Source organism: Leptodactylus fuscus, chromosome 2, assembly GCF_031893055.1.
Source record: "Leptodactylus fuscus isolate aLepFus1 chromosome 2, aLepFus1.hap2, whole genome shotgun sequence".
NCBI classification, from domain to species: Eukaryota; Metazoa; Chordata; class Amphibia; order Anura; family Leptodactylidae; genus Leptodactylus; species Leptodactylus fuscus.
In genome coordinates this window covers 221,648,427-221,792,605 of record NC_134266.1, presented here as the reverse complement: position 1 = coordinate 221,792,605, position 144,179 = coordinate 221,648,427, and the positions used below count along the sequence as shown (strand labels likewise).

The following is a 144,179-nucleotide window of genomic DNA, read 5'->3' as shown; positions in this document are numbered from 1 at the left end:
GCAGCACTAAAGTTTTCTTACAACTATTTTCTGAAGTCACACATACCACAACCTTATGCCACAAAAAAATCCATTGCAAATATGATTTGCAAATTTCACTTTTCGCAATCCAGTTATTTTTTTCTCTCTGCTGTTGTAGTTTCTGATAATGAATGATGGGGAAGAAAAAAAATAAAAAAATCATCGGCACCCGTTCCAGAACATGTCACATTCTCTTCTGGAAGCATTAACTACGTTCATAGTTATGAAAAGTATCTTGATAGAAGGTTTTTGGTAAAAGCCGTAAAGTTCTGAACTTTTTGTTATATTTTTAGAACTTGTACAAAGATCTTTTAGGTTATTATTTATCTAACACCTTATGGCGCACTTACTACAGTATGTTTAATGTTACATTTCCTACTTTACTGTTGCAAATCTCTGCTGGGGTGAAGAATACTCATTAATTCGGGCTCTACTGGAACACTCAGAATTGATCTTGCCTATTCCCAAAATATGTGAAAGTGAATACCTGGATGGGACGGTGAGCAGTACAAACAATACAAAAACGTATTTTATAGTACAGAACAGGTCATAAACCTCATATAACCCAATATGACCTGTGGGCGTAGCCAGCGGATTTACAGACTCAACTCCGCCACCTGGTGTAGGCAACACAAAACAACAGACTTTCCATTCAATATACTATGGATATTGCCCATTACCTTAATCCGTGCCTATATTCACCAGTTTTAACAATAAATAAAATAAAATTTATAAAAGCTCAAATAAAAAGAATTTTAAAGTAAGACTTCATGCACGTGATAAAGTCCGATTTCATAGCAGAATGCACTAATAAGATATCAGGGTGTCAGGGTACCTTCTGTCCTCAATTGATTTCAATAAAGGGGGGGGGAGAGATAGAAGACGCAGAGTGTAAGAAATAAACAATAGATTATACATATGTCCCAAAACAAGGTCATAAAAACACACAACACATGTCACAATAAACAGCCTTTAAAGAGACCGCAAACACCTAGGTCTACTAAAAAATTAACACTTTTATACGCAAAGATTTAAAAAAAAAATGCTTAGACATTAAGGAATAAAATAGCTTGGTCGTTAATGTGTTAATACAAGACAAACTGACTACTAGGGACGCAACTGTAAAACCCCAACAGGCTAAGGCTCCATGATGTTAACTACAAGATGCGGTAAGACATCATTTACAACCTCAATGTTGCCCTCCATTCCTATAGAGAACTATCCCAACTATGGGAAGGTTAGGGAAAACATATCTGCTTTAGGTTAAGTTCACAACAGGGTTTTTTTTGGAGCAGATTTTGACGCAGAATCTGCCTCAGAATCTGGCTCCATAAAACGCCTTCCATTGACTTCAATGGGAGCCGTTCAATTCTTTTTTCACTTCGGTTTTATGCCGCTTGCGGAAAAAAGAAGCAACCTGCCCTTTCTTGACATGGATTCCGCAGCGCGAACTCTCCCTTCCGACTAGGCCCATTCATTTGGGCCTAATCTGGGGCGGAATGCCGGTGTCGGTCAAGTCGTGGCTAGCCATTTTTTTGGACCGGATTCTGAGGCGGTCTCCACGTCAAAATCCAGCCCAAAAAAACTCACGTGAACTTACTCTCAGTGTTAAGTTCATGGGACTGCCCTTTTAGGGCTGGAGTTTTGAGGATTTAGGGATCATCTTAGGGAGGAAAATTCGCCAACATCTCAGGCTTGATAGAAGGTTTCGCTGGACAAGTTCAGATATCCTATCCCCAGATCCCATTCACCTTCTCGTCCCTATGAGACACTCATCTATGAAGTGGTAAGACCGTACCTTTTGTGTGATATGAGAATTGTTCTTAAATCTTTACAGTGGATACTTTGACTTGTTTTTTTCAGGTTCTTATGAAGGAACAACATTAAAATTTAATGTTTTAAGCTGTTTAGCACCACTGAATGACACTCCTGTTGTGTGGCCACCCCTGTATTTTTATTAATTCATTCCATATGTATGAAAAATATACTTACTTTGTTGTCAAATACCAGTTTTGCTTTAGCAGTTTACATACTGTATATTACAATACACAGCAAGCTGCTCAATGTTGATCAGCATCAGTTCAACAACTAAGCAGCCACTGAGTTCAATTTCTAACCCATTGCCTGCTCTTGAACAAGCAGAATTCAAGTCCAATTTTGTTTTTGTTTTTTTAAATCAGAATTGATTTTAGATTTACATTTAGAAGACAGGAGGAGACTGTTCAGATTGAAAATGAACAGCATCAAGCAACTTGCCATTTTCAAACACATACAAGCTTCAGAAAATAAGTAAATGTTTTAAATAAAATCCAGTTTGAGTTTTTATAAATACATAGAGCAATGAAAAAAAAAGAAAAAAGTGTCCATAACCTAATTCTCACTATGCAGATTTTTTCCATCAACTAGTATGACTCATGGCAGACTGCTGACTGGCACTGCAATGACAGCAAGGAAACGCATATACCGCCTGGCAGCAATCTAGCAGTGTTATTCATCGGATTTTCAAAGAACAAATGCATATACAGAATTTCTTTAGAATTAACTTCAGCCATTTTTTTTTCCTCTTTTCAAACAAATTCTTCCATCACACAACCAGACCTAGTAAAGGTTAATGTTTCACAACCAGTTTATTAAGATACCAGGTCACATATTAAAAAAAAAACAAAAAAAAAAAAACACAACCTTCTTGGGATTGTCTACATTGCAGCGATAGTAATACCCGATCTTCAAAGTTATTTCTTCAGGCTGTAAATGTAGGGATACACAACCAACATGTCATTCTCCATCATTATCGAGCGTAGGCATGGCTGTAATAACCAGCTATCTATAAGGAATGCTGTACATGGATAATAAAATATCCATTTCATATCAAAATTACAACTTTCAGAAAAACAAGTACATTGTGTAACAAGTTTCAATTGTCTTAAGTATCAGCACATAACTGAATAGCAAAGAATCTGTGAGTTAAAAAAATAAAAAAATATTTGTCAAGGTCTTGTCTGGTGAGAGTACTATGAAGGGACTCACAAAAAAAGGCGTATCGCAAAAAATGCTGAATAAAATGATATATTCCTTTACAGATAACCTAAAATCACACATCTGTAGATCACTGCTAAATCCTCAGCTGATAAGAATAGCATGTTAGTTATCAGACCCAAGTTGCAGGTCGGAGGTGGGCAGCAGTCTGCGGAGAAGCTCTAGGTACCAGACTCGTAAAGATAAATGGAGATAGGGCATATGCAGTACTTTCAGCTTCTCCCAAAAATATTAATAGTTCTGACAGCAATATCCAGGTTTTAGATTGATTTATCCTTCCTAAGCAGACAGATCATTCCCACACCACAGCTAGGAGTCTTTACTCCTGAAAGTGCCGTTCTCCACACGCCGAAATACAGCCAGGAAGTTTTGGCCTTTGTTTCTCTGAACTTTCTTTCCTTCTTCTGTAGATGTACCCAGTTTATCAATGATGAGGTCATCTGCCTGCAAAAGATATACATGTCTGTAAGAATATTTAGTGAACATTGTTTTAACATTGACACATATTAAAAAAAAGTCACTAGAACCTCGTATATCAACATAGATAGGTTAGGGTCACCTGAACAGTGCTCAATCTCCATTAGAAAGATATCGCTGTTTTTCTTGAAATTCAAAGTAGCCCTTTGGAGCAATGAGGGAGGAGTCACTGGTCCAGTGAGAGAAGTCACAACACCCTTATTGCTCCAAAGAGGTAATTTGCATGTTGACAAAAATAAAGATCTCAGCAACTGAGGCACCAACTCACAAGGGGAAACCACAGAGATTGGTTCAGGTGACCCTAAGCCATCCGCTGGGCTGTGATGATATGGTGGGGCTCTGCCGACAGACTCCCTTTAAGATGGTTTTGGTATATATATATATATATATATATATATATATATATATATATATATACACACACACATATATATATATATATATATATATATATATATATATATATATATATATATACACACACACATATATATATATATATATATATATATATATATATATATATATATATATATTAGTATTACAGTTGCCTATGTTTTTATTAAAGCAGTCAATTCCAATAAAACTGTGTTTCACAAATAGAAATACAGATCGCTGAGAGAAATGACCTACCATTTAAGACAATAGGAGGCTGAAATGAGGTTTCACATTTTGGCATATGCGGAAAATACAGATGTATGATAAGAAATCTCAGCTGTGTGAATTTTCACAGATTCTCTCACATACAAAATACAATATACAGTGGGGCAAAAAAGTATTTAGTCAGTCACCAATAGTGCAAGTTCCACCGCTTAAAAAGATGAGAGGTGTCTGTAATTTACATCATAGGTAGACCTCAACTATGAGAGACAAAATGAGAAAACAAATCCAGAAAATCACATTGTCTGATTTTGTAAGAATTTATTTGCAAATTATGGTGGAAAATAAGTATTTGGTCACCTACAAACAATCAAGATTTCTGGCTCTCACAGACCTGTAACTTATTCTTTAAGAGTCTCCTCTTTCCTCCACTCATTACCTGTAGTAATGGCACCTGTTTAAACTTATCACTATAAAAAGACACCTGTGCACACCCTCAAACAGTCAGACTCCAAACTCCACTATGGTGAAGACCAAAGAGCTGTCAAAGGACACCAGAAACAAAATTGTAGCCCTGCACCAGGCTGGGAAGACTGAATCTGCAATAGGCAACCAGCTTGGATTGAAGAAATCAACTGTGGTAGCAATAATTAGAAAATGGAAGACATACAAGACCACTGATAATCTCCCTCGATCTGGGGCTCCACGTAAAATCTCACCCCGTGGGGTCAAAATGATCACAAGAACGGTGAGCAAAAATTCCAGAACCACGCGGGGGGACCTAGTGAATGAACTGCAGAGAGCTGGGACCAATGTAACAAAGCCTACCATCAGTAACACACTACGCCGCCAGGGACTCAGATCCTGCAGTGCCAGACATGTCCCACTGCTTAAGCCAGTACATGTTCGGGCCCGTCTGAAGTTTGCTAGAGAGCATTTGGATGATCCAGAAGAGTATTGGGAGAATGTCCTATGGTCTGATGAAACCAAACTGGAACTGTTTGATAGAAACACAACTTTTCGTGTTTGGAGGAAAAAGAATACATCAAAGAATACATCAAACACCATACCTACTGTAAAGCATTGGGGTGGAAACATCATGCTTTGGGGCTGTTTCTCTGCAAAGGGGCAAGGACGACTGATCCGGGTACATGAAAGAATGAATGGGGCCATGTATCGTGAGATTTTGAGTGCAAACCTCCTTCCATCAGCAAGGGCATTGAAGATGAAACGTGGCTGGGTCTTTCAACATGACAATGATCCAAAGCACACCGCCAGGGCAACGAAGGAGTGGCTTTGTAAGAAGCATTTCAAGGTCCTGGAGTGGCCTAGCCAGTCTCCAGATCCCAACCCTATAGAAAACCTTTGGAGGGAGTTGAAAGTCCGTGTTGCCAAGCGACAGCCCCAAAACATCACTGCTCTAGAGGAGATCTGCATGGAGGAATGGGCCAACATACCAACAACAGTGTGTGCCAACCTTGTGAAGACTTACAGAAAACGTCCGACCTCTGTCATTGCCAACAAAGGATATATAACAAAGTATTGAGATGAAATTTTGTTACTGACCAAATACTTATTTTCCACCATAATTCGCAAATAAATTCTTACAAAATCAGACAATGTGATTTTCTGGATTTGTTTTCTCATTTTGTCTCTCATAGTTGAGGTCTACCTATGATGTAAATTACAGACGCCTCTCATCTTTTTAAGTGGTGGAACTTGCACTATTGGTGACTGACTAAATACTTTTTTGCCCCACTGTAAGGCTGCTGATTTGAGGAGTTCTCTCGAGACGACAGACCTGCAGCTTCCAGTTGTCTGCAATTGTTTTGGATTGCCCTACTATTTCCCAGGGAGACTTTAACCTTAAAGGGTTACTCCAGTAAGTACAAGTCATTCCCTATCCACCAACCGCTAAGCTTCTCAGCAGTCACTAGATCGGTTCCAACATTAGAGGGAGGTCAAGCTTGGATGCTGCCACTATATTCAGCTCTAAAGGACTGCTGTAGACGGCCAAGTACTTCTTTTAGGAAGTTCCATGGGCACCAAATGCTTCATTAAAGCGTACACAGAATTCTGGTGAACCTTTCTTAGAATAAAGCCCCACATTGTGGAAATGCAGCTTTTTTTGTTGCAGATTTTGCTGAGGTTTTTTTGAGCCAAAGCCAGGAGTGGATTGAGCAAAAGCTAGAAGTATAAGAGCTTTCTATATATTCCCCATTTCTTTTATAATCACTCTTGGCTTTGGCTCAAAAAAACACATCAAAATCTGAAACAAAAAAAAGCTGCGTTTCCGCAATGTGTGGCCTCAGCCTTAGTGTTTTATTGTTTAACTTTAAAGTCTACAGTAAGTTACTGAAATGTCTACATACACTATGGAAGAAATGTATCAGGTATGAAAAAGGTGGCAATATTCCTATTTTATTTTTGGACAGTCAGCGTTTTGTGCAAAAAAAAAAAAAAAGTTACATTGTTTTTACATTGCTCCTGACACTCTCCTGAAATGATGGATGGGCAAGGCCACCAGCCAGGTCCAGGTACCCGAGAATGGGCCCGATTTATGGCGAGTTATGCGCAAACTCTGCAGTGTTTTTGTTTGCGGCAGTTCTTGACCTTTTTATTTTATTTATTTTCTCCCAGAGACGTGAAAAATTCAGTTTTAAATTGACGTTTAATTTTTAGTTCTTTTTAAGAAAGGTCCCAAAGGGCTTCCAAAACCTACTAAACACTTGATGCTTTACACTTATAAAAAGGTAGCAGAAATAAGAATGACGAGCATGACATAGCTAAAATGTATTACAAGACATCTTACCAATTCTTCTTTTGAAACTCTCTGAAAAAGAGGATGTTCTGTGAAGTGCGTCACCATCCACTCGTGAACTTCTTCCACATCTGTAATTGTATATACCAGCCCCTGCAACACACACCAAACCAGGATAACATGATGACTCACAACATGGTGTCATGGAACGCATTTCCTTTATTCCACCTGAACAAGTTAAACAATGTCTAGTTAGTGGATGTAGTAATGTCTGGAGTCAGCACAAACAAAGCCACATGTTACCACATCACAGTCATACCCAGAAAATGATCATCAGGAGCAAAAAATCCCCAAACATTGCAAGCTTTCCAAAGATACTGAAACCATTCTTAAAATAAACCAACTGAAGTGGCTGACCACTATGGCGCCAGTGTTATAGCAGTATTCTTATCTCTGGTATATACCATAAATGCAGGTCACGCAGCTATCTTGGGAATCGGGATCCCCCAACCCATATCTCATAGCTGCAGTAAAGGGAGATATGGCCACACATGCATGGGTCTCTTTTGTTCTCTAAGTAGCCTTTGCTATTTTTGTGAATTAAGTAAATTCCGATATTTACACACACACACACGGTTCTCTTCCATCACGGAATCCAAAAAAAAACAGGGGTTGGGAAATCTTTGTTCTCTAAATAGAAGTCATAAATACCAGAGATGGGAGTAACCCTTTAAAGGGAGTCTGACAGTTTGTTTGTGAACCCTAAACTAGTCCCATCACGTGCAGGATGAAGTACTTACCTTTCCACTGGTGTCCTCTGTAGTCTCCATATTGCAGTCAGGTTATAAATGTTTGCTATCACAAGTCTTTATGTAACATACCCTTAGGGTAAGTTCACTCAGATGTCCCTGTGCCATATAAGACACCATTACTATATGTAGATGGGCACCTATTACAGATTTCCATTGGGGCCCTGGAGCTTCACTTTAAGTCTATGGTAAATATAAGAATAAAGAGACCAGCACTGTTTTCTAACCTTCTGCCATCATGTACATAGATTAACACAAAGACTTCTTTTGCTCAGCTGAATTCTATGAGGAGACAATAAAAGACAAAGTTACGTGTCACACACCACAGAGTCTCTTGGACACATGGATGGACTGGTCTTCTTACCGCAGTAAGTAGGAAATGCAAAATTCCATGTCCTAATTCCCATAAAACTTCAATGTCTTATTTAAAAAAAAAATAAATCTATCCAGCATGTACAGACAATGTGGTCACCGCTTACACATTTTCTGGATCGGCTGTTCTTCATATTAAAGATGAATACAAAGACTGTGATTCCAAAGCCAGTCCATACACCAACATTTAACTTGAACAACCATGTGGATAAATCATCTGCACAGTGAGGAATCTGCCACGGATTTGGGTGCAGATTCCACCCCCGAACCCGCAGCAGATTCCACCTCCCATTGTTTTCAATAAAAGGCAGAGATCTGTGCAAAACACTGAAAAAGAATAAGTGCCCTGCTCAATCTTACCCCCTGCTAAATAAACCCATTCATCTGGGCCTAATCCGCATCAGCATCTTGATGCAGGTATCCTGCAGGCGGAAAATAAAGAGGAATTCCTCTTCATTTTCCACCATGTGAACTTACCCTAAGTAGCCATGGAGGGAAGCGGCCATTTTAGCCTAGTCACTATGTCCCCTTGATAATCCCACCTTATGGACATCACTGACATCTGTCAATGTCAGAGGACTGTGAAGGGGATGTCATGAATGCCCATGAGGTGGGTTTAGCAGACGGACAGTATGACTAGGCTCAATCTGCTCCTCACCCATTATGACTACATAGGATAAGTTACATAGGACTTTGTTGCAACAGAAAGATTACAGAGGACATCCATGGAAAGGCAAGTACTTCATCCTGCACATGATAGGGCCAGTTTATGGTGGAAAAACTACCTGATGGATTCCTTTTAAATAATGTTTTTAGTTAAGATGAATACATAGCACTGAAATCCTTCTAAGTTTGTGCTATACTCAGTTTCTCTAATTCAAGCACTCAGAGCCTGGTCATGGATCTCTGTAATACTGCACAATGTGCTTGAATGGAGGAAACTGAAGAACTTGTTAGATCACATGCCCCTCCATCAGTGAGTTTACGGATGGGAGGAGAACAGGGAGTGGGGGGAAGGCTTCACCAACATGGCAAAGGGCACACAACTTAGAGAATTGTGTATACACCTTAAATGCACATTCATTAACATTACCTGTAAATTAGACAACCACATATAATGTTTTCATATCAAATACATTAAAATGAGAGCTTTTCTACAAATAGACATCTTGTGTAAATAGAAAGCATCCATGGAAAATAGAGATAGGTACATGTACCATACAGAAAATATGCACGTTCAGTCAGTATACCGTTCTCAAAAAAAAAAAAAAAAAAGTTATTTATATATATATATATATATATATATATATATATATATATATATATATATACACACACACCTCCTTATCGTATGTGTATGACTTACCCCTACACGTAGCACATAAGCATATTCCGCCAGCAGTGTAGAACTGATGATCCTCCATTTATGTTTAGTCTTCTTAAAGTGGGGGTCCGGAAACAGGAAGAACATTTTACTAAGCTAAAAGACAAAAAAAAAAAAAAAAGTATAAATACATGAATCCAAAAAATGTGATCTAAAGGATCTTCACAGTCCCGCTAGTTGCGATTAGAGACCGTTGACAATCTTGTCATTAGACACAGCTTAGTCCATCTCCTGTACTGAAGTGGAAAATGATCTTCTCTGTCGGTTAACAGAAGACTGTATGGTGCAGAGAGGAAACTTAAATAAGCAAAAGTCTCCATACATTATCAGAACTACTGAATGAAAACCACCAGGAGTAGAATTATATATTTTATTATTGCAGCAGGAGGCCAGGGAGGGTGAAAAAACAAAAAAACAAAAACCACTCGCTTTTCCCCAGTGTCCCTGGTCGCTGACCAGTCGTCACAGCGCCCCAGGAATATTCCAGCAGAAGTCATATGTGATCAGTGAAGCCAATCAGCAGAAGCCTAAAGAAAGGAGACGGGACGTCACCTGCGATGTTCCAGAGTGAAGTCCCGTGTCCTTCCTTAGGCCACCGATTGGTCTCAGTGATCACATGCGGCAGGGACTTCCGTTGGAAAAGCCAAGGGACACCGCAGTAACCAGACAGCCTGGAACACCGGAGACAGATAAGTATGTTTTGGAGTTTGTTTGTTTATTGAATTTTTCATCTTCCCTGGCCTCTTGTTACAATAATACAATATCCTGCACAGTCCGTTTAAGCGGGTGATTTATGATTGTGGTTCTATGCTATAATTCACAACATAATAATTTACAAAGTTACTTGTAAACTTACTTTATGAAAAACAAATCAACCCAAGGAGATTTCACAGAGGTTGTGATGTAGAATCTACCTGTGCTTTCTTGAAGAAGTTGGGCAGGTATTTCATAGCATTACTCCTGATACAGGCAATATTCTGGTACTGGCCAGGGTGGCCTTCTCTTAAGGACTTGATCCTGTCTTGCACATAGTCTGATACTTTGACACGTATCTCCAGTCCGAGCATAAGTGTATTTGGAAACAATGGGGACAACTCAACTGCAAATAAAGCATAGAGATTACAGATGAGCGAGTACTATTCGAAACGGCAGTTCTTGTTATTTTCTGGGCTGGATAAGGTTAGGTTCACACTACCATTATTTAACCACAGGATGAGAGCAAAGGACATTAAATGATACACGCAGACGGAGCCCCCTTCTTCTGGGACCATCTGAGCTCAACCCAATATCAAAAACATGATGGAAGTTTTCTTCCATTATGTTTTCTACTTTTCTGATAGAAGAAAAAGTTGTGCATTCTTTTTCTTTATTACAAAAGTAAACATGACAGGAGAAAGAACATAGAATACAGTGTCCGCCATGATGTTTACATTAGAGTCAATGGACACAGACAGTGAGGGCTCTGTCTATGTCTCTTCTACATTTAATGTCAGTTACTGTCATCCTATAACTGATGACAGCAAAGGGCATTAATAAATGTGGTGTGAACATAGCCTAATCCCTTTAAGATTACCCTGCACTGGCAACAACTCTGCAAAACACTGTCCCATCTCCTAGATGCATCCACTGCACAGTAATAGCACTTACCATTGAGCACGGCAGAATGTTATACTGACTTATGACAAAGGTGGCATCACATCACAGTGCCACCTTTGAAGAGATGGCATGGCTAAATGATTGATTTTCTGCACCAGTCCAACACTCCATACTAGAGGTTTACCCACTTATCTGTCACTGCTTGAAAAGACATGAGCTTTATCTGACAAACAGAGCAAGAGGGATAAAACAATGTAATGGGTGACCGATCCCCCCCCCAGGTATCTTAAGATACAAGTCTAAATTTGTCTCTTACGTCTCTTTCCTACCGCTGTGCTATAAGTAAAGACATATAGTTGCTCGCGAAAGGTCCAATTTTTAGTGTACAGAAACACTGAATGGGATATATACTTGCACCTTTTTTCATGAATAACAGAGTGCTGACTGACTTTTTGAATCTTGAAATACATATATATTTATATACAGCACACTTTTTTTTTGTTTAAGAGTAATTGTATTTAACTAAGTTAGAGCAGTACCTAGCAAACCGCCATATCCACAGCCAATGTCTGCAAATTCAACTTGATGCTCTTGCTTCTTCAACTCCATAGTGTCCTTTACGTCATCATGAGAACTATCCGATGACAAAGGCTTGAAATATTCCGGATAATACTGTGACCAATCCATTTCTTCAGGTTTCACAGGGCTGTAAAATAACGTAAAAAACAGAATGTTGAAACATTAGATATAAAAGGGGCACCATGAAGAGTTCCCTGTCTACGAGCCAGAGAATGGTAACTTCGTATTCACACACAGGAGATTTGTTTTTAATAACATACATTTCTGGGTCTAAATCTCATTCCAGTCTTCTAAGTTGGGTTGTTTTGGAGGCAAGTACATGGATTGTAGATTGATGGATAGATTGTAAGCTCTCGCGGGCAGGGCCCTGTACCCCACTGTGCCAGTCGGTCACTGTAATTATTATATCTACCTGTATATTTTGTGTACTGTATGTAACCCCCAAATGTAAAGCACCATGGAATTAATGGTGCTATACAAATAAACTATAATAATAATTTCTGCACATGAGCACATTCTGCCAAGGAATCAGTCTGCATTTTCCAGACTGATCACAGCTGTGTGAACACATCCTTAGGCTTAAGATACATAGAGACTGGCCACGGCATACATAAGCCAACAGAGCCATGCTGACTTTATGAAACTGATGCCATATTTTCTGTGACAATCCCCTCACTGTGACCACCAGGCTGCAGTGACCACATGCACACAGTGCAGTCACTAGCTGCATTGAAGGCAGTACTGTGCTTGTTGGCCATGTGAATTGAGTAGTGGGCAAGCTCCTGTGCAGACGTAGTTACCAGGGCATGCATTCATCAGGATGGCTACCATGTAATGCTACATTTGGAAATTACCGGCCACCAATCTGTTTGCCAGTTGTGACCGGCATTGCTGGCTTATTGACTGTCTGCACTGTACCAAGCACTAACCACTCACTGTTCCTGACTCCCATCATTTATCCTCCATACTAGTCAATGTGCAGTCAGAGTATATAGCTTTAATATACATGATACGGAGCTCTAGGCTTATACACGGCCACCTGTCACTCCAGAGAACTTACTACATGAAGGTGTGATCAGCCATCGGGTTGGAGTGGGCTCTCTGGCGGTAGTAGCGCTTCTGGGGCAGGGACACGCTCTTCCCCGGCGCTGCCGCTGCAGTACATGGCTGCACTTGGGTCTCGGACATTGCACTGCATGAACTTCTCTCTCAGCCACCAATACACCGACAACGTGCTGCCCGCACTCACTTCCCTGCCCGGCGCAGGATGACGTCATCCCAACCACGTGACCTGTAGGGTCGCCTTTATTCGCTACGTCTCTTTGTAATGCTGCCATCTTTGAAATTGGCAGAAGACAGTACTAAAGATGGAGGCACAACAGCAGGGTGAGATGGAGACAGTACTATAATAAAATAAGACGACTTATTTGTAAAATATTAAAGCAGCACATTAAAATATCCTCTGAAAAAGATGAAGGACCAAAAGATTTATGAGGGGAGAAAATATTTGTTTTTAACATCTTCGCTGTTTTCGTCTATTTATTTTAGTTGTACTTTTATTGTAGCCATAACTTTTCCATTTACATCGCCACGCAAGGGCTTGTATTTTACAGAGCAGACATGTTTTGTAATGGCTCCGTGTAATAAAGGGGTTTTCTGGCCCAAAATGGATTTTTCATACTGATGAGCAATCAACAGGATCGGTTATCGGATGTGATCTGTGGGGACTGACAGGTAGACACAGCACACATCAGTTATTATGGCCGCCTTTAGGCGTGAAAGCTGCTGTAGTGAATGGGATAGGATGCAGGCTATCCCTATTCAAGTAATAGTGGCGACACAGCAGCGCCATCCACTGTATAGTGGTGGTCTGGGGAATTACTTAAATAGGAGTAGACTACATGTGCCCCCCGTCCCCCCATCCACTACAGCAGTTACACCACCTGAAGGCTTCGGGAACAGCTGATCTGCGCGGGTCTGAAAGACGGAACTCAAAGATCAAACATTGATCCTATCCTCTGGATACATCATCAGTACGAAAAATCCATTTGGGGCTAAAAAGCCCATTTAACCCCTTCCCATCATAGCCATTTTTTGATTGTGATTTTTTTACTCTTCGCCTTCCAAAAGACATAACTTTTTTATTTTTCCATTCACAGAACCGTATGAGGGTATCATGGTATAATAGTATTAATATTCTATATATTGTAAAAGAAAGCTGGAACAAAAATTCAGAATGAGGTATAATTAGAGAAAAATTGCATTTGTGCAAATTTCTTGTGGGCTTAATTTTTACAGCATTCACTGTGCAGCCAAAATAAGATGTTACCTGTATTCTGCAGGACGTTATAAATATGGCGTCACCAAACTCGTATAGTTTTTGTTACGCTTTACCACCTTAAAAAAAATTCTAAAGTATGGGCGATACGTAATATGTTTATGTTAGTTTATTGTTATATATTTTATAGTGAAAGGGGGTGATTTTGAATTTTTCTTTATAATTTTAAAAACGAATGTAATATTTTTTAATTAATGTTTTGCAGTCTACGGTAAAATGACTACACTATTGAGTTCTGCCACAGGCAAGCCTTAATAGTAATATTTCTATGGGAGACATGTGAACCTTCAGAGGGCTCTTTGCTGCCATAACAACTGAACGACTCCAAAGTACATAAGAGTGAAAGTGATTGGAACCCTCTCGGTTGCGATGGTGAGATCTGACTATGGCTTTGCAGGGGCTACTGTAACTGCTTGTGATCAGAGATGTCTCTTACAACATAGAGTGCTGCAGGGTCTCTGCCATGTAAACCAGCAGAGACTCTGCAGCTATGCTGTCTGTTCTACTCCTGAGCAGGCGCCATTTTTTAAAATCTGCTCTGGGTTGCACATCTATGGCACAGCGTGCAAAGGCATCAAAGCCGTGCAGCCATGGGGGCAACTGTGGTGAAAAGAGTTTGGGAGAGATTTATAATTCAGCAGTTCATCATTTTTTTCTCAATGTAATTAGATGGAGTGTTAGTTAATAGGTTAGTAGTGCGACTGTGATGATATTACTTATTAACAATCATTGTTTATTGCAGCTCTAAGAAAACACACAAACTTGATACAATAGACCACTCTTCTTATGTATGTTATTCTTTTTAGGGTAAGATCTAACTTCTTGTATACAGTTATTTGGGAGATTACTATAGGTACAGAGGTGGTAGTTATACCTGTTACATTAGGGAAAGGATTACCAAACTTTCTGAGGACTGAGGGTACATTCACATGGAGGAAAATGGTGAGGAATTTGGTGTGGAATTTTCCACGCTGAAAAAAAAGCCTCCCATTGATTTCAATGGGTTCTGCTTGTGGAAAATTCTACTAGTAGAAATAAAAAGCTAGCGGTACCCATTGAAATAAATGGGAGGCTTTTTTTTCAGCGTGGAAAATTCCACACCAAATTCCTCACCATTTTCCTCCATGTGAATGGACCCTAAGGGTGCATGCAGACTACGTAACGCCGGGCGTGTATGAGAGCCGTACACGCCGGCATTACGGCAGACTGCCGAACACTTCCCATTCACTTCAATGGGAGCGCTCGTAACAGCGGCGTTTACAAGCGCTCCCATTGAAGTGAATGGGAAGTGTTCGGCAGCCCTGCTGTAACGCCGGCGTGTACGGCTCTCATACACGCCCGGCGTTACGTAGTGTGCATGCACCCTATAAGATAGTATTGGGAGAGATTTTTTTGTGACCCCCCTCCTCCACACACTATTGTACTGAGTCCCAGTTCACATCTGCATTCGAGTTTCCATTCGGGGGGTCCGTCCCTGTTATGTTGAAAACAACAATAATTGTGGACACTAATGGATAGCATCCAAGGAACAACAAAATATAAATACATAGTGCAACAATGCACATAGCGTGTATTAGACATAACCCTTCATGCCTCTGTCAATTTTTGTTTTTGCATTTCCGTTTTTCCCTTTCCCTATTCCAACAGCCATAATTTTTTAATTTTTCGGTTCACAGAGTCACATGATGGCTTATTGTTTGCAGGACAAATTGTACTTTTTAATGCCACCATTCAATATCTGGTACAATGTACTGGAAAGCTGGAAAAAAATTCTTTAATGAGGTGGAATTGGAAAAAAAAATGCATTTGCCTGAAGTTCTTATGGGTTTAATTTTTACAGCATTCACTATGTGGTAACAATGACATGTTACCTGTGTTCTGCAGGTCAGTATCAACACGGCAATACCAAATTTATATAGTATTTGAAATGTTTTGATACCTTTTAAAAAATTTTAAACTTTAAAATAGAGAAAGATTGTTATGTTGCCATGTTCTGACACCCCAAACTTTTTTTTTAGATTTATGTTTATGGAGCTGGGTTTGGCATCTTTTTATGCGGAACAAGATGACATTTTTATTGCTACCATATTGGGGAAGTTCTGATGGTTTGAACTCCTTTTATTCCATTTTATAGGAGGCAAAGTGTTGAAAAAAATCACCTTTTGGCCATTTTGAGATTTTTTTCCCCAATACACCATTCACCATATGGTAGAAATAGTTTTAGATTGTAATAGTTTGGGCATTTTGGAGCATGGGGACACATAATGTGTTTATGTTTATTATTCTTTCTTTATTTTTATATCTCTAGGGAAAGCGGGGTGATTTGAACGTTTATATTTTTGTGGGGTTTTTTTACATACGATTAAAAAAAAATTTAGTTTTACTTTTATTTTTAGATCTCCTAGGGACCTTGAACGAACCCTAGAGGGTCTGATCGTTCACACTGTTCACTGCAATACAAATATATTGCAGTGAATAGTAAAATACATTGCCTTCTATTACACACTACTTCTTGCAGCGTGTAATAGAAGGGATAGAAGGGAGACTTCGATAGGTTCCCAGTTGTCATGGCAACTGATCGCTGCCATCCGATGATGATCTGGATGGCGGCGTTTGTTCAAAGATGGTAGCGTCCATGGCGACCGTGCACTGTAGATGCTGCGGTCACGTTTGACCATGGCATTTAAAGTTCTAAAGTGTTAACATCCACGATCGGTGTTGGCACCAATTGCAGCTGTTAGCTGTATTGTACAGCCGGGATCTGACGGGCATGGAGAGAACTCAGCTCCGGTGTGGAGATGCGTCACGCTTTCTTCTGCAGTGCTTTGCACAGGTAGTCTGCAGAATTTCTGCTACAAATAGAACTATACGGATTAGCAAGAATCCCATCCACTTTGCAGGTACTGCTGCGGTTTTTGCTACATAGGGCCCGGCCTTAATTTGTTTTTTTTCAGAATTTTGGACAAAATCTGCAAGACAGACTCCAACACAGATGTGAACAGAGCCATAACAGGATGCAAAAAACATAGTGTGAACCTAGTCTGAATGTATGAGGGTATCTGTACTTTAAGATGAGTATTACCAATCACCCTTCATCACTGCTGACAGTCCCCAGCTCCTGTAAGCCCTGAAAATACTGTGTTGCCGGTGAATATTCATCCCTAAGTAAGTAAAGTGTTCACAGCATCTACTTAGGATGTGAGCCAAGTGTGATTAAAGAGTAATTTCTTTGGTGACCTTGTCCTTATTTCAGAATTCCCTGGATTGCTTCGCACAAACAAGTTATATGCCAGCTGAAATCTTCTCAAAAACACTAAGTGGTATGAGGTTGTTCACTAAAAATATAAATATAATGGAAGGGGGGATTTACTAAGGGACGTACGCCAGAAAGCATAGAAGTGCTGGTTTTCAACGCAGTGCACAGTCCAATTTGTGCCAAAGATGTACCACTTTGCTGCTTTTCTGGCCTGGTCACAAAATCCTGGGTAGGCGATCCACTGCCATGACAGCCAGGAGCCTATTGAAGCCTTCCATGCTTGTCTGGCATTATGTTCTATTACAGGCTGCTCTATATAAAAGAATTAAAAATTCAGATCACCCCCATTTCCCTAGAATAATTTTTAAAAAGCAAAAAAAAAAATTAAAACAAATACATTCCCGTGTCCAAAACCACCCGACTACAAACATAAAAATAATTTTCCCACATGGTGAACGTCATAGCGAGAAACACAATAAAAAAAAGCCGCCATTTTTTTCAGTTTCACCTCTCTTAAAATTTGAATAAAAAGCGATCAAAACAATACACATTCCCCAAAATAGATGAAATGTACATCTGGTCCCACAAAAAAAAGACGTCTTACGCATCCCCATACACCGAAATATAAAAAAATGTCAGAATAAATATCAGAATTTTATTTTATATTTTTTTTGCAAACTTTTGGATTTTTTTTTTTAAGGGAGTTAAAATGTAAGTAAAACTACTACCCCCAGAACTGTAGCAACCTATAGAATACAGGTGCCATTTTAGATGCACAGAGAGTGCAGTAAAAACAAAGCACGTAAAAAGTCTTACGAACACAGTTTTCTCCAATTCCAACCAATTCTGAATTTTTATCCATCTTCCTAGTACATTGTACGGAATTTTAACCCCTTCCTGCTGACGGCATTTTTTGATTTTCGTTTTTGACTCCCCCCTTCCAAACTCCATAACTTTTTTATTTCTCCGTTTTCAGAGCCATAAGAGGTCTTAATGTTTGTGGGACAAATTTTTCTTCATGATGCCGCCATTAACACCTTCCCGACATCCGCCGTAATAGTACGGCGCTGCAGGTAAGGAGTTCCCGCAAACTGCCGTAGTACTACGGTGGCTGCATGGTGCGCACACAGAAACTGCGGGTGACAATGCCCTGTAACACCCGCGGTTGGAACCGGGTCCGATCGCGGGTGTTAACCCCTGAGATGCCGGCAGCCAAACATGACTGCCGGCATCTCAGTGGTGTCGGTACATAATGGTGCCAATCGGCACCCCCCGCGACGGTTTTGGGGGGTGCCGGTGTTGGTAGTGGGCAGCTCGGGGTCTGATCAGTGACCCTGGATCTGCCCCATGCCGTCCCTTCCACGTACCTGGTTGATCCTGCCAAAATGGAAGCTGTCAGCCCCATGCGTGTGCACAGGGCTGAGAGCTTCCTGTACTCTGCAATACACGTGTAACACGTGTATTGCAGCGTACATCTAGTGAAACAGAGATCAGCAGATCACTGCTTCAATCCCCCATGTGGACAGAAAAAGAAGTTATAAAAAAGTAAAAATAAAAAAGTTTAAAATAAATTAGAAATAAATAAAACCCCCAAAATCCCATATAAAATGTTTTATTATGTAAAATAAAGGGGTGATTTATGGGGGCTTTAATACAAGGGTCTTTCAAAACCCCTTCATAACTGGATTAGTCCATTTAAAAAAATGGGTTTTAGAAATTTCTTGAAAATTTTCAATATTGTTTGATCTTATAATGTCCCTAAAAAATAAAAGGGTTACATAGTTACATAGTAGATGAGGTTAGATAAAGACATGAGTCCATCAAGTCCAACCTATAACCCTACAATCCCCTACAGTGTTGATCCAGGGGAAGGCAAAAAACCCCATGAGGCTCATGCCAATTGCCCTATTTCAGGGGAAAAAATTCCTTCCCGACTCCAAATCTGGCAGTCAGTATAAAACCCTGGATCAACGTGTCCTTAAAATCTAGAGACCATAACCCATTATATTTTTCTCTTCAAGAAAGGCATCCAGGCCCACTTTGAACTTGTTCAGTGAATCCGCCATCACCACTTCCTGGGGCAGAGAGTTCCAGAGCCTCGCTGTTCTTACTGTGAAGAATCCCCTTCTATGTTTCTGGTGAAATCTTCTCTCCTCCATATGTAGAGGATGTCCTCTTGTCACTGTCACTGGCTTAGGAGTAAAAATATCCTTAGAAAGTTCTTTGTATTTTCCCTTCTTGTATTTGTAGATTGTTATTAGATCTCCCCGTAGACGTCTTTTCTCTAAACTGAATAACCCCAAGTTTGTTAATCTATCGTTGTACTCCAGTCCACCCATTCCCCTAATCATTTTGGTTGCCCGTCTTTGCACTTTTTCAAGTTCACTTATGTCTTTCTTGTATATCGGGGCCCAAAATTGCGCACAATATTCTAAGTGTGGCCGTACCAGTGATTTGTATAGAGGCATAACTATGTCCTTGTCATGAGAATCTAGACTTCTTTTGATGCATCCCATAACTTTATTTGCCTTGGCAGCAGCTGCCTGGCACTGGTCACTAAAGGTAAGCTTGCTGTCCACCAAAATCCCTAAGTCTTTTTCATTGACAGTCTTACCCAGTAATTTACTATTTAGTACATAGTCATACATTTTATTACGTCGCCCAAAGTGCATTACTTTACATTTGTCAACATTAAACTTCATTTGCCAAGTCTCCGCCCATGCTTCCAGTTTCCTTAGATCCCCTTGTAATATTCTACTATCCTCCTCATTATTGATTACCCTACAAAGTTTAGTATCATCTGCAAATATAGACACCCTGCTTTGTAAACCCTCTACCAGGTCATTAATAAAGATATTAAACAAGAGAGGACCTAATACTGACTTGTGGCACCCCACTGGTGACTGTGGCCCAGTCTGAATATTTACCATTAACCATTGACTAAAGTTTGATGCCGACATAAAGCAGAGATCTGGGACATGAGATTTATGATATAATTTTGGCAGTCTGACTATCTGTATGCAATGCACATCATTTCAAACTTTATAAAATGCATATTTTTCAAAATTTCCACCAAATTTCCTATTTTTTCATAATTAAACACTAAACATCAACCAAAATTTACCACTAACATGAAGTACAATGTGTTATGAAAAAACAATCTCAAAATCACTTTGGTAAGTTAAAGCATTCCAAAGTTATTGCCACATAAAGTGACACATGTCAATTTTGAAAAATCGAGTTTGGTCAGGAAGTCAAAAAGTGCCATTGGCGGGAAGGGGTTAATTACTCTGTACAATGTACTGAGAAGCTGGAAAAAAAAATTCTGAATGGGGTAGATTTAAAGAAAAAGAGCATTTGTGCAATTTTCTTACGGGCTTCTGGGGATACCTAATTTATTTGGTTTTATTTACATTTTAACCCCTTAACAAAAATCCAAAACTGTGCCCACAAAATGTTTTTTTTTAAAGAGTCGCCATATTCTGACAACCATACCTTTTTTATACTTCTGTGTACGAGGATGTATAGGGCATCTTTTATTGCGGGGTCGGGTGTTCTTTTCAGTTATACCATTTTGGGGACTGCTTCTTGCTTTGATCACTTTTTATTCAAATTTTTATCAGAGGAAAAACAGCGATTTGGAACTTTTGACTTTTTTCCCGCTACGGCATTTACCGTACGGGAAAAATATCTTTATAGATTTGTAGATCGGGCATTTTCGGACACAGAGATACCTAATGTGTATGTGTTTCACAGTATTTAAGTACTTTTATATGTGTTCTACGGAAAGGGGGTTGATTTGGATTTTTAATACTTTTAAATTTTTTTATATTTTTTAAACTATTTAATTTTTTTTTTTTTTGCATTTATTAGACCCACTAGGGGTCTTGAACCCCGGGGGGTCTGATCACTAATGCAATGCATTACAATGATAATGCATTGCAAAAAAATCATTATTTCTTTTCTTTCAAAAGAAAGTCACTGCAGACAGGTCGGGGAGCCTTCATAAGGCTACTGGCTGTCATGCCAAGTTGACGTCGGCCCTGCAGCTTGCTTCAGGCGTCGGGCATCACCGGCAAAATGGTGGCGCCCAGGCGCCGCCTCGGTCAGTTTTGACCGAGGCGCCAGAGGGGTTTATGTCGACCGCTGGCATTAGTGCAAGGTGTCTGCTGTATAAAGCAGCAGACACCAGGCGGGTATGGCGGCCGCCCAGCTCCCAAGTGGCCGCCATATTTAAACACCCAGCATCCGCCGTAATAGTGTGGTGGATGTCGGGAAGGGGTTAAACGGTAGCATCCTGAAGTACAATTTTTTTTTTCCTATCAGTATGTCTTTTGTAGAATGGGAGGAAGTCCACACAAGCACGGGGAGAACATACAAACTCCTTGCAGATGTTGTTCCTGGTGGGATTTGAACCCAGGACTCCAGCACTGCAGTGCTAACCACTGAGCCACCGTCTTGCCCCAATTCTGAAGTACAATTGGTTCGACAAACATTAAGCTCTGTGAATGGAAAATTAAAATAAAGATTATCGGGTTTGGAAGGCGGGGAGTTAAAAACAAAAATTGAAAAATGTAGAGGGGGGGGACGAAGTGGCTGAATGAGTTTGGTTGACACCTAACTCATGAAAATGGCCAGTGTTGACTTTTTAACTCTCAACTAGGGTTGAGCGATTGGGATCGGAAAAGATCGGTTTCCGATTGGCGATCGAGTAAATTTCATGATCGTGATCGGAATTCCGACCCGATCTTTTCCAGCGGGATCGAGATCGGAGATTATTTCAAGATCGGCTCAACCCTAAAAGTTACTTTTCCCATAGAGAAGGATTGACTAGGGTTGAGGATCGGGATCAGAAAAGATCGGATTCCAATCAGCGATCGAGCAAATTTCACGATCGAGATCAGGATCAGCTGGAAAATGATCGGAAATCGGATTTTAAAATCGATCTTGAAATCTCAACCCTACTCTCAACCAGTTGTACAGTCATTCAGATTGACGGATATGCTTCCAAACTGTATTCTGCAGCTGACTGTGTATAGTAAAACTTAGCAGCTGCAGTAGCCAAACAAAGCTAAATAATACAAATACCGGTATATGGCAAATTACATTTCCGCTGAGGGTATTTTTCTGCAATGTATAAATGGGATTCGCCACTTTGAAGGGACTTTAGAATGCAGCGTTTGTGTTAGGAGTATTTTGTGTCGTGGGTATTGGTGCACACCTTCTGACTTGCTCGCACGCACTGTTGGTAGACAGCTTGATTTCCTGGTTAATTAGTCTGTCCTCCCATTTGCACCTGGGAGGAGTGGTCTCTACTCTGTATTTAAACCCATGCCTCCCATGGTTCTGTGCTGAGTGTCGCTTTTACAGAGCTAGGCCTTAGCAGGAGGAGTAGGTGGTTATCTTGGATAGAGGAAGTTCCGTGGTTGATTTTTGGGAGGTTTGGGTGAACGAGTTGGTTTGTGTGTTTTCCCTTCTGTGTTCACCAATCCTCCCTCTGTGTATTATTGACTGTGTGAGTGAATTGCCTTATCCTTTGATTTCTACTCAGTTTCCCTGTGTTTGTTTCCTAGTGTATGGTTCCTTCCCATATTGGTTTGGGGGAATCCTTTCCCACATTTTTCCTGTGTGCTGCTTGTGTTGTTAGTCAGCGCACACCCTTGTCAGTCCCTGTCAGTAGCAGCTTCACTTGTTCGTTAGGGGTGACCCCCTTTAGTCTCCAGTCCCTAGAGATCTTATAGGGCATTCCTTCTCCCACTTCCCTCTAGGCCTACGGTGTCAGTGAGAGAGGAGCTGTCGGGGTCAGGCTTAGCCTGAGTACAGCCGACCCACACCCGTGAGGCAGGGACCGGGATAGCTAGTGGGAATAGTGCAGGGCGAGATTCCCTACTGCTATCCCTTAGCCCCGTTGCAGCTACCTGGACTGACATAACAGTACACTCAGCCGGTAAAAAAAAAAAAAAAAAAAAGGAAAGGTTCGTTTGCATTATGACGGACCTGAAACAGTTGTACCAGGCGGTGCAGCAGATTTCCACTGAAATGGAGGGTATCAAGCTACGAATGGATGCCATCCAAGCTTCTGGCGTATCTCAAGTACAGCAGTTGGCTCAACACACAGCCTCTCAGGTAGAGGGCATACAGAGGCAGGTGAGTAGCGCCCCTGTGGGTCGGCCTCTGGAGCCAAAAGTCAGCTTACCTGAACCCTTCCGAGGTAAGAGGTCAGATTTTTTCCGATTTCAAAAGGACTGTCTTTTGTATTTCCGGCTACGGCCGTTTTCCTCCGGTTCTGAGGTACAGAGAGTTGGGATTATTATTACTTTATTGAGAGATGATCCCCTCATCTGGGCACATTCGTTACCAGCCGACTCAGCTTGCTTACTAACTGTAGAGGCGTTTTTCTCCACAATGGGGTTACTGTATGACGACCCAGACAGGGTACGCACGGCTGAGTATAACCTACGACGTGTGGTGCAAGGGGATCACGCTATAGAGAAATATTGCACAGAGTTTTGTAGGTGGGCAGCAGAAGTACACTGGAATGACCCCGCTCTACTTAGTCAGTTTGAGACAGGGCTCTCGGACCAGGTTAAAGACCATCTAGTTTCTCACCCTGTTCCGGGAGATCTAGATGAGGCCATGCAGCTGGCAATTAGAGTTGGACGGCGCCTCCGGGAGCGTGGAGACAAGAGTCCTGGGGGGGTTAGCCCTCCTCAATTCTCTGTTTTTGGAGAGGACCCGGGGGACCAACCCATGCAGATTGGGGCCACTGTGCGAAGTGCTAGACCCAAGAGTGAAGGGTCCCGCACAGTACGCTGTTTTGTGTGTGGAGGGATGGGACATGTAGCAAGGGTATGCCCCTCCAGAGAATGGTTCGCCAAGGAGGGTAATAACCCCAGGTCTATTGAGGGTAAAGGGAGAAAACCCACTAAGGAGGGAGGTGTGCATATTTCCTGTACTCAGACTGCCGGGTTGACCCTTGATGGATGGGTAAATGGGCAGAAGTGCCGGATTTTGGTTGATTGTGGTTCGGCAGTCAACCTTATTGACTCAGAGTTTTGTGAGCAATTAAGGGTGAGTCCTTTGGTCTTGAAGTCTCAGATACCAGTGTGGGCTATTGATAAGACCCCTCTACAGCAATCTGTCATCTCCAAACAGGTGGAGGGTCTGGAGTTTATTGTGGGTGGCCACAGGGAAGAGATTGACTTGTTCTTGTTATCTAAGTTACCAGCACAAGTAGTGTTGGGGTGGCCTTGGCTGAAGCAACATAACCCTATTATCAACTGGGAGACCGAGACAGTAGTTTCTTGGGGGCATGGGTGTAATGGTCGATGTCTGCCCATATCCGTTATGTCTTTGTCTATAGACAATTTGCCTCAAGAAATATGTGAGTTCAGGGAGGTCTTTGAGGAAAGGGCAGCCAAGACATTACCACCACATCGCACCTATGATTGCTCGATTAAATTTATACCTAATGCAGTGTTACCCAAGACAAGGTTGTACAATCTCACTATTCCGGAGAGGGAGGCGCTCAAAGAGTATATTGAGGGGAGTCTAGAGGTGGGGCATATTCGCCCATCTAAGTCCCCAGTAGCAGTGGGGTTTTTCTTTGTAAAGAAGAAAGATGGAGGGTTGCGCCCTTGTTTGGATTTTAGGGAGATTAATAAAATCACGGTGCGGAATCCCTATCCCATCCCGTTGATCTCGGATCTTTTCAGCCAGATTACGGGAGCTCGCTGGTTTAGTAAAATAGATTTACGTGGGGCGTATAACTTGCTGAGAATCAAGAAGGGGGATGAGTGGAAAACAGCGTTTAACACACCCCTAGGACACTTTGAGAATCTGGTGATGCCTTTCGGTCTAACCAATGCGCCCGCGTTTTTTCAGAATTTTATTAATGATGTACTAAGTGCCGTCATAGGGAGGGGGGTTGTGGTCTATCTGGACGATATACTCATTTACACCCCGGATTTGGAGACTCATTGGGAGAGAGTGAGAGAGGTTTTAAATCTCCTGAGGGTTAACCAATTAAGTGCTAAGCTGGAGAAATGTGTGTTCGCGGTCAATAAATTATGTTTCCTTGGCTATATCCTATCGGACAAGGGGTTCGAGATGGATCCTGAGAAGGTCAGGGCAGTCTTGGAGTGGCCGCGACCTGAGAACCTAAAGGCGGTCCAACGGTTCTTGGGATTCTCCAACTATTATCGCCAGTTTATTAAGGGATTTTCTGAGGTTGTGAAACCCATCTCGGACTTGACTAAGAAGGGGGCTGACTGTGCTAAGTGGTCGCCAGAGGCGCTAGCCGCGTTTGAAGAATTGAAGAAGCGATTCTCCTCCGCTCCCATTTTGAGACAGCCGGATGAGAGGTTGGCCTTCCGAGTGGAGGTGGATGCCTCCTCGGTGGGGGTGGGTGCAGTACTTTCTCAGGAGTTCGAGGAGGGTACGCATCCCTGTGCCTTCTTTTCTAAGAAATTCTCTGCCTCTGAACGGAATTATGACATCGGAGATAGAGAACTACTGGCAATAAAACTAGCGTTCGAACATTGGCGTCATTTCCTGGAGGGGGCCAGAAGGCCAGTCCAGGTATTTACCGATCACAAGAATTTGGTTTATCTTGGGTCGGCGAAGAGATTAAATGCACGGCAGGCCAGATGGGCTCTATTTTTTGCGCGGTTCCATTTTACCGTGACTTATGTGCCGGGTTCAAAGAATGTTAAGGCTGATGCTTTATCCCGGTATATGTCGACCGATGAGGAACGAGAGGCGCCTGCCACTATTCTTGGGGATGGAGTGGTGGTAGCAGTATTGGGCACGAAATTGGAGAAAGCCTTGATCGAAGCGCAACACGCTGCACCTTCCAAGATACCTAGAAACAAGCTGTTTGTCCCAACTACTCTCCGACAAAGTCTCCTGAGGGAGTGTCACGAGTCGGTTCTTGCTGGTCACCCGGGGGTTTCAGAGACCATGAGATTGGTGTCTAGGAATTTTTGGTGGCCAGGGTGGAGTAAGGATGTCTTGCAGTTTGTTCAAAGTTGTTCGGTCTGTGCAAGAGCCAAGGCGTCGCATACCCGTCCCCACGGTCTTCTACATCCGTTGGAACCTCCTAAGGCACCTTGGACTCATCTGTCTATGGATTTCATCACGGGCCTTCCAGTGTCTAAGGGTTTCACGGTCATTTGGGTAGTCGTTGACCGCTTCACGAAAATGTGCCATTTGATCCCGTTTTCCAGGCTGCCATGTGCCAAGACACTATCAGGGGCATTTATTAAAGAAATTGTAAGGTTGCATGGTCTTCCCGAGGAGATCGTTTCGGACAGGGGTCCGCAATTTGTGGCTAAATTCTGGCGGGCTTTTTGCAGCAGGTTGGGAGTTACACTGTCGTTTTCCTCCGGGTTTCACCCAGAGTCTAACGGGCAAACAGAGAGGAAGAATCAGGATGTGGAACAGTTTTTGAGGTGTTTTGTTCGAGAGAATCAGAATAATTGGGCTGACTTTCTTCCCTTGGCAGAATTTTCCTTAAACAACCATGATTCCAACGCCACAGGTACCACACCTTTTTTTTGCTCCGGTGGTAGACATCCTGTTTTCGGAGTATTTTCTTCCATTTCGTCCCCAGTTCCGGAGGAGGAGCTATTTTCTAAAAAGCTGCAAGGGGTATGGTCCCGTATCCGAGAGAATCTGGTGCGGGCGTCGCACCAGGCTAAGGTCCAGGCGGATAGGAAGAGAGGAGAGTTGCAGTTCTTCCCTGGTGAGATGGTTTGGTTGTCCACCAAGAATATCAGGTTGAAGGTTCCTAGCAAGAAGCTGAGTCCCAGGTTTGTGGGTCCTTTTAAGATCATCAAGATGGTAAATGAAGTGGCGGCGCAGCTGCAACTACCTAAAAGGTGGAAGATAAACCGGGTGTTCCATGTCTCCTTGTTAAAGAAGGCCAAGAAGGGAACGTCTCCAGTTAAAGTTCCACCAGTTTCTGAGTCCGGGGAGTATGAGATATCCCGAGTTCTGGATAGCAAATATGTTCGGGGGAAGCTACGGTATCTGGTGGCATGGAAGGGATACGGTCCTGAAGATAATTCTTGGGTTCTGGAGTCGGATATGTCAGCCCCCAGACTCGTGGAGAAATTCCACAAGGAGTTCCCGAAGAAGGATGCTCCTAGAGAATCCGGAGTCTTCTCCTTGAGGGGAGGATCCTGTTAGGAGTATTTTGTGTCGTGGGTATTGGTGCACACCTTCTGACTTGCTCGCACGCACTGTTGGTAGACAGCTTGATTTCCTGGTTAATTAGTCTGTCCTCCCATTTGCACCTGGGAGGAGTGGTCTCTACTCTGTATTTAAACCCATGCCTCCCATGGTTCTGTGCTGAGTGTCGCTTTTACAGAGCTAGGCCTTAGCAGGAGGAGTAGGTGGTTATCTTGGATAGAGGAAGTTCCGTGGTTGGTTTTTGGGAGGTTTTGGGTGAACAAGTTGGTGTGTGTGTTTTCCCTTCTGTGTTCACCAATCCTCCCTCTGTGTATTATTGACTGTGTGAGTGAATTGCCTTATCCTTTGATTTCTACTCAGTTTCCCTGTGTTTGTTTCCTAGTGTATGGTTCCTTCCCATATTGGTTTGGGGGAATCCTTTCCCACATTTTTCCTGTGTGCTGCTTGTGTTGTTAGTCAGCGCACACCCTTGTCAGTCCCTGTCAGTAGCAGCTTCACTTGTTCGTTAGGGGTGACCCCCTTTAGTCTCCAGTCCCTAGAGATCTTATAGGGCATTCCTTCTCCCACTTCCCTCTAGGCCTACGGTGTCAGTGAGAGAGGAGCTGTCGGGGTCAGGCTTAGCCTGAGTACAGCCGACCCACACCCGTGAGGCAGGGACCGGGATAGCTAGTGGGAATAGTGCAGGGCGAGATTCCCTACTGCTATCCCTTAGCCCCGTTGCAGCTACCTGGACTGACATAACAGTTTGTGCCACATAGAGCTCTGGCCCTTACAATGCGGAAATGCAGCTTTTTTTGTTGCAGATTAGCATACAAAAGGTAGGTGTGGAATAGCCTTTCTAAAGGCTATGCAAGGATGTGATTAGTTAAAAATGATTTTTCCCAATGATAGAATCCCTTTAAGCCTTCATATGACTTTGTGAATGGAAAAATAAAATTGTTATGGGGTTTGGAAGGTGAGGAGTCAAAAACGAAAAATCAAAAAGTGCAGGAACGATTTAATGAATTAGAGGAACCCTACTGCTTCTGTCATTTATTAAGGAGTTGGACTGTTGAAAATTAGAGGAGCTGGAGTTAGAGGTCTGGTCTACCAACTCCACAGCCCTATTAAAGGGATCCAATCATTGAAAGTCATTTTTTTCTGAGTACCACGTAGGAATAGCCTTAAGAAAGGCTATTCGTCTCTTACCTTTCGTCATCTTCTCCGTGCCCCCATTCGCCTACAATCCCGATTCTTGTGGGTATGCAAATTAGTTCTCTCGCAGCAGTGGGGGTGGTCCTCCGTGCTCAGACAACATTGGGGGCGGCCCCAATGCTGCGAGAGAACTCCATCTTCGTCAGGAACGTCGTCTTCACCGTCTTCTTCCGGCTGGGTGAGAGTGAAACGCATGCGCAAGTACAGACCTATAGGAGCGTACTGCGCCAAAAAATGGCCGCCCGCATGTGAAGTCGACTCTGCTCGCGGCCCGTGGGCAGAGACGACTTGCGCATGCGTTTTAGTCTCACCCAGCCGGAAGAAGACGGTGAAGACGACGTTCCTGCCGAAGATCGAGGCGGCGCTAGATCGAGTTCTCTCGCAGCATTGGGGCCGCTCCCAATGTTGTCTGAGCGCAGAGGACCGCCCCCAATGCTGCGAGAGAACTAATTTGCATACCCACAAGAACCGGGATTGTAGGCGAACGGGGGCGCAGAGAAGACGACGAAAGGTAGGAGAAGAATAGCCCTTCTTAAGGCTATTCCTACGTGGTACTCAGAAAAAATGACTTTCAATGATAGGATCCCTTTAACTGTCTATGTGACGTATGTACTGTATACAGTAGATACACTAAAGCTGGAGCTGGTTCATGTTACCCAATAAGGCACATGGAAAAGCCTTGTTTTTAGTGGGATATTCCAATTTTTCAAAGTTATTATTTTCTGCTCAATAGGACAGTCCACCTGCTGGGACCAACCCCAAGTATTGTCTACATACTACATCACTATAAAAATGTTCTATGCCAGGATGTCTCTCATCAACTGCACCTATAAGGAAGAATTGCCATCCTTATGAAATTGTTGTTGTAAGTGACTTAGAACAGAAACTGCAAATAATATAAATTCCTACAAAATCTCAAATAATTCCTTTATAATCTTCAATATACAAATTGGTTCTTTCTTTTTATCAAAACCCCTTAGGTGGCAGACGTTTTGCTATCCACCAGTAATTTATAGGTTAATAATGGTCTGAATGTATAGTAGAATAGTGAGCTGCTTCTCATGATCAATGTGAATATTTAACATGGTGTTGTATGATCTGAGTGGGTGTGCATGAAGCTTATGCAATCCTGCCATTTGGAATGTTTTCAAAGTCATTAGCCCTCAAAAGACAAAGTCCCAAGTCTTTACATGGGCTGATTATTATCTGAAAGGAGCCATGGTACATGCTTGAAGCAAGGCGGCTGGCCGTTCCGCTCCACAGCCTCAATTTGACTGCATCGGTTCAGTGAACATGTAACAGTAGGTTGACATTGCCTCTTCACCTTTGAAAGTCCTATCATTTAGCATACGTGTAACTGTCTGTATTTATTAAAGGAGGTTTCCAAGACTAAGATATTGATGACCTATCCAGTACCTGGAACCCCCACTGATCAGCTGTTTGAGGAGACTGCAGAGTGCGAACTAATGTGGCAGCCTCTTCACTATTTAGCAAGCACAGTACAGCCCCATTCACTTAAAGGGTTATGCAGGGAAGAAGAAAGATTACCAGTGCATCTACTTGCTGTGACTTTGCTGTACTCCTGCTGCATGTCAGTCATGTAACTGAGAGTGTCAGCAAGAAAGTACTGAAACATCTGTGCTCTACCTTTCTTCATTAGTGACAGTTTTCATGCATCCAAATTTTGGCAAATTCAACACTGAACCAGTTTCACAAAATTTGGCAAGCAGTTTGCTAACTGTTGCATGGGAGAGGGGTGGTCTCGGTGGGTGTCTTGCATTGAAATCTGCTACAATAACCCGGGTACTGCATTCACCAGACATCAACACAATTTCTATCAGCTCCTCATGTGTTAACAACTGCGACATATCAATGGTTGTAAACAAAGAGAAAATTGTTAATAACTCATGAAAGAATACAGTCAGATTGACGGATATGCTTCCAAACTGCATTCTGCAGCTGAGGGTGCATTTACACTTCGGATACGCTGACTGATTCTGAACGTTAAAACACGTTCAGAATCAGCGCGTATAAAGCAGATCCCATTCATTTCAATGGGTGCCAGCATACGAGCGCTCCCCATTGAAATGAATGGGCTGCTTTTTTCTCTACGAGTGTTTCCATTGAAGTGAATGGGAAGCGCTCGCGTGTATGGCTTGGAATGAGCCGAGTGCTTACGCCATGTGAATCGGCCCATAGAGAAAAAAGCAGCCCATTCATTTCAATGGGGAGTACTTGTATGTCGGCTCCCATTGAAATGAATGGGATCTGCTTTGTACACGCTGATTCTGAACATGTTTTAACGTTCAGAATCAGGCAGCGTATCCGAAGTGTGAATGCACCCTGACTGTGTATAGTAAAACTTAACAGCTGCAGTAGCCAAACAAAGCTAAATAATACAAATACTGGTATATGGCAAATTACATTTCCGCTGAGGGTATTTTTCTGCAATGTATAAATGGGATTCGCCACTTTGAAGGGACTTTAAAATGCTGCGTTTGCGCCACGTAGGGCTCTGGCCTTAGGCTGAGGCCCTTACAATGCGGAAATGCAGCTTTTTTTGTTACAGATTTTGCTACATTTCTTTGAGCCAAACCCAGGAGTGGTACAGTAGGAATAGCAAATACAAAAGAAGCTCCTTAAACTTCTACCTTCTGCTCAATCTACTCAGGCTTTGCCTCAAAAAAAACACAGCAAAATCTGTAACAAAAAAAGCCTTAAGACCGGGGCTCCACAGGACGGAAACGCCGATATTTTTGAAAATTAGCGATTTTCTTTGGGACACCTGATTCTGCTGCCTAGAACGTTTTTATTGTTCTACTGATGGAGATATATAAGGGCTTTTTACTTGCGGGGCAAGTTTTACTTTTTATCAGTGTCAATGTTTGGTATATACGACTTTTTGATCACTTTTTATTACTATTTTTTGGGAACGTAATCAAAATACATACATTTTTTTAACAGCATTTACTGCCCTCCTGACCACCATGGCAACCCCTCGAATCCAAAGGGTGGCTATCTTCAATCTGAGGGGTTTTCTCCTGACTCCGGCAGGTAGTCCTGGACATCAAGTGCCGGAAGTAATGCCACAGACACAGAGCAGGAAGGATGTGGCCTTTTGTAGACTCAAGCAACTTTTTTCATTAGTCCTTCTCCACATTTCAAGTGCCATATTTATTTTTCTGTTGTCATAGCTATATGAGAGCTTGTGTTTTGCAAGACCAGTTTTGTATTTTTATATGGCACTATATTTTAGGGTACATTCAATGTTTCATTTAGCTTTTATTAATTTTGTTTAGGGGAGTACGTAAAAAAAGAATTGTCTTCATTTTTTGTGTTTTGTTTCTATAACATTCACTTTCAGAGAAAAAATACGCAGAATTATTTTAGCTGATCATAACTATATTTATATGTTTTGCCCTTTTTTACCACTTATACTATAGAAAACCCCTTCAACAAAAATAACATTTGATTAGGAGAATCATATTCTGACACCAATAACTTTTAATTTTTTTGTTGACACAGCTATGGAACGGTTTCTTTTTTTGTAAGTCAGCTTACAAAACTCCTCGTATGAGGGTTTAATGTTTGCAGGACAAATTGTACTTTGTAATGGTATTATATAATATTCTATATGAAATCCACAGGACCTACATATATTACTCTAGAAACTATACAATATGGAAAAAATATATATATCAGAAAGTTGGAAGAGAGGGGCATGGGAGACTTAGCCAGGAATTATTACCTTATCCTGGACAACCCCTTTAATGTAGTCAGTTACACATTAAATTATGAATTTCAGATGAGTGCCACATTTACTATACAAGTGGTTTTGTTTGATATATGTCCTGTCTATCAATAAATTTACTTGATGTACTTTCTTCCCATATATATATATATATATATATATATATATATTTATGCACATACACACAAACATTATGATTCAATCTTTCACATAACAGTCTTATTATAGACAAGACCATTCTGTTTTTATAGAACAAGCTGAATGAAATAATGCAGACATAGAACAATAAAAGCTCTTCTATTCATTCTGCGCAGCAATATAGAACGATAAGTGATCAGATGGCATATTTCATGTAAGTGGAGTGTATTGCTGTTTCCTTGGTGCCTCTCAGTGTTATACAGTATGTTCACCACAAAAACACAGTTCTCATTAAGAAACAAGTACTGCTTACAAATGGATTTAAGAGCATCCGTATACATAGTGGTTGTGTGCAGTTTTAGTGCAGATTGACAAGTTTTGTACTGTGGTTTTGGCCATGTGGAAAATACAGGCGAAGCACATATAAAAACTCATATGTACTTGCTGTGTAGCGAAAAAAAACAACAACACATTGGCAACTAGAGGTAACACGTGTGTTTTTTGCACGGCACCCCACTGACATAGAAATGTATCAGGGGAAAGAAAAATGTAGGTGGAACAATACATGTCACTGCTGTTTTTGCCTACAATGCAGATGCCCTGTATCCACTACTTGTGTCTCTGCCCTGGAAACCCCAATCATACTCCCACAGTGCAGATTTTCATAAAAGTGGGGCTATGGATATCACACTTTAAGAGTAAGTTCACAAGGGGCTTTTTGGTCAGGATTTTGAGGCCATATCCTCCTCAAAATCCTGACCAAAAAGATGGCTCCCATTGAAATCAATGGGAGCCGCTCAGGTCTTTTTTGCAGGAGCCATTTCTTCCGGCTCCCGGAAAAAAAAGATGCGAGATGCTCAATCTTCAGGCTGAGTCGCATCGCGATTCGGCCTGAAGACACTCCCTCCTCCGGACTAGGCCCATTCATTGGGCCTAATCCGTAGCAGAGTGCGCAGCTGGATGCCGCTGCAGTGCACCAGCTTTCAGTCATGGCTACTCGGTTTTTGAATTGGAACCTGAGGCAGACTCCACCTCAGGTTCTGATCCAAAAAACCCTGTGTGAACTTGAAATCAATGGGAGCCGGACAGTTCTTTTTTCCAGGAGCCGGAATAAGCGACATGCTCACTCTTAAGGCGGATTCACCTTGCGACATCTGCTTGAAGACACTCCCTCCTGACTAGGCCCATTCATTTGGGCCTAATCCGGAGCAGAGTGCGGGACTGGATGCCAGTGCAGACGCAGCCACCCGTATTTTGGTCCGGAATAGGGCAGTGTGAACTTACCTTAATAAATCTGAGCCACCAATAGCATTAAAACATGGATATTTACATGAGGCAAAGGATAACAAACTTAAGCTTAAAAGGATGTCCAGTTTTAGGTAAAAATGGTCAAAAAAAATTCAAAATCCCTAGAGGCTCCAAAATTCATCTCAGCTGCTCCTAGATATTGTTTGTTGACTGCAAAAGTGACGTGGCCTTATGCTATGTTCACAATAGCATTTGGATTTCCTTTCATTGGGTCTGCTTGGGGACCTGGAAAACGGAAACCCAATCCACTTAAAAAGCGGTTGCCGTGGACCCCATTGACTATAATGAGGTCACAGGGCTTCCAGCCAAAAGCAAGTTTTTTCTCTCTGCATTTTTCAAGTGGAATAGAAAATGGAATCCCCAAATGGAGACCGAGTACTGGTGTGAACCTAGCCTTAGTCATGTAGCTGAAGCCAGTGATGGGCTGCAGTGAGTATGGGCCATCAATGTGATGAGTACGGTGACCTCTTCGCTAGAAGTGGCTGTGCTTGGCATTATAGCTCAGGTTTAGGAAATCGCAGCATTTTTGCTGCATGTTTTCCTGCTTTGCAGTGACTGTAAAATGCTGCGGCCAAACCGCAGCATTTACGCAAGATGAGGACACGGTTTAAGGCCCTGGGCCCCACGGAATATAAATATTTTACAGTCAGAGCAAAGTAGATGAATCCCATGCCCACTTCGCTGTAAAAACTACGGTGCAGACACGCCGTGATTTCCAAAACCAATGCAGTTTTGGAAATCACAGCATATCAATTATACCTAAGGAAATGTGTGCGGTTTCCCCATAGGTATAATTGTAACAGAAAGTCCATTGAGGAAACTTCTGTGAAGTTTCTATCTTGAGTGCTGCGAAAAAGAACCAAAATGTGTTGCTGTCGCAGATGTCCCATGCGGCCTTAGCCTAAAAGGATTTTCTAAGAATTAACCAAAAAAACTAATAAAAATGTAAGTGTACCTGCACCCCCTTATGCAGTAGCTTGCTATACCCTCTACGTCCCCCTGGTTGTAATGTTCAGCTCCACATTATGTCAGGATGCTGAACATTATTCTGTGTGGCACTGTCTGGTGCCATGTTACATGTAATACGTGATGCCAGGCCTGAGGAAGATGAGTAGTTCGTATAATGTCACCCTGTTGGGGACATTATAGTGTAGGGCAGGGCGCTCAATGGGGGCATTATACTGTGCGGGGAGTATTATGAGGCCATTATACTATATGCAGCACTAGGAGAGTACCATGCTATACATTATACACTTTGAGGGGCACTATGATGGCATTATACTCTGGGGGGGGGGGAATATTTTGTGGGGACCACTAAAGGGACACTTTGCTGCATAAGGGCACTATGGGGCCATTATACCGTGTAGCACAGGCTTGCGTACAGTATGGAGGGATAGGGAGCCTGTACTTAGGGGACATGACTTATAAATACTAATCACCATATTCACACCACTTGTACCTTCTTTCAGGAAAACGGAATATTCCAGGTGACCCCGCCCACTACAAACCACGCCCACCCGGCAGGGAAACTATTTGGCAACTATGTAGTTAAATTAACCCAAATTAAAACAAACACAAGAACATGCCGCCTTGTAGTTCTCCTGGGGTAGAGCTGTGTCTGCGGCCCCTGCACCCCTCACCTGTCACTACTACTAGGCTTGGCCTGAGGAACAGCCCAAATATTTGGTGTAGACGTGGGCACGCGGCCTGTGTATACGTGTACTTCTTACTCTCCTGTGGCCATGCAGTGTGAGGAGATGAGCGGCCTGGGCGACGAGCTGCCGCGGGAGGTGGGCGCACTATTCTCGGACACGTACACGGAGGAGAGCCGCTACAAGTTCTGCGGCCGGGAGCTCAGCATCATCCAGCATTTTGGTGCTAATCTCGGGGTAGCAGCGCCAGTGTGGGACGCGGTAAGTGCGAGGAGGGGGCGGCATGGAGCAGCAGATGTGGAAGATGGAGCCGCCTCTGACTGGACGCAGCGACGTCACCTTCTCTGTCACTTCCTAAAGTAAAGTAGTCTGCGGCATGCTGCGACTTGTAGTTACACACAGCTGATGCCACCTTGTTTTCCTGGCTGCCCCTGTGTGTCTCCCCCAGTCCTGCCTCCACCATACTGTATACCTGACCTGGTACCGGGATCAGTCACTGTACTGAGCAGACCCAACACATAGTGATCCCATCACATGGCCTACCATAAGGCTCCATTCACACCTGCATTCTTAGGCTTAGTTCACACGTAAATAACATGTGGCTTCTTTTGGCAGCGGAAAAAAACGCTTCCTAATTAGGAAGCGTTTTTTTTTTTACCTTGGCACACTTTCTGTGGAGCGTTTTTTTTGTAAAAACCGCTTCCAGACGGTTTTCTCATCCTTTAAGAGAATGGGTCACAAAAACGCGTTGCGGTTTTTACTGCACGTTTTTTTGTAAAAAAAAACCGTGTGGTAAAAAAAAAACGCTTCCCATTCACTTCTATTGCTTTCTTCAGGCGAAAAGCACCTGAAGAAAGGTCATGTCGCTTTTTCTCTGCTAGCAGAAATAACATTGTATGGAGGATGATTATGACGTGGATTCCGCTGTCAAAATGCTCCTCCATGTCCGCGTGTGAACTAGCCCTTAGTGCATAGTGTTCAGTCTCAGGCTTGGTTTACACCTGCGCACGGGTTTCCATTCGAGGACCACTGTCCGGAAACCTAATCGCATAAAAAAAGCAGTTACCTTTGGGAACCTGCCACCCCATAGACTATAATGGGGTCCGTTCGGTTTCCTCTCAAAGGGTGCATGCACACTGAGTAATGCCGGGCGTGTATGAGAGCCGTACACGCCGGCATTACAGCAGACTGCCGAACACTTCCCATTCACTTCAATGGGAGCGCTCGTAACAGCGGCGTTTACGAGCGCTCCCATTGAAGTGAATGGGAAGTGTTCGGCAGCCCTGCTGTAACGCTGGCGTGTACGGCTCTCATACACGCCCGGCGTTACGTAGTGTGCATGCACCCAAAAAAGGCGAAAAATGCGGAGAGAAAAACACTGCTTGTAGCACTTTTCTCTGCGCATTTTTAATACAGAGAGGGGAATGGAATTCCCGTACGGAATGGAAAGCGCAGATGCATGCACATAGGGAAATGTGAGTCCGCAGACCTCAGTCTATAGATCTGTGGTAACGTGGCTGCCAAATATTAATCGGCCAAGTTAAAACATATTGGGCCTGTGGCCTGTCAAAGATAAGAATGGTGTGATTGTTCACTTTTAGCTGATCATCAGCCATTCTGTATGTCATTCTTAGGGTAAATTCACACGTGGGAATCTGCCACGGATTTGGGAGCAGATACAACCCTACATCCATGGCAGATTCCATGCCTGAAAACAATGGGAGGCAGATATTGCTGCAAGTCATAGAAAAGATCAGTGTCCTGCTCAATCTTGCCATGGATTCTGAAGCTTGGAGATCATTGCCGATCAGGGCCATTCCGCAGATAAAAGTCGCAACGTAATGCAATGCCCTGCCGCAATACTGTGACCAAATACAGCAGCGGGAAATGAAGAAGAACTTCTCTTCATTTTCCGCTGTGATTCTTAGGCTGAGGCCCACATGGCATACACCTGTGGAAAAAAAACCCATAGCGTTTTACAGTCACTGCAAGGTAGATAGGATTGTAGTGAATCCTGTCCACACCAGAAAAATATGCGCAGGAGACACACTGCGGTTCCCAAAACTGCAAGGCGTTTAATCTCGATATGACGCAGAAGATAAAACTTTTTGCTATATTGGGTGAAGTCCTGTTGCACAAAGAACAACCAGTGCTTCGTCTTTTCTCTTTCAGGCTCTAAGTCTCTGCAACTACTTTGAAGAACACAAGCTGGATTTCAAGGGGAAAAAAGTTATAGAGCTGGGTGCCGGGACTGGTATAGTGGGCATACTGGTGTCATTGCTTGGTAGGTTACCTGGGAAAAAATATACACCTGTCTTGGTTAATCTGAAATATTCTAGAACTTCTAGTATGCTGCACAAACATCATAAAAGAAAGGTCACACTGCGCAGTTTGATGCATATTTTCATGTATGCAACAATGAAACCGTATAACAAACTGTCCTGTGTAAACCAGGTCGAATGCTATGTTCACATCTGAGTTTAGGTCCCACAGGAGGAGAAACAATAAGTGTTGCTGCAATTTGTAGTATAGAGGATAGTACCAGGAGCCTCATTTACATGAAACACGGAGGAAAACGGTGAGGAATTTAGTGTGGAATTTCAGCGCTGAAAAAAAAGTCTCCCATTGACTTCAATGGGTTCCTTTTTCTGCTAACAGAAAAGAGGCTTTTTTTTCAGCGCTGAATCTGACGCGGATTCCTCACCAAATTCAGCACCATTTTCCTCCACGTTAATGCTCCCTTAAGACCGTTCAGGTCTTTTCTTTTTTTTATTTGACAACTAATGCTAGGCTCACACTAGTGTTCAGATTTCTATTCCTCGGGTCCGCTTTGGGCCTTAGGGGGTGTTTACATTACTGTTAGTAGTGTCCATTGCTAGGATCCTTTACAAAATGTTAACAATGGACACTAAGGGCTAGTTCACACGGGGCAATAGGGGGCGGATTTTGATGCCAAATCCACCTCAACATCCTCCCCCTCACAATGGAGGTCTATGTAGACTGCTAGTGTTCTTTTTTCCTTGAGTGGTTTGTTCCCGCTCATGGAAAAAAGAAGCGAGCTGCCCTTTCTTCAGGTGGATTCCGCCTCGCGACAGCACCCTCCGGACTAGGCCCATTCATTGGGCCTAATCCAGAGCGGAAAGCCGTGACGGGATGCCGTGCACTGCACTGGCATCCCGTCGCGGCAGCTGCGACGGAATGTGCACACGCAGAATCCCCGTGTGAACTAGCCGTAACAAAACCATCTTAAATCCATTAAAAATCCCACTGATTTCGATGGGATTTTATCTGGTGTTCGTTTACACCAAATCCACCACAGGTCCGTTTTTTTTTTGTTTTTTTTTGTGCAGACTCAAAAACACAGGATGCATGAATTTAGTGTCTGTTTAAAATAACAGGTTTATGATGGATAGCAAGTGGCCATTATTTTTTAACATTAATTTCTATGGATAACAGATATGGCCGTCTGTTATACTGTTCGCTATTACTGTTAATTTTTTTTTTTTTATGAACATGCTCAGAAAAGAAACATAAAAGCAAAAAAAGGATAGTATAAAAACAGACACTAATGCAGACTAACTGATGCTAATGTGACAGGTTTTTTTTAACTGATCCATTAAATGGATTAGTTAATAAACAACCACATTAACATCAGTTAATGTCTGTTATGACAGACACTATCAGAATGGACATCTAACAGTAGTGTGAATGCCTCCTTAGAAAGGGGGACCTCTTCAATAGCTACATCACACGCCGTTTGTTCCATAGCGGCCATTCAATGTACAGCCTCACTCTGTTCACTTCTATGGTTCAAAGCTGCATTACATCTCATGACTGCTATGGATGAGACGGCATTGATGTAAACGTGAAGGGGTCATGGCGAACTCATGACCATCGTGACCCCTTCCAACTGCTGATCAGTGGGGGGGTCTTGGGTGTTGTATCTCCACTGATGTTTTATTAAAGACCTATTCTGAGTATAGCTCACCAATTTTTTTTTAAAAAAAAACAGGCCGACCCCTTTACAGCTTTATTTGTTAAAACTTAATTTGTGATTTATTTTATTTAAAAGCTGATGCATTGCCCTACACATTACTGCTTGCAGCTGCATATGGACACATCTGGTAGTACTCCCTTTAAAGAGGTCTTTTCATGTCCTCAGAGATCGGTATATACTGATAGAAAGCTGACGGTGCGCTGAATTCAGGGCACTGTCAGCCTTGATGGTATGTGCCCGCGTGCCAGAGATACTAGTGCTGTTAGTTTCAGCAACAATATCCTTCCACTGTCAGAAGATCGGGCCTTACAGCCTAGCACCGTCAATGGGCTATGAGGAATACCCCCTTGACAGTCCAAGGGTATTAGGCTATTGAACAGTACTGTAAGAGTGAGCCTTCCTCAAAGCCCAGCAATGACGCTGATCATTCAGGCTCATCCTCCTGCCAGTACAGGGATATTGGTGCTGAAACTAATGGCACCAATATCTCTGGCATGTGGGTGTATGCTGATGACGTTGACAGCTTTCTATTAGTATATAATACCGCTGATCTCTCAAGGACATGAAAGGTCCTCTTTAACCATTTCTTGCTATCAGTTGGCCATGTTTTGTTTGGGTGGATGACAACAATGAACATTAACAATGATAATGTGACATCCCCTAAATCTGCAGAGTTCTGCTGAATATGTTGGCCCTGTTCAAGTGACTGGGAAAAAGTAAATGGATATCCTACCGTAATGTTAATGATGTGGCTACATACATGCAGTTTTATATCTGTTTTTTAAGTCAGCTTTCACAATCTGTGCTCCAGGTGAAGAGCTATTGGTACCGGTACCGTAGCTCTTCACCGTCAGAAGGGCGTTCCTGGCAGTCAGTCAGGAGCACCCTTCCTCACAGCAGTGCCGCCTCAGGTTCCGGACCAAAATACGGGTAGCTGCGATTGGATGCCGATGCAGTGCAGCACCCAGTCACGCACTCCACTCGGGATTAGGCCCAAATGAATGGGCCTAGTCGGGAGGGAGTGTCTTCAAACTGATGTCTTCAGATGTCGCAAATCCGCCTGAAAAAATGAGCATGTTGCTTCTTTTTTCAGGGAGCCGGAACAAACGGCTCCTGGAAAAAAAAAGAACTGACCGGTTCCTATTGATTTCAATGGGAGACGTCTTTTTGGTCAGGATTTTGAGGCGGATAAGGCCTCCACTGATCAAATACTGATGACCTTTCCTGTGCATAGGTTATCCCCCTTTTTAATAATGGCTGCACAAGGACAGCAGAAGCTGTTAATAACTTCCTCAGAACTATGTAAGCATCTATGCCTGAATTTTAAGGTGCCGAAACCCTGTTCATGGTTTGTGATCCTCCTGGGTAAAGTATATACCGTGATACAGCTAGAAGAGCCCATGATCATTTCAATAACTAATTTGTAGACCAGGAAAAATTCATGTCATATTTTGGACAATCAGATATGTATGGACACAAATAAAATAAAAAGTGCTCATTGAACACTAAACTGAACATTTTTCTAATGTTTACAAATGGAGCCCGGGCTGTGCTAAGACATTTAATGAAATAATAAAAGCCCTAGACTGTAGTGCAATACTCTGCAGCATGATAGTACCGCCATGGTACAACTATTTCAGGTATAATGAGCCTTAGAGATGCCTTTCCTCTTTAGAACCTGTTGAGAATGTTAAGTGGCACTTAGCTGAAGGTACAGCTGTCTTAGCGATTCTTACTCCCTCTTTAAAAGCTCAAGCAGACCTCTTCTTCTTTAGTAATGGTAATGGACCCATTAATGTTATCCATCTGGCTTGTCGGATTCTTCTATGTGCTGTGCTACTCATACTGAACATTACGGATTTGAAGTGATACAAAGAGATGTTAGGCAGAGCGTATATACACATTTTACCTTTATATTACAGTATTGATGTTACCCATCAGGCTTTGGTAGCGAGAACACTTTACTGATCCCTACTGGGCGATCTTGGGAGTAGTTGCCTTTTGTTTTTTTTCTCTCTGTCCTTCCATGTGGTTTAGTTGTGTACCATGTCCCAGTAAGGGATGATTTGTAAAGGTTGTGTTAGGTCAGGGATCTGGCAGACATTACTTCTACTTGTACTATGGTGTCTCTAGTAATGGGTTTTAAGATTAGACTGTAGTAGTAAACAAGTTGCTCGTGTGACATAATAACTAGAAGACATCACTTCAATGATGTTCAGTTCAGAGTAATGTCTCACAAGCATTGTATCTGAGCTAACATGCGGCCCTCACACTGATCAGCTGTTCATGGTCACTTCTATTGCCCATACTATATACTGCATAGGGTCGGACGTAGATGGCTTTGTGTCATATATAGTGGCTGGGTGCTGTAGGTGCACATGTCTATCATTGAAGTCAATGATAGCTGAGCTTCAGTACTGCTTCTGGCTCCATGCATTATATAGTATGACGTCAAAAGTTGCCACAAAAAGACGATCTGTGTGGGGGCCACTTTTGTCCTTACACTGATCAGATATTTGAGACCTAGTCTAAAGGTAAGCCATTAATAAAAAAATTCCTGGCCAAGCTCTTTATTGCGCGTTAAAACATACACTGAAATGCATTTACCCATTGATTTCAATAGGAAAGCATGTTTGTTGTATTCCTGCACTTCTAAATACTACAATATAAGTACATGCTATTCCTTGTAGTGCTTTTGTAGCAATGCTTTCCCATTGAAATCTGTGAAAAGGTGTTTCTGGGTACTTGTCAGGCACATTTCAGTGTGCTTTAACACCTCAATGGTGCTTACTTTATGTATAATGGCCAGGCGAATGGTTTGGACACTAAAGAACTCATGATTTTCAATGTGTCTATTTACCATATAGACTCGAGTATAAGCTGACCCGAATATAAGCCGAGACCCCTAATTTTACCACAAAAAACTGGGAAAACTTATTGACTTGAGTATAAGCCGAGGGGGGGAATCCACCATTGCAGATAGTCTGGTCATGTGCATTGCAGCTTAGTAACTCCATGTGCCTCCTAGTAATAGCAGTTAACCCTGTCATGTCCCTCACATTAACCCCGTGTGCCTCACATAAGAGTTACTGATATGTGGGACATATGGAGGTAATAATTAGGTATCTTCATAATTAAGGTCCATAATTAGTACCCTCATGTGTCTCACATATTAGTAACCCTTATATGGGGCACACAGGGGTTAATATGAGGGACATGATGGGGTTAACTGTTATTAATGTGAGGCACATAGAGTTACTGAAACTAAATTAATAACCCCAAATGCCTGACATTAATAGGCAGAGTAAGGGACCTGTGTGTGCCACGTTACTGTCGCTTCCTCTCCTCCATACAACAGACATCTTCCATAAGACACAATGAATCCTGGCCACTCATCTGCAGGGTAGATGCTAAATCCTAGTGTGCTAAAGGATCTCTGATGACGTCATGACCATGCCATTGTGAAATCCTATAGCATAGAGCATTGTTCTTGCGGATCATACTGCAGGGTTTGTCCATTTGCACCATTTGAACGTACAACTCCAACTATATATTTGGAAAGTGTTTTGTTGTGAAAACCTTGACGTCAGTATAAGTAAAGCTTGATAATGGTGGCAGAAGGTTACTTTCTGTTGTTGGTAAAGTTTTGGTGTCAGGATATAATATAACTTTCCTCTTTCTGTTTGCGTTCCTAAAGGTGGCCTTGTAACCATTACCGATCTTCCACATGCGCTTCCACAGATCAGGAAAAATATATCGGTCAATGTTGCTTTGGATCACATTCCTAATGTCTGTGCCTTGTCGTGGGGAATTGACCAAGTACACTTTCCTCAAGACTATGACTTTGTCTTAGGAGCTGACATTGTATACTTGAAGGAAACGTACGACCATCTTGTACAGACGTTGCTGCATCTCTGTGGTCCTCGGACAACCATATTGTTGTCTTCAAAAATGAGAAAAGAGCATGGCGCCATGGACTTTTTCCAGAATATTCTGCCTCAGTATTTCAATGTAGAGATTGTTAAAAGAAATGCTGAAGGTGACATTAATATTTACAGAGTGACTCGCTTCCAGAATTGATCTAAAGCAGCCTTTTATCAATACTTCCATGAATAATTCCAGTCACATTCATGGGTGACAAAGTGTCAATGATGGAAATTCCTCGGTCAGTTTCAGTCTTTTTTTCATTATATTCCATTCTTTCTTTCTTATTCATAGCATAGAGCAATGGGGGGGGATGACCCCAACATGTCTGTATAGGTTCATGATAATATAACTGATTAATATCTTCATATATACAATGTAAAGCTTGGTTCACACATGCAGCTGTTCAGGGATTCTGTCCCGCATTCTGCTTGAAAAATGCGGAGAGAAAAGTACTGCAAGCAAGACTTCTCTCTGCATTTTTCGTATGGAAATGCGTCCAGCTAGTACGTAGTCTAATTTCCATGGGTAACCACTTTTTAAGCAGATTGGGTTTCCATTTTTCAGGTCCCTAAGTGGACTCGAATAATGGAAATCCCAATGCAGGTGTGAACCTAGCATAAGCAAACCTAAAGCTGATAGTCCCTAAAATAGAATATAAGAAAACCACCTCGGGCAATGCCTTAACTGCTCAAGAACGATCCAAAGGAAAACCTCCTACACAATAGATGGTTGGCCAGTCCAGTCAGCTAACAACTCATTTTTGCATAATACACGTGTAAAGAAAACGTGTAAAATCAAGACTCCCATTGACAATTACACCTGTGAAAATATGTGTAAAAAAAAACGTGTTTTTTACACATGTAAAAAATGGCATTGAAGTCAATGGGAGTCTTGTTTTTACACGTGTATTCTTTAGACATGTATTATGCAAAAATGAGCGCGCGTTTACTCTGTGTGAATGGACCCTTAGGCTGCATTCACACTGAGTTTGTTGGTCAGGAAACTGACTCAAATTCCTACTCCTAAAAACGCCTCAACATAGGACTGTATTGTGCTCAAGGTGTTTTTTGGAGGAGGAATTTGAGTCAGTTTCCTGACCAAAAATCTCTATGTGAACTCAGCCTGAAGTCACCATCTCCACCACCTCAAAAATCTCTCATTTGGCACCAATAACATTGTGGATGAATGAATAGGACCGGCTACATATGAAGTGCTCACTGCAACTAACCTGACAACAAAAGTGTCAGAAACTATATAAAGTCTACCATAGATGTTATACTGGTCATTATTGTATATTATTCCTTATTTGGGGGGGGGTTGCTAATATCAGCCCTAACTTAAGGCCCCACACAACCTGTAGTCTCTCAGCGATCTTAGACAAATGATTGCAGCTTTTCATAGGGAACTGTCAGACACTGTATGGAGGATCAATAATATCAAGAGTAATAAAGCAAAGTATATCATCTTATAATGAAGTAACATGGACATTCAGTCACATGTGCATTCTCAAAAAGCTTAATCTCTATTCACTGCAGCTTTTCTGCTCTATTTTATAAAATCTTTCTCATTTCCATTTTAAAAATTTTCATTTTTAAAGGGATTTTCAGGACATCTATAGTGATAATCAATCTATCCTTGGGAGAGGTTATCAATATTAGATCAATATTGATTCTTCTTGCAGCGCATCTATCAACTGATTGATAACAAGCTCAGTTCTGTACATGGTGCGGTGGCCATAAATGGTCTTGCAGATGCAGAAGGCTGCAGTACCATTCACAGCCACTAGATAGTGTTCAGAGCTGTCAGATGATCAATGGAGTTGCTAGGAGTTCCATCCTTACTAATCTGATAATGATTACTATCTTAAGGATAGGTTGTCAGTACTAAAGTTGCAAAGAACCCCTTTAGGCTGAGGCCCCACGATGCGGAAATGCAGCTTTTTTTGTTGCAGATTTTGTTGCGGTTTTTTGAGCCAAAGCCAAGAGTGGCTACAAAATGAATTGGAAATTTACAGGAAGCTCTTATACTTCAACCTTTTGCTCAATCATCTCCAGGCTTTGGCTGGAAAAACCGCAACAAAATCTGCAACAAAAAAAGTTGCATTTCCGCAATGTGGGGCCTCAGCCTTAAGCGGTCTTATAATTTCAGGAAATACTGGTTACTTTAAAAAAAATAAATAAAAAAAAATTGCATCTATAAAAGTAACAGAATGTTCCTATCTGCTTTTTTAAATCAATTCATCACACCTAAAGATCTCTACTTGCAGTTATTATACAAAACCCTTCTTTGGTTACTGCCTGGCTCATGTGGTGGACACGCTCCGCTCTGTACAGTTCTCAGAGTTATGTATTAGTATATCCATCCCATGACCAGGTTGTGCCACAGCCATAACTTTGTACAAATTTTGTAAAACAAATGTCAATGTTTGTATATTCAGAATTTTATCTAATAAATATATTTTTATCATTGTGTAACTGAGGTACATATGTGCTCATGTCCACAACACTATAGCGCAGATGTATCAGTGTCACAGGACCGTATAGTCGCTATTCCAAAGCACCTACACGGACTCTTTTATAAATGGCCACAAAAAAGCCAGTGGTTGAATTCCTGTGAAAGGAAATAAGTAACGAACTATACACTAATTAATTATACAATTTAAGCATTTAAAGGGATTCTATCATTAAAATTGTATTTTTTCTGCCTATCGTGTCAGAATAGCCTTAAGAAAGGCTATTCTTCTCCTACGTTTAGATGTCTTCTCCGCGGCACATGTTTGGAAGAAATGCTGGTTTTCGTCAGTATGCAAATGAATTCTCTAGCAGCACTGGGGGCGGGTCCCAGTGATCAAACAGCACTGGGGGCGTCCCCAATGCTGCGATAGAAATCTGCAGCGCCATCTTCACCTGGAACAGCCTCTCTTCGCGTCTTCTTTTGACAGGCGGGCATGCGCAGTTTGAATCCAGCGCCGGAAGAAGACACGAAGAGAGGCTGTTCCAGACGCAGGTGGAGGCAGCGCTGGAGAGTTCTCTCACAGCATTGGGGACACCCCCAGTGCTGCGAGAGAACTCATTTGCATACTGATGAAAACCGGGATTTCTACCGAACGGCGGCCCAGAAGAAGACATCTAAAGGTAGGAGAAGAATAGCCTTTCTTAAGGCTATTCCGACACGGTAGGTAGAAAAAATATTTTAATGATAGAATCCCTTTAATTTTGAAGTTGGAGTCTTTAACTCTTTTCCACCCACTTTTTCAGCCCTGGTGTCAGCTGTAGCACTGTAGTTAGATTTCCCCCATAGTCCGACCTATCAGAATTTTTAAAGTCTCCTTTGCTGGAGTCTGTGCCAAATTTCTGGAATGTTGTATGATAAATAGGGTGTGTCTTTTGTCCTTAGATTTTACTTTATTCACTTGGCCACCCACCAGTCGAGCTGATAATGCAACATTATTGTGACATAGAGAGATAAAAGGTCACAGTTGTTAAATCTGATGTTAGCTTGACAGGTTTTTGCACCTAAGTGGCGGTTGTTTTCACAGATCCTGTATAGATTACACTGTATGGAGAGATCCATAAAAACGGATACAGAGTATGACCTATATTTTGACAGTCTGATATGTTAAAGGGAGTCTATCATTCAAAAGTCACATTTTCCACTAACCCCACTTTGGAATAGCCTTTATAAGGGCAATTATAGTTGTATCTTTGTTTTTCTTATGCAGGCAGCAGTTTTTGCATAAAATTGCTTTTTCTGTTCTGCTAATGAATGTCACGGAGCACAGGGGGCGTTCCGGCCCGTGGGGCGTTCCCCCTGTGCTCTGAGCACAGCAGCATCATAACCTATAGGCTGTGTTCACACGGAGTTTTTTGTTGGTCACGAAAAATCTGCTTCAGGAAAATTCAGGCAATTTTTGAGGAGTTTTTTTTTAAGCGTTTTTCAGGCGATTCCGCCTGAAAAAAAAACAATGGAAGTCAATGGAAGGTGGAAAATCCGCCTGGTGTTTTTCAGGCGTTTTTTTTTTTTTTTTTTACCATAAATGTGCCAAAAAAACGCTAGCTAACGGTTTTTCCGCCTCCAATTGACTTGTATTGATTTCCTGAGGCGGAATCCGCCTAAAGAATGGACATGTTCATTCTTTTTTCCGCTAGCAAATTTTTTCTGCTTGTGGAGAATCTGCTAACAGAAGAAAAGATTACATAGGACTATATGGTGAGGCGTTTTTTGGTCAGGATTTTGTGGCAGATTCCTGATCAAAAAAACTCAGTGTGAACGCAGCCTTAGGGCCCGTTCACACTGGCACAGAGGGGGGCGGATTATGGCTCGGAATCCACGTCATAATCCGCCCCCTCAAAATGGTGGTGTATGGAGACCGCCGCTAGCGGAAAAAAGAAGCGAGCTGCCCTTTCTATAGGAGGATTCCGCGGCTTGGCAGCAACCTCCGGAGTTGGCCCATTCATTTAAGCCTACTCCGGAGGAAAAAGCCGCGACTGTCGGAAGCCTCGACAGTCGTTGCAGGCAGATTTTGACCCAAGAGTGACGCGGCTCCCCACATCACTCTCGGTGCCAAAATCCGCCCTTCTGCCCCCATTGTGAACGGGGCCTAAGAGTGTTCATTCCCATCATTGAAGGGGGTTTGAAGAAACCATCCAGGAGGAGGGAATGCAGCAGTGTTTTTTCCCCCACAACATGTGAATGAGATCACGTAAAGTGTTGTTCACTTTGCTGATACTGTAAATGCAGCGTCTAGCCTTTAAGGCTAAGATCCCACAACAGCAATACATCACAGTTTTTCCTGCAGAATTTTTCATATAGAGTTCTCCGAGGTTTCCTCTGCGAACTTTGTTTCAGTTATACCTATAGTGAAACCACCAGACTTTTTATAGGTATATATGACAAACTGCGGTTTTCATAATCACAGGGTGTCCACTGTGACATTTTTTTTCGCAAAGTGCCACATTTTTTTTCTACGCAATGCCATATGTGGCCCTGGCCTAAGGCCGGAAACACCGCAGGAAAAATCGCGGCGTTATACAGTAACAGTAAAGTGGATGGGATTCATGCGAATCCCATGCCCACTTTGCGTTAAAATCTGCAGCACAGACACGCTGCGATTTCCAAAAACGTTGTGGTTTTTTAAATCACAGCATGATAATTATATCTACGGAAACGCCAGTGGCTTTCCCATAGATGTAATGGCAACAGAAAGTCCGCGGAGAAAAACTCTGTGAACTTTCTGTTCAATGCGCTTCGGGAAGAACTGCGATACGTTCCCGCAGCACTTTGGCACAGCGTTTCCGGCCCGTCAGGCCTTAGCCTACAGGCTTCTCACTGCGGAAAAGCTGCTTTTTTTTCTTTTTTCCCTGTTGCAGATTTTGCTGTGGGTTTTTTTGAGTTTTTTTTTTTGAGACAAACTGAGGACTGACTATAAAATGTGAAATACAAAGGGAACACTTATACTTATGCTCAATCCACACCTGACTTTAGCTAAAATAAAAAAAAACGCAGCAAAATCTGCAAAAAAAAAAATAAAAAGCAGCTTTTCCACAGTGAAGTCATAACCTTGGGCTAATTTCACATTGCGGAAACGCAGCGAACAAAAATGCTGTACCAACAAGGTGAACTCCATCCACATATTGCAGAAATAAACCTTGTGGAAAAGTTGTGTTTTGAGAAACATAAGACTGGCGTAATCTTTATTATCATGCCAATTTTACCTGCGGAAATGTATTTTCCCAATAGATCTAGTTAAGTTAGAAAAACATAATGCGTTTCCGCCATACCTGGGGCCTTAGTGTAAGGTTAGGGAGGGGTCCTCTTATAGGATGGAACTAGCTCTCCCACAGGGACTCATCTCTAGTCCTTTACCAGACCTGACCACAAGGGGCAGTTGCCTCCTAACCTGAATAGCAAGTAGCTCACTTCATGAGGCTGCTGACTAGTCTCTGCCATTCTTCTACTGAAATGAGTTAGGGACTCAATGTAACTTGGCAGTCCCTGTCACATATCGCATCTATCGCAGCGCTTGTATCTTCATTAAAATGGCCGCTGAGATAATCCGCACAGCACGGAGGCTTCCTCTAGTGTTTGAACGCTAGATGGCGTGACGTCATCTCTCTGCGCCCTGTCATTCAATGTGGAGAAGTATGGCTTCGCTGTCAGGATTCCTGCGCTCCAAGGTTAGATGTGTGTGTGAGTGGTCGGTGTGGAGGCTCCGGCAGTAACCCTCTCCTGACCACAGCCGCCATGTTATATTGTTATTTGTATGGGGAGGCTGAGTCAGTGTATTCTGTGTGATAGTGTTCATTTTATTTTCCCTGTCAGTGTCTCAGAATGTGCAGGAATAAAAGTCTGATGACATCATCAGGAGGTCCTATATGTGGGACTAGAACTAATGGCTGCTGAGTTTCTGCTGACTCCTGCAAGAGGGAAGTTATCACTGAAGTTTCACATGCAGCAGATCCTGGCACAGGAAATTCTGTGGCCGTCCCATTCATATGAGTGAGAGCTGCAGGAATAACTCTATTCACATGAATGGAACTTACCCTTCGATCAGTGCTGGCAATGTATCATTATTGGGCGTCACTTTTGGAACTTGCTTCATCTTGATTGATGAAGATCAATGGGTTGATGAGTAAGGGGGTGTTCACACTACCGCCGCTGTCCGCCCAGGGGTTTCCGTCCTAAAACTCGGAGAAACTGGCCAGGGGACAGCTTGCCGGCAGTCAGTTTTAAGACCCATTCATTTGAATGGGTTTTTAAAGCAAACCACCGGTGTCTGTATGCAGCCTCTCCACCGCTGGACATGCAGGACTTTCTGTCTGTGCAAAAAAAAAAAAATGGTTTCCAGGCGGGGAGGCCGCATACGGACACCGGCGGTTAGCTTTAAAAACCCATTCAAATGAATTGGTTTTAAAGGGATTCTACCATTAACTTTTTTTTTTTTTGTAGATAAGACGTCGGAATAGCCTTTAGAAAGGCTATTCGTCTCTTACCTTTAGACGTGGTCTCCACTGCGCTGTTCCTTAGAAATACCGTTCTTGACCGATATGCAAATGAGTTCTCTCGCAGCGATGTGGGCGGGCCCCAGCGGTCAAACAGCGATGAGGACGTCTCCAAGCGCCGCCTCCTTCTTTGTCTGCGGCATCATGTTCAATGTCTTCTTCCGGCACTGGCTTGTAACCTAACCTAGCAGAGCAGACTCCACAGGCCACGGGAAAATGGCCGCTAACAATACTGTGCAAGCGGCCATTTTCCTGTGCGTCTGCGTAGTCTGCTCTGCTCTGCTAGAAGTTACGAGCCTGCGCCAGAAGACATTGAAGATGACGTGGCAAACGAAGGAGGCGGCACTTGAAGACACTTCTCTGGCAGCGGTGGGGACGCCCTCATTGCTGTTTGAGCGCTGGGGCCAGCCCCCCATCGCTGCAGAAGAACTCATTTGCATACTGGTAAAAAAAAAACTGTATTTCTAAGGAACGGTGCGGCGGAGACCACGTCTAAAGGTAAGAGACGAATAGCCTTTCTAAAGGCTTTTCCAACGTCTTATCCACACAAAAAAATGTTTTAATGGTAGAATCTCTTTAAAGTTGACTGCTGGCAAGCCGTCCCCTGGCCAGTTTCTTCGGGGTTTAGGATGGAAACCCATGGGCCGACAGCGGGGGTAGTGTGAACGCCCCCAAGGCCGGGGCCCCACGGACCGGAAATGCCGCAATTTGCCTGCAGCGGAGACGCTGCGGGAAAAATCGTGGCGTTGTACAGTGCACTCAAAGTGGATGGGATTCATGCCATCCCCACTTTGCGGAAAAGATCGTAGCGCGGACACGCTGCGATTTGCAAAGCCATTGCGGCTTTGCAAAGCGCAGCATGTCGATTATATGTACGGAAATGCCGGCGGCTTTCCCGTAGATATAATTTTAAGAGAAAGTCCGCAGAGAAAAACAATGCGTTTTCGCAGCGGTTCTTCCCGCAGCGCTTTATCACTGCATTTACGGCCCATGGGCCTTAGCCTAACATTGTTTCTTCATGCTTGATCACGTCCTCTGGCCCTCCACTCATTATACTCTGGAATCTGACATTTTCGGTCTAAACAAAACTGCAGGCAATAGTCATGAATACTGCAATAACTAACATGCCCAAAATCCTGAAGCTTAATAGAACTCTATTGGGAGGCTTTTTTTGGAGGCCGATTTTGAGGAGGATTCCGCCTCAAAATCCTGACCAAAAAACTCAGTGTGAACTCAGCCTAAGGGTTCTCTGTTCTGGGACCCCCCACCAATGAGACAGTTATATGCTATCCAGTGGAATCAAGCCAATTCCATCCTAACTGAGCCATCTCCATCCAATGTGCTTGTCACACTAATGGTTGAATAGTCTTACTGTAGATACTGCAGCAACATGTGCATTATGTAAGTAGTCTATTCTGACCAGCTGCTTGCGTTTAATTTTGCTTTGCTGATTTTATTTTTTTTTTTACTTCTAATATAGATAAGAGACACTTCATGTCTGCTCAACATACCTTAAGCTTAGAAACAATAGATGGCATTACAGAATTTCTATCTATTGATTGAGCCTATTGATTTGATTTATTGATTATTGTGTATTTGGCAGCTGTTCTCCTGGCAACAGACCGGACTATTTCACTCTGGTTTCCGGTTACTAGCGGCAGACAAGGAACTTTTAGTTAAACTCAGAAAGAAAACGGGCTACTCATTTATCAACTGTAAGAAGGCACTGGAAAAATTCAGCAATGATGCAAAACAGGTAAGAAATAAAGGCTCTCAACCTACTGTTAGCCTGGTCAGCTGTAAATGGTATCACTCTGTAGGCTTTGGTTCCCATTATCTTCCCACTTGTAAAAATAAACCTTGCCACTAGTCACAGTAGTGCCATCGCAGCATCTGGTGCTAAAAAAGATTCCCCCACTTTTCTGTTCACTTCCAGTACAGCAAGATCTTCTCCCATCATGTCAGTATTGCAAGACTCCAGGAAGACTTCACAACTAGAATTCCTACAGGCATTATATAGTGAATATTACGTATATATATTTTTTTTGTGATTTACATATTGATGATCTTTCCTTATGATTGGTCATTGGCATCAAATCAGTGGGGGTACAGTACCCAGCACCCCCTTGATCATCTGACGGGACTGTGCTAGTTGAGTGAACACTGTGGCCACAGATACCAAGTACTAATCCCTATGGTGGGACTATTAAAGGATTATCTTATCTTACCACACCATACATTGAATAGGGACTACATTTGAATGGAACTAAGGTGCCAACAGGCTACATGACATCACTGGCCTGTGAATCTGAAGCGTCACTCACCTAAGCACGACTATAACGTAAGCTAATCTGTGGAGCCCCTGGCTAGCTGACCTCCACGAATCAGACCTTGGTGACCTAAAGATATGTTAGCAGTAAGTACCATATGGGAAAACCCCTTTTAGTGAAAAATGTCTACATTTTCTCTGGTGATTATGTTGGGTAGGTAGTACAGATAAATCAAAATATAGGTGACGTGTACAGTTTTTTTGTCTATACTGTGAGTCTTATTTTTCCTGGACTATGGGTTGTTTGCCACCATCTCCTGTTAATTCTTCTTTAAAAGGCAGAGACGTGGCTCCATGAACAAGCACAAAAGGAAGGATGGAACAAAGCTACCAAGTTACAAGGAAGGAAGACGACAGAGGGCCTTGTCGGTCTACTGCAGGAAGGCAACACAGCAGTAATGGTGGAAGTGAGTAAATGAAGTATCTGTGCGTGAGACTTACTATATTATTTTGTGCACCATAATATATATATATAAATTTATAATATTCTGGCAGCTCTAGGTCACCATACATATCTTATAACATAGCCCATATACAACCTATAGTTGTATATTATTATTATTGTTTATTTATATAGCACCATTAAAGGGGTTGTCCCATCACAAGGATCCTATCTATACTGCTTGTTAATGTGGATGTAAGACTTTTCCTAAATACACTGCTTCAGCAAAACTGCTTTGTTTGTCCACTATCTTACTTTATTTAATTTTTTGTGGCCACAGCCCTGACCTAGCTGCTCCTGAGTCAAGTGATGTATCTGCTGCTCTCAGGGGGGAGGGAGGAGGGGCTAAGTGCAGGGAGCCAGCCTGTGTATCTAGCTATTCCTGTGTCTACACCACGTGACCTAGCTTCCTGCTATCAGATAGAGGAGAGGAGCTGCTTTCATTTCTTCTGTTCTCCCAGTTATCAGGCTAGCTAATACAATTGTGTTCATTATGGCAGAGACAGGCAGTCTCTGTGTGTAACACAGAATGGAGTTGCTGCTGCCTGTACTTCATAGTTCAATGTGGGTGGGCGGAGCTACACACGAATTTGGGGGCGGAGCTAAACGGCAGGTTGCCTGTGAAACCCCGCCCATCAAATGATGCAAGAAACCAGGAAGAAAGAAGATTTTACAGCAGTAAAGACTGATGAGTATGTGAGGTGGGAATACCCCTTTAATTCCATGGTGCTTTACATTTGGGGGTTACATACAGTACACAGGTAGATATAATACTAACAGTGACCGACTGGCACAGTGGGGTAGAGGGCCCTGCCCGCGAGGGCTTACAATCTATGGGGGAAGGGGGTAGAGACAGAAGGAGAGGGGGAGACTGTACAGATGGTGGTGCGGTGATAGTGTTATTGGAGGTTGTAGGCCTTCCTGAATAGGTGAGTCTTCAGGGCCTTCTTGAATCCTGTGACTGTGGGGGTCAGTCTTATGTGTCGTGGTAAGGAGTTCCAGAGTATGGGGGATGCACGGGAGAAATCTTGGAGGCGGTTGTGTGAGGAGCGGATGAGAGCAGAGCGGAGTAGGAGGTCATTGGAGGATCTGAGGTTACGTGTGGGCAGGTAGCAGGAGATGAGGTCAGAGATATATGGAGGGGACAGGTTGTGGATGGCTTTGTATGTTAGCGTTAGTAGCTTGAACTCAATTCACTGGGCTATGGGTAACCAGTGGAGGGACTGGCAGAGGGGAGCAGCCGATGAAGATCGGGGGGGTGAGGTGGATTAAACGAACAGCACAGTTTAAGCTGGACTGGAGGGGGGGGCGAGGGTGTTAGCTGGGAGTCCATGGAGAAGGGTGTTGCAGTAGTCTAGGCGGGAGATTATGAGGGCCTGGACGAGCATCTTAGTGGTTTCATGGGTGAGGAAGGAGCGGATTCGATGGATGTTCTTGAGATGGAGGCGGCAGGAAGTGTTGAGGGTTTAAACGTGTGACTTGAAGGATAGGTCGGAGTCCAGGGTAACACCAAGGCATCGGGCCTGTGGGACAGGGGTAATTGTGGTTCCGTTAACTTTGATAGATTGGTCAGGTGGAGGGGCCATACAGGGTGGGGTGAAGATGATGAACTCTGTTTTCTCCATGTTGAGTTTGAGAAAGCGGGAGGAGAGGAAGGAGGCTACAGCTGCTAAACAATATGGAACTCTGTCAGCAGGGAGGTAATGTCTGGTCCAGAGATGTAGATTTGGGTGTCATTGGCATAGCAATTGTATTGAAAACCATGAGATTCTATGAGTTGGCCCAGGCCAGGGGTGTAGATGGAGAACAGGAGGTGTCCTAGGACGGAGCCCTGGGGGACACCTACAGAGAGAGGGCGAGGTGAGGAGGTGGTGTGTGAGTGGGAGACGCTGAATGTGCGGTCAGTGAGGTATGAGGAGATCCAGGAATGGGCCAGGTCTGAGATACCAAGGGATGAGAGAATTTCTAACAGGAGGGAGTGGTCGACTGTATCAAAGGCAGAGGAGCTGTTCAAGAAGGAGGAGGAGGACAGAGTAATGGCGCTTGGCTTTGGCAGTTAGAAGGTCATAAGTGACTTTTGTTAGGGCAGTTTCAGTGGAGTGACAGGGTCTGAAGCCTGACTGTAGTCTGACAAAGAGCAGGTTGGATGAGAGATAGGAGGAGAGTTCGGAGTGGACGTGCTGCTCAAGTAGTTTTGATGGGACGATAGTTGGCTGGAGAGGATGGGTTGAGGGACGGCTTCTTAAGTGTAGGTGTGACTGTGGCGTGTTTGAAGGCAGAGGGGTATACAGCTTCAGTATTACCATGAAGGAAACTTATGCTTCCCCCACCATGTTGGTTAAAGCTCTCTTTAAATTCTTCAAGTAAATGCATGTAACTGTACACTTATTTTGCTGAAGCAGTGCTGAAAATACAGAGTCTTCTAGTGAATGGCATAGATGCAGGTTTCATGCCAGTAATAAATATGTATAGCCGCCACCAGCATGGGAGGTAACGCTAGGTTCCCAGAGGCAGACTGCTAAAACAATGGTTACACATTGACTATAATGGGGTCTGTGGTTTTAAACTGAAACCGATGGAGCGATGATATAAACATAGCCTAACTTTGATCTTGGGCCGTTTAACCGCTTAGATGCTGAGTTAAAAAGCGAGGTATTTAGATGTTTAGAGTCGGGGGCTCCCTTTGACACCCCATAATGAGCTGATTAGTTGCTGTGACTGCTGCCTTTGGTATTTCCACTACTGACAGGTAAAAATACATTGGTATACTAAGTACATCGGCCCCATGTTGGAAAAGATACTTATTTGTTGCAGATTGTGGTGAAGTCTTTTTGAGCCACAGCCAATCGTGGCGTGAGCAGAAAGGAGAAGTATAAGAGCATTTCCACCATTTATGTCATTTGGCTTTTTTTTGTCTCAAATTTTGCATTGATTTTTTAAGCCAAAGCCAAGAGTGGATTGAGCAGAAGGAAGAAGTATAAGAGTTTCAGTTATATTTTCCATTACTTTTGTAGCCACTACTGACTTTGATTTAAAAAAAAAAATAAAAACCACAACAAAATCTGCAACCAAAAAAAACTACTTTTCTGCACGTGGCATAAATGCCGTGGTTTGGCCACAGTCCCTGCAAAATGGATGGGATTCTAGAGATTCCCATCCAGACATTGTGAAAAAATATGCACAACAGATATCCTGCGATTTCCAAAACCGAAGCAGAAAGTCCTCTCAGGAAACCTATGCAGACGTTCTGTGAAAAGTGCTGTGGGAAAAACCGGGATGCATTGCCGCCTCTTGTTTTCTCCTCAACGCTTCTTAAGGCTAGGGCCTGACATAGTGGGCCGCAGCAAAATTGTGTTGTTTTTTTGTTTGTCCCACCCTAAACTGGTCCTGTAGTGAGCCGCATCAAGTAATAACCTTTCTTATGGTGCCCCTCACTAAACTTTCTCTTCCTGAAAAGTCAAGTTAGGAAAGGTCCCTTACGTGATGGTGCACATGCTGGGACTACGGTAGTTTAAGGTGAAATAAAACTTTACAGGTTTCTTTTAAACATTCAAGCTTATGAAAGTGTTAAAGTCTGACACGTCCATTGTACGACTAACTGAGACATCAAAATCTGTTTTCTAGGTGAATTGTGAGACAGACTTTGTGGCCAGAAATGTGAAGTTTCAGCAGTTAGTTCAGCAGGCAGCACTTTGTACTCTGAAGCAATGCCGGAGTGGGGGGCAGCAGCAGGCGTCTTATTCAAAGGTAATCGTTACACAACATGAATGTACACATGGCAACACAATTTCTTAAAGGATTGTTAGAACTTTATCTTTACGATCAACTTACATGTTATTGCTTGTCAAAAGCATTTAGCCAGATCTTTGTTAGAAGCTTATCTGCTGAAAACATCTGAACTGGACACCGAGGTAGTGACTGAGGGAACTGACGGTCCTATATAACCAGTTTCTTACCAGCTGTAGTGACATGTGTTCAGAATTCTTCATTTCCTGGCACACTTGTATGTTTTGTAAAACCCTTTCATGGAATTTTTCTGTTTTAGTTTTATTAGAGGTACTGTGTAGTAAAACTAAATATTTTCTTAGTTTTATGGTGTACAAGGGATGACAAAAAGTTGCATATGCCAGGGTTTTGTGCAGGAATTGCAACATTTTGCCTTGTGCTTTGCTCACCACTTTTGTAAGCAGTTGTTTGTGGAGAACAAAATGGGTAAGGGTGGAGACTCTGTGGCCTGACAGATTTATTATTACCTGCACCAGAAATCTGACCTGATGTAAATTTTAATTCTGCACAGGATCTATGGGTCTATCTATCTGGTGTATCTACACACACACATATATGTATATAATATTAGGACTGGACGATTGTGACATAAATCAAAATCATGATTAACTGAACATTTTATTACAATTAATGAACAATTATTTTAGGGCACTCCCTTTTTACATACCACTCCCTGTATTTTTATGCCATGCCGTACCCCTGAATTTTGGTTTCGGTCATTCACATATCAGCGATTCTTTAGCAGATGGCATGAATGAAAAATAATTTAATCTATGTGAGCTGGTTCGCAATAATTCATTGAGATTACTTTTTTTTTTTTTACATTGTAGTTTTCCATTGTAATTGTGGTATCGGTAGGAGTCACAGTTGCACAGGAAAATAGCTGCTTATGGTGACAAGCCAATGGTAGAGCTGTTATGGGTCTGCTAAACAGATCTGTCATGCCAAGTGGTATCAGACAATTATATGGTTGCCAAGTCCAATAGAGACAGCGACATGTCTTAGATTGCAGGAGCTTTAAAGGGGCTCTATCATTGGGAAACATCATTTTTAGCTAAGCACATATTTGCATAGGCTTTAGAAAGGCTATTCCACACGTACATTTTGTATGTAAATTGCCTCAGTAGTTTTTGAATAAGTCAGTTTTTATTCATATGCTAATTAGCTTTCTGCGTCCACCAGAAGTGTCTGTGATCACAGTCTGCTATTCTGTATGTGTATGAGAGCAGGGAGATGAGTCATCAGCACAGCAGCCTCTGCTGTACATACACATAGAGCAGACAGTGCAGAGACACTTCCAGGTGCACGGAGAAGGCTAATTAGCATATGAATAAAAATGGACTTATTCAAAAACTACTGAGGCAATTTACATACAAAAGGTAGGTGTAAAGGTAGGTGTATTTACTTGGGGTGTCTTGGAGAGTCTTGTGTCCACACACTCTGCATAAGACTGATTTAACTAGAGCTTTTGGGCAGCTAATATTAATAGTAGCACAAGAGTTTCACCTCTGCTTACATGGATTCACACTATGTTTCAACATGCACTGGGTTGGTGGTACCAAAATTCAACTATTATCACAAAGGGTACCCCTTACTTGATGGCTAAAACCTAACTTTTATTAAATAATTTGCTAAAATTCATTCTTAATATTCCCACTACCCAAACACATACACACCCAGGACCCTATATTCCACCTGGTCCCTATAAGTGAAAATAACTTAGGAGGGGGTTGGTTCCTGTCAGTTCAAGGGTTTAGAATCCAGTTGGTGGTTTCACTGGATTATTTGTGTATGTTTCAACATTTAAGGGTTTCCTGCCTGGTGAGGAGATCTTGCAAATGAAGACGGATGAATTGACTCTGAAAGATGTTCTTGCAATGACAATTGGTATGTATAATAGACATTTAGATCATATGCACATGGGCAGTGTGTTACACCTATGAAAAGCACCAATGCACACCTTGTGACAACTCTATTAATATCTGTTTTTTATTAAAAAATCTTTTGATAATGGATGTCCACTTGAATAATCCTGAAACATTGCAGTTTATTACACTCGACCTCTGGAGTACACAGAATAAGCTGACCTTTCCTGTTTTCTGCAGCTCACTTGTCGGCCACTGCTGTGTAGACAGACACTGATCTATTATACTGCTTAAGGGTTTATATGCCATCACTTCTGGAGAATATAATCGTCTATTACTTAAAACATCATTTTTTTTCAACCAACTTGCATTCAGTAAATATAACTAAAATTAAATACACAAATCCCTTTAAAAATTTGGATACCCTTTTTTTCTGACTAACATGTAGGAATAGCCTTAACAAAGGCTATTCTTATCTAGTTTTAGATGTCTTCTCCGTGCCACCGTTCGGTAGAAATCCGGGTTTCCTTCAGTATGCAAATGAGTTCTCTCACAGCACTGGGGGCGTCCCCAATGCAGCAACACCCCTATATTCTTCTGGAACGGCCTCTCCCTGTGTCGTCTTCCGTCCTGGGTTTCAATCTTCTAGGCATGCGCAGTCGGCTCTGTCATCGGGCCGTGGACAGAGCCAACTGCGCATGCCCACGGCCACAAGAAAATGGCCGCTTACACCAGCTTACTGTGTAAGCGACCATTTTCTTGTGGACATGGGCATGTGCAGTTGGCTCTGCCCAGTGGCAAAGCCGACTGTGCATGCCTAAAAGATTGAAAGCCAGGACTAAAAAAGACATGGGGAGAGGCAGTTCCAGAAGAAGATGGAGGCGTCGCTGGAGATTTCTCTTGCAGCATTGGCGACGCCCCCAGTACTGCAAGAGAACTCATTTGCATACCGAAGAAAACCCGGACTTCTACCAAACGGCGGGTGGAGAAGACATCTAAAGCTAGGAGAAGAATAGCCTTTCTTAAGGCTATTCCTAAGTGTTAGTCAGAAAAAAGGGTAACCAATGATAGGATCCCTTTAAAGAGCTCATATTTTAAAGGGCTTAGGTCAGTATGTAAGTGAGATATAATATAGGTGATCAGTATTTATTCTCTCTTTCATAATCTCAGACACAGCACAGGGGTCTGGTTTAGTAGTAACTAGTGAATACTGAGAACACTTACAGAAGAGCTTATAAAATACACTGCTAGTGCAAAATACTTTTATGGCTCATTAAAGGAGTTCTGCCATTGCTTCATGATTGGGCAGCGTCTGACCTTTGGGACCCCTTAAATCCTGAATCAGCACCATGGCCCCTTCAATCTTTTACTGCACAGCAGGCCCAAGAAAGCCACTGTAGAGTGAAGCGGCAGCACATTTATCCTCCTGAACTGACACTCATTGCTAGGCCAGAATTCGCATCATTTCAATACGTTTCTTGTCTCCTCTGCGTAAGCTGGCCATTGATAGAAGAGTTATTAATATAAATGATATTGTAGTTAGTGGCATTACTTATTGTTATTGTACAGTTCATCATGTCAGTTTATTTTTCCTCTGTCTTTAGGAGAGCTGCAGTTGTGTAACTCCAGAAATATTGCAGTAATCTATTAACCCCTTTCCACCGATGGCATATTTCGATTTTCGTTTTTGACTCCCCTCCTTCTAAACCCCATAACTTTTTTATTTCTCCGCTCCCAGAGCCATATGAGGTCTTAATCTTTGCGGGACAAATTGTTCTTCATGATGCCATCATTAATTATTCTGTATAATGTACTGGAAAGGTGGAAAAAAATTCAGAATGGGGGGGATTTGAAGAAAAAATGCAATTCTGCGACTCTTACAAGCTTTGGTATAAAACAGTAGACACCCGGCGGCTAGCAGGGCGGCTGCCATAGTTAAACACCCGGCACGTGCTGTACTACTACGGCAGATGTCAGGAAGGGGTTAAACAGGACCTTTCATGGTTTGGGGCACAGGCAGTTCTATATACTGCTGGAAAGCCGATGAGCAAGCAGGAGCACAAGCTCACACAGTACAGCGTTATAGGCGCTGCTGTGGAGAAAGACGTTCTTGACAGACTGTCAGGAACGCCCTAATGACTGTGAAGAGCTCATTACCCGGGGCACAGAACGGGAAAGCCGATAGTGCACTGAATTCACACTGTCAGCTTTCCAGAAGTGTATGGAACTGTCTGTGCCCAAACCATGACGGTCCTCTTTAAAGAATACTTGTTATGTTTTGAATAAATCTTTAGTGAGGTTGTATCAAGCATATAATGTATCTCCAAACTGGTGATGTTAGTGGGATCTGGCTGTTGGAATCCCCGTTGGGGGTCTTGTGTCACCCTCTACCCAAGTATACCCCCACAATACTGCTCCATTCGTATCGGAACTGCTGGAGAGAAGCCAAGTGTAATTTTTGGCTATCTTTGGCCAGACCAGAGAACAGGTCACCACTCCATTCACACAGGACCCAACATTCTTCTGATTTACTTGGATCTCCACTGATCAGGAGCTTATTGCTTATACTATAGATAGGTCATAGGTTTAAAACTTGATACATCCCCTTTAAATCTAAGGCTAGCTTTGCTTACAGTTTGGGAAGAGATTCACCATTTATTCATTTGTTAGTTTTTTTTTTATCCCTGTAAAGTCTTGCTGGATATGGCGATTGTTACTGTAGTATGCAGCTCAATACTATTATGATAGAATTTCTGGTATTGTCCACTGCTAGGTGCATGTGTTTTGGTATCGCTTATAATGTCTGCTTTATTGTTTTTCACCTTTTATTGCTTATATTTATGTATTTTGTTTTCAAGGAAAACTTGGAGAAAACATGTTAATGAAAAGGGCTGCTTGGGTCATGACCTCTTCTGACATGTTTATCGGGTCATACATGCATGGCGCTTTACAGGCAGATCTGCCATCCTCGGCAAACATTTCATTTGGCAAGTATGGGTCATTGGTCGTGTGTAGAAGGACTGATGAGAATTCTACTAGCAACATTACTGAACTTGGTCGTAGACTGGGCCAACATGTAGTAGGTATGAATCCCTTGTCTGTGGGAACTATAGAAGATGAATCTGAAGGAGATGCAGAAACCAGAATGTTGGCCCAACCTTTCCTGCTGGAACCCAGCCTGACTGTAGGACAATACCTCCAGCCACATGGAGTACAAGTGTTGGATTTTGTGCGTTTTGAATGTGGAGAGGAAACACAGTCTTCAGAAGGCGGCCGGCTTTAATGAGGCGTACAAAACCATTCCAGCCTTAGTGTTTTCACCTATGTAATATACATGTACAAGTGAAATAAACATTACATTTACAATAGAAGTATCACAGCCTTGTTTCTTGTATGACAATGTTTGGTATATTCTAAGTATGCATTATGGAGTTTGTGGAATATAAGCGTATGTATAATATACGTGGTGCATTGTGGAGTATGTGGAATATAAGTGTATGTACCGTATATTATAAGAGGTGCATTGTGGAGTTTTTGTTGCTGTGATGTTTAAAAACACAAAAATCTTTGGAAGCCTTAGTTTATAGGATGTGACCTCAGAGCTTTTAAAAGAACAGATACCAGGGCCATCATTCTCACCATCAACTTGTATTACATAATATTAGAAATGAACAGACAGATAAACAAAACACCCCCTCCCCTTTCCCAGTACCCAGCAACTACTGCACCCAGAAACTCCGACCATTTTAATTTTTGAAATTTTCCACTAGCTGCTGCATTTCCCCCCTAGGCTTATACTCGAGTCAATAAGTTTTCCCAGTTTTTTGTGGTAAAATTAGGGGCCTCGGCTTATATTCGTGTGGGCTTATACTTGAGTATATACCGTAAATAATAGTACGCACTTTCTTGGGGAGGATGGTACTCACTACTTCTGACCCAAGTGGCACTTCCATAATATAATTATTTGGTATGACTGGGTAGACATTGAACATCTGATACCAACCATATTGACCCATAGGCCAACTACCATATAAGAACAAAAAATCGGTATAAAAAGTATAAATTTATTGAAAAACATAAATAACAATAAATATGGATTCAGAGGCAATTTGTGCAACCAACAATGGATGCAATGAAATACATACTAGCAGGTTTCCATAAAGAATGCACTTTATAATTAGTCAATGCAATACTGAATGACAAAAACAAGAGTACTCCATAGAGTGGGTATCATTCACTGTGTTCAAATAGGTATATGAAAGGATCATAGATCACTAGCAATTGCTGAAAGCTAACACATTAACCCACAATATTGCAGACATGAGAGAAAGCATTTGAGATACATTTACATTACCTGTATGTATAACATGCATTAGTACGCGCCCCGACGCGCGTTTCACCACATAAGTGGCTTCGTCAGGGGGAAAAGCCACTTATGTGGTGAAACGCGCGTCGGGGCGCGTACTAATGCATGTTATACATACAGGTAATGTAAATGTATCTCAAATGCTTTCTCTCATGTCTGCAATATTGTGGGTTAATGTGTTAGCTTTCAGCAATTGCTAGTGATCTATGATCCTTTCATATACCTATTTGAACACAGTGAATGATACCCACTCTATGGAGTACTCTTGTTTTTGTCATTCAGTATTGCATTGACTAATTATAAAGTGCATTCTTTATGGAAACCTGCTAGTATGTATTTCATTGCATCCATTGTTGGTTGCACAAATTGCCTCTGAATCCATATTTATTGTTATTTATGTTTTTCAATAAATTTATACTTTTTATACCGATTTTTTGTTCTTATATGGTAGTTGGCCTATGGGTCAATATGGTTGGTTTCTGTTAAACACTACCTAGATTTGCCCTATATATTTTTTGTTTGATACTAATTGAACATCTGATTATTTCTTCCATGATGCATTTATACATGAGCCAATAGATTTCCAGAGTGAAAGCCGTACTTTGCAGCACACAGGCCTTCTCTGATCCCCATTAAAGGGATTCTATCATTAGAATCCTGTTTTAAGCTAAACCCATGTCGGAATAGCCTTAAGATAGGCTATTCTTCCCCTACGCTTAGAAATCACTCCTAAGGGCCCATGCACACAATGCAATGCAGCGTTGATTCTGACACGGAAACTTGTCAGAATCAAGCGCTGCAAAACAGAATCCCATTGACTTCAATGGGTTCCGTCTTACGCACCCTACACATTGAAATCAATGGGAGGCTTTTTAACCCATTGTTTTCAATGTGTTACACGTGGTAAACGGAACCTATTGAAGTCAATGGGATTCTGTTTTGAAGCGCTGATTCTGACGCGACTTTATGGGCCCTAACACTGCTAAAGGTATATGGGTGTACTTATTAACCCATTACTAGCGCTAACAGACCTTTCTTAAAAAAAAATTAAAAAAAAAAGATTTTCTGCCTGGAAAACCCCTTTAGGCTGAGGCCCCACGGAAACGCAGCTTTTTTGTTGTTGCAGATTTTGCTGCGTTTTTTTTTTAGCCAAAGTCAAGTATGGATACAAAAGGAATGGGAAATATATAGGAAACTCTGATACTTCTCCCTTTTGCTCAATCCACTCCTGACTTTGGCTCAAAGAGAACCGCAGCAAAATCTGCAACAAAAAAAGCTGCGTTTCCGCCACGTGGAGCCTTAACTTTTAAGCTCAGCAGTCTGTAATTATGTGTTGAAGACCTAGAGCCCTTTGTATTATAGGCACCACATTAGCCTTGTGCTGGTCCCTTGGACTGCACCAGTCACTGGAGATCCCAAAAACTTAAGAGTAGGGGTACAGCAATGACTGGACTGTGCTCTTTAAGTACTCATGGGTGTAATCCATCTGAACCGCCAGCCTTGCTGATGTTTATTTTGTTTAGCTTTACAATATACATGAAATATATACTATACTTGTATACAAGCTCGAGAGATAAAGAAGTGTGATGTTTCTTGAATAGTTTTCAGATTATACTTTCATTGAAAATACATTTCACTAGAATTTCTTGCATACATTCAGAATTTTATTCCAAATATTGCCAGAAAATTAACAAAAAAAAAGCACTTATTTTTTTGCACCAACTGAATAGGTAAATAGGCTTTTCTGTTCATGGCACCTTAATAAAAAAAAAAACCACATGAAATCACCACCGCGAGTACCTTTATCCATGTATATTATGTATAATAAGGCAGAAGGGAATGCCTTTACTGGACGTTTGACACAAGTAATACTCCCAGAGCAAAGCATGCTGGGAATAGGAGAGGAGCTTGTCCAGTAGCATCTCAGGAATCATACAATATACTTTAATGTAACTTACACGTCATTTCTAACACAACTAGGACTTAAGAGAGGTAAATAGAGGGTGCAGCTTCATAATATGATCTTGCGCATTATATTAGTCTGACACCACATTCTCCATCTAGTGCCTAATGTGTTGTGCTTTAAGCGTACAGATGATCTTTGGTAATTTCCATGACGTCAGGCTTGTGTAGTATGGTTGGAGGTTTAGAACAGTCCAAGCTGCTTTTTTATATTCAATTGTTTCCATGAAGGTAAGGCAGAAAATTCTCCTCTGGTCATTCCAAAAGTGGCAATAAAATCCCGGTCAGAGAGGTAGGACTGTGATGGAAGCAGAAATGAACATGTCAGTCCTAATATTATAGTAATAAAAGCATCTCCAGTAGGACAGAGGGGGATCAGCTTGATGGGGTCTTAACTGGTGGAGGATACTCAAGTTACAGACAAAAAGGATAGTCTGGAGCAGTGGCGTAACTAGGAACAGCGGGGCCCCGTGGCAAACTTTTGACATGCCCCCCTTCCCCGACCGGCTGACGGCCACTGAAGATCATGACTGAATCCCCCCTCCCTACATTTCTGCGCTCTCTATTATGACCCATAGTGGCTCCTGCACACAGTATTATGCCCCATAGTGGCCCCTACACTCAGTATTATGCCCCATAGTGGCCCCTGTACCCTGGGGGGGGGGGAGAGATATAGTAATATTGTACACAAGCTGAGTGTAATAGTGATAGATAAGCTACATTCTGTTAAACAACAGAATTTCTTATGGTTGAAGGATTCCAAATGGTAGAATGCAGTTACCAGCGTGACCAAAAAAATAGAATATATTTTTAGCTATCGGGGCCAAAGGCGCCCGTGTGATTTTTATATCCTGGAGTCCTGCTGCACGGTTACAGATGGAAAACCTGACATTTTGCAGCCACTACCATACTATGTTACTTATTGTCCACAAAACAATTATGTGGCTCCTAAAGTTTTATACTTAAATGCCAAAGAGAACCAAATCATTTTTTATTTTTTGTTGCTGGGAGTCCTGGGCTAGTAGTTATACTGTGTACACTAAGCCTACAGGGGTACAGTAAAACACCACTTGGATGACATCCGTGTGCTGTCCATGACCCTACAAACCCATTTTTCTTGAATCCAGGCTGCAAAATGGACAGCTATAGGACCTGTCGTTAGTTTTGCCTCAGGCTTACAGCCCCATACATGAACCCATGATACAGTGTTTCCCCCAAAATAAGACAGTGTCTTATATTAAATTGTCCTAAATATAGAACCTGTCTTATTTTGGGGGCGTCTTATGACAACCGGCAGTCATGCCGGCACTTCCTTAGTGGAGCGTCAGCATGACTGCCGGCTGTAGGGAGGGGAGGGGGGAAGATATCATACTTGCCTTTCCCGTCTTCATAGTAGCACTGGTGCTGCTGTTCGTCCCGAAACTGGTGGGAGGGGCTTAGCGATCCTCACTTCACTGACACAGCAGCCAGCTGGATGCTGTACTCTGTGCGCACAGGAAAGCCGGCTGCTGCCTCTTCTGTATGTCGGCTGCTGCCTCTGCCTCTGGGATGAGCTGGGAGAGCTCATCCTACAGCAGCAGGGACAGTGGACACAACAGCAGAGGCAGCAGCCGGATTTCCTGTGCACATCGCACAGTGTTCAGTCGGCTGCAAAGATTTTTGGGCATGCCTTATTTCTGGGGGGTGCCTCATATTAGGTAATTCAACAGAACCCCCCCCCCCTCGCATGCCTTACTTTCGGGGGGTGTCCTTCTTGCGGGGAAACACAGTAATAAATGGGCATGTATATGGGACTACTAGAGTATAACGGATTGGTGTGCTTGCCAGGAAATACACAGCTAACATACTAATAAAAGCAAACGTTCATTAAACCTTTCTCACAATTTAATTTCTTGTATGAGGTTTCTCACCTCCTTCTTGGTGGGATCTACCCCCTCCGGTAGCTCATGTTTCTGCTTTCCTTTTAAGGCTTCAAGTGGGAAGCATTGGAAGGTAGAGCTTGGACTTGGTGTACCAGGAGTTACAGCCATGCCATTGATATCCTGCAAGACACAGATTTTGGAATTACAGCGACAGACTGACAGATGGGAGATTTACTGGATTACTTAGATGCTATAAAAGATAAAGCAAGGTAATATTGTGTATACTGAACCTAGGACAACAGCAATTATGAAGCAAAAACTTCTAATGCCAGTTTGTCCCTCGGTGGAGACTAGTTACTATATCTGGTATGGATGGCACATGGATACAACTGGAGATTCTGCAACATAGATTTTTCTCACTTTGAAGCAGCAACACCACCATCATAAAGGATATTAGAGAACAGACCTCTGCTGATGTAAATACAGCACTTTGGAGTAAGAGAAAACTTACTATTAGCTGCAGCAGCATATCACACTCCTTTTCTCTCACTTCCCTCTCTTTAGATTTCTATGGGTTGCATGTAATCTCACCCCTTTGTGAATTGATAGTCCAACATAGTTCCCATATATAGCACACAATTCAGAGTGAGTGACTAGTGTAGCAGTAAGTAAGAAAATTAATCTGATAAGTGGAGAAAGTAGCATTTTCTATGGTAGATACATTACAAAGTTACTTATATTTACCTGAGCTGAATTTGTTCAGACTACAGTGACTTTTTAAAGTACAGCATTCCCTTAAAAAAAGATATTATGCAAGAAAAAAAGATACCTGTGTAATTCTCTGTATGGCTGCAGAGTCCCCCAACTCCTTCTTCAACTCTTCATAAGATTTTCCATTCTAGACAGAAATGATGAGATGTTATTCATACAGTTGTGCAAGGTGACATGAACACTACTGTAAGACAAGCTAACAGCAAACATAGGCCACATTTATTGTTTAGTTACTGAATTTGGCAAGAAATGGAGGGGATAAAAAGTCACATCTAAAACTGCACACAATTGGGATTGGCCAATCTGCTCATGTACTATTAGCCTCATTTATGAAAAGGAAGACTTACGTTACAGATCAGATGCAATTCTAGCCAACTTTAGTACCTTCAATTTCATTGGTATAAAGTAAGTCATTGCATTCTACTAACAATAAAGTCTCAGCAGTTACAGTAAGAACACTCATACAGGATAAATCCAGTGACCATTCTGTTTTCCATTATTATTGACTTGTAATAACATCATTGGCCTGAACCCAAATGTATTGGTTTTTCTGCTTATGACAAAAGCATTAAAGTGTAACTAAACTTTCAGACAACTTTTTGGCTCCTTTTTGTGAAATCCTGCACTTCTTTATTCTTTCCTTTATTCCATTATTGAGAGCTGAAATCTATATAATACTTTCAGCAGGTGTAAAGAAGTGAAGACCCCCGGGAAGGACTCAATACAGTAATATAGTACATGAGTTGTTGATTCAAGTCATCTACATATGGTACAGACTCAACATTTTGGCCCACCGGGCCTTCATTAGATTTTGTAAATGGAAGGAAGGGGAAGAGGCGTGAGTGAATGTGGCGTATCCACTTAGCTGAAGCGCTGATACTACTCTGCATTAACTTGGGCCTGTTCCCCTTCCTTCCACTTATATAATCTCATGAAGGCCCAGTGGGCCGAAACGTTATGTCTGTATCATATGTGGATGGCTTGAATGAAAAAATTCCTCTTTATTATGTTTCCACGGAGTCATTCTGTTTTTTCATTATTAGTAAATCCGCCCCATTACGCCCAACAATGCAGTCATGTCAATCCACAATGGCCCTTATTAATAAAGAATGCAGCTTGTGCTGAGCAGTGTGAGATTTTAGCAGCAACAATGGAGGAGATACACTGAAAAGGCTTGTCAGTTCAGCTAGGTGGGTGGAGATTGAGTTTAGCTCCTGAATAAATGGGACTCTCGAGCTCTCTCGCTATCTAGCTGGACTTGTGAAATAGCCACTTTCAGGTCAGGTGGTAAAACTTTTATAATGGATTATACAGTCATTCTGGGATGGATTCGTAAAGTAAGTAGACCAGCCTCATCAGGTCTAAGATCTATTCCATTACATGTGCTGTTTGTAGGGGAAAAACTGATGACAGATCCTTCATAAACTGTGTTCTCTTGTAACAAACAGTAACCTATCACTATAATAAATCTTACACTCCATTTCTGTGGGTCCCAAGCCAGGAACCATCCTGTAAAGTTTGGTGGTTCAAATCCTTGTTTGATGATGAGTATTGGGGTTTCTGGATCTCGGCCACTGGGATGAGTCTTTAGGTAGTCCACTGCAGTGGCCACTGATTCTTTCTTTTCAACATCATTGGCCTCTGCTCCGATCCAAAGGAATATCTTAAGGAGGAAATGAAATTCATGAAGAAAGTTTGTTTAAAAAAAAAAACACTACACAAAATACATACTGTATAATTATTACTAACATTACATTTCTATTCATAAAGTTATAGGGTTGTCACCAACCTACCACCAACAACGCTCTTTCCTCTCCTGCCTTATTGTACGATCTAGAAATTATGTTTGCAACTTGCTACCAATACATTGTAAAGCGTGATAATATTGTAATGTCAGCAGTTAATAGAGTATATGTATTGTAATGCTAGAAATCTGATATCAATAGGTTCACACTAGTGTTCGGGTCTCTGTCATTTAGGTCCACATGGGGACCTGAAAGACTGAGACCCCATCTGCTTAAAAAGACTATAACGGAGTCGGCTGGGTGTCTGCCCGATTTTACACTCAAACCGGCAGAGAGAAAAGTTCTCTTTGCAGAATATTTCTTTCCCCCAGTTTTAGACGAAATCTGTAGTGGAATCTCCTATTGAGTCTCCCGTGCCTTTGATATATCTGTGTTCACCTAACCTGATCCCAGGTGTCCAAAAGCATGACATCAGTTGGATCAAGATCATCCTGGTTGTAGTCCGTGACTTCAGTTACAACAAAGCGTCCGGTCTTGTTAGAGCATTCAAACAGCCGAGGATTCACTTCTGCTTCTTCCTGCTGAAGCCTGAAGATACAAAATGGATTCGTACAAGGTTTACAGGATATTTGCAGGCCAATACCAATCCATGGATTCTTAGTTTTTACATAAACACTCAAACACAAGGAGGATCTAAGTAAAATGAATACTATTTGTTTTATTATTAGGATTTACTTATCTGTTTCTAAAACTATTGCGCAGCAGGACATGGCAACAAAGGAATCCTTCTTTGTTCTATGAATGTTGGCCAAACTCTTCAATTTCAGTGGGACTGCTAAAACATATGGTGGTGTACTAAAATGTTCCCAGAGGTCAGAAAAATGTTAGAATTAACACAGAAAAGACTGAAGAGGAGTGGGAACATATGAATGCAGGTGCAGGTCCAGGAAGGAGGGGGGGGGGGTTCACCTAGGTAATAGTTAATATTACAAAATACATTTGCAGGTATCCCTTATTAAGACATTTAGTGTAGGAGATACAAAAACACTAAACTTTAAGACGGGCAATTTTCCTCAGCTAAAGGATGAACTTAGGGCCATAAACTGGGACAGTGTCTTTTAAAACAAAAGTACGCAGGTTAAATGGTGAAAGACATATACCGTATGGAAATAAGGATCTTCTGAACAAAAAAATGGTGTGGTGAAGCAAAACTACAAGAGGTGCAATAAAAATGAAAAAAGAAAGCGTTTAAACTATTAAAACAAGAAGGAAGTGATGATGCATTAAGAATTATATGGAGAAAAATAAGATGTGTAAGAAACACAGAAAAAGATCATGAAAATAGGGACAGAGGTTTATTTCCAAAGAAAGTAAAATGAACCCCCCAAAATTCTTCAATTATATAAATAACAAGAAATAGTCTGTGGGCTCTCTCAAAAACCATCTGGGAGTAATGGTGGAGGAGGATGAGGAAAAGGCTAATCTATGAGATGCCTTGTTCTTTTCTGTATTTACACAGGAGAATGCAATGAGGGCTGACATGACTAGAGATAATGTAAATTCTCCATTACATGTCACCTGCTTAACAAGTTCTCAGTATTGCATCCTCTTCTTTTTAATTTAATAATAATAATATAATAAATTTTATTTATATAGCGCCAACATATTCCGCAATGCTGTACAATTTGTAGGGTTCAAATACAGACAGAAAGATACATTACAAAGAAGTAGTCACTTCACACAATGGGACTGAGGGCCCTGCTCGCAAGAGCTTACAATCTATGAGGTAGAGGGGGTGACACAAGAGGTAACAGGGGCGTCATTGCTTATACAGAGGTCAGACACTTTTGTAGTAGAGGTGACTGTCGTTGCATAAACATAAGACTTTATGAGCCGTCGACAGTCATGTCCTTTAACATGTTGATGGAGCTTGGACCTATGGAGTTAGCATGAGATGACATCATATCATGTGGGGAAATGTGGGAGCAGGGACAGAGGAGGGTTAAGGGTTTACGTTAGACATTGTGATAGGCCTGTCTGAAAAGATGCATAATTTGTTTATTAATGACCTGTTAGAGGGTTTACAGAGCTGCTTTCCATATTCACAGATGATACTGAAATGGAAAAAGCCTCAAATTGCTGGAGTTATGGACTACCATTTTGATATGTTGTTTATGTGTTGTTTACATTTCTTTATATTTGAGTTGGATCATTATGGCTGAATCGTCATGACTCATGAAATTGTCATGTGACATGTCCAAGAAGACAACTTACATTTACATGAAAACACCCTGCTTATTCCTAGAAGTAGCTGACCACAAAGAAAGATAAAGATAATGCCAAGTGAACATGTCTTATGTGTCAAACCTTCTTCAGTCTGATAAGATTTTGCTTAAGCAAAGCAGCCTGTAACTTCAGCAGGCTGAGCTTTTGTGTTTTGACATTATACGTGAGTGTATCGTGTCATTTGCAACAAAACTCCCATTGCGATGACACATCACTAGAGCATGTGATCCTATTGCTAGAATGATACTAGTCTCATCTTTGACAATACTAAACTCTGTAAAATAATCAAAACTGAGGAGGTTAGTGGAATATTACATAGGGATTGAGGGATACATGAAAAATGAAGTTTATATAGACAAATGTTAAGTTATGCATTTTAGCCATGGAAATAAAAAATATGATTAAGTACTAATAGCAATTTACTGGTTAAGACTGTCACCAAAAAAGACTTGGGGACTTTGGTGGACAGCAAGCTTACCTTTAATGCCAGGCAGCTGCCGCCAATGGCAAATACAATTATGGGAGTATAGAGTAGAGAGCATTTCACCAGCATCATAGGACCCGGATTCTTTGCTGTAAAAGCAGTGAGACTGTGAAACTTACTGCCGCAGGATATTGTGATGGTGCACGTTCAAGAAGGACCTGAATGCCTTTCTTGAAAGGAAAAATATTACAGGCTACAGGTATAGATTTTAGGTGCCAGGGTTTTATACTGATTGTTATATTAAGGAGTGAATTTTTTCCCTTGACATGGGGAAATAGCCAACAGCCTCATGGGTTTTTTGTGCCTTCATCTCGATCAGTATTGTAGGGTTGTATATTACTTTGTTAAATGTGACATAAACATTCATTTTAGGTTGCGTTCTGTCCAATCAAAGTGACTCAATTATTTTTACCATGTAGTTGTACCATGCACAGAACTGGGATACCTTTTATCATTAGCATAGGGTGCCTTTCCTCCTAGAATCTCCCAAAACTGCACAGTCTCCTGGCCTTCTGCCAACGTCTCACCATCACCATCAGCTAAAATAGCTGCCAACTGCTTGGCCATTTCTCGTTCATCTCCACTTGAGCCCTATTACATAAAGCACAATAACTTTGGTTATGTAATTGTGATACAGATATGTAAATTTGGATTACCTTCCAAATAATATACATACACTATTCAGAAGCTAGAGAGAACATACACGTGAGAAACAGAGCTTAAAACCCAAGATATCTATACACAAAAGAGAAATTCAGCAGGACTATTTTATATATATGAGGGTGTACCGGCTCTATCATGACATCATCTGAATTTCACCATACCCAGTTTTTGTTCTCATGAGATAAGCTGCCACTGGAGATGTCTGTAAGTGACTTACTCAGTTTTTTCTCCATTCAAAACAACAGATACTTGCCCTAACTCATTGACTTGTATGTGTATGCGGAAATCAGAAGGAATAGCTGCCAGCTCAATGAGGGTTTGGCTGAAAGCTTTTGAAGATACATTGATAGCTTTAAATCTCCTAAGGAATGATTATAGATAAATTCAGGATTCATTCGCTTATACGTTGATCAAATAAGCTTTGTAAATAAGACCATGGGAAGGACCTCCTACATGAGCAAATCGGCCGACATTCCCAAATCCATATGAACAGCCATGCCAGGCTCTGGGGCCGAAGTCCCTTTTTTGACACAGTCGTCCGCCACAGAATTCCTCCTTAACTACATGCTGCTGACTGATTGCTATTCTTGCCATTAAAGGTGTTGTGCAGGACTATCAAAAGCATGGTCGCTTTCTTGAGGTCACTTTCTGAGAAGAAGAAAACAGCCAGGCTTTGGAGTCTTGCACAAGGTGTTCATTTTCTCCTTTCTGACAGTAGAAGGCTGTGTATCAAATCTTCTCATAGTAGTACACCAAAGGGTCATACATTTACGATGTACAGACAGACAATCATAAAAGTAAATCAGAAAGGAGATCAAAGAAGTTTATCAAGACCCAGTGTATTGAAGGTGACTTGTTTGCGCCTGGATTTTGGGCCCAGTTGCTGCAGCAACTTTTGTGACCTCTACAGTTCCACAAGTGTCTATTGCATGCTCACCTTCCCATACCACAAGAAATACCCTGACTGTGTCTTGAGCAGAAACACGTCATTGGAGTTGAGGGAAGAAGCATATGCAGGAACTTCTACGGCTTTGGTGTTGGAAGGTTCAGTCCCATGAATCTGGAACAATCTCACAGGAGGCTCAGGCTCCTCACTTCCCTTCCTGGATGTACCCCCCTGATCAAACAAGAAAATCATAGCCAGTAAAGGAACATTTCACATGGAACCCTGGAGTTGGATGTTAATATAACTTTGAACTGTTTGTTGTGCTGATCCTCTGTTATTCCTCTTGTAAGTGTATGAATAAATTGACTATTGAGTGTTACCATTTCACCTTACAGGCACTATAAAATCTGTGTAATTAGACAATATTACACTAGGTTCACACCTGCACTCGGATCTACTTGGGGACCCAAAATATGAAAACCCAATCCTTTAAAAAGCTGATACACACGGAAACCTGGCGGATCCCATAGATTATAATGGGGTCTTCTGGGTTTCCACCCAGTTTCCACCAGAAAAATGCAAAGTGCAAAGTCCTGCTTGTGAGGGCCCCTTTATACGGCGTAAGCGCTAGGCTCATTCCGAGCCGTACACACGAGCGCTTCTAAACACTTTACGAGCGCTCCCATTGAAGTGAATGGGAAGTGTTTAGAAGCGCTCGCGTGTGCGGCTCGGAATGAGCCGAGCACTTACGCCGTGTGAAGGGGCCCTAAGACTTTTCTCTCTGCATTTTTCAAGCCGAATGGGGGATGGAATCCTCAACCGGAAAGCAAGCGCTGATGTGAATCCAGCCTTAGAAAACGTAGGGACAAGTTGTCAAAGTGGTCATACATATTCATTAGGAATAACAGAGAAACACACAATTTTTTTCTTATGGGAAAGCAAATATGTATTTAGAGGCTTACCTCAAATATGACAAGCTTTCCTTTGAACATGGCCATGAAGTGTCGAGGTTCCTTTCCCATACAAACTCGCACTTGCACAGGTTCACCATTAAAATCCTGATCAAGTTGAACAGCCAGATAAGCGGAGGCTGCCAGCTCGTCCTGTGATGCATGGCGTCCCTGCAAGGAAGATGCCAGTTCAGGTATTCAGGGTAAGGGTGGATTCACATCTGCGCCCGTGCGCGCTTTAAGCAATCCAGCTTGGTTTCCGTCTTCTGCCCCGAGAAACTGGACAGGGGACGGAAACCAGTCAGTCAGTTTTCAAACCCATTCAAGTGAATGGGTTTGAAAGGTGAGCACCTGTGAGCGTTTTGTACCTGTCCGCAGCAAAAGCAGTTTTTTTTACCTGGACACAAAGTTCTGCATGTCCGACTTTGTGTCCGGTTAAAAAAAAAAAACGGTTTCACCGCGGACAGGTACAAAACACTCACGGGCGCTCACCTTTCAAACCCATTAACTTGAATGGGTTTGAGAAATGACTGCCGTGTTTCCGTCCCCTGTCCAGTTTCTCGGGGCAGAAGACGGAAACCAAGCTGGATTGGCTAAAGCGCGCACAGGCGCAGGTGTGACCCCGCCCTTATAGTAGTGAGACTTGTGATAAATATCTACCAGGCAAATTCCAGCATAATGTCTCATAACTTCTAGGGCCACTTACTTGCCATATATAGAGAATATAATGTGGCTTCTTGTTCACGTGGTATGTATAGAGCACGAGGTAACAGTCGCCACCATAGAAAAATCCATACCACTCCACCTCTACTGGTACTAACTCCAGATTCTCAATCCTCCAAACCTAAGAAAAGATCCAAGTTACTGGTAGTAGTAGTAATAACAATAATAATAATAATAATAATAATAATAATAATAATATTATAATACATTTTATTTATGTGACAACATATTCCTCAGCACTTTACAAATTGTAGGGTCCAAGTAAAGACAAAATGAGACATTACATAGTAATAAGACATTACATACAATGGGACTGAGGGCCCTGCTCACAAGAGGTTACACTAATTCTCTGACAATGCACAAATCTGTGTGTTCTAGGTCTGTGACAAGGTATGCAACACGTACAGACAGCCAAGACATGCTCAGAGTCTTATGACAGTGCTGCTGCTTAGTATGAAACTGCACAGCTTTACAGGTTCTATTCTTCTAAGAAGCAATGGTCTTAGTGGACCATTCATCCATACATATGGATTTATATTGAGTCAGACGCATCCAAAGCATGCAGTAGAATGAACCTCTTCGGAAGCCCTACTATGGTCAGGTGCTTGAATCCTAAGGGTTGGTTCACACTAGTGTATGTATTCCATCCGGGGAGAGTCTGCATGGAGACTCCCCCCCCCCCCCCCCCGACAATCGCAATTGCAAGCGCTGTGCTGTCAAAGCGCACGGACCCCATAGACTATAATGGGGTCCATGTGCTTGCTGCGCACTGCCCACATGAACGATTCCGTCCAGGGGGTCTCCATGTGGACCAGACAGAATACATACGCTAGTGTGAACCGTGGTGAGACCATGATAGATGTTTGATAGATTTGCTAGATCTGTTAAAAATGGATGCACACAAACAATTTTAACTGCTGTATTGTATCTGCTCTGTTTTTCCATTTTTGACGGCATCCAAGTGGTCTTTCACTTTTGACACAACCCTCTGATTGGTACAATTAAAAACTAAAACTTGCCCCGCAAATAAAGAGCCCTTACCTATTTCTGTCAACAAAAAAGACATCAGAATACGTTGACCCCGGGAAAATCATCAAAAAATAATATTTTATTAGTAAACGTGGTAAAACATAAGACCAATATAAATATGGCATTGCCGTAATTGTAAAGACCTGCCGGACAAAGTTGGCTAAAATGTCTTTTTAATGCAAAGTGAACATCATAGGAATAATGCAAAAAATTATGATAGAATTGAGAGGTTTTTTTCACCTGGACCCCCATAAACGTTAATAAAAGCTAATCAAAACATTATATGCACCCCAAAATGGTGCCAAATAAAAGCACAACTCAGTTATGTCAGCAGAAAAATAAAAAAACACGAAAACTTGGTGATCTTCAGTAGTTGATACCTTTTTAATGGCTAACTCATAATGATGACAAATGGCTAACGTTTCGAAGCGCAAAAGGCTCCTTTGTCAAAGCAAATTTAAAAACATTTTTGAAGGATGCATATATATATATATACACAGAGCAGGCACAAAGGGTGTTAGATTTCAGGAGGAGGGGGGGGGGTTGTTAGTAGTTGGTGAGACAATGTAAGCAATTGGTGGAGACATTTGGTCGAGACAATGTGGTAATTGGTGGAGACAATATAAACACTTACAGGTCCTTGTCAGATCACACGCTACTGTAAAAAGACATGAACCCCTGTGATGCATTAATCCCACACTCTAGTGTCTGAAACAATGTCATGAATTTATATTCATGTATGCGTCTTTCTCTCTTAGATCTGAAATTCCCTCTCAAAATCAGAATTTTCATGTCATTGGTAATGTTGTGGTCCCCCCTGCAAAAATGTTTTGACACGGGAAGGTCAGATCTTTGTTCTTTAATAGTATGGCGATGTGAGTTCATGCGCAGTCTAAGTTGCTGTCCGGTCTCTCCAACATACAGATTATCAGTGGAGCATTTGGTACACATAATTAAATACACTACATTGGATGTGCTGCAGGTGAAGGTACCTGGAATGTTATATTCCTTGTTCGAGTTTGGTATCTCTATCCTGTCAGTGGTCAGTATGTGGGGGCAGGTTTTGCACCTCTTATTCCCACATGGAAATGTTCCTCCCCAACCAACGCAGGAACATTTCCATGTGGGAATAAGAGGTGCAAAACCTGCCCCCACATACTGACCACTGACAGGATAGAGATACCAAACTCGAACAAGGAATATAACATTCCAGGTACCTTCACCTGCAGCACATCCAATGTAGTGTATTTAATTATGTGTACCAAATGCTCCACTGATAATCTGTATGTTGGAGAGACCGGACAGCAACTTAGACTGCGCATGAACTCACATCGCCATACTATTAAAGAACAAAGATCTGACCTTCCCGTGTCAAAACATTTTTGCAGGGGGGACCACAACATTACCAATGACATGAAAATTCTGATTTTGAGAGGGAATTTCAGATCTAAGAGAGAAAGACGCATACATGAATATAAATTCATGACATTGTTTCAGACACTAGAGTGTGGGATTAATGCATCACAGGGGTTCATGTCTTTTTACAGTAGCGTGTGATCTGACAAGGACCTGTAAGTGTTTATATTGTCTCCACCAATTACCACATTGTCTCGACCAAATGTCTCCACCAATTGCTTATGTAACACCCCCTTTGGCCACACCCCCGGGTAGCGGGGCGTTCGGATAAGTATGAGTTGCCGTTCTACCTTGCTTAGCGCAGTGCCTCCACCCTTGTCGGTGATATTCTGGTGCTTCCGGGTTGACAGTACCTTTCTTCAGATCTCTGTCCGGGGCTTGACAAGGGAAAGCCCCGCCCACACCAACACGCCAGAGAGGATTGTGGTATAAACAAAGAAACTTTTATATGGAACTTAATAAAAGTAATGGTGAAGTACAATATGCAATAACATTCACAGCATCAGTAAGAGGTGGTGCTTTAAACGATAAACCTATCTAGAAAATGGCAGGTCTATATGGCAAAGCCCTAGTACAATGTATAACAATCACAAAGCTCAGTCTTAGTACAAGGCCTGTTGCCGCGGTTCTGGAAAGAATCTTCTTTCGTTGGTGCACATGAAATATGTCAGAAATGAACAATGCTCCTTTAATTCCTAGCAGGGTAATATTCCTTAGTCCAGAAGATTTGGTACACTGCAGAAAATCCAGTACTGGCTACAATCATCTATCAGCAGCAGCAGGCTTTATCCCTTACAATAGGACATGGCAGCACAGCAGGTGCCTGGATGCATCAAGTCTCTTTTACTCCTTCTGCAGTGCTCAGCTTAAAAAGTTATACTAGACAAGAACAACTCACTCCTGGATCATAGGATGCGGTCTAAATAAGAATGCTGGTGGTAGGTACACTTACAGTTCCAGAGGAATTAATGCTGTCCTGTCCAACAGGCTGCCAAAGGGTTAAGTCTGGAAGAACATTCCGGTGTAGCAGGGAGGTGCCTCCGTCGGTTGTGGAGAGTATGAATACCCTGTATTTTCGGCAAATCGTCCTGTGGAGTTGGTAACCTTTTCTCTGAAGGAATTAAATCCTCTTTCTTGTTGCTTTCAGCCTCTGGGAGCTCAGGAGATCTTATTCCTGCATCCACCTGTGATCCCTCTCTCCTGCAGACTGCCTGAGCACATGGTCTCCCCTGCCAAGCAGCCCCTCCCATCCTCCAAGGATTTGATAAACAATCACAATTGCTTTCATGCTGCATGCACAATGTTTGCAAACTGTTAACCCCTCGTTGCCTTGAACTGCACACAGGGGTTACACTTACATTGTCTCACCAACTACTAACAACCCCCCCCCTCCTCCTGAAATCTAACACCCTTTGTGCCTGCTCTGTGTATATATATATATATATATGCATCCTTCAAAAATGTTTTTAAATTTGCTTTGACAAAGGAGCCTTTTGCGCTTCGAAACGTTAGCCATTTGTCATCATTATGAGTTAGCCATTAAAAAGGTATCAACTACTGAAGATCACCAAGTTTTCGTGTTTTTTTATATTTCCAACCCACTGGCTAACACGGTACAACAACGAACATTTTCCTTTTAGCAGAAAAATAGAAAAGTTATAAATTTTGAAAGGCGGAGAAGGAAAATATTAAAAGTCTCCAAGCATTAATGTCCAAAAAGGGATTCCATCCATCCAGGTTGAAGTGTCAATTGTAAATCAGCTAGGTTTTGTTAGAGATATTTCAGATATTTTGTAGCCTATCTTAATGGTTAGTAGATGAATGTTTTCATGTCATGTAATATTATGGTGTCTGAATTACACACAAGGCTATAAAAACTTAAAACGTAAATTCTCCGATTATCCTATATAAGGGAGAAAGTCACTCTGAAAACATAATACTTACCTAAAAATTACAATGTATTGTAAAGTACTGTGGAGCTAAACTGAAGACAACACAATAATAAGTAATATGCAAGAGCAAAATACAGTGAACCCTTGTCCTAAGCCCCCTTGCAGATGACAGTGTGAAATGTCAGTTTACTATTTGGGTTTTTCCTGGCACATTGACCCATTCATTTCTATGGGCCCATACACATGACCATGAATTATAAGGTCCCGTGTGCAGGCTGATAGTCCGGGCTGCAAAATATGGAACAGGTCCTATTCCTGTCCGATTATGGGCCCTGGTTCCGCAGCTCCTCTACATTGAATGAATGGAGCCATGGAAGCACAGTCAATGCACGGACGGCAGTAAACAATATGCAAACTGGCAACCATCACCTTATCCAGACCAGATTTTCTGGAACAGATACTCAGTTTCTACATATCTTACGCATACTGGCCATCTTCTTTCAGAAGACTTGTCAAAGCATATTAAGTGGTTGTCTAGAAGAGGTATAACTGTAATAGGCATGGGGTAGATAAAAAATACAGTAATATATAGTGGGAGCTAAATCCCATAAAACAGTAGACACTTACCTCAGCACTTCCACTTCCATCATCCACCATGCGCTCCTGGGCAGCCACTGCTGGCTTGGCATGGAGTAAAGAGGCATCAAATTTCTCTTGGCTGACTTTAGCTGTAACACACAATGACATTAGATTCAGCAAAAATTTACTTTCCAATTCTTACCAATTCCAATTCTGACTTTTTTTTAAGATAAGATAATCCTTTAAATAGTCCCACAGTGGGGAAATTTTAGTTGGAAGTCAGGAAAAAGGTTTGTAGAATTTTATAACTTCAAGTTGTAAAGATATTTGATCGCTAAAGGGTTTTTCTGGACTCCGCAAATCAGCTGTTCTGGACTGTCTATGGCATCAGAGGACAGAGCTGGAAGCAGGAGGCTCCTTCCCCTTGGTAGTGGCGGTTATCTGCTCTTCATTTGAAAGGGGGTAGAGCTACAGTACTGCAACACTGCCACTATACAAGAGAAGGGTTTCCAGCTACCGGTTGCTATCCCTATATAAGTGCCAGCACCAGAGGCAGCCTGAAACCGCTGAGCTGTATAAGATCCAGGTGTGGACCCAAATGATCTGTTACCAATAACTTATCCTGAGGAGCAAAAAGAATCAGTATCGAAAGCAGCAAAGGGACTGGAAAACTCCATTAATATTAAATTAGAGCAATGGACTATATGCACCTGGATTCTTGGTCCCAGTACTCCCTTGATATATTATTAAAAATATATTTAGTTTAATCGCATTAAAATGAAATGGAAAGCGATTTAGTGTTAATTCTGCAATTTACTTACCAACCTTACTGGCACTGTACGCCTTTCCCATACCAACAGACTGGTCCTTCACAGTCCATTTCTGGAACAGTTGTTTGAACATGGCAGACTCTGCACCATCATTAACAGTTTCCACGTTGGTACTGTGCGGATAGGATTTCATCTTAATAAATTCCTGTTAAATTCAATAGGATTTAGCTTTAGTATATACTTATCCATTCCTTCTACACATTGTGATAAAGAAGAATGTCAACAATGTATCCCAAAGATACAGGAACAATCTTTAATGACATAGGATTGTTACTTACCAAAGCTCTAGACATTGCAGTTTGCTTTTCTGCCTTTGTGGCTCCCTTTCCCTTCCAGACATATATTTTGGTCCCACCTTGATCCAAGATATAACAGTCCTGGAAAAGGAGTTTGGAAATGCTTCACACTCACTGATATGGCATCATACAGATTAAGCATCTATCATTATAAGGATGGATTTTCCTTTCCTCGCTATAGTTTTTGTAAATTCTGTATAACTGTACTGGCAGGCTGTTCCTGGTCAGGAGCTGGAGAAACCTGCTCAGTGCTCCTGCCAGTGAGATATCTGCTTCTTGGTTTACCCTCTCACAGCAAGCCAGCTGTTACACAGCTGCATCTGCATCTCCCTGCTGCTCCATCCCTCTCCTCCTTGTCATCAGAACATACTTTTTAGTTACCAAATAAGTTTCTGAACATTAACAGAAAATGTAGAAGCAAGGAAATGAGAGGAAGATGTTACTTTCTCATATAATAATAATAATAATAATAATAATAATAATAATAAATGATTAGGAAAGGTATACTTTATTTTACCATAAATTCACTATGCATGACACAACACCCCCAGCAATGAAACATCCCTCTTGAATCTTTCTTTACCTGGTGATTTAGCATTTCTTGAACTAATGGACGCGCTGCCACCTCTTTCACCTCCATTTGTCCACCAGCATCTGAAACACTAGTATGAAGTCACAAATGTGAATTGAACTCAGCGTAATTTATTTTCTGTAAATCACAGTTTATATACCCACCATCCATACAGGGAGCTGCAAAGCCTCGTGGGAACTGAAGGACAGGAAGTGTGGAGAAGTAAACTACTTGTAGACTACTTCCCTGTATTGTCTTTGCCCCCTGTCTCAGGCTAAGTTCACATTTGAATCCGCTTAAAAAATCTGCATTTTTCAGGTGGAAACCTGGTGGACCCTATTATAGTCTAGTGGCCTACAAGTTTCAGTGGGTAACCGCTTTTTGAGCAGATTAGGCTTTTAATCCTGGGCCTCCTAGTTGACCTGAAGAATGGAAAGCCAAACACTAGTATGAACCTAGCGTAAAAGAGAAAATAAAAATGTGTTGCTGCCATAATGGGGCTATATGGAGCAAAAAAAAAAAAACTGCTATGAAACCACAGTGAAGGCTTATACAGCCATAGAACAGATTGCCGAGCAAGATCATGCAGACCTGTCAAAATTTCACGAACATTAAGATAGATTTAAAACCTCAGAATTGTGCAGGTTCCAGTTTTTGATGAATATTTTTCACATAAAAACAGAGAAAAATATTAGAAAAATATCTCATGAGCAGCAGGACCACGACTTCTGGACAGCTCCCTCAACCCTAATATTTCTACGTTGTATCGAGTGACCAAACTCACCACACACAAAACAAATTTTACTTCGTAGTACGATATTTGTTGTGCAGAGATAATAAATGATATGTTGTTCAGTATGTACAACATAACCACTTACTGGTACAACATGATGTTAGCCTTCTGTGCTTGGTCAGCAACTTCATCAGGGGTCCCTGGACCAATTCTTTGGATTCTTTCTCCAAGTGTATTTGCAATAAGTTTCATTAATTCTGGCGATGCTTGTTCATTATCTCCTTCAATGACGCCAATCTCCATCCTGCCTCCTCTTTCCCGATCACGTATGTCTTTAGCTAGTAACATTCCCTTATGACAAGACATAGAAGGGTTGGTATCACTTCTATTAATGACATCACCAAATATTCTCATCAGGTTTGATAGTACAATAACAATCTTTATTTATATGACGCCAACATACTCCACATCACTATGGATTTACCAGCATTACAAGTATCAAACATTAAGAGATAAACTATAGGGGTGAAAATAGACAACGCTTGGGGTAATCCTAAGTGTTCAGACTTCAGACATTAATCTAAGGATCCATAATTATAATATACAGTACTTTCTGCTATAAGGTTCTGCTCAAATCTGCATTATAGGTTCCATTTAGAACTTCAACTGCAGTTGCCGTCATTTGGAAAATAGTGCTACACGCAGCAGCAATGTTCTTGTCACTCCAGCCCACACCTTGGCACAACGCGCCAGAACATATTAGTCAGTGGAATCAAATGGGTGACTCCAGTGTTGGGTCCTGCACAGGATTATGGTTTCTGATATAAATGGAAGCCACACTGCTGAAGTGAACACAACCAAACATAACAGTGTTTGACTGGGCAATTCATAACGACTGGCATATTTACTGCCGGTCTTTATGTCCTCTTCCCCTGTGAAGGATGAGCTTAATTCATGATGAGGCTGTGACTTTTCATGAGTTAGATGCATCCTCCAAGTTCCCTTACACCTAATTGAATTTATACCATAAAAGAGGGGTAAATGATGATGAATGGGGAGTGGGTAATAGCTGCACCTACATCTCTTTCAGAATACTGGCAAGGCTGGAGCAAAAATGACATTTATGACTATTTAATTGCCTATTTGCTGCTATTTACACCATAAAACTGGACTACAAATAATAACTAATCCCCCCCAATTGTTTTGTGCACTGCTGCTTTTCTCAAGTATAGAAGGAAACCAAGAATATAGGGCAGATTAAAAATCTCCATGCAAATGTTATTGTGGTCATGGGTGGACATAACAAGTGTCAGTGGATCCTGGTAGTTATGTAAGAGAAATGACCGCCTAATTCTGGTAGCTGTTCTCTTACAATGCGCCTAAGGCTCTCATCTGAATGAATTTCACGGCACACTATTACTAGTAGATTGTTCAATAGACTTAGGAACTGCTAGAGGCTCAGGCCCCACGTAGTGAGTTGGAGCCAAAAAACGACTGCATCACGTTGATTTCTGAAGCATTGTTCTTAGAAAGTCCGCAGAGATTTCCTCCCTCTGCGGACTTTCTGCTTCTATTATACATATACAGAAAATCTCAGCATTTCCAGAGGTATAATTGACATGTTGCGATTTATAAAAACGTGAACATTTTTTAAATCACTGGTTTTGTGTTGCAATTTTTTTTCTGTAGTGTAGATGGAATTATCTAGAATTCCATCTACTTTGCAGATACTGTAAAAAGCAGCGTTTACACGACATGGGACATGCTTTTACGGTCCGCAAGTTGCTGATCAGCAACACTAGTAGCTGATCAGCAACTTACACTCCGCAGATGTCTGTGACCTGCCGCACTCGCCCATAGAGTTCTATGGGCGAGTCAGTGCAGTGCCGTGAATTGCGGCCATTACGGACATGTTCTAAAAAGTGCGGAACTTGGTTGCAGCCCGGCACACCATGGATAAAATATCCAGTGGTGTAAGAGGCCGCACTGAGTATAATGTGTCCACAAGTGGTCCGCAATTGAAAACCCTCAATTGCGGACCATTTGCGGACTTAAACTACGGTCGTGTAAGACCAGCCTTAGGGTGGTGTTTTCCATTTAGGTATAATAGGGGCAGAAAGCCCTCAGATCTTACTGCTGCTTCACCCTGGCCACATTTGCTAGGCTTGTCACAAAGATTGATCCTAATGGATATATATCTTTTTTTTACAGTAACGTCCTATACCTTCATTCTTTCCGCTTTGTTGCTTTCAGGTCCATTCCATTGAATGATAACTTTGCCGAGGTCCAATAAGAATACATCACCAAGATTAAAACTGTTCCAGCTCAGCTCCACCTATGTATAGAGAAGATATCATGATGTTATGGGTGTAGAAAACATATTTTGCAGGTCGATGAGAAATATTGCAGGATATTAGTTTCATGCATTTGAGAGTCAGAGAAATAACTGTTCCTTCCTTTAAAAAATATATGTAGGTTCCACACCACAAGGAAATACAATTTGGCGACTACTGCAATGGTCTATTATATAATAATTAATTCTTAAAATATATTATACTAGCTGGTACCCGCGACTTCGTCTGCGGTGATTGTAGCAGTGGGTATATACAGGTGAGGGTAAGGTTTTCGTAGTATGTATAAGGTATGGGATATGAAATGTAACTTTGTATCTTGTTGTTGCTGTAATTCTGAGAATACCTGAGACTTTTGTGTTGAAGTTACTTTGTATTTGAGCTGCTATATATACGGTGTTGTGAGAAACTTTACATAGTGACTTTGGGACAGAAGTATTTGAAGTTAACCCTTTCCCGCCGATGGCATTTTTGGATTTTCGTTTTTCGTTTTTGACTCCCCTCCTTCTAAACCCCATAACTTTTTTATTTCTCTGCTCCCAGAGCCATATGAGGTCTTAGTTTTTGCGGGACAAATTTTTCTTCATGATGCCACCATTATTTATTCTATATATTGTACTGGGAAGCAGGGAAAGAATTCAGAATGGGGTGGATTTGAAGAAAAAATGCATTTCTGCGACTTTCTTACGGGCTTTGGTTTTACGGCATTCACTGTGCAACCAAAATGACATGTCCCCTGTATTCTGTCTTTCGTTATGATGCCGGGGATACCAAATTTATATGGTTTTATTTACATTTTGACGCCTTAAAAAAAATCCAAAACTGTGTTAAAAAAAATTTTTGGGAAAAGTCGCCATATTCCGACAGCCGTAACTTTTTTATACGTGCGTGTACGGGGATGTATAGGGCGTTTTTTTTTTAGGGACCGGGTGTACTTTGTAGTTCTACCATTTTCGGGAAATGTTATTGCTTTGATCACTTTTTATTAAAATTTTTATCAGAATCAAAACAGTGAAAAAACGGCGGTTTGGCACTTTTGACCATTTTTCCCGCTACGGTGTTTACCGAACAGGAAAAATATTTTATAGCTTTGTAGAGCGGGCGATTTCGGACGCGGGGATACCTAACATGTATGTGTTTCACAGTTTTTAACTATTTTTATATGTGTTCTAGGGAAAGGGGGGTGATTTGAATTTTTAATCCTTTTTATTTGGTTTTTTTTTTTTTTTACTTTTTTTAAACTTTTTTTTTTGCATTTATTAGACCGCCTAGGGGTATTGACATGGGTGGGCGGTGTCGCGGATTGTCAGAGCGGTGGGGGTCGGCAAACATGGCTGCTCCGGGGCGTTAAAGAGAACCTCCTGGAGTATCGTTAAGGTGAGGGGCAAAGTGGTAAAGTATATGTATATGTGATTGTGTGGGGTTAGGGGCGAGGCTGTAGAGAGCAATATGAATTTTGTGGCTTGCTATGGTCCAAACTGTGTGAGATTGCAGAGATGGTGGTGTGAGTTTGGGTTTTGTGGGGTCCTGGCACAAACGTATGTGCGCTATTGTGACGAAAAGTAGCCTATTGCGCAATCGGGTGTATTAACTATGTTTGTGGAAAATTTCAGCCAAATCGGTTGAGCGGGTTTTGCGTGAGGAACAAACATCCGAACATCCAAACTCACAAACCCACAAACTTTCACATTTATAATATTAATAGGATAATACTATGCATAGATATTTCTGTAAGCTGCTTCATATTCTACGGGCAATATACCATACGTATTGCGCTTCTGTGTTGTAGAGATTTACCTCAGTAGCGGTGACATTTCTTTTCCCTTTAACATGAAGCAGTCTCTTCACATCATATGTGTTGGTGTCCACATGTTTCATTCCAGATGCTACTCCTCCTTTCTTATAACTAAGCAAGATAGAAAGTACATTCACATGGTATAGTAAATGGCAAAACATGCAGGACATTAGTAACGCCAATATATGGTTGGTGACATATAAACACATAATGCTTAAAGGAAAAGATAAAAAAAAACCTCCAATAAAAAAAGCTTTTCATAAATGAATGCAAGAAACTGTGTAGTATATACTCTCTGCTTCCATTATACCTGTAGGAAAACTGCCAGTATTTCCTTCAGTATAATTGACATGCTGCCATTTCTAAAACCGCAAAAGTATTGGATATCACAGCGTGTCCGCTGCATGTATTTTTCCGCAAGGTTTGGATGCGATTAACTAGAATCCCATTCTCCCTGCAGTCCCAGTAAACGTCGTGTTCTTTTAGGCTGAGGCCCAACATTGCGGAAACACAACTTTTTTTGTTGCAGATTTTGTTGCTTTTTATAAGCCAAAGCCAATAATGGCTACAAAAGGAATGGAGAATATATAGAAAGCTCTTATACTTCTAATTTTTGCTTGTTCCACTCCTGGTTTTGGCTCAAAAAAACACAACAAAATCTGCAACAAAAAAAAAGCTGTGTTTCCACAATGTGGGGCCTTAGCCTTATGCGGCGTTTCCACCAGCTGGCCTTAATGTGATAGAACTGGCATATGGAAACCTCATGATAAAAACAATCATCATTGCCAATACATCCATTACCAACATTTCCTATAACTGTTTCTAATAATATCACAATGGCAAACTTATTCAAACGAGCACAAGAATACTTTGCAGAGGGATCGTCACAAAATTCTCTGGCCCACATTTACTAATAGACTTAGACAAACAGTCTGAAAATTTGCCAGATTTATCACAATGGCTGACGCTGGATGATAAATCTGGTGTATCTATAGACTGTCTAGTCAAAGTTTTTACTCAGAATTTTAAGTCAAAATTTTGTTACATTTAAGCCACATTCTGAGAAGCCACAACAACATGCCTGGCAACTCAGAAAAATTTTAGCTCAAACTAAATGCACTGAGATGCTACAAAGATGTGCCAAATTTATTGCAGAGTCTAGTCATAACCACAATAGTAAATCTGCCCTAGTGTCACCATTGTCTATAGAGTGTGTCTGATATTGCATCACAGTCTCATTCTATTGGCTAGGCCTGAACCGCAGCTGAGCTGCCATATCAGTCACTGCACATAAAATGGAAAGGTTCTGTATCGGCTCAAATTCAGAAAGGACGGTGTAGTCGAGACACTTTAGCAGCCATACAGCTGATACGGCACACATAATGCCGGGGATGTATAACCACCCTGCCAAGCACAATATCATACAAAAGTATTCAGCATGCACAGCATTATGTCATGGAATGCAGGCAGGGCATCCTTTACAGGCCTGGTTCATATCTGCATTCGGTATTCGCTCAGGGAGTCCGCCTTGGGACCCCCGAATGGAATACCGAACGCATTAAAAAGCAGCTAGCTAAGAAACCACACAGACCCCATAGACTATAATGGGGTCTGTGTGGTTTCCACACAACTCATGCAGAGAGAAAAATACTGCAAGCACCACTTTTCTCTCCACATGATTCACACAGACACCATGTGGAAAACACACCACACTCTGAATTATGCAGAGTACGTGCGCCGTGCCATGCGCCTTGCTCCTGCTTCATCACTGTATTCAAATCATCTGCATCCTCTCTGGACGCAGATGAGTTGAATTCGGGACATATAGTACAGGTCAAAAGTTTGGACACACCTTCTCAATCAACCTTCTTCTGTATTTTCATGACTATGAAAATTGTAGATTCACACTGAAGGCATCAAAACTATGAATTAGCACATGTGGAATTATATACTTAACAAAAAAGTGTGAAGCAACTAAAAATATGTCTTACATTCCAGGTTCTTCAAAGTAGCCACCTTTTGCTTTGATTCCTGCTATGCACACTCTTGACACACTCTTGACGAGCTTCTAGAGGTAGTCACTTGAAATGGTTTTCACTTCACAGGTGTGCCCTGTCAGGTTTAATAAGTGGGATTTCTTGCCTTATAAATGGGGTCGGGACCACCAGTTGTGTTGTGCAGAAGTCAGGTGGATACACAGCTGATAGTCCTACTGAATAGACTGTTAGAATTTGTATTATGGCAAGAAAAAAGCAGCTAAGTAAAGAAAAACGAGTGGCCATCATTACTTTAAGAAATGAAGGTCAGTCAGTCCGAAAAATTGGGAAAACTTTGAAAGTGTCCCCAAGTGAAGTTGCAAAAACCATCAAGCGCTACAAAGAAACTGGCTCACATGGAAAGGAAGACCAAGAGTCACCTCTGCTGCGGAGGATAAATTAATCCGAGTCACCAGCCTCAGAAATCGCAGGTTAACAGCAGCTCAGATTAGAGACCAGGTCAATGCTGCACAAGTTCTAGCAGCAGACACATCTCTACAACAACTGCTAAGAGGAGACTTTGTGCAGCTGGCCTTCATGGTAAAATAGCTGCTAGAAAACCACTGCTAAGGACAGGTAACAAGCAGAAGAGACTTGTTTGGGCTAAAGAACACAAGGAATGGACATTAGACCAGTGGAAATCTGTGCTTTGGTCTGATGAGTCCAAATTTGAGATCTTTGGTTCCAACAACCGTGTCTTTGGGTGACGTAGAAAAGGTTAATGGATGGACTCTACATGCCTGGTTCCCACCGTGAAGCATGGAGGAGGAGGTGTGATGGTGTGGGGGTGCTTTGCTGGTGACACTGTTAAAGGCATACTAAGCCAGCATGGTTACCACAGCATCTTGAAGCGGCATGCTATTCCATCCGGTTTGCGTTTAGTTGGACCATCATTTATTTTTCAACAGGACAATGACCCCAAACACCTCCAGGCTGTGTATGGGCTATTTGACCAAGAAGGAGAGTGCTGGGGTGCTACGCCAAATTACCTGGCCTCCACAGTCTCCAGACCTGAACCCAATCGAGATGGTTTGGGGTGAGGTGGACCGCAGAGTGAAGGCAAAAGGACCAACAAGTGCTAAGCATCTCTGGGAACTCCTTCAAGACTATTGGAAGACCATTTCCAGTGACTACCTCTTGTAGCTCATCAAGAGAATGCCAAGAGTGTGCAAAGCAGGAATCAAAGCAAAAGGTGGCTACTTTGAAGAACCGAGAATATAAGACATATTTTCAGTTGTTTCACACTTTTTTGTTAAGAATATAATTCCACATGTGGTAATTCATAGTTTTGATGCCTTCAGTGTGAATCTACTATTTTCATAGCCATGAAAATACAGAAAACTCTTTGATTGAGGTGTGTACAAACTTTTGGTCTGTACTGTACCTCTGGCCAACCGAGATTGGCGGGACAGGACCCATAATCCGGGACTGTCCCACAGATTCTGGGACAGTTGGGAGGTATGGTACTACCCAGTCTGCCAGCTGCATCTCCCATCATCAAATATGACCTCCTTCTAGGGGGACAAGAAGTTTAGCAATAAAGGAGGTACCCTATAAAAATTTAAGCCTCATGCATACAACATTTGTCATTTTGGCCTGGTATATCTATCCTGAAGTGCAGGGGATGACATTCAAAAGTTTGCTATGGGGTCCAGCCTTTCTTAGTTACTCCCCTGAGTGCAGCGGTGGTGGCTGAAATACTCTTGGGATTTGTGGAGGGAGCAGCAATTGGACTCAAACATGGACATAAAATGATGATATATCCTAGAGGAATCCATGTCTAAAGCTGGAGAATTATTTATCAGACTTAGAAAAACAATAAGATGAGAAGGTTTCCTAGAATAATGGGGATCACGCAGGCAAACAGCTAAAAAATTACATGGTAAAAAATACAATATATCATAGTAGATTTATAAAATAAAATCTCATAAATACAATATCAGTCCTGCAGCACTGTAACTTATGTCTGCTTAGTATTTACATAGGATCTTACTGAGATTATCCCAATTTAACAATGTACGGTTCTGCCAGTACTCACATGATCCCCTGCTTAAAGTATCCCTTGAATGACTCTGACTCATATCCTTGAACCTCCCGATGTTGGACTGGGCTACCACCCAAAAAGTCATCCAGCTGAATGGTATATATGGCTGCTGAGCCCTGCTCATCTTGCGACGAGTCATTTCCAATCCAGTAGTGGATATCATAGAGCAAGGAATTTCCAGATTTCTTTGTCTGGAATTTAGAGATGAACAATCAATGATATTTTCCATGTGTGGTCTTGAGTATCACATTATTCATTAATAATTCATCATTTTATGAGTAGGTAGACAGGACGTCGGAGAAGAAAAAAGCTCAGAGTATTCAGTTTCAGCCTTGCATTTACTGGATTCTGTGCCCGGGGTAAAAGCTTTGCTGGCAGCATCTTGTATTTGCTTACCTTGAGGCTCGCCAGTTGTTCATACTGACATCCTATTCATTTTCTGTTTACATATTGATTATATTGTTTTTACTTCCTTTGGCTACTCAGCATATTGTGTGATGTCTGATGAAGGCTCAAGCCAAAGGCTATGTTTTATAGGTAGAATGTCCTTATTACTGAGACACTTACACAGAGCAGCAGGTAACAGTCTCCCTCATAAAAGTTTCCGTGGGCTTTTTGTGGCACCAGCACAAGATCCATTTTCTAAGGAAACAGAAAATAATTAACAATGAGCGAATCGAGTCAAGGCTGAAGTATTTGTTTCCCCTTCCATGCCCGCTCCATGACCCTAGGGCCAATTCCTCAACCCTTGCTAACACTGCATTTCTTAAGTAGACGGAGTCCTCAAAATGTTCTTGTCAGCTTGTAGCAAAGCGGACGTGACCAACCTGGGCTGGACTCTCTCGCCAAGGTCATAAAATTTTATTCTGAAGCCTATGAACAAACTATAGATTGCACTTAAAGGCAAATTACTAGAGACATAAAAGCAGGTTTAAAGGGCTTGGCTGGGTGCTTTTTAAAATATCTGATCGCATGGATCAGCAGTTTAGGGACAATTCTGACTACCATAACATACATAGCAAGGAGCGGAGGAAGTGGCCCCATACAGCTGAACTGTGTCGGAGGCAACTGTTGCCCCCAGCAATCAGATGATTATGCCCCATCCTAAGGATAGGCCATAAATTTTAAAAAAAAATCCTGGACAACCCCTTTAAGGCTTCAATGGTGCCAGTAGCAGAATTTAGATGAAAGTGAATATACAATTGGGTTATTGAAATCTAAATTTTCTGCAAAAAATTATGTAAGTTACAGTGCACAATATCTGTAATGCCGGCTATTACTGGCGTACTACCTCTCCCACCAGGCACAATCTCAGGTTTGCTACATGCTGTGCAGTTCCTGCTTTTACATGTCGCTGTACACATGGACTTCCGTCTGCTGGATATGCCCATATGCAGGCTCAGGCTTCCTTCTTGCATCTACAAGAGCCAGCACACCCAAATCTTCCCCCAACCAATCTCTGCCAGTCTGTATTTATAAAGGTCTGTTTCACTAGCCAGATCCTGCCTGAGCAACAGTTGCAGCTTGCTAGCTTCCTGTTCCTAAACAACTCCTTTGTATTTGCCCCTGGCTAACCAGACCTCACCCTTGCTGGAATATTTACACCTATTACTACAGACATGTCAAGTCACCCAGGATTCCCAGAGGTCTCCCGGTTTTGACCAGGGCACCCAATGAATGGTCACTTTCTCCTGTGTGCCAGCTCATTAGCATTCACTGCACTTTGAGATCACCTCAGCGCAGTGAATATTAATAAGGAGGTTGCCAGAGATCTTCTAGGAATGTAAAGTTCCCAAGAAATAAAGTATGCAAAGCTGACTGAGCCACAAGCTCTCAGAAACGGTTGTGTGAAGAGCAGATAAGAGCAGAACATAGCGAAAGGTCTTGTGAGGATCAGAGGTGTGGGCAGGTAGCTGAAGATACTCTATTCGTTGGGCAATAAGTAGAATTGAAGGGTTTGGCAGAGGGGAGCGGACGATAAACGTAGGGGGGGGGGTGGATTAAGCAAGCATTGCACTGTCCCTACATAATGTATTGGTATAGAGATATATACCAATATACTGTACATTATATAAAGAATGATTTCTCTATATATCAGCAGGCCAGGTCAGTGTCATTAGGTGTTGCGACATCGGCCTGACCCATGTGACATCTGTACTGACCTTGAAGAGGGCCGAAAGCAGCAGGTAGAGCACTGGAGCCCAGGAGAAGGCCGCTATGGGACATAATACCATGCGCAGGGGCCGCTATGGCACAGTATATTGTGTGAAGAGACCGAGAAGTCAATTACATTGTGTGGAGGAGTCAATATAGGACATGTGCAGGGTCTACTATGGGATATTATACTGTCTGGCCACTTTGGGACATTATACAGTGTGTAAATGGGGTGTTGTATTGTTTGGAATCCAGGAAAAGGGTTGTATGTCACCAGGGGGGCCCAAATCTTTACTAGTTATGCCAATGTGTAAAACACGTTTTTTTCCACAGCTTCAGCCTTAACAGGGGCGTAACTACCATAGAGGCAGCGGAGGCGGCTGCCACAGGGCCCGGCCATTAGGGGGCCCGGTGACAGCCGCTACCGCTGCATGTTTTTTGTTGGTTTTTTTTTTTTAATAGGCCGTTACGGGCCCTATTCACTTGCCGAACCTGGCTGGGCCGGGATCGGTAAGTGACACCGCGGGCCCCACAAAGGCTATCATTATATTTGCAGACCCCGAGCATAATGATCAGAGGCCCGGGAGAGGTAAGGGAATGTAAAAAACACTGTTACTTACCTCTCCACGATTCTGCCAGGCCTCCGTCCTACTTGTCTGATGTCTCTGACGTCACATGAACCCGGCCTGCTTCCCAGGTCATGTGATGTCCGACATCATAGAAATGGGCCGACAGCGGATAAGACAGCATAGGAGCCGGAGGACAGGTAAGTAACAGTAATTTTTTATGTTTTTATTCCCCCGGGTCTCTAATTATTATACTCTGGGGTCTGAAAAGATCCCAGAGTATAATAATTATTTATGGGTGTCCACTATGGGTGCAGGGGCCACTATGGGGGATAATACTGTGTGCAGGGGCCACTATGGGCTATAATACTGTGTGCAGAGGCCACTATGGGGGATAATACTGTGTGCAGGGCTTACTAAGGGACATAATAGAGTGCGGAGGAGGGGGTCGGTCGAGGTCTTCGGTGTCAGTTGGGGAGGGGCCCATTTCAAAAGTTCGCCACGGGGCCCCGCCATTCCTAGTTACGCCACTGAGCCTTAATACATGTTATTCAAAACTTTCAATGGAAATGAATGGGCACAGTACTTGTTCTATGTGGATTGTGCCATGTGGCCTGAGTAGTAACAGCTTTTCTGCAATGTGTATCTCACATCACCCCAACAGTACTGGTCTATCAGAGTAAGAGCCACTTTGTGGTGTCCATATGATATAATATTAAACCATTGTATTTTCTATAAAAATGGCAGAACCAAAAATGTATTACATTTACATACATTAGATTTTGTCTTGATGATACTGAGGATTGTCTATAATGTAATGTCCCCACCTACCTCAATTCTCCAAATTAAAAGCCCCGGGGTTTTTGTGACAGACTTAAATGCACCGCTGAGTGCCATGATTCTTCTGTTGTTGTCGATCCCTGGAAAACATAATAGTACATAATAGTACAACTGTAGTAAAACTAATACCAATAATACTAAGGCTGTATTCACATGCAGCAAGTTTCTCCTATTCATTCCAAACTCTCCTATTCATCTGAATGTGAATTTCAGCAAATCCCATACATGTGCTAAGAGGAATATACTCAATATAGTAGTGTTTAAGATGATTGTAATGAGATTTTTTTTAGACCTTTCTAATTCAGGTTTTATTTGTGCTTGACAATAGTGTGAATATTGCCTGATACACTGTAATATGCTTTGCCAACCCTTAAAGGGAATTTTTCACAGAGATGCAGATTTGTAGAACACTAAACATAGAAAATCCGCAGAACAAATATACCAGTACATCCTAATCCCCTTACCCCACTAAGGCCAGGGGACCACTTTGCGAAAATGTAGCATTTGGCCACGTTGATACTGCAGGAAAACTGAATTTTACAGTACCTGCAAAGTGGTTGGGATTCTAGGTAATCGCTTCCAAACATTGAAGAAAAAACTGCAGCAAAAAAAGCTGCGTTTTCAAAAACAGGCGCATTTTTGTAAATCACAGCATATCAATTATACTTGTGCAAATACTGGCGTATTCTATATAGGTGTAATAGAGGCAGAAAGTCCGCTTGCAAAGTAGATGGGATCCTAGCAAATCCCATCCACACATTGCAGAAAAATACACACAGCGGAAATGCTGGCCATTTCCCTATAGGCATAATTGAAAGTTCATAGACTTTCTGTGAAAAGCGCTGCAGGAAGAACCATGATACGTTTCCCACAGCGGCTTTTTCATAGGGTTTTATCCTCAATAAGAGAAGTAAAACCGCAGAGATAAACAGCAAAAATGCAATGAAAAATGCTGTGGAAAAAAACCTGATGCGTTCCCTCGCAGGGTTTTAGCCATCTTCCTTACTTTTTTTTTTTTTTTTTTTAAAAAAAAAGGTAAAGGGGAAATTTATTAAGCAAAACTTGCCAGAATTCTAACACGCTGTATGTCACATTTAGCAATTGTCTTAGACACTATTTAGCCATTTTTCCAATTTGTGCAAAAAGAGCATGGTGTAACAAGAAAAGTGCAAGGACTAGCAGACAAAAATGCCCCAAGAACTTTTAGGCTAAGGCCCCACATGACGTCCTGCAGCAAAAAAGTGCTGCGAGAAAAACTGCTGCAGCAATGCATTGTGGTTCTTCCTGCAGCACTTTGGACAGAAAATTCGCACTGGTTTCCTCTGATTCAATTATATGTATAGGGAAAGAATCACATCCACTTTATTGTGACTGTATTTACACCATGTGGGGGCCGAGCCTTCAGCTAACTAATAGTAATAATTAATACGGTAATTGTTATTAAAAGACATGCAAACTGATACAATGAATCTGACAAAAAAAAAACAACTATTCACTGACTGAACCAAACAAAAAAACAGTGGTCTGATAGCAGATATAGGGTGGGTTCACATATGTCTGACAACCTGGTGTTGGTCTTTTGTGTAGTTTGAGCCTATGGGGCACTGGATAGAGCACCAGATTGTCACTATTTGTGTTCAGGCATAAGGCAACTGGTCAGGCATAACTGGCATATGTTAGCCCAGTCCAAGATTTTTAGGGCACAGATTCTCCCAATACTCCACTAACAAACCACAGCCATAACAATAACAATAAGTTGCTATTCAGGCCACTATATTAGAAGACATGTTAACATAAAAACTTGCCCAGTATTTCTTGTAGAATATAAAGGGGGAATTTGACTAATTCATCGGGAAATGATCAGACATGGTCATAGATTAGGTTATACTATATTTCTGTCTATGAATTTGATGCTGGTGTGTAGAAGGAATATGTTAACACACATTGAATTTCTTTAATTTCCGTAGATGAATGGGAAGACTAAGGGCTAGTTCACAAAGGGATTCTGCATGTGCACATTCCGTCATGGCTGCCGTGAAAGGATGCCGGTGGAGTGCCACGGCATCCCGTCGCAGGTTTCCGCTATGGATTAGACCCAAATGAATGGAGGGTGCTGTCGCAAGGCGGATGCCGCGGCTGAATCGGGAGTAAGCAAATGCTGTAATTGCCTACCCCTTCCAATAAGCAAAAAAAAAAAAAAACGGCATTGAAATTACTTACAAAAACATATGGATAAAAGGAATGTGTCACCTCAAAATAACTTATTTTTAAATTAAGTTTTATATTAAGCGAGGTTCACACTTGCGTCGGGCTTTTTGCCGTTAGAGTCTGGCAGGAGACTTGAATTACGGAAAGCTCCTCCTCTGAAACAGCGGTTACCACAGACCCCATAGACTATAATGGGATCCGCTGAGTGGTTGTTGAGCTTCTGACGTTTATACTGAAACCATGCAGGACTTTTCTTCACGCTAATAATCTGCCGGAATAAATCTGCTAGTTTAAAATATATTTTTTTAAAAATAATTTTTGGTGAGATTTATTTTTTAATTTCTATGTTATTATCTATTTTTAGAATAAATCCTAAATACCCAACAATCCTGACTCTAGCCACTAAACCAAATAATTTGCTGTCTTTAGTCGATTTCTTTGCAGCAGTCACCTCACTTATCAGCGCACTGATCACAGCTACCATATATATATAGAAAAAGACACCAATTCCACCAGTCACAATAGTTGATTTCACATCTTATCTACTTCCCTTTCTGAACAACGGCCTCTGTACAAGTCACTAAACATGCCTAGAAAACTCTCCCCCAGAAGTGAATAGGGTCTGGTACAGACCATGATGTCTATGATGACCCATGGTCCATCTCCAAGAAACAGGAAGTCACTGATTATTTTACGCTTAGTGGCAAGAGTCGGAACTGCAAGATTTTTAGGATGTATTTTAATTATAAATAATAATGTAGAAAATTATAAAGATCACCAAAATTATTTAATATATGTTTAACAATAGGTTATTTTCTGTTGACACATTCCCTATAAAAATACACACTATGAATACATTCACCCCATATAAACCTGTAGGTTTCTTTTACTATTTTACCTATTGCTAATACAAGGAGAAAATGTAAAAAGGACCTAAAATGTTTTGATGTATTTCCTCTATTAATTGAATGGTTGTATTTCCATATTATATATTTATTTTTTTCTGCTTATGGGGGCAGCTGTTTCGCCTGAACATCGACTCTGTGCTGTGAATAGCAAGAGATCTCATTAAGAAATGACTAATTTATTAAGACTGACGTGTAGTACTGCAGACTGCGCCAGAGTAAGATGTGCCAGGGTTATTAAGATGCATACGGCTCTTCATCATTTTGGTACATCTTGGGTGGCCTCTGTACCAGAAGCTAAAATTTATGCCAGCTGGGAACTGAGGGTAGATTTTAGTTCTAATATGCACTAAATTAGAATAAGTGTGTTGGGCCATGCGGGTTCTGACCCCACCCTGTGCACTCCATGCCCTGCTCCACCTATTTTAATGAAAATTGTTGTGAGCAGCACATAAACATTGAGGTGAAATTTATGGTGCAAAAAAAAAATGTATGTAACAAAAATTGCACTTTTTCTATGCCAAAAATGGTGGAAATACAATGATATAATGAATTATGGGAGTTTAGTGGGTATGTTCTTCTATAGAGGGAGTAAGTGAGTTGTGTCCATTTATTATACGTTTTGCGATTATCTATTGGACATCCTCCGAGGTAGCCATTTTGACACATTGCTATACATCATGTCCAATGACGTTTGGTTCCATTGCATAGAGTTTGTTAATTTTTAGAACAACAGATAATGGCACACAGAAAACTCATTACTGAACCAACAACCAGTTCATGATCCCAAAACCTGCTATTGTAATCCTACTTGTAATGGTAATGAAATGATTTCTGAAAAGTGATTTGTACAAAACAGGAAGGAAATGTCATCCTATTGTGAGGCCCAGTGTGCAAAATGTACTATATACCTAAATATAGGTTTCCTCTGCAGACTTTCTGCTACACTTATATCTATATGGAAACCACGTCGGTTTAATACTTATTCATATACTGTGACAATGGCGGTATTATATACCACTTGTGCGCTGTCAACTTTGCTGCTATCTGCCGCGGCTGCAGAGATATATTTGCTGCTAGTTTCAGCACCAATATCCCTCCACTGTCATTAGAGTGGGCCTTATAGCCTAGCGTCATCGCTGGGCTGTGAGGAATGCCCCCTTAACAGGACAAGGCTATGAAAGAGTACTGCAGGGGGCGGGGGGCATGACGCTAGGCTGTAAGGAATGCCCTTCTGACAGTGGAAGGATATCGGTGCCAAAATTAAGGTAACCAATATCTCTGCCACCTGGGCACATCCTGGAAATGCACTTGAATTCAACACAGCTTTCTAGCAGTATGTAATACCGCCCATGCCAGAGGACATGAAACCTCCTCTTTTAAACGCTCCAAATCCAAAAGATAGATATAGGTAATAAAGACATTAGAGCCAATAAAGTTTTCCATCAAGGGTCAAGATGCTGGCGGACGAATATTTTTTTTATCATATTATAGATATGTATTCTTCTGTTTAAACAAAATGGTTGGCCAAATTAAGAGTTAATGACCGAGGCTTCCATTTGGCCAATGACTATATTTCTGCAGAGCAATATTCATTCTAGACTCTGCTGCGGGAACAACAATAATACAATCTGCTACTCACCCCTCCTATATGAGCTATTAACCTCAAGTCATTTGACAGATGCATTTCCTCTCCTTGTCAGTAAGATTGTCTTGCAGTGATAATTTCGTATAATGTAGGTTACAATCTCGCCGCTGGCCTCTTACTGTGACTTAAATAAGATTTTATAATTTCTTTAAGAATGATCTATGGCCCGAAGCTTTGTACAGTAAGCATTTATCCAATTTCTTATTGCACTTAAGGAAATTAACATAATAGGAAGGACTATTCCTATTGTGTAATGTGATGGTATATGCTATCATTTTGTGATGGGCAATGATCCATCCTCTGCTATCCACACTAATCCTGAGATTTCAGGGGTCAATCGCTGATCAGCACTGCATTCCCTTCATATGCTGAGTCTCCTGTATAGTGGATAGTGGGGAAAAGGTTGTAAAGGGGCTAAGGTACTGAATCACTCCCTTTATTCTCAGAATCTGTGGGGTCCCGGAGGTCATACTACCACTGATCCCAAAGTGATGACACATTCCAGCAATATGCTATTACGTGAAACAGGAATTAGAAAAGAAAGCTGTTGTTTGCCACAATAGATATTGTTTATATTTGTTGGTAAACCTTAAATAAAATTTACAATTAAAAAAATAAATAAATTCCATCACCTCCATCAAATCCAGTTCTTCCTTTAGTAAGTTCTGCTCTGCTGCAGTTAGTTTGGGTGCCTGATATGCTAATTAGATGAAATGTGAGATGGGCAGTCTACGGCAGGATCAGACAAGGGACCCTAATTCAGAGCTCTCTGACAATCAGAGACAGCCAGTGTTAGGGAGCCTGCACATTGAGTTTACGCTTGCTCATTCTGAACGTAAAACTCGTTCAGAGTGAGCGGCGTAAAAAGCAGATCTCATTGACTTGAATGTGTGCAGGCATACGTGCGCTCCCCATTGAAATCAATGGGAGGCTTTTTTTTTTTTTACCTATTGCTTTCAATGTGATATGTGCGTATCACATTGAAAGCAATAGGTAAAAAAGCCTTCCATTAATTTCAATGGGGAGTAGCGTATGCCGGGACCCATTCAAGTCAATGGGATCTGTTTTTTACGCTGCTCACTCTGAACGAGTTTTACGCTCAGAATGAGCGAGCGTAAACGCCGTATGCAGGCTCCCTTAGAGCTCAGAATCATGCCCATCCAACTGCAGTGGACTGAGAGTAGAGAGCCTAACTAGCATATCAGGCACCAAAACTAACTGCACTGATTGCTCAGGCTCAGGTGGAGCAGCATCTATTAATTGATATGAAGGGCTGCACTTGGTCCAAGTGGTGAAAGATCCTCTTTAAAGGGATTTTATCATTAGAATCCATTTTTTAACTAAGCCCACGTCGGAATAGCTGTAAGAAAGGCTATTCTACCCCTACCTTTAGATGTCTTCTCCATGTCACCATTAGATATCCCAATTTTCATTGTTATGCTAATGGGTCTCCAGACAGCACAAGGGGCGTTCCTCCATGCTCAAACAGCACTGGGGGGCATCCCCTGTGCTGCCTGAAGACTCTCCAGCGCCGCCTCTATCGTCTTCACTACCTCCGCCTCTTCTCCTGCGTCCCTGTCACGTCTTCATGCAAAAGCGCCAATTGCGCATGTCTATCAGCACTTTTGCATGAAGACATAATGGTGATTCGGGAGAAGAGGCGGAGGCGGAGAAGAAGATGGAGGCGGTGCTGAAGAGTTTTCAAGCAGCACAGGGGACACCCCCTGTGCTTTCTGGAGACTCATTAGCATAATGACGAAGAGCGGGATATCTCCCGAATGGCGGCGTGGAGAAGAATTCTAAAGGTAGGAGAAGAATAGCCTTTCTTAAGGCTATTCTGACGTGGGCTTAGTTAAGAACACGATTCTAATGATAGATCCCTTTAATGTACTGCTGTGCTCTGCGACTTGTGGCTCTCCAGATAAACAGAGGGAATATGAGAAAGAGAAGCAAATGACCTCATAATGGTACTAATAGAAATTACATCTCGCCATGCTATAAGCAGCACTTATGTAACTCAATAAATGCAAATTTTATAAAAGTATGGGTGTCAGAATATAGCGATACCAAACAAATTTTTTCAAAATGTTATATTTTTTTAAAGTAGCCTTAAAAGTAGATAACTTTACTATTGCTGTCATGGTACTGACCTGCAGCATTAAAGGTAACTAGTTACTTTTAACACTCAGTGAAAGACGAAAAAAACTAGATCAAAAAACAATGTAAGAATTATATTCTTTTCCATTTGTTTTGGGGTTTCATATTCACAAAAAAGGCAATATCTGGGCAGTGAAGGTGACGACCCTAACTTAACTTTTCCGGCGGGATCGAGGTCAGAGGTTATCTCAAGATCGTCTCAACCCTATTCAAGCATATATCATTAATGGGGTTGAGGGATCGGGATCAGGTAAGATCGGATCCCGATCGATGATCAAGCAAAATTCACGATTGCGATCGGGATCGGCTGGAAAATGATCGGAAATCGGATTTTAAAATTGATCCTGAAATCTCAAGATCGGCTCAACCCTAGCAAACAATCTATGTCAATGTTAACCAAAGCTTTGATCGTACAGTATCCATTTATGGGGTTCACTACCAATTTTGATTGTCTTCCTGCTCAATTCAGGTGTCACCTGCTTCATCTTCAACAGGGATCACTGTTGCTGGTCCTTATGGTCCATTCACACAGAGTTTTTTGGCAAGGATTTTGGTGCTGAAAATCCACGTGGAAAAAAAATACCTCCCATTGACTTCAACGGGTTGCTTTCTCTGGTAGCAGAAAAAGGAACCCATTGAAGTTCATGGGAGGTTTTTTTTTCAGCGCTGAAATTCCACATCATTGAAGAAACGGCTCTCGGAAAAAAGACCTCAGTGGCTCCCATTGATTTCAATGGGGGCCGTCTTTTTGGTCGGGGTTTTGAGGCGGATATGACCCTGATCAAAAAACTCTGTGTGAACTTAACCTAAGGTCACTGTTGTGCTGCTGGTAGTTATGAGATACTGTTGATGGCAAAATGAGGGCACTACCTATCTATATTATGGGAGAACTGTTGCTTGCTCACTCATGGCCCCATTGATATGTTGTTGAGAGGTCTATTATTGTATTTCAAAATATTGTATGTACTAAGACGTAGAGCCATATAGTGAAGGAATGAATATACTGTATGTAATAAAATAAGTCTATTTACATAATAGCATCTAAATCTCTTTCAATGGTTAATATGAAGACCACGAGTCCCACCGCCCACTACATACCAATAAATACTGGAATCTAAACTTCTAGCAGCTCATTGTAGTACATTGTTACCAGAAACATCAGCCCACAAGCCATGGAAAGCTTTTATCCACTCCCTCATATTTCTCTGCCTAAGTGCAAATGAAAACAAGAGTTGTTGTTGTCTGCCAGGCGGCTGGAAATCTGCGATCTGAGGGCATTAACCATTTATATAACGTCTAGCCTGCAAATATTATACTAAACACAATAGTATATGGTTATTATTAACGCCAGTCTTCCTAGCCACTGAGCCAGGATCATAAATCACCCTTCGTGAGTCATACGCCTGCAGGAAAATGGATGGAAATGACCTGGCGTACCTTTCCCACATAATTTATGCCAGATTTATTTTTCAGGAAAGTGGTGAGGATGGCACAGAAATGAAAAAAGTTGCAATTTTTTATGCAAAAATACTGGCGTACAAGGCATAATAAAGCTTGAGCCAATGTTACTATGCTACTATATGGCAAATGGGGCGAGTCCGTCAAGACCAGCATATTATACACCAGGCTTGATGGTCATGATCGGTCTTGATGGTACGTTATTCACCAGATTCATGACAGAGCACCAGCCTTATCATAAATCAGGTGCATTCTCCGCCAGGCCGTGTGCCTCATCCAAAATATATGTCAACTCACATCTGGCCTAGCATTTGGTTGTAATTTACCCACAAAAGTGCCATAAATGGTAGTGAATTAGGTTGAGACAATGGGCTCAATCCAGCTTGACAGCCTTTTTTTAAAATTTTATCTATAGTTTTTGAAAAGTATTTAATCATGCAATTTTCACTCTGGCAACTATGCCTAATAAGTGATGGACAATTGCCAATTCTGTAGAGTCTTCTTTGCTGCAGTCACCTGCATTTACCTTACTGACAAGACAAACAGGATATCACCTCTGTAGATAATACCACTGACCTATCATTGTGTGCACTGCTGATATTAGATGACATTCAGCTTCTCCATTCCACCTCCCTGCACAGAGCATGTCTACACATCTCTCCCATAAACCTCAGTGAGTCAGCTCCAGTCTGTTGCTTCCTATGGCCATCAGACAGCTGTAAAACACATCCCTAAAGCCAATAAAATGTGTAGTATTTATTTAGCTTTGTCTTTATTTTTTACTGACTTTCTTATTTCACACTCTGTGCCCCGCGTAAGGTCATAAAAGATTACATTAGTTTTTTTTCTAGCTGATTTTCCTTGTAACTGGGGCTGAGATATTAGCCCAATTTACATGGGAATGAAGAGCTTATCTAAATCTGCTGAGATACGGCAACTACTTGTAGAGTCGTAAATTGGAAGATCCTGGGCCTCAATGCAAAATCAGCAAAGGGACCCACCTGTGTTATGTCATTTAGAATAGGCGTATATTTTATGTGGCAGAGGGGGGATTGGGCCTATTAGGGTGCAGGGTCTGGTAGTGACTGCTATTGCTGCACCCCCTATAGCTACACCCCTGGCTACTTGGCACCCAGTGGTCATGTGATCTCTGGACTGCAAAGAGGAAGCATCATGGCAGCTTTCTTATTTTTCTGTTCCTGGGTGAAGAGAAAGTACATTGGACCCATCATTCTAATAATTGGTAGGTGTTCTATAAAGAGGAAACCTCTAATGTCCATTTATACTGTATAAGTGTATGGCTTCAAATGGACATTTATGACATCTCCTACCAATGCAGGGTCTGTGCTCAACTTTAGAGGCAAATGTGACAGTGGTTAGCACACAGTGAGGTCCTGGGTTAGAATCCGACCAAGGGCAACATCTGAATTGGAGTTGTTATTGTTACATTGTTTTCCTACAGGTACTCTGGTTTCCTACCACATGCCAAAAATATAATGATAGGTAAATTCTGTAGAACTTCTGACCCTTGTGTGCACCTGTATTGCAGACTCTAACTTCCCTACTCCTCAATGTTCCCTGCAATTTGGGTCCCGTGGTGAGAAAAGAACATTACAAATGTTTGTCGTTGTCATTATCAAGAGTTTGCATGTCAATCATGGAAGGTCTCTCTCATTTGAGTGTCTGGGATCAGCTATTTTTTTGCACATTTTGCAGTATTGCTGAAGAGAAAGCCCATATAGTAAAACATCCATTGAAACTAGTGAATGCTGTTTGGTCGCACTGTAGGTAGAACTTAAATGGTCGCTTACTTTTCAGACAACTTAGTCTAATTTAATAGAGCATGTGATACGCAAGCAAAATGTGTCTGGTGTCTGTCTGAAAATCCTTCAGATCCTGCCACTAAGTGTCTCCCTTCTTGGTAATTTGCAGTTCACTCCCTTTTACAAGGGAAGTCCAGTCCATAGATTCCATTATAAAGCAAGACGAGTCAGAATGAGTGGAGGGAGAAGGTTTTTCTTTCCTCACAGCACATCTGCAAACTGCTTTCTCTAAACTGATTTTTCATACCAATGACCTCTCCACTGGATTGATCATCACTATATGATCTGTCAGAATCTGACACCTTGTACCCACACAGATCAGCTGTTATAGCAGGCTCTGGGTGCGAGAAGCTGCTGGTGGCTGGGGATGGGGTGTTGCATGCAGCACCATTCCTACTCATGTAATAGGTGCAGTGCAGCAGCCCCATCCACTTTATAGTGGTGGTTCCAGGGAATGGCAGCACCACTCCTATGATTTGAATACCAACCCAACCCCACAGATAGATAGGTTAGGGTCACCTGAATCAAGCGGTGTTTCCCCTTTGTGAATCACTGCTTCCATTGCCGAAATATAGCTGTTTTTGGCAATATGCAAATGAGCTCTTGGGAGCAATGGCAACGCCCTCAATCCTCCAAAGAGCTCGTTTACATATCGGCCAAAAAACAAAAACAAAACTTGGTACCTCAGCAATGGTAGCCCTGATTCACAATGGGAAAACGCCATTTAATTCAGGTGACCCTAATCTATTTATCTGTAGGGTTATATTAATAAGACTTACCCCAGGACTTTGTGTAATAGGCCACATAAATTTGCTGGGAATGTGTGTAAAAAATTGAGGTCTACCCCTGCACATGTGATATAGTTGGCAACTATGATAGAGACAAAGCCACTACATTAGCCCATATTTTTGCATATGTCAATCATCTGTTTGTAACTAATATAATGGGGGGGGGGGAATCATACATTCTTGTGAATTAGGCCTGAGGAAGAGCCAAGAAGCAATTAAAAATTGGAGAAAAAAATAATATTAAAAATATTAAGTCAAACGTCTGCAGATCTTGCACATGGGCAGTAGGGCAGAATTCAAAAAATGCCTAATTATCTTTCCCAGATAAGACCGTACAATATTACTAGAACACCACATCTTGTTATATTTAACACTGAGGCCAAGACATCAAAGAAAGACTTAGATTCCCAAATCACATCTCTGCTCCAGCACAGGACATCTGATCTCACTATAGCTGCCAGTGACAATTAGGACTACATTCACACATAGACAAGTCACTACGGGGGCCTCAGATGACTCTGCTTTTCTTCATGTAATTGCTGTCAGCTTACTAGGATTTGGTCCAAGCATGTGAAACTTTGTCACTAGTCATGCAAAAGAATCATGAAAAATGAATTGACTTCTATAATGGCAGAAGGATACCGCCTGACTATCGCCCTTATTATGGAGGTAACAGAATCACAAACTACTATTTCCTTATATTAATAATTTTTCAGTGTTAGGAGTATTTAGAAGACCTATGCAATGCTACGATAATGTACAAGTTAGCCATCAGTATACTATATTATATTATATTACAATCAGTTATCAGGCAATACAATAGTGAGATGAGTACTTACTAGAGCCAAATACAAGTCAGCCTTCCCTCTTAGGATGCAGTCCAGTCTGGTGTCTTGTGTACAGTCCTAACAATGCCAGCAGAGGCAGGGAGCTACACTGCCCATTATATGTCACACCCAAAGCCACGTGGAAAGCCCTGCATTTACAGGGAGATTACACAGAGAGCTATGTGGTGTACCTCGCTGGTTTCTGCGCCTGGCATATGAAATTATATACTGAGGCTGCATAAGGAGAGGCTGTACAGTTATTAGCATGGACCCAGCCCTTTACGGCAGCCGCTATACTCAGATATATTTATAGCCAGCAGTCTTTAGTATAAGAGTTCTAGATATATTTCACTCTTGTGCTGCTTTGCATACTAAAATTTACATTATATAGGAAAATATCAAATCTCTTCTTACTGATGTAGCAGAGCTGAATTGGCTATTTCTGAATTTATCTCTGTATTGGAGACTTTATTAGAAGCCTCTGTTGCAGATTACATAAAAATGGCTGACATAATAGCGCAGCATGCAGCACGGTTTTACTCTAGTAGAATGACAAATGCTATGCTGAAATCCCCCTAGACCCCTTTAACCCAATGAGGTCAATCAGACACTGTTGTTGCCCATCATATGATGGATCATACAGTGCTGCTATTATATTGCTCTGCTCCTATAATGATGCAGAAAAATGGAAATAACAATGGGGGTGTAAACCCAGCCTTACACATTGGGGTGCATGACCTGTGCATCATGGAACTGCCTGCTGGTTGTTGATTTTATATAATATATATATATATATATATATATATATATATATATATATATATATATATATATATAATATATTGTGATATCTTGATGAATTTCATCAAATGACAATGCCACCTCTATCATACAGGTATATACTGTCCATAGAGCCCTTCACGTTTATATCCATAAAAATATTAAAGAAAAACAATACACTATGGTTCAGGTGGAAGACACCACCAGTGATTAGTATTATACAACCTAAGTACTGTGAGGGGCATTGCTCACAGCCCAGCTAGACTGTCAGGAACGCCCTCCTGACAGTGCAGAGCTATCAGTAATGACACCGATAGCTCTTCACCTGGGGCACATAACAGGAAAGATGACAGTGCGCTGAATTCAGAGCACTGTCGGCTTTCTAGCGGTATAGAAAACCGCATGTGTCCGAGGACATGAACACTTCTTTAAATATGGAACTTAGGCTATATAACCAGAAGGTCTTATCTATGATGCACAAAATCTTGAGTATGACTACAAATGCAATAATGAAAATACTCCAGATGTTTATGGAGACATCTTGAATGGCTGAAGAGAAGCAAGTCCAAAGTTTGCAGTAAATGCAGACAAAGAGTAAATTTTAAAGTTGACTCTTCAATGATCATTTCATCATATCAAAGTCATTGATAAACTAGAGAATAGTTTGGAGGAAAGACACCAACTTTGCTTATAACTTCTGATGATAGTGACTGGGAAGAGGCAACCATGGCAAGAATACTTAGTTCAGTTTAGAATCTAATTATCAGAGGAGACACATGCACTGGAAAGACTTAAGAAATGTGTGTTTATTAAGTTGGCCTTAAAGTGTAGTGGAGCCTCCTGACATTCCCTCTTATGACTTACGTTGGAAGGATCAGGCAGCTGGATTTCAACATGCTCAATCTTTTTACTTTCAGGAGATAAGACAATCCCAGAGGTGTATGATAGTGGCTTATTCTCTCTATTCAGAGAGAACACATGCAATCTTACCTGAGCTGAGCATGCAGGTGCTATCAGCCAAATGTACTTTTGTCTGAACGCTATATATAGTGTATGGCTAGCTTTACTCGTATAGTCTATACTAAGTTCTGTTCACACTTAGGCTTGTTCCCTTAGTGGAGCAAAGACAGCTATGATGGATTTATTTCCAAAGTTGTTAAATTAATCCTAATGGATTCTATTGGCTTAAAATTAGGATTGCCAGGTTTCAGCAATTTTTTCACAATAATTTAGTGCTGCAGTTTATTCTATTCTTCTCATCAAAATACAACGAAAAAGTTCCAGATAGAGAGAGGATCATTACTAATATCAGTAATAATAAAGTATAGCATAACATGAAAGACTTCTTTTCAGCCAGATGTGAGATTTGCCCTCTGGATATAACAGCTGAGAGCAGATGATATCTTAAATCTCTAGACAGAGGGTATTGATCTTGGCATTTATTGTGATATTTAGGTTGAGATTGAAGTTTCTACCCTAATATAGGGTAATAGGTGTCTACCCCATAGGGGTTTTTGTTTTCCCCTGGATCAACACTGTGGTATTGTACGATGGACCTGATGGGCATGTTTCTTTTTTAAGCTTATTAGCAATGTATTGATGCACATAAACAGTACAATGTATATATATATACCCTGTGATCATCTCAAACCAACAGTAGAGATTGAGCAGAAATAGTAATGTGTCTCACCTTAAGGTCAGAAGGGCTCCCCGTAGCGCAGGACACAGAGCTGGGTTGCACCGTTATCCTACACTAGTGAATCTGTTCACCAGAAAATGAAAAAGGAGAAGACAAAGAAAACAGAAGGAGCTTTTCTCAATAAAGTGATTCAGTTTGTGCAAACAGTGTCCCTATTCTCTTCCAGTCCATGACATTTGCCTGTGTTTGCATTGTCCTATCTCTTCCAGGTCTGGAGCCAATCACAGTTCTGATGATGACCCATTCATCCCGCATACACAAATCACATGAAAATGCTCTATTTGTCAGTATTCAAACCACCGGTATACGGAGGTCCAGTGTCCTCGCATATTGTATTTGCTTCCAGGCCGCCTTTAACATTTCTTACTGTGATTGATTTTTTTAAGTGCACTTTTTAGCTGATCAATAATTAATTGTGGAAATGACCAGCACTTTGTTTGGGGAAAGGACATAATACATTTGTAGTGAGGGCGCTGTAGGCTGTACTTAATATTCCTTTACAAAATATCAAATGATAGCTTTTCTTCTTTTACATTTACATATCGGCAATAGAATACCAATTCAGTTAGACCTGGTTCACATCTGCATTCAGTATTCTGTTCGGGGAGTCCACTTGGGGACCCCCCAAATGGAATACCAAACGCATTGATAAGCGGTGAACAATGAAAGCACATGGACCCCATTGATTATAGTGGGGACCGTGTGTTTTCTGCGCATGTCCACACGACTCTTACGGAAAGGAAAGTAGTTCATGAAGTACTTTTCTCTCCACATGACTCATGCGGACACCGCGCGGAAAACAAACAGACCCTATTATAGTCTATGGGGTCCGCGTGCTTTCATCAGCTCATTGTTTGTCAATGCGTTCAGTATTCCGTTCAAGGGGTCCCAAAGCAGACTCCCCGAATGGAATACCGAACGCAGATGGGAACCTGGCCTTAGGGTCCCTGTAATAATACATTTGCTTATTGTGGTTAAATATTTGTCTATCGTGTCAGATACCATCATGCCAGGACTAATAAGCAGTAAGCACTATAAAAAATTTTCCACTAATATACCGGTAATGTTATGGCAGGTATGTGATACTAAAACAAATGTGCCAGATCTGCTGTGTTCTAATCCTGTTCTCATCAGTTTGTAGCACTGGCTGTCCTATGCTGACCAAGTAGACCGATCTTAGGCCCCTTGCACACTACTGCGTACAGGCTGCTGGACATGATTGATGTAATCTGTGTGCTACCAGTGTACCAGCCATGCTTCCGCAGCCTCATTCAATGAATGGGGGCCACAGAAGCATGGCACAAAATCGGACAGGAATAGGACCTGTCCTGAGTTTTGTGGCTGGGCCTGAAGGCCCACACATGGATCTGTGTAATACATGGCCATGTACATGGACCAACAGAAATGAATGGGTCAGTGTACTAAGCTTGATCGTGTGCAAAGAGCCTAACAGATACTGAAATCGGTGTGAGTTATCAATTTACACACACACACATTTTTCTGTGGATCAAACCAATTCTCTTCTTCCTTCTCTGCTATGATCCTCCTAAAACAAACCTTTCCTATTCCCTATAATGAAGCTGTCAGTCAGATAATGTTTCAGACATTGTTTACACATTACAATTATTGTAAAATCATTCTGCACGCCTGTAAGATTGCTCTGAAAACTGTGAGTAAACCCAGACTGCTGGGACCTATACCTCTGTACCTTACATTAACCAGTAGGAGAAACCCGCCCCCCACCATAAAGAACTGGACGGACACCGTCATATTGGGTTAGTGGGTTGGCCACAGCTTTATTGTGATAAATAACAATTAAGGGAAAACACATACTCCATGTCCCGAAACACCGATCTTCATTGTTATGACAACAGCTGACCATCCGTTGCCATGTAATACCCTTGGATGACTTCCTGGGACATGGACCATGCCCCCGCCAAGAAGGGGGCAGTGTACCCCTACACCTGACCCCGACCAACCCCACCCACCAGCACTAACGCACGCTCCAAGCCATCATGAAGGCCAGACAAAAACACATCGAGACCAATGGGATTCAAGTGAACCCCATCAGCCAGAAGAAGATCCTTGTTGTCACCCTCCAATTCGGTGTGCCTAACGGTCACACCACCCAGGGACCGAACAAATCTAGACACTCGGACATTCAAAACGCGCCGGGCCCGCTCAATGGCCGCTGGCACACGGGCGCCCCTCCAACGCACCCGGGGAACCATCTCAGACCACACCATGACAACCTTTTGGAAGAATTCAGGAAAACGAGCAAAATCCTGCTTGATGATAGAAATGAGGTCAGCAAGTTTAACCTTGCCAAGGTCATTCCCACCGGCATGTATCAGCAAGACCACCGTGCCAGAAACCGACCTGCTAAATTTCGCCACTTCAGCCAGAACCCGATTCCACCGCAATCCTCTGATACCGAGCCAATGCACGTCCACGCCCGAGAAACCCAAAGACACCCCGCCTGGGCGCACAGCCGCTCTCCTCTCCACCCAGAAGATATACGAGTGACCGAGAATCCAAACGGACACAACCGAACCTGCAAAGAAAAACAAGAACAACAAGAAGCAAAATAACACTCAACAGGTAAGCAAGTCAGGGCAGATATAGGAACGGTAACTATCAGACTTCCAACGCCCAAGGCGCTTAACCCCTTTATCACCCAAACCCGCTGCGTGGGCAGTAGTCGCCGCACCAATCCGAAAAGAATGCGTCCCAAAATCCCTGGGCTCCAAACCCACATTCGACAAACACAACCGAAAAACCGAGTTAAACTGGTAACGAGTAAGGGGCAGTCCTGACCCATGCAGCAGAAAATGAACCCCCGTAGGACGAGAACGAACAAAATCTCCAACAACCTTCACCGGACAAAAAGGGGAATCAGTAGGGCGGACCACCAACCAGGACCCACGGCCATACAAATCGGTCTTAGACTTGCGCACACAAACCCTGATTTCAGCTTCCGACCACAACACATCACGCTCCCCTAGACCACCCCCAGACCTAACACTTGACGGGACTAACTCACCAATGCGAAGAGCACAGAAAAAGGCAAGCGAAAAAGCTGCACGAAACAAACAAACTTCACTCTCATCCGTACACACAACCGGCAAAACAAACAGTAAACGGTCCAACAACACAAGGGACACCGGGCGGCACATATCCTGGCGCGCACTACCTTTCTTCCAGCCTTTCAAAATCTGACGAACTACAAAACACTTGGTAACGTCTGGACGACCACTCAATTTCAACATGAAAGCAACCCCGGAAAGATCCTTAGAAACCGCCGATGCCAACAAACCCCTGCGCCGCAGCCGTTCCAGATAAGCCAACGTAACATCAAGCAATGCGTCATCCTCTGCGGGTGCAATTCTGCCAGAGCAGGACAACCAAGCCTCCCAGGCCTTGGAATGCCGTCTCCACGTTGCCGGAGCAACAGACTGTCGTAGAAGGGCCCTCAACTCCGCTCTATCAGGTCCCACAAGAAACTCGGGCAAGGATAGCCCTCCTCCTCCGCTGTCGGATGAAGAGACCTGAACAACTGAAATTGGGAACGGGACAAAGCGTTAGCAACAGTATTATCTACGCCCGGAACATGCCTAGCGCGAAACCAAATATTCGCCTGCAAGCAGCGCAAAACCAAATGGCGCAATAAGGACAGAACCTCCAGCGAGGAGGAAGACTGGCTATTTACCGCTTGTACTACTGCCATATTATCCGTCCAAAAACAGATCCTGCTATTGCTGAAACGTTGCCCCCCACAGCTCAACCGCCACTATGATGGGAAATAACTCCAGGAGGGCTAAATTCTTAACTAAACCCGAACGAAACCACTCAGCGGGCCAACTCGCCCTGCACCAAGCATTACCAAAAACGGCCCCAAAACCATCACTGCCAGCCGCATCAGTATGCAACGACCACTCGGCACTGGATACCTCCGCAGACTGACAAACCGCCTTTCCATTAAAAGAGGACAAGAAACACCGCCAGACCCGAAGGTCCTCCCGCAGTGTCATTGTGACCCTAATAAAATGATGCGGTAAGAGAATCCCTTTGGTAGCCAAAGAAAGGTGCCTACAAAAAACACGCCCCATAGGGATGACTCTGCAAGCGAAATTAAGTAAACCGAGAAGCACCTGCATCTGATGCAGCGTGACCTTCCTAGCCTGAAAAACCTCCTCAACAGCCCCAACCAAGCGCTCTAACTTATCACTAGGCAAACGGCAAACCATATCCGCTGAATTGATCTCAATACCCAGAAAAGACAGACGGGTCAATGGACCTACCGTCTTTTCTGCAGAGAGGGGAACCCCCAAAACGCGCCATCAACAACTGAAAAGAACGCAAAACATAACTGCAAACCGGGGAGGCAGCCGGACCGACAATCAGGAAATCGTCCAAATAATGCAAAATTGCCTGATGTCCGGTTTCAAAACGAACAACCCACTCTAAAAAGGAACTAAAAACCTCAAAATAATAACAAGAAACCGAACACCCCATTGGCAAACACATGTCGACAAAAAACTTGCCGCCCAATGCGCAGCCAAGGAGGTGAGAACAATCCGGGTGAATCGGCAGTAAACGAAAGGCCGATTCGATATCGGATTTAGCCAGGAGAGCCCCGGGACCCGCACGACGAATCGCGTCGACCGCCCTATCAAAAGAGGTGTAGGAAACCGCGGCCACCTCTTTTGATATGCCATCGTTGACGGACTCCCCCCTGGGAAAGGACAAGTCATGTATCAAATGAAATTTACCCGCCTCCTTCTTGGGAACCAAACCCAAAGGAGACACACGCAAATTGGGATAGGGCGGCTCGTCGAAGGGGCCAGCCATCCTACCCAATTCAACCTCTTTCATCACCTTATCCCAAGCCAGAGGCAAGAGGAAGAAGAATCGGACAAGTACCGCATCCTTGAAGAACGGGGTGACAGTGCCGGGGACCCCCCAGCCCGGTAACCCATCCCCCTACGGGCAGACCGGACATTGGCGGATCCACGAGGGCTAGATGTAGACCCCCGGGAACTATCACCCCTATGCACCCTCGAGCGGTTTCGGCTATCATGGGCCACCGAAGATGGGCGGGAAGACAGGGAAGGACCCCGTGAAGCAAGACCCTCGCCGATCCCAGCAGCCCCGGCAGCACAGACCGCAAGAGCTTGACCCTGCGGGAAATTGCTAAACAAGAAGGTGCTAGTCGCCGGAGAAACTGGGGGTGGGGCATCCCTAACACTGCCAACTGCCGCAGGACCCCCTCCATCAACCCGGGGACTGGCTCCACCCACCCGGGGGCTGGCTCCACCCACCCGGGGACTAGCTCCACCCCCACTCCCTCCCGTAGCTGGGGGAAACACGTGTGGCTGAGTCTCCCCGTTCCCCACCCCGACAGGAGGCACTCCGACACAAACAGCCCCCCCTTCCCCCCCCGCACGGGCAAAGCTAAAGGGGCAGCCCAAACCTCCCCTCCCCCTGCTCCGGTCCCCCCAAGTGATGAGGAGCCCTGTACTGGAAGCGGGGGAGCGAACCCTCCCGCCCCAGGTGTGAGGCACTCACCGCTGGGACCTCCTGGGACGCGGCCATCTTCACCTCCCGCTCCGGCGGAGGCCCGGCGGCCATCTTGGGCGCGTGGTGAGCTGCGCGCGCGCTCCTCCCGGCAGACGCGCCCCGGGCTGCTTCCTTCAGATGCGGCAGCCCGGCTCCGGCCTCCTGGCCGGCTCACACGCCCGGCAGAAGAGCGCTCGGCGTGTGTCCCTCCAGACGTCCTCCTCTTCATCCCCCGAGCCAGGGGGCTAAGGCGCAGGGGAGGCCTGCTGATGCGCTGCGGCCTGCAGGCAGCCCGACCTCCATCATCCATCTCCCGGGGACCGTGGACAACTTCCTCCGGCATACTCCTCAGCAAGTCCTCCAGCCAGCGACGGCCTCCAGTACGGACCCTCTCCAGAATCTGCCTCTCCAGGTTAGCCATGATGCGGTCACAGGGAGTGTACTTTCAGTCACTTCAAGGACCAAAGGTATGAGACCCAGACTACGTGCCCCTAAATTTATAACTTAGTAAAATTGCTACATACTTAGAAACGGGGGCGGGCTCCACTATCAAACCAGAGGAAGTAATAGAAGATCTAGCTTACAAGCTATAGTCCTTCTGATTCCCTGGAAATAGGGGAGAAAAATGGTGACATACTCGAGTTTAGCAGACCGCCGCATATGTGCAGCTGGTATATCTGAGGGACCTGGATTAGGTTAACTACACAACTTCCCAAACTAGATATATATATTCTGCATTATGGCTGTAAATATTGGGGCAGATGAGCTCTGAATAAATGTGTATACAGAGCACAGTCATATTCTATCAGACCATTGGGAATAGCTGCAATAAACTACTAGACCAATATACTTAATATCTTTCTCAGATGATCATCAGAGCGTGTAATATTTCAGTACATAATAAAAAAAACAAGACTCAGATTTGCAGGATGTGTAATGTAAGATAAGGGTGTATAAAGGGCCAGCATCAGTACACAGCAAATCTGGGCAGATGTCAGGACTCCCAGTGCTTGGGGGAACACCCTTACCCCTGCTGAAAGGTCTTCCTCTATAGACGTAGTGATGTTTACCACATAGTGAACAGAAGAATAAAACGAGTAGGGTTTTCGGAGACCCTACTGAGATTCTGATTTTCAATGACCCACAAAACACGATGTCAGCCTGTGGTTTATAGCTTGCTATGAGGAAGTTCAATACTTATGTTATTAACAGGAATTAGTACACTAATAATATTAAATTAAGAAACTAGGGAATTAGGGGAATATGGGACCCTCCAAATAAGATTTGTCATCAAATATTATATTTCACAAGTTAGACTACATCATTCTGTGCGGTGTTATATCAAGTGTTATGTTTGCAGTCTCTAATATGTTTAGCAGAAGGTAAATACATTAATATATCAGGCAGGTAACTTTGCATGCACTTTGCAGATATGTAAATTTTGGCCCACATGAGTCATGAGTCATATGTGTAACACAAGCAGGAGGTGCAGGCCAACAATCTGACTCTAAGGATATAGGTGCTGTACATTATTACTGTGCCCCACTCAAGTCATATACATTGTGCCTTACTCTTGTAGTATCGGGCATAATAATGTAAAGTGAACAATGAATTCACTCACCAGGTTCAATGTTCACTTTTTTCAGCCTCCGAATAGTTATACCTGGATGGTGATGTGATTAGCAGAATGACCTATTGATTCACAAACAGCCAAAAGTCCCTGTTGTATATGTAAGTCTATGAGAGTATAAAATCCAGGCTTTCATAGACCTACATAGAAAAAGTGGCTAACTTGTATGTAATTTGGCAGGTCAATCTGCTGACCACATGACTAGCCAGGGGGACTGTTCAATTGTTAGTTTAGTAGAACCTATAAAACAACTAAATACAACCAAGAACTTTTCTATGAAGAGGTCAGTTCTAGACTAGACATGGGTAATGTGGTAGATGTAGTATAACTGTGCTTTTCTAAGGCTTTTGACACTGTACCACATAAAAGGTTGGTATGCAAAACGAGAATGCTGGGACTGGGTCAAAACATACTAATTTAGGTTTGTAATTTGCTCATTGATAGGAAACAGAAAGCGCTTTGTAATGGTAAATATTCAGACTGGGTCACAGTCACCAGTGAAGTGCCACAGGGCTCAGGAATTGGGGAGTCACAGTCACCAGTGGGGTGCCACAGGGGTCAGTAATGGGGGGTCATGAATGTAAGCTTATGCATTTTGGTTGAAGAAATAATGTATGATCATGTACTTAAAGGAATCCTATCATTCACACACTATTTTTTCTAGGTACCACGTCGGAATAGCCTTAAAGGGGTTGTCCCACGTCGCATACTCACCAGTCTTCATTGCTGAAAATTCTTCTGTCTTCCGGCTTTGTTGCGTCATTGGTGGGCGGGGTTACATATGCAAAGCCAGCGGCGAGATGCCGCTGGCCCTGCATGTACGCTCATAGCTAGTGAGACCAGTGTAGCCTTCACAGTGCGACTACAGACCCGGCATCCACTGTAATAGTTACAGCGGATGCCGGGGAGTGTAGACGCCGGCACAGATGCCTGCAACATCGCTATGTGCCTGCCCTGCATGAAGCCAGCAGCGGCAGGAGCTCCTGTTTTTCCGCTCCTCTGCCCCCCCCCCCCCCCCTGGAATAGCAGCATCGCTCCTGCCGCTGCTGGCTTCATGCAGGGCAGGCACATAGCATTGTTGCAGGCATCTGTGCCAGTGTCTACACTCCCCGGCATCTGCTGTAATAGAGAGGCGGATGCCGGGGAGTATAGACGTCGGCACAGTCTGTATTGGCGGTCCCTTCCTCCCAAAAGGTAAACTACCCCTCCAGGCTCGCTCCCGTGTACTTAGCCCCTCCTCCCTCCCCCCTCAGAGCAGCAGATACATCACTTGACTTATGACCAGATAAGTCAAGGGATGTGTCAAAAAAAAATGAATAAAGTAAGATAGTGGACAAAGTATCAGTATAGATAGGATCCTTGTGATGGGACAACCCCTTTAAGAAAGTCTATTCATCTCCTACCTTTGTTGTCTTCTCTGCGCCGCTGTTCGCCTACAATCCCAGTTATTGTCGGTATGCAAATTAGCTGTCTCGCAGCACTGGGGGCAGGCCCCAGCGCTCAAACAGCACTGGGGGCGTCCCCAATGCTGCGAGAGAACTCTCACCAGCGCCGCCTCCATCTTCGTCAGGAGCGTCCTCTTCAGCCTCTTCTTCCAGTGGTGGCTTGTAACTTCTAGGCCTCAGGCCTTGGGCAGAGCAGACTGCGCGTGCCCACAGCCCATGAGAAAGTGGCCGCTTGCACAGCATTGTAAGCGGCCATTTTCTCGTGGCCTGTGGGAAATAATAGAGCCCATTTAAGGACAAGTTTATCCAGGGTTTATACTGATTGCCAGATTGGAGACAGGAAGGATTTGTTTCTCCTGACATGGGGCAATAGGCATAAGCCTCAAGGGTTTTTCTTCTTGCCTTCCTCTGGATCAACACTGTAGGGTTATAGTTTGGACTTGACAGACTTGTTTCTTCATCTAATCTCATCTATTATGTTACTATGTAACTATGTAAATGCCGGCCATAAGGTGTTTTGCATGAGGTCAGCTGCCAGAAATATGTACTTGGTTCTAGATGGAAATACATTTTGGGACTTTACAGCTATCTCTTGAGGTTGCCCCATATATATCCATGTTCAGCTCAAATAAGCATGCATGAATGGGGAGAGGGGAGTAAGCCACTGTGACACCTCTTGTATTGCTTCATCTCCCCAACAACAGAAAAATTGTGCATTTCAAATATGAAATTTGGTAGTAAGAGATGCTAAGTACTATCATGTCCTTTCCAGTGTGGCTTCTCTTCACATACTAGGTAAAGGATAGATAGAAGACATTTCTTGGGTGCTTATAAGGATGCCATACACTGCACGACACTGGTGTGTATATGAACACTGTATGCTAGGATTTAAGCGCTGAATGGTACTATGATCAGTCATGATGTAGGAAATGCAGGGTTGTAACTATAGGGGGTGCAGAGATAACAGTAGCCTCTGTACAACATAATAGGACACCAAGTATTATTTATAGCACATGGTAAGTGGGGGCCCTCTTACAGATATCGGTGGTGCCCAGGAGCTTGTAGTAGCACCCGAGTAAATGTACAACAATATGGAGCAGTTTATGAATATTATAAATCATTTATTCTTGCATGGTGGAATTGTTATTGGCTTAGTAAACCTTTATTTCACGTGAGCTATAAGTCAGTGCACCACCAGCACCTGGCAGTTCCAGTAAATGGTGTTTCCAAAGTATATCACATTTACTTAATAGAGGGCTAAAGAGTAGATCGATATTATAAATGATTTCGTTCATAAGAGCCACAACATCACCTACATTATTATTTTTCTATCAAATCAGATTTACGTTGTTATAATGTATCTTCTCCCTCTACAGGACACAGTGCAGGAGCTTTATCTGCAATTACGCACTGCTGTAACTAATAATATAATAATAATACATTTTATTTATATAGCGCCAACATATTCTGCAGCACTGTACAATTTGTAGGGTTCAAGTACAGACAAAAAGATACATTACAAAGAAATACTTTCTTCACACAATGGGACAGAGGGGCCTGCTTGCAAGAGCTTACAATCTATGAGGTAGAGGGGGTGACATAAGAGGTAGCAGGGGCGGCATTGCTTATATAGTGGTCATACAATTTTGTAATAGAGGTTACTGTCATTACACAAACATAAAACTGTATGAGCCATCACTAGTCATGTCCTTTAACATGTGGATGGTGCTTGGACATATAAAGTTAGTCTGAAATGGCATCATATCATGTGGGGTAATGTGGGAGCAGGGACAGAGGAGGGTTAATTTTAGGAATTCTAATTACAGTTACGGGTTTACATTAGGAATTGTGATAGGCCTGTCTGAAAAGATGTGTCTTTAGTTTGCGCTTGAAGCTGTAGAAATTGAGAGTTAATCTGATTGTCCGGGTTAGAGCATTCCAGAGAAGTGGTGCAACTCGGGAGAAGTCTTGTATACGAGCGTGGGAAGTTCTGATAATAGTGGATGTAAGTCTTAGGTGATTGAGTGAATGGAGAACACGGGTTGGGCGGTAGACAGCAATGAGGGAGGAAATGTAGGGAGGTGCAGCATTATGGAGAGCCTTGTGGATGAGGGTGATAACTTTATATTTTATTCTATAATGAATAGGCAGCCAATGTAGTGACTGGCACAGACCGGAGGCATCGCTGTAGCGTCTAGCCTGATAGATGAGCCTGGCCGCTGCATTCAGAATAGATTGTAGAGGGGAGAGTGTAGTGAGGGGAAGACCGATTAATAAGGAGTTACAGTAGTCAAGGCGAGAATGAATCAGAGACAATAAGTGTCTTTAATGTATCTCTGGTAAGGAAAGGGCGTATTCTGGAGATGTTTTTGAGGTGGAGGTGACATGAGTGTACAAGTGATTCAATATGGGAGGGGTGAAGGAAAGGTCTTAGTCAAACATAACACCGAGGCAGCGGGCATACTGCCTAGGAGTTATAGTAAGGCCTGAGACTGCAATGGATATATCAGGGACAGATTTATTAGATGGTGGAAACAGTAATAGTTCAGTCTTAGAGAGATTTAGTTTCAGATAGAGCGAAGACATGATATTTGAGACAGCAGAAAGACAGTCACTGGTGTTGTGTATTAGTGCAGGGGTGATGTCATGGGAAGATGTGTATAATTGGGTGTCATCAGCATAAAGATGGTACCGGAAGCCAAATCTGGTGATGGTTTGTCTATTGGGGGCTGTGTAGAGAGAGAAGAGCAGAGGGCCTAGGACCGAGCCCTGAGGAAACCCAACAGCAAGGGAAAGAGGGGAAGAAACAGAGCCCGCAAATGATACACTGAAAGTGCGGTCTGAGAGATAAGAGGAGAACCAGGAGAGCGCAGTGTCCTTGAGGCCGACTGAGTGGAGCAGAGTGAGGAGAAATTGATGGTCAACAGTGTCAAATGCTGCAGAGAGGTCCAGAAGAAAGAGAAGTCACCATGAGATTTAGGCGTCAGGAGATCATTGGAGACTTTTGTGAGAACCGTTTCAGTACAATGCAGAGAGCGGAAACCAGATTGTAACTACATTACATATAACAGATTCAGCACGTGATATTTATTAACATTAATATTTATTAGTAAATTTGCTTGGCTCATGAAAAGTGGGAAAATATTTAAATTGCTCTTTATTTCCAATGATTGCTAGATAACAGAATCTACAGGCTGTATATAAAGCATATAGAATATTCAAAAGAGAGTCCAAAGCTGCACAAAATATACCTAACTGGCTATAGGTGCAAGTCCCGTGGAAAAGGCAAATATTCACTATATACAAAAAGCGTATGGGATAGGTATGTGAAGATGACTCTGTGGACCATATACCAATATATACAGCAAAGTGAGTTGCAGAAAATAGATAGTGTCAGTGCAGTGTCTGGTGTGAAAACAGCAACTGAAATCCAATGTAAGCAATTTGCCATTTTCTGATAATACATTCCCTTTAACATGACTCATCTGGTAATTCATTTTATAGGCTGCCCCCTACAGAAGCTTTATAGTTTTATGTTAGAGCTTTGTGTATTAAATTGTATTATTTTGCAGTTTCTGTAATGATTTTCATTTGAGTTAAATGATATTACGAGCATTAATTTCAGTTTCATATAAATTACATAGTGAATTTCAGCAAACCCTGCTATAAAACTATTTATAGTGTTTTTCTTCCTAATAAATGGGAGCATTTTTATTATATACTGTAAATGCATCTTTTTCATATAATCTTTGGTGTTTTACTGATTTTTTTTTACTGTATGTTTGCTTGTATATTTCTGTACAGTCCTGCAGATAATGGAGCTCAGAGGATGATGTTGTCCAGGTTTATCTGTATTTTATCACTAGTTTGACAACTGAAAAGCTCAGGTCTGGACATTGTATGAACAGTAACCATACTGTATCTAGACAGAAGATGCATCATTGCCAAAAACAACAACTTCACATGTAGCTCTTTAATGGTAATCCTGTTATAAATGTGTAGCGTAAAGAGCAAAGCCACATTAGGGTTAGTTCACACAGGGTTTTTTGGACTGGATTTTGAGGCAGAATCCGCCTCAGAATCTGGCTCCAAAAAACGCCTCCCATATACATCACTAGTAGCCATTCAGTTCTTTTTTCTGCTAGCGTTTTTTTGCTACTCGTGGAAAAAAGAAGCAAGCTGCCCTTAATTGCCAGGGATTCCGCGGCGGAATCTGCCACAGCATCCACGGCGAGACACTCCTTTATGACTAGCCCCATTCATTTGCATTGGCATCCAGTCACGGCTAGCCATTTTCTGGACTGCATACTGAAGCGACCTCCACCTCAAAATCCGGTTAAAAAACCCCCATGTGAACTTACCCTTAGGGCCCATGCACACGGAGTTAACGCAAGCGCATTTTAGCATAACACACGTGTATAGAACAAAAACGCGTCAAAATACGTGTTGCGTTTTTTTGGCACGTATTTTGACGCTTTTTTTTTATACGTGTAAAAAATTTCATTGAAGTCAATGGGAGTGTTATTTTTACACATGTATTCTATACACGTGTATTGTGCTAAAATGCGCTCGCGTTAACTCCGTGTGCACGGGCCCTTACTCTGCAACTCCTATAGATTTCACCAGAGAGAACTGCAAATAACCAAAGTGGGCCCTAGAAGTTTCCCACCTACCAAGCACATGGGACATATCCTGTAGGTTTTATACATGGTTAAAGGGTTTGTCCACTTTCAGAGAAATTTGAGAAATATTGAGAAATTAATAATATTGTTTGTATAATGAAAAGTTGTACAATTTTCTAATACACTTTCTGTATCAATACCTCACGGTTTTCTAGATCTCTGCTCGCTATCATTCATTCTTTTTAGTACTAGTGGATAAAAATCCAGTCCATGGTCATGTGATACATAGTCCATGGTCATGTGATCTACGGTCCATGGTCATGTGATGGACACACAGGTGCACAGCTCATTATAGTCACAGCACAGTAATCAGACATTTGCCTGGTAAAGAACTGTGCACCTGTGTGTCCATCACATGACCATGGACTATATATCACATGACCATGGACTCAGTGGTACAACTAAAGTCTTGTGGGCCCCTGTGTAAAATTTTGTCTGGGGCCCCCTATCTCCTCCCTAGAGCGAATTTTTGATAGTGGCGGTTACGGGTGCTGCGGTGATATCTCAGATACTTGAAAAGGATACAGCTTTAGTAATCACAACAACAGTTATCAGGAATACTATGAGTGAACAGCACAGCAACCGGCATGCAAATAATACTGGGACAGTATTACGTGCGCCGCAGTGGCCCCCTCACGGTATTACGTGCGCCGCAGTGGCCCCCAACACAGTATTACGTGCTCTGCAGCAGCCCCCACACAGTATTACGTGCTCTGCAGCAGCCCCTACAAAGTATTATGTGCTCTGCAGTGGCCCCCACACAGTATTACGTGCTCCGCAGTGGTCCAAACCCCCAGAGCCGGTGCTATTATTATACTCTGGGGTCTCCTCCACAATATGTATAGCGATCAGGGAACAAGGCTTTTCTCGACCACAATCATGGTGGTCCGGGGACCCGGCCATTTCCAGCTGGCTGCGGGCTGTGCACCCCTCTGGTTGCAGTCGCACCTCCTGCGATCACGATCGCGATCACCGCTGCATGGATTGATTTTTATCCACTGGGAGTAAGGAGAATGAATTACAGCAAGCAAAGAAAATCGTGAGGAATTGATACAGAAAGTATATTCGAAAATTGTATAACTTTTCATTATGCAAGCAATAATGTTTGTCTCTCAATATTGGTTTGAAATTGGACAAACCCTTTAACATTAACTTTAACACACCAGTCCTCCTCCTGTTTGCACCACTATACATGTAAATACATATCCTTATTGTGATTAGTTGTGCGCAGATGACACCCCGTTAAAACAACATAGGAGAGGCTCTTGAAATAACTATACTATCCATAGGCAAACAAGTAAAGTAGTAGAGTTTCTCTTTGCATACTGGCCTCACATGAAATTCTCCATATAATGAGTTGCTGGGTTTTTGATGACATACAATGATGTCTGGTATTAGCATTAGGTGAAATCTTATGCAGATGAAGGTGATCGCTTCTAGCACTGAACAAATAAAAATCTTTATATACACTGCCTGGCCAAAAAAAAAGTTGCAAGTGTTAATATTTAGTTGGGCCACCATGAGCACGAATAACAGCACGCATCCGTCTCGGCATGGAGTCTATAATGTTCTGTAGTGTAGACTCAGGGATTTTGATCCAATTCTCGAGTATCAGGGAGCCCAGGTTACACAGATTCTTTGGGGGTGGTGAGTGACAGCGCAGGTTCCTTTCCATCACATTCCAGTGTTTCATGTGCTTCTCGTCGCACCCGGACACGACCATCATTCTGGAACAATGTGAAACGTGATTCATCTGACCGCATGACCTTTCTCCACTGCTCTAGGGTCCAATCCTTGTGGTCTCTTGCAAATGACAGGCGCCGACGTCTGTTGGTCTCTGTCACCAATGGTTTTCGTGTGGCGACACAACTGTTGGGACCCATTCCTTTGAGTTCTCGTCGCATTGTTCGCTCCGAAATGTGTCGCTCCGTCGAGTTGAACATGTGTGAGCTCAAAAGTGGTTTTCCGGCGGTTATTCTTCACCAGTCGCTTTAGGGACCTACGACCTCGAGTTTCGAGTATAGTCTTACGCCCACACTTTCCACGGTTGGAGGGGGGTTCTCCACCATCTCGCCATGCTCGTATGATATGCTGAACAGTTCTCTGTCCGATACCAGTTACTTCGGCTATCTCCTTGGTCGATTTGTTGGCCTGATGCAATCCAATGACTTGCCCCTTCTTGAGGCACTAACATCTCTTCCTCTGGTAGCTCTTCCGTTGGTAGACATCACTTCACACCTTTAATTATGATCTGCACTTGACAGGCTACAGCTCAATTATATATATTCAAGAATGTATGCAAATTCCTGTCATGACAGTTCATAATTATATCAGGGGTGGAACGGTACCTTGTTGCACAACGCGACTTTTTTTTTGGCCAGGCAGTGTATATATGCATTAAATGCAGGATGCTGTGTCCATGTAATAGATTGAAAAATATCTTACTAACCTAGAAACATAACTTAAACACTGATGGTTTATGTCTAGCGTAACCCATCAATGTTTGTGTGGGGGCCTGAACCTCGACATCCCACAAATCAGTAGAATGAAAGGATGCAACTCTTCAGCTGGTGCTATATCCCTTTAATTGTTTACATAGGCATAAGAGCTGTTCTCTATTCAGTACTATACACTAGTCCCATTACAATTCCATAGACTAATTCAGCAGCACTGAAGCCCATGCCGTTTATTTACTACACCTGCTAATGCGATTAAGGAACTGGTCACATGTCAGAGACAACCAGGCACTTGAAGAAACACCAAAGCAGTTTATTACCACTTCTGCTTTCTGTTTTACACATATGCGCTGGTCCATGAGCATTGTACAAACAATAGAGACAGCTGCGTTGCCAGGTGCCTCTGACATCGCAAAGCTATCCAGATCATCTCTGTGTGTTGTGTCACTGGAATATCTGCACAGGTTGGTGGTGTAGTTTAGTCGTACAGAAAGAACCACCCAACAAGTCGTATACTGGAACTGTACTTTACTGGTCTTGACTATAGGTAGAATGCGGAACAAAATTCAATATACAAAATATTATAGTGCTACAAAGCAACGACTTCAATTACCCCAGAGGTTACACAAGGCAATGGACGCCACTGCTGTACACGCAAACCACACTCTCACTTGCACTCGCAGACTGGGTTTTCCAGGGCATGCGATGTGTAGATGAATGAAAAGAGATGATCTGCGGACACTCCTCGAGCCTTAAAACATTCGTAGCTTTATAAAGCTACGAATGTTTTAAGGCTCGAGGAGTGTCCGCAGATCATCTCTTTTCATTCATCTTCATCAGCTGATTTCCTCTCCGGTCCGGAGGCAAGATCTTGCACCTCCATAGAAGCCACAGATAGTGGTAAGACGCAGCTCCTTCACTTCATATAATGCGATGTGTAGGCTGCTTTCTAAGACAATACAGGTCAGGCAAAAATTACATATTTTTATATAGCATAACTTAGATTTCTTGCCATAGTCGACCCACTGTCATATCACAGGAACCCTCCCCACCATGATGCAACACCTAGGCACAAGTGAAGAAAGCAACCATTTGCACCCGTCCCACAAGACACTTGTTATGCCACTGGAAAAGCTAAAACAATTCCGACAGAAATACAAAGTCCAAACCTGTTACACTAGTATCTAAAATGGTATATAGCCAAGTATTTATCTACCAAATCATGCAGAATGGCTGTCAGGTGCTCCATAGAACATAGGTCCTTTATACCTGCACACAGATCAGAACGGGATGGTGGAATTGTACTTTCCAAAACAAAGCTATCAAACATTTTGCTCCCGTCTGGATGTTGAGAAATAGTCAGGCATTCATTTCTATTCGGCAATTCTTTCCAAAGCTTTGGGCAGGCTCAGACTAGTCAGGTTAATCTCCTAGTGAGCCCTGCGCCATGGCGTGCCCCCCATTCCCCATCACCTTGCAGAGTGCTGCACAGCACAATCAGTTGTGGCTCCCAACAACCTCTTCACTTGACAGGAGTGTAAAGGAACACAAACAGGTGACAATTTACGCTATGGTCACCTAGACCCATCTCACACCCAAATTACAGGTTGGGCTTTACTTCTGTGCTTGCTAGAAGAAGCCAATGGGGCTACATTAGTGTAGCGCTAGCACTGTATACAAGTTCCCGCTAGTTAACCACATGATACTTGTAACAATCCCTCTGCATATACTAACACTGTCTAACATCTCAGTGTCCATCATTGTTGTTGTATTTGGACACAAGACCCAGATTTGTCTGATTTGCCAGAGTTGCCTGCAAACAGTTGCAAATGCTCTGGCTCTTCTCTGTCATTGGTGTCCAATATCCCTAATATCCCATTAGCCGTGATAGACATTATCTGCCTCTGTCTGTCTGTGGTTGTCTCTGTCACGGTTGTCTGTTTGCAAACCTTTTAACTCCGCCCATAGTGCTCCCTATACTGTTTCATCGGTATGTTTCTGCTCCTATTAATAACCTTTACGCAGCACTATTATTAATATTGATTTTAGAAGGATTTTGTGCTAGAATAGTGTTATAAATTGGTTGGTAAATTCCTATAGTCCTCAAGAAATTGTGAGTCTGTTCAGGTCTAGGACATGTTACTAAACTACTTATAACAACAGGAAAGAAAGTCTAGGAAACCTGTCGCACCACATGTTATTGTGAAGACCTGCCCAGTATTCCTGACACAATTTTGCACATATCAGGAAAGGTGGTACTTTATACTAAATATCAATCTACTCCTAAGTATATGCCTATCCTAGCACATTTACAAGCTCTGGAGAATGTCAGAACAAAAGCATTAGCGCCATCTTGTGGTATTAACATAAGCTCACATCCTCTTTACACGTCCGGCCTTTACTGGTCTTGTGTTTTTAGTTACTTGTTGTGATCTTCAAAAGAATTAGACGCAAAGGACAGTCTTGATGTAAGGGGGGAGGAGGAAGGGAAAGACACGGCAGCCGACTGGCTACCGGGGCTCTTGCAGGAACTTTTAGGATACAGCGGTTCCACGGACAGGCACAACCACACCAGACACGAAGTAAGAAATATAAATTTTACTCTATACCCTTTTGGGGTGAACTCCAGGCTAACAGGCCTGATGAAATCAATAATTACAAGACACTCAGCCGAGGGCTGAGACCCCTGAGTGACACTGCACCGTGACCTAATATGTCAGAACTAGTGAACTATGCCTTTAACTAGCGGCTACATATATATAGCAGCTGCAATTTACCTATTAATACCAAGCTAACAAAACAATGTAAGTATGCAGAGGAAGATCACCTGCGGTGTCACACTGGGGTTAACAATATCACAGTTTACTATTTAACTTACCCACTCCCCAATATCCACATTTCAACACACTACCCCAACCCTGCAGGGAGGACTTCAGCAACCGGTTTTGTTTTATCAGAAGTTGGTGCTTAGCTGCACAAGTCTTAGTGAAACAAATAACTCCTCTTATGATGTACTTCTGGTACTATAATCCAGGATATAGTGTCTCTTTTGAATAGCAGGACAACACGTGCTGTATCTCCGTTTAGATAGAACTCGCTTTAAAGCAAAATGGCCGGAACCAGTCTATGCTAGGTTTTTGGCGCCAAAAAAAAAAAACAAAAAAAAACTATTTACTGCGTGTATACACTATTCACCCTTATGAAAGGTGAATCGGAGCTCCGCTTACCCGGGTTAGCAAGGGGGCGAACAGTCAGATGGACTTTCTGAAGGAAACAGGAATTTCTTTGCCTCCAGGCAACTGGAACACGGTGTCACAAGGGCTGGTCCTTCTTGTCATCCGCTCCGCGGCGTCTGCACAGCAATCGTCTCCAACTCTCCTGACATGGGAACCAGCAACAGGTTCGGGCTTCTCCAGAGCTGGCCCTGGCCTGAAACAAGCGTTGCAGGGCAGCGGATGGCAATGGATTGTCCCTCAGATCTCTCACTGCTCACAGCCAGCTTCTTCTCCCCCACTACAGCAGTCCACTTCCTGAACTCGTCACTTCCTGGTTTTTCCTTTACCTAACACAGCGGCATCTTGTGGTCAAAAAGAATTACTACAATAGAATTTTTCATTACAGAAACATCTTTTACCACTGCTATTACACACTTGTCAGTGAGAAGTGTTCTGAGACTGTATAGCATTAGTCACCCCGTGACACACCACCCCACTAGAGGTCGGCGTCCTCGACAGACCTCCCCAGACAAACTCATCCTGGGCGTATCGCTGTGGGGGAACCCCAGCATTAGACCTTGGCGTTCTGCGTAAAGTCGGGGCGTCAGTCACTTCGTTCCCACAGGTCGGCTCAGGTTCCTGTACAGGGGCAGCCATTAGTGTCGTCCCCTCCCGTGGAGGTAAGATCACCACGGCTGGAACCGTTTCAGACATGGGAACTGGTACATCCCACCACTCATCGGGATCAATCTGTGCAGCAGGTGTGAAGGTTGGGGCTGTTGGATTCAACCGAGACACCTCAGTCTCTGTTGTGGGAGTCTCTGAATTACAAGGTCTGAGCATATTACGGTGAAGAGTCCGGGTAACTCCTTCACCCCTTTCAGGCTCTATCTCATACACTGGTCCGTCAGGGATGACCCTTCGTTTTACTCGATATGGCATTGCCTCCCACCGATCATCCAACTTTCCTGAGGGTCTCTTGGCCCTTACTAACACCCTGTCCCCAGGTTGGAAGGGTTCATGTTGAACCGGGGTCTTGTCTGGGTGACTGGACAGTCGGGTTTTGTCAATCACCAATCGGTGTATGGTCTGCAGTTTTCGACGGTGTAGTTCTACCCAGTCATCGGGCGAGCGAGCGCCCTCTCTCTCAGGATTTGTCAAGTTCAATTCTTCAATCTCCCGTCCGGGATGCCCAAACAGCATCAGGTATGGCGTGTAGCCGGTGGTACTATGGACCCGATTATTATAGGCCCAGAGCAACTCAGCTAAGCTCTCTGGCCACCGAGCTTTTTGATCTTTCTCCAACGTTCGCAACATCTGAAGGAGGGTGCGATTGAATCGCTCACAGGCCCCATTCCCCTCTGGGTGATAAGGAGTCGTCCGGGATCTGTGGATACCATACACCCGATACAACTCCGACATGAGCCGCCCCTGAAAACATGCCCCCTGATCTGAGTGAATACGAGTGGGGCACCCATACACTTGGATGAAGTGCTTACACACAGCCCTGGCGGCAGATTCGGCAGTCTGATCTTTCGTAGCTACTGCTACTGCAAACTTGGTAAAGTGATCGGTCATTACCAAACAGTACTGATGTCCGCTGTTGGAGTGTCCTATCAGGACATAATCAATCATCAGCACCTCCAACGGCGCAGTGGTCCTAATCGTCTGAGTGGGGGCCCTTTGTTCTGGGGGTTTAGCGAGCTCACAGGCCCTGCAGGCTTGGCACACGTCCTGCACTGTCTGCTCAAGACCAGGACAATAGACAAATCGCTGGAGCCACTTGAACGTTTTATCAGGACCAAAGTGGGCCCCTCTCACATGAGCCTCACGGGCAACTTCCCTGGCACTGGTACTTGGTATTACTAGTTGCCATCTCACCTCCAACTCAGTCTCTAAATATACTTTACGGTACAGTAACCCATTCTCACACTTCAGTCTATCCCACTGTTGCATTACTCTTGCCCCCATAGGTGGCAAGCGTTTGCGCTCCATCGGGGTAGGCCACTCCTTTGCCATCACCCACTGCTTGATCTTTCTTAGGGTCACGTCATCATTCTGAGCATATACCCAATCTCCATGGGTTTTCCCAAGCAACACTGGTCGGTCTGTCACCACCCCACTTGTCCGTGCCAGTATCACAAACAAGGGTATTCTACCCAAGTGGGGAACCTCTGAGTCTTCCAACTCTCCATCCTTATCTCGTCCGGAGTCATCCGGCGTCACTCGAGACAGGGCATCCGCATTTGCATTTTCTCTACCGGATCGGTACTTGATCTTGTACTTGTACCTGGACAACCTGGCCATCCATCGCTGCTCCAAAGCACCCAACTTTGCATTGTCTAGGTGCGCCAAGGGATTGTTGTCGGTCATAACAGTCACTTCCGCTCCTGTCAAGTATTCTGAGAATTTCTCCGTCATGGCCCACACTAGGGCCAGTAGTTCCAGCTTGAATGAACTATAGTTGTCAAAGTTCCTCTCTGTCTCCCTCAGGGACCGGCTTCCATAGGCTATGACCCTCTCACGGCCATCTTGTTCTTGGGCGAGCACCGCACCTAGGCCATGGAGACTCCCATCTGTGTATAACATGAAGGGCTTGTCAAACTGCGCATAGGCGAGTATTGGTGCACTCGTCAGGGCTTCCTTCAACTCCTCGAACGCCTGTTGTTGTTTCTCTCCCCATGGAATGGGCTGGTTCTTTGGCCCCCGGGAGGTCCCCCTCAGCAATTCGTTCAGCGGTCCTGCCTTCTTTGAAAAATTTCTTATGAAGCGCCGGTAATATCCAGCTAGGCCCAAGAATGCGCGAAGTTCCCTGAGGGTTCTTGGGACAGGCCAGCGTTGTACCGCTTCCACCTTGCTGCTTGCCGGTTGCACCCCCTCAGCAGAGACAATATGCCCCAGGTACTCCGGTCCTTTCTTGGTGAAAAGCACGTGGTTCAGGTCTCGCAACACATTCATGCCTAGAATCACCGGGACCTCCGGCAAGTAGGTAGACTTGACAAGGATAACTCCCTTGACTCCTAATTCTTGGCCACAGGCCCGAAGCCGCATCCAGACTACCCCATGTACAGGGATAGTTCCATTATCTGCCGCTCTCAGTCGGATAACCATTCCGGTGTTTGGTCGCATAAGGTGGCCATGATGCCGTTCAAAATAGTCTAAGGGCATTGTTGTCACTTCAGAACCCGTATCCACTAGGCAGGGGACCTTCTTTCCCTCAAAACTCACTTCCAGCACGGGGCTTTTTGCGATCAAATCATGTGGGCTTTTTGGAGGACTTGGGCCCCCTGATACCCCCGCAGTGCGCCCTCTTACCGCGGAGGTCTCCCGTTTAACGGCGGTGAGTTGCTTGGCCTGGCCCTTCTCGGTCCTGGGCAGTTCCTTGAGATATGCCCGAACTCTTGACATTGCCAACATTGAACATTGCTATAGTCCCACTCCCGAGGTGGTGGCCTTTGTCGCAGTTGGGGGTCAGGAGGAGAGCGATACCACGGCCGTGATGGAGATGGCCTTCCCTGTGGTTCCTCTGTTTGCCACATGGGGGGTCTTGCTGAGCATTGACATGGGGGCCCGTCTGAGGGAGTTGGTAACGGGTTCCCAGCAGCAGGAGTCTGTACCCTACTCTGCACCTGGCTCAATTGTTGGGTTAGCGCATCTATAGTACGCTGCATTTCTCTCATCTGGGCCTCTGTCTCACCCCCTACAGCATTGGTCATCACCCTTCCAGCTCTCTGCATGGCGACCTGACCCACCTCTGGCTCCTCCATTTGAGTCCTGGCGATGGTCTCCTCCAGAATCTGGACAAAGGTCAGGGTCTTGTCCGCCAGCACGCGGTTCTGTAGTTCCCGCCTCACCGTACTCAAACATAATCCCCGAATAAAATAGTCCCTCAACAGCTCATCATCTTCCTCAGGGGCACGCTGGGCGTGGGATTCGGCCCTCCGGACATCAGCTAACAACCCCTGTAGTTCATTAGCATACTCAGGGACGGTCTCCCCCTCCCTCTGTCTCCGATTAACAAACCGGGCAAGTAAATCAACTGACGGGGCACGGTTCCCGTAAACCTTCTCCAACCTGTTTACTATGTCTGTCACCGTACTCCTCTGGGACTCTGGCAGTAATGTGATTGTCCGTCGGGCATTCCCTTCCAGAGCATTTATCGCTACCTCCGGTTGGAGTTCGGGGGCTAGATTACACAGTTTAATCGCACTCCTCAGTCGTTCAGTCCAATCGGTCAGCAACATGTTATGTCCGTCAAATTTAGTCAGTTGGTTTAAGATGGCACCTGCTGGTAAACACCTGACTGGGGCTGTCGGTGCAAGGGTAGGTGCAACAGGCGGGAGGACAGCACCTACAGCCACCCCGCCATTAGGCACACGGTCCGCGTCCACCAAGGGCGCGTCCCCAGATGCGTTGTCCATGTCCATGGTGGCACCGTATCCTACCGACTACGCCAAAAATGTAAGGGGGGAGGAGGAAGGGAAAGACACGGCAGCCGACTGGCTACCGGGGCTCTTGCAGGAACTTTTAGGATACAGCGGTTCCACGGACAGGCACAACCACACCAGACACGAAGTAAGAAATATAAATTTTACTCTATACCCTTTTGGGGTGAACTCCAGGCTAACAGGCCTGATGAAATCAATAATTACAAGACACTCAGCCGAGGGCTGAGACCCCTGAGTGACACTGCACCGTGACCTAATATGTCAGAACTAGTGAACTATGCCTTTAACTAGCGGCTACATATATATAGCAGCTGCAATTTACCTATTAATACCAAGCTAACAAAACAATGTAAGTATGCAGAGGAAGATCACCTGCGGTGTCACACTGGGGTTAACAATATCACAGTTTACTATTTAACTTACCCACTCCCCAATATCCACATTTCAACACACTACCCCAACCCTGCAGGGAGGACTTCAGCAACCGGTTTTGTTTTATCAGAAGTTGGTGCTTAGCTGCACAAGTCTTAGTGAAACAAATAACTCCTCTTATGATGTACTTCTGGTACTATAATCCAGGATATAGTGTCTCTTTTGAATAGCAGGACAACACGTGCTGTATCTCCGTTTAGATAGAACTCGCTTTAAAGCAAAATGGCCGGAACCAGTCTATGCTAGGTTTTTGGCGCCAAAAAAAAAAAACAAAAAAAAACTATTTACTGCGTGTATACACTATTCACCCTTATGAAAGGTGAATCGGAGCTCCGCTTACCCGGGTTAGCAAGGGGGCGAACAGTCAGATGGACTTTCTGAAGGAAACAGGAATTTCTTTGCCTCCAGGCAACTGGAACACGGTGTCACAAGGGCTGGTCCTTCTTGTCATCCGCTCCGCGGCGTCTGCACAGCAATCGTCTCCAACTCTCCTGACATGGGAACCAGCAACAGGTTCGGGCTTCTCCAGAGCTGGCCCTGGCCTGAAACAAGCGTTGCAGGGCAGCGGATGGCAATGGATTGTCCCTCAGATCTCTCACTGCTCACAGCCAGCTTCTTCTCCCCCACTACAGCAGTCCACTTCCTGAACTCGTCACTTCCTGGTTTTTCCTTTACCTAACACAGCGGCATCTTGTGGTCAAAAAGAATTACTACAATAGAATTTTTCATTACAGAAACATCTTTTACCACTGCTATTACACACTTGTCAGTGAGAAGTGTTCTGAGACTGTATAGCATTAGTCACCCCGTGACATTGATACTAACACAACAGTACAAAACCACCATTTACATCTTAAGTTGGACAATTAAAGGGATTTTGCCAAGAATATAACAATTACATTTTTAGTGAATTAAAAGATAAACATTTTTGTGAATTTAAAGAATTAGTAAATTTGCTGATTTTTTTTGAAAGATTTTCTCTATCCATCTTAGTGTTAGTATTCTACTGTTACAGTCTGTTGCCAAATGGATACGACCATGAATGAAGAAACTTTCCAAGGTCTGGGACTTGTCAGAAACTCAGCCATGATTTTCTGATTGTAGCCGGATTATCAGGCAGGGGCACTATATGTATGAGAAGATAACCCGGCCACAATAAAGAAATCATGGCTGGGTTTCTGACAATTGCCAGTACATAGAAAATCCCTGCATTCATGTTCATATCCATTGGCAACCATTCAAGACAAAAGACTTACCGTTAAGATGGATAGAGAAAATCTTTTATAACCTACAAAATAAACAATCCGTTTCTAATAGATTGTATTGGAATACTGGTGAAGTTGGCATGTTTGTTACAACAGTCAGGTTTGAGCATGGAGGCAGGAGCAATCCTGCCTTTGCTGTGGAGCGATATACTGTCCCAACTTCTGGTGTGATATCTGGGGGCCCATTACATATGACAGTCATTTACCCCTAATAGTGACATGAAGAACACTAAGGGAGCGTTCACACTACTGTCGGTGTCCGACAGCTAGTGTCCTCTGCTAATGTCCGTGAAAAATCTTGTGCAGTCATTAGTAGTGGACACTAGCTGTGTCCGTGACATTTTGCATTGATTTAAATGGACATCGGGTGCGTTCTTTTACAGTCCGTGCCTGTCCTTAACTGTCCGTTCCCTAAGATGTATGACTTTTCAAGCGGACAGCAAAACCCGACATGTAGGTTTTTCTGTCCGCTTGAAAAGTCGGACATCTTTGGGAGTGGACAGTTAAGGACAGGCACGGACTGTAAAAGAACGTGCCTGATGTCCATTTAAATCACTGCAAAATGTCACGGACACAGCTAGTGTCCACTACTAATGACCGCACAAGATTTTTCACAGACATTAGCAGCGGACACTAGCTGTCGGACACCGACGGTAGTGTGAACGCTCCCTAACAGCTCAGTGATATGTGCAGGACATACTTCAGGTGCATCAATTGCCTCCCATGGCAAGGCTTCCAACTGGCGTTGGAATGCTTGCCAGGGCTGGTTTTAGACAAAGTGGGGCCCTGGCCAAGTGTATAAGTGGGACCCTAAATTCCAAGGAGTGGAATACTATACAGTACTTTTCTCTCCACATGATTTGTGCGCACACCACACGGGAAAACACACAGATCCCCGTATAGTCTATGGGGCTCGTCTGGTTTCCTTAGGTAACCACTTTTTAACCTTTTCGCTGCCAAGGGTCTCTGGAAATTTTGCACCTCCAGTAGCCAGAGCAATTTTCACAGTTTTGAGATGGACAAATCAAACCTAAATTGCAACATTAAAAAAGCATCCAACCCCCCCATACCTATATATTTTCTTAAAGTAGACACCTGCAGCATTGTCAGAATGCCACTTGGTACTGTATACGAACAGGCACCTTCATGCAATTTTGATTTAAAGTGAATGTTTTATGAAAAAATGCAAATAAATGTATATTAGTTGTTAAAAGCGGAAACCAAACAAAAAATTAAATGCACCAAACCTCCTAAAAATAAGAGTTCAACATGTGCAGAGTTCATACATATCACTATGGCCTGAACCCGCATGCACATGTCTTCAGAAAATCGCTAGAAATGGAAGGAACAAAATTCTGCTTTGAAGCTGGAAATGTTAAAAAAGTATCCTCCTATAAACTGTAGGGATTACACACCATGAAAAGTAAGTGAACCCCTAAACCCTATATATTTTTTGAAAGTAGACAACCTGAAGATTACAAATGTCTTAATGGGTCATCGATAGCCACATCCACCTTTATGCAACTTTGCGACCAACACAAATAATTTTTTGAAAAAATACGCTAAAACACATATTTGCACCTAAAACTCATGTTCAATCTCACATTCATATACAAAATACTTTTAAAATAATAGCTTATGGTGTATACAATGTGTATATATACTATATGTACTGCAAACATCAACTACAACAAGAGCTCGGACTCCCAAAAACACGAATACAGAAGACAAGCAGGATTTTGCTGTTGTTCACTAATATGTTAAAAAGCTATACTGCACCTACCAAACTGTGACTGTGATACCAAAATCTAACTTTTTTCAGAGTACACAGCATACCGTATATAAAAACACAATTTAATAGTTTATATATACAACCACCTTCATTCAACTTTGCCGCAAACAGAGATTGCTAGCAAAAATTGCGCAAAAATTCAAATTTGCCACTAAAGTGCAGCTCAAGAAATCCCTTTCTGCAAACATAATGTACTGTCCATAAAACTGCAATATGTGAGGAGTTCATATATACCACACATGTATATAGTTACAGGGGCGGGTGTTAAAGAATCGCCAAAATCGCAGAAATACGCCATCCCATTTTGTGCATGCAAATTAAATAGGACTTTACATAAAAATGTTATTTTCCATCCCCCTATAATAATTTTAGCAATCTATACGTTCATCTCTAGTGATAATCGTTATTACTAGAGATGAGCGAACAGTGTTCTATCGAACTCATGTTCGATCGGATATTAGGCTGTTCGGCATGTTCGAATCGAATCGAACACCGCGTGGTAAAGTGCGCCATTACTCGATTCCCCTCCCACCTTCCCTGGCGCCTTTTTTGCTCCAATAACAGCGCAGGGGAGGTGGGACAGGAACTACGACACCGGTGACGTTGAAAAAAGTAGGCAAAACCCATTGGCTGCCGAAAACATGTGACCTCTAATTTAAAAGAACAGCGCCGCCCAGCTTCGCGTCATTCTGAGCTTGCAATTCACCGGGGACGGAGGTTTCCGTCCAGTTAGCTAGGGGTTAGATTCTGGGTAGGCAGGGACAGGCTAGATAGGAAGGAGAAGACAACCAACAGCTCTTATAAGAGCTAAATTCCAGGGAGAAGCTTGTCAGTGTAACGTGGCACTAACGGGCTCAATCGCCGCAACCCAGCTTTCCCAGGATCCTGAATGGAATACACTGTCAGTGTATTCCCGTATACCCGATATATACCCCGATACCCGTTCCAACGGTGTTCCCCCCCACCTTCACCCCAGAAATACCCTGCAAGTCCCCTAGCAATAGAATTGGGGCTATATACACCCACAATTTTTACTACTGGTATACAGTGCCATTGTCTGACTGGGAATTCAAAGAATATATTGGGAATACAAATACCCTCATTTCTTGCTACTGCCATATAGTGCCAGTTTCTGACTGGTAATTCAAAGAATATATTGTGGTTACGTGCACCCACAATTTTTACTACTGGTATACAGTGCCATTGTCTGACTGGGAATTCAAAGAATATATTGGGAATACAAATACCCTCATTTCTTGATACTGCCATATAGTGCCAGTGTCTGACTGGGAATTCAAAGAATATATTGGGGTTACGTGCACCCACAATTTTTACTACTGGTATACAGTGCCATTGTCTGACTGGGAATTCAAAGAATATATTGGGAATACAAATACCCTCATTTCTTGCTACTGCCATATAGTGCCAGTTTCTGACTGGTAATTCAAAGAATATATTGGGGTTACGTGCACCCACAATTTTTACTACTGGTATACAGTGCCATTGTCTGACTGGGAATTCAAAGAATATATTGGGAATACAAATACCCTCATTTCTTGCTACTGCCATATAGTGCCAGTGTCTGACTGGGAATTCAAAGAATATATTGGGGTTACGTGCACCCACAATTTTTACTACTGGTATACAGTGCCATTGTCTGACTGGGAATTCAAAGAATATATTGGGGTTATAAATACCCTCATTTCTTGCTACTGCCATATAGTGCCAGTTTCTGACTGGTAATTCAAAGAATATATTGTGGTTACGTGCACCCACAATTTTTACTACTGGTATACAGTGCCATTGTCTGACTGGGAATTCAAAGAATATATTGGGGTTATAAATACCCTCATTTCTTGCTACTGCCATATAGTGCCAGTTTCTGACTGGGAATTCAAAGAATATATTGGGGTTACGTGCACCCACAATTTTTACTACTGGTATACAGTGCCATTGTCTGACTGGGAATTCAAAGAATATATTGGAGTTATAAATACCCTCATTTCTTGCTACTGCCATATAGTGCCAGTTTCTGACTGGGAATTCAAAGAATATATTGGGGTTACGTGCACCCACAATTTTTACTACTGGTATACAGTGCCATTGTCTGACTGGGAATTCAAAGAATATATTGGGGTTATAAATACCCTCATTTCTTGCTACTGCCATATAGTGCCAGTTTCTGACTGGGAATTCAAAGAATATATTGGGGTTACGTGCACCCACAATTTTTACTACTGGTATACAGTGCCATTGTCTGACTGGGAATTCAAAGAATATATTGGGGTTATAAATACCCTCATTTCTTGCTACTGCCATATAGTGCCAGTTTCTGACTGGTAATTCAAAGAATATATTGTGGTTACGTGCACCCACAATTTTTACTACTGGTATACAGTGCCATTGTCTGACTGGGAATTCAAAGAATATATTGGGGTTATAAATACCCTCATTTCTTGCTACTGCCATATAGTGCCAGTTTCTGACTGGTAATTCAAAGAATATATTGTGGTTACGTGCACCCACAATTTTTACTACTGGTATACAGTGCCATTGTCTGACTGGGAATTCAAAGAATATATTGGGGTTATAAATACCCTCATTTCTTGCTACTGCCATATAGTGCCAGTTTCTGACTGGGAATTCAAAGAATATATTGGGGTTACGTGCACCCACAATTTTTACTACTGGTATACAGTGCCATTGTCTGACTGGGAATTCAAAGAATATATTGGGGTTATAAATACCCTCATTTCTTGCTACTGCCATATAGTGCCAGTTTCTGACTGGGAATTCAAAGAATATATTGGGGTTACGTGCACCCACAATTTTTACTACTGGTATACAGTGCCATTGTCTGACTGGGAATTCAAAGAATATATTGGGGTTATAAATACCCTCATTTCTTGCTACTGCCATATAGTGCCAGTTTCTGACTGGTAATTCAAAGAATATATTGTGGTTACGTGCACCCACAATTTTTACTACTGGTATACAGTGCCATTGTCTGACTGGGAATTCAAAGAATATATTGGGAATACAAATACCCTCATTTCTTGCTACTGCCATATAGTGCCAGTGTCTGACTGGGAATTCAAAGAATATATTGGGGTTACGTGCACCCACAATTTTTACTACTGGTATACAGTGCCATTGTCTGACTGGGAATTCAAAGAATATATTGGGGTTATAAATACCCTCATTTCTTGCTACTGCCATATAGTGCCAGTTTCTGACTGGTAATTCAAAGAATATATTGTGGTTACGTGCACCCACAATTTTTACTACTGGTATACAGTGCCATTGTCTGACTGGGAATTCAAAGAATATATTGGGAATACAAATACCCTCATTTCTTGCTACTGCCATATAGTGCCAGTGTCTGACTGGGAATTCAAAGAATATATTGGGGTTACGTGCACCCACAATTTTTACTACTGGTATACAGTGCCATTGTCTGACTGGGAATTCAAAGAATATATTGGGAATACAAATACCCTCATTTCTTGCTACTGCCATATAGTGCCAGTTTCTGACTGGTAATTCAAAGAATATATTGTGGTTACGTGCACCCACAATTTTTACTACTGGTATACAGTGCCATTGTCTGACTGGGAATTCAAAGAATATATTGGGAATACAAATACCCTCATTTCTTGCTACTGCCATATAGTGCCAGTTTCTGACTGGGAATTCAAAGAATATATTGGGGTTACGTGCACCCACAATTTTTACTACTGGTATACAGTGCCAATTTCTAACTAGGAATTCAAAATGCGCAAGGCTCCCGGAAAGGGACGTGGACGAGGCCGTGGGCGAGGTCGGGGGAATGGTTCTGGGGAGCAAGGTAGCAGTGAAGCCACAGGGCGTCCCGTGCCTACTCCTGTGGGGCAGCAAGCATTGCGCCACTCCACAGTGCCAGGGTTGCTTGCCACATTAACTAAACTGCAGGGTACAAACCTTAGTAGGCCCGAGAACCAGGAACAGGTCTTGCAATGGCTGTCAGAGAACGCTTACAGCACATTGTCCAGCAGCCAGTCAGACTCTGCCTCCTCTCCTCCTATTACCCAACAGTCTTGTCTTCCTTCCTCCCAAAATTCCGAAGCTTTACAGAACAATAACCCAAACTGTCCCTGCTCCCCAGAGCTGTTCTCCGCTCCTTTCATTGTCCCTCAACCTGCCTCTCCACGTCACGATTCCATGAACCTAACAGAGGAGCATCTGTGTCCAGATGCTCAAACACTAGAGTCTCCTCCATCTCCGTTCGATTTGGTGGTGGATGACCAGCAACCCACCCTCATCGACGATGATGTGACGCAGTTGCCGTCAGGGCATCCAGTTGACCGGCGCATTGTGCGGGAGGAGGAGATGAGACAGGAGTTGGAAGAGGAAGTGGTGGATGATGAGGACACTGACCCGACCTGGACAGGGGGGATGTCAAGCGGGGAAAGTAGTGTGGATGTTGAGGCAGGTGCAGCACCAAAAAGGGTAGCTAGAGGCAGAGGCAGAGGTCAGCAGCTTAGGCGAAGCCAGGCCACACCCGGAATCTCCCAAGATGTTCCAGTTCGTACCCAGCCCCGAAAAACTCCCACCTCGAGGGCACGTTTCTCGAAGGTGTGGAGTTTTTTCAAGGAATGCGCCGAGGACAGATATAGTGTTGTCTGCACAATTTGCCTCTCGAAATTGATTAGGGGCTCTGAGAAGAGCAACCTGTCCACCACTTCAATGCGCCGTCATTTGGAATCCAAGCACTGGAATCAGTGGCAGGCAGCAACGGCAGGACAAAGGCCGCCTGCCGTTCACGCCACTGCCACTGCCTCTGCCACTGCCTCTGCCTCTGCCACTGCCACTGCTGACTGTGCTGGCGATGCACTCCAGAGGACGAGCCAGGACACCACTTCATCTGCCTCCGCCACTTTGTTGACTTCTACCTCATCCTCCCCTGGTCCTGTCTTATCTCCTTCTCCTGCACCATCAAAGGCACCATCAGGCGTTTCTTTACAACAACCCACCATCTCTCAGACATTGGAGCGGCGGCAGAAATACACTGCTAACCACCCACACGCGCAAGCCTTGAACGCCAACATCGCTAAACTGCTGGCCCAGGAGATGTTGGCGTTCCGGCTTGTTGAAACTCCCGCCTTCCTGGACCTGATGGCAACTGCGGCACCTCGCCATGCCGTCCCTAGCCGTCACTACTTCTCCCGGTGTGCCGTCCCCGCCTTGCACCAGCACGTGTCACTCAACATCAGGCGGGCCCTTAGTTCCGCGCTTTGCACAAAGGTCCACTTGACCACCGACGCGTGGACAAGTGCATGCGGACAGGGACGCTACATTTCACTGACGGCACACTGGGTGAATGTAGTTGAGGCTGGGACTGCTTCCCAAACTGGCCCGGTGTACCTCGTCTCCCCGCCTAACATTCCTGGCAGGGACACGAGAAGAACACCCCCCTCCTCCTCCTCCTCTACCGCCTCCTCCTCCGCCACCGCCTCCTCCTCCGCCACCGCCTCCTCCTCCGCTGTTAGATTGACCCCAGCTACGAGTTGGAAACGTTGCAGCACTGGCGTTGGTAGACGTCAGCAGGCTGTGCTGAAGCTGATCAGCTTGGGGGACAGACAGCACACTGCCTCCGAGGTGAGGGATGCCCTCCTCAATGAGACGGCAATATGGTTTGAGCCGCTGCACCTGGGCCCAGGCATGGTCGTTTGTGATAACGGCCGGAACCTGGTAGCAGCTCTGGAGCTTGCCGGACTCCAACATGTTCCATGCCTGGCCCACGTCTTCAACCTAGTGGTGCAACGTTTCCTAAAGAGCTACCCCAATGTTCCAGAGCTACTGGTGAAAGTGCGGCGCATGTGCGCCCACTTTCGCAAGTCGACAGTAGCCGCTGCTAGCTTAAAATCTCTCCAGCAACGCCTGCATGTGCCACAACACCGGCTTTTGTGCGACGTCCCCACACGCTGGAACTCAACGTTTCAGATGTTGAATAGAGTGGTTGAGCAGCAGAGACCTTTGATGGAATACCAGCTACAAAACCCTAGGGTGCCACAAAGTCAGCTGCCTCAGTTTCACATCCATGAGTGGCCATGGATGAGAGACCTTTGTGACATCCTACGGGTCTTTGAGGAGTCCACAAGGAGGGTGAGCTCTGAGGATGCGATGGTGAGCCTTACAATCCCGCTCTTGTGTGTTCTGAGAGAATCCCTGATTGACATCAGGGATAACTCAGATCACACAGAGGAGTTAGGGATAGCATCCGATCCGTCACAGCTGGAGAGTAGGTCCACACATCTGTCCGCTTCACTGCGTTTAATGGAGGAGGAGGAGGAGGAGGAGGAGGAAGAAGAGTTGTCCGATGATGTGATGGTGATACAGGAGGCTTCCGGGCAACTTCGAATCGTCCCATTGTTGCAGCGCGGATGGGTAGACATGGAGGATGAGGAGGAAATGGAGATTGAACTTTCCGGTGGGGCCAGAGGAGTCATGCCAACTAACACTGTGGCAGACATGGCTGAGTTCATGTTGGGGTGCTTTACAACCGACAAGCGTATTGTCAAAATCATGGAGGACAACCAGTACTGGATCTTTGCTATCCTTGACCCCCGGTATAAAAACAACATCTCGTCTTTTATTCCGGTAGAGGGGAGGGCCAATCGCATCAATGCTTGCCACAGGCAATTGGTGCAGAATATGATGGAGATGTTTCCAGCATGTGACGTTGGCGGCAGGGAGGGCAGTTCCTCCAGTAGGCAACCAAGTTCTCACCGGTCCACACAAACGAGGGGCACACTGTCTAAGGTCTGGGACACCTTGATGGCACCCCCTCGCCAAAGTGCCGCCACGGAGGGTCCTAGTGTCACCAGGCGTTAGAAGTATAGGCGCATGTTGCGGGAATACCTTTCCGACCACAGCCCTGTCCTCTCCGACCCCTCTGCGCCCTACACGTATTGGGTGTCGAAGTTGGACCTGTGGCTTGAACTTGCCCTATATGCCTTGGAGGTGCTGTCCTGTCCTGCCGCCAGCGTCCTATCTGAGAGGGTGTTCAGTGCAGCCGGTGGCATCATCACTGACAAGCGCACCCGTCTGTCAGCTGAGAGTGCCGACCGGCTCACTTTGATAAAAATGAACCACCACTGGGTAGAGCCGTCATTTTTGTGCCCACCTGTGTAAAGCACCCCAACATGAAACTCCATGTCTGTACTCAACCTCTCCAATTCCTCCGCATCCTCATACTCATCCACCATAAGCGTTGCACAATTCTGCTAATACTAGGCTCCCTCCACCCTGATTTCCCCCAACTCTGCTGGTTAGAGGCTCCCTCCACCCTGATTTCCACCAACTCTGCTGGTTAGAGGCTCCCTCCACCATGAATTTGCCCAAACTGGGCTGTTTAGAGGCTCCCTCCACCATGAATTGGTCCAAACTGGGGTTTTTAGAGGCTCCCTCCACCATGAATTGGTCCAAACTGGGCTGTTTAGCGGCTCCCTCCACCATTAATTGGTCCAAACTGGGCTGGTTAGAGGCTCCCTCCACCATGAATGTGCCCAAACTGGGCTGTTTAGAGGCTCCCTCCACCATGAATTTGCCCAAACTGGGCTGGTTAGAGGCTCCCTCCACCATGAATTGGTCCAAACTGGGGTTTTTAGAGGCTCCCTCCACCATGAATTGGTCCAAACTTGGCTGTTTAGAGGCTCCCTCCACCATTAATTGGTCCAAACTGGGCTGGTTAGAGGCTCCCTCCACCATGAATTGGTCCAAACTGGGTTTTTTAGAGGCTCCCTCCACCATGAATTTGCCCAAACTGGGCTGTTTAGAGGCTCCCTCCACCATGAATTGGTCCAAACTGGGCTGGTTAGAGGCTCCCTCCACCATGAATTTCCCAAAACTTGGCTGTTTAGAGGCTCCCTCCACCATTAATTGGTCCAAACTGGGCTGGTTAGAGGCTCCCTCCACCATGAATTGGTCCAAACTTGGCTGTTTAGAGGCTCCCTCCACCATTAATTGGTCCAAACTGGGCTGGTTAGAGGCTCCCTCCACCATGAATTTGCCCAAACTGGGCTGTTTAGAGGCTCCCTCCACCATGAATTGGTCCAAACTGGGGTTTTTAGAGGCTCCCTCCACCATGAATTGGTCCAAACTTGGCTGTTTAGAGGCTCCCTCCACCATTAATTGGTCCAAACTGGGCTGGTTAGAGGCTCCCTCCACCATGAATTTGCCCACACTGGGCTGGTTAGAGGCTCCCTCCACCATGAATTTCCCAAAACTTGGCTGTTTAGAGGCTCCCTCCACCATTAATTGGTCCAAACTGGGCTGGTT

The 144,179-nt window shown here is 43.0% G+C and overlaps 4 protein-coding genes across 4 annotated transcripts; 2 read left to right on the top strand and 2 right to left on the bottom strand.

The window, feature by feature from the left end:
* Positions 1–3,045: 3,045 nt before the first annotated feature.
* Positions 3,046–12,884, bottom strand: METTL1 (methyltransferase 1, tRNA methylguanosine). Its single transcript, XM_075265691.1, has 6 exons — positions 12,696–12,884; positions 11,596–11,762; positions 10,375–10,559; positions 9,443–9,556; positions 6,947–7,048; positions 3,046–3,501 (listed from the first exon to the last, which is right to left on the bottom strand). The coding sequence occupies exons 1-6, from the start codon at positions 12,821–12,823 to the stop codon at positions 3,367–3,369; spliced, it is 831 nt and encodes a 276-aa protein (XP_075121792.1). The 5' UTR covers positions 12,824–12,884; the 3' UTR covers positions 3,046–3,366.
* Positions 12,885–35,558: 22,674 nt separating this feature from the next.
* EEF1AKMT3 (EEF1A lysine methyltransferase 3) lies at positions 35,559–43,588 on the top strand. Its single transcript, XM_075262865.1, has 3 exons — positions 35,559–35,727; positions 37,639–37,750; positions 43,161–43,588. Exons 1-3 carry the CDS (start codon positions 35,572–35,574, stop codon positions 43,541–43,543), a joined length of 651 nt encoding a protein of 216 aa, XP_075118966.1. The 5' UTR covers positions 35,559–35,571; the 3' UTR covers positions 43,544–43,588.
* A 5,922-nt stretch (positions 43,589–49,510) lies between these two features.
* TSFM (Ts translation elongation factor, mitochondrial) lies at positions 49,511–62,143 on the top strand. The gene is made up of 6 exons (XM_075265689.1): positions 49,511–49,566; positions 51,995–52,147; positions 52,999–53,127; positions 56,787–56,909; positions 58,757–58,835; positions 61,672–62,143. The coding sequence occupies exons 1-6, from the start codon at positions 49,522–49,524 to the stop codon at positions 62,094–62,096; spliced, it is 954 nt and encodes a 317-aa protein (XP_075121790.1). The 5' UTR covers positions 49,511–49,521; the 3' UTR covers positions 62,097–62,143.
* A 2,678-nt stretch (positions 62,144–64,821) lies between these two features.
* Positions 64,822–106,559, bottom strand: AVIL (advillin). Its single transcript, XM_075265622.1, has 20 exons — positions 106,470–106,559; positions 94,635–94,723; positions 91,651–91,725; positions 91,078–91,274; positions 87,006–87,114; positions 85,082–85,192; positions 83,003–83,208; positions 82,137–82,215; positions 81,536–81,634; positions 81,249–81,402; positions 80,476–80,576; positions 75,495–75,632; positions 74,801–74,959; positions 73,890–74,069; positions 72,735–72,880; positions 69,963–70,107; positions 69,249–69,437; positions 67,833–67,901; positions 67,052–67,183; positions 64,822–65,439 (listed from the first exon to the last, which is right to left on the bottom strand). Exons 2-20 carry the CDS (start codon positions 94,698–94,700, stop codon positions 65,326–65,328), a joined length of 2,469 nt encoding a protein of 822 aa, XP_075121723.1. The 5' UTR covers positions 94,701–94,723; positions 106,470–106,559; the 3' UTR covers positions 64,822–65,325.
* Positions 106,560–144,179: the final 37,620 nt, after the last annotated feature.

Bases quoted from the DNA above. Each gene is read 5' to 3' on its own strand.
- METTL1 (XM_075265691.1), bottom strand. From the start codon at position 12,823: ATGTCCGAGACCCAAGTGCAGCCATGTACTGCAGCGGCAGCGCCGGGG. The intron at 10,560-11,595 runs GTACTGCTCTAA...CTTTATTTGCAG, and splicing joins TGGATATGGCGGTTTGCTAG to TTGAGTTGTCCCCATTGTTT. The intron at 7,049-9,442 runs GTAAGTCATACA...TGTGTGTTGCAG, and splicing joins CTTATGTGCTACGTGTAGGG to GGGCTGGTATATACAATTAC.
- EEF1AKMT3 (XM_075262865.1), top strand. From the start codon at position 35,572: ATGAGCGGCCTGGGCGACGAGCTGCCGCGGGAGGTGGGCGCACTATTC. The intron at 35,728-37,638 runs GTAAGTGCGAGG...TTTCTCTTTCAG, and splicing joins CAGCGCCAGTGTGGGACGCG to GCTCTAAGTCTCTGCAACTA. The intron at 37,751-43,160 runs GTAGGTTACCTG...GCGTTCCTAAAG, and splicing joins CATACTGGTGTCATTGCTTG to GTGGCCTTGTAACCATTACC.
- TSFM (XM_075265689.1), top strand. From the start codon at position 49,522: ATGTGGAGAAGTATGGCTTCGCTGTCAGGATTCCTGCGCTCCAAG. The intron at 49,567-51,994 runs GTTAGATGTGTG...TGTATTTGGCAG, and splicing joins CAGGATTCCTGCGCTCCAAG to CTGTTCTCCTGGCAACAGAC. The intron at 53,128-56,786 runs GTGAGTAAATGA...TCTGTTTTCTAG, and splicing joins ACACAGCAGTAATGGTGGAA to GTGAATTGTGAGACAGACTT.
- AVIL (XM_075265622.1), bottom strand. From the start codon at position 94,700: ATGGCACTCAGCGGTGCATTTAAGTCTGTCACAAAAACCCCGGGGCTT. The intron at 74,960-75,494 runs GTAAGTGGCCCT...TCTTCCTTGCAG, and splicing joins ATATTCTCTATATATGGCAA to GGACGCCATGCATCACAGGA. The intron at 70,108-72,734 runs GTATCCCAGTTC...TTGTATCTTCAG, and splicing joins CCCTATGCTAATGATAAAAG to GCTTCAGCAGGAAGAAGCAG.